The sequence below is a fragment of the Carcharhinus amblyrhynchos genome, chromosome 19, assembly GCF_965287045.1.
Source record: "Carcharhinus amblyrhynchos chromosome 19, sCarAmb.v2.hapA, whole genome shotgun sequence".
Lineage (NCBI taxonomy): Eukaryota > Metazoa > Chordata > Chondrichthyes > Carcharhiniformes > Carcharhinidae > Carcharhinus > Carcharhinus amblyrhynchos.
The window spans coordinates 7,894,939-8,039,117 of NC_137342.1; the positions used below are offsets into that span (position 1 = coordinate 7,894,939).

Below are 144,179 nucleotides of genomic sequence, written 5' to 3' on the forward strand. Positions count from 1 at the left end.
ATGAGGCATTACACCCCCTCCTCAGTTCGATCCGAGCATCACCAAAAAGGCCGAGATGGCTTTGTAAAATTGCAACGGGTAAAGCCTCAGTTTAACTTCATTGGCTACCCTGATCGCTTACTCTATCCAGGGGAAGCCGCGATCACAGGTGTCAGCATACCCAGAATGCAATGCGCGAGCCAGGTCCTCTGCCGGCTCATGGTTTCATGGCTGCAAATGAAATCTTCCATTAGCACCGTAGGAGCAGGAATATTCCTCCTGTCTCCGGCACGATTGCAATTCACAGTCCTTCCTTCCCACACCCCGCAGCCCCTCCCACTTACTGGGACCCACCATCGTCATGGCTACTGCCAGCTAGGTAAGTGGCCCAAAATGGATTGTTCCCATTGGACTAGCCAGTTGTGGAATAATAGCTAGCATCAGAAGATCAACACCAGATGAGAAAAGAGGCCTAGTTCTTGGTGATTTGTACAGCACATACCTTTGTGTAGAGAACAGGCACAAAGTAAACCAATTAAGCAGGGTCTCTACCAGCTACTGAATTAGTTAGGCCTAAATCTTGGTGACTGTCTAAAACTGGGATTAAGCCCCCTTGGATTTGCAAATCAAAGGACCCATTGCTGACTTTAGGGTGAATAGACATCAAATTTAGCTGCTCACAAATCAGCAAAGCACCATTCAGTAGCTAACAGAAGATCCACTTTCCTTAAATTATTCTTTAAAGTGTTTGACAAGCTATGCCTTGAGCTCCTCAGTGGGGGTGTAGACTCTAAACTGGCCCTTAAAAGGGATCATTTTACTGATAGTAGACAGATCCAATCAAAGATCGACCCCTTTGTCAGTGAGATGGTATTTCTAACAATGCATCACTCCCTCAGTGTCACACTGATGAGTCATACAATGCTCAAAACTGGAGTCAGGATAGAACTGAAAACCACCTGAAAACTTTAGAAGTAGAATCGCTCTTGGGAAATAGGAATGTACCAATGCCGGATCTTGAATATCAAAAAACTCCATCGTTATCTCAAATTACATACCTGGATACTGCAGCAATAAAGCAATAAAATAGGCAGCTATTTGATGTGTGGATTGTTTGTTTAGCAGTTAGTGACCTCAAAAAGGTTCAGTTTGCAGGCTGTGTTTGCACTGGTGATTAGCAATTACTTGGACCTGCACAAAACAGTGTCCATGGAAATCAAGGATTAGGGCCCCTGGAATCAGCAGGAATTGCAAAAACCCAGCCTGCAGGTGCAGCAGGTGGTCAGGAAGGCGAATGGGATGCTGGCCTTCATAGCGAGGGGGATTGAATATAAAAGTAGGGAGGTCTTGCTGCAACTGTACAGGGCACTGGTGAAGCTGCAGCTGGAGTACTGTGTGCAGTTTTGGTCACCGCACTTACGCAAGGATATTTTGGCCTTGGAGGGAGTGCAGAGGAAGTTCACTAGGCTGATACCGGAGTTGAGGGGGTTGAACTATGAGGAGAGGCTGAATAAACTAGGCTTGTACTTGTTAGAGTTTAGAAGAATGAGGGGAGATCTCATTGAGATGTATAAGATGATGAATGGGATGGATAGGATAGAGGTGGAGAGGCTCTTCCTGCTCAGAAAGGACAGTAGGACTAGAGGGCACAGCCTCAAGATAAGGGGGGGGCAGTTTAGAACAGAATTGAGGAGGAACTTCTTCACTTAAAGGGTGGTGAATCTCTTGAATTCTCTGCCCGTTGAAGTGATGGAGGCTGCCTCGCTAAATATATTTAAGACGCGGGTAGATAGGTTTTTGATAGGCAAGGGGATTAAGGGTTATGGGGAGAAGGTGGGAAAGTGGAACTGAGCCACGACAGATCAGCCATGATCTTATTGAATGGTGGGGCAGGCTCGAAGGGCTAGATGGCCTACTCCTGCTCCTATTTCTTATGTTCTTATGTTCTTAATCTCCAACCTCACCCACGGCTGGAACTCTCCAGTCCCGCTGCAGTGAATGGAGATTTGGCCGCGCACCAAATTCTCCATGTCAGCAGGATGCGAACTGTTGGAGAATTCCAGCCAACGTTTGGAAATCCAGGGAAGGATCACTGGAATTATCCTTCAGCAGAGATCAGTAGGCGAGATATCCAACTTGTTGCCCAAGTGTGAAGTTTTGCGTTGGCCACTTATTATAGAAACCAGCCGTGTTTCACTGTACTGATCTCAATTATACGGTTCTTATAGTAAACGGTCACTCCCCTATTCAAAGGCAAATCATTGTGACTTCAAGTTATGAAGAGTTTATTAACAACAATATTTATGTATGTAGAGTGACAGTCTAACAGAACTACACATCTACTCTCTCCAACTCCCTGACTCCAACTAAGGTTCCTCCCTGACCTGAGACATGTGCCCTTGCACCTGATTGGCTTGACTTTCAGTGCTGCCTATCCATAGGGTCTGGCCCGATTACATGGCCCTCAGGGATTGCCCCTCTAAAGGGACCATACTACCACAGGCCGAATACCTGGTTTATGAACTTCCGAAGCGGAGCAGGAGTAGGCCACTTGGCCTCTTGAGCTGGCTCCACCATTCAGTATGATCATGACCGATCTGATTGTAACTTCAACCCCACAATCCTGCCTACCATTAACCTTTAAGTACAACATGAACTTCATTGACAATGGGGACAATGTAACATGATGGACATTCTCAGGAATGTTTCAAAGAAGTTCACAGTGACACAGTGGTTACACTGCTGCCTGACAGGACCAGAGACTCAGGTTCGATTCCCACCTTGGGTCACTATGTAGAGTTTGCATGTTCTCCCCATGTCTATGTGGATATCCTCCGGGTGCTCCGGTTTGCTCCCACAGTCCAAAGATGTGCGGGTTGGATGGATTGGCCGTGCTAAGTTGCCCCTTAGTATCAGGGGGACTAGCAAGGGCAAATGCATGGGGTTATGGGGATAAGGCCTGGGTAGGATTGTGGCTGCTGTAGATTCAATGGGCCAAATGGCCTCCTTCTGCACTGTAGGATTCTCTGATTTTATCTCCAATCCAGTGATGAATTGAACTGACCTTAGGCAAATTCAATAGAAACAATTATAATATTATATTAGGATTTGAACACTGCCTCTACATCTGATTAATCAATATTGCTACTTTCAAAAGATATGCTGGTTTGGTGCATTGGCCATGTTAAATTCTCTCTCATTGTACCCGAACAGGCGCTGGAGTGTGGCGACTAGGGGATTTTCGCAGTAACTTCATTGCAGTGTTACTGTCAGCCGACTTGTAGCACTAATAAATAAAAATGTACATAAACAAAACTCAATAACTCATGTCCGCATTTAAGTTCTACTTTGATTTTCCTGAAAGGTATTTTGAATGTGGAAAGAAAAAAATGGGGGCAGGGTTGTTGGAAAAAAAACTTCTTTTCAGGGGGTTATTAGAAAGTGGAATCTTCAGCACAAATAGTTACTGGGACAGGGACTGAAATAGATTAAAATGTGTAATTGTAAAGGAAGGAATGGAAGTGATACAAGGAAACAGAATTAGAATGCATTATTTGCTACCGAGGAGCTAGCACTAATACGATGGGCTGAATGAACTCATGTCATAAATTCGGAAACTAAAAGTTTTGCTCAGTAGTTGTATCTGAATAATACAATTAGCTCTAACTGTGAGAGATGAACACTCGTGATACCATTCAATTTGATAAATACACAGATGGGAAAGAATTAGAGGGATATGGGCCAAACGCGGGCAATGGGAATAGCTGGGAGACTACCATGGTCAGCATGGACTGGTTGGGCCAAAGGGCCTGTTTCCAAGCTGTATTGCTCTAATACTCTATGGGTGGGATTTTACTTCACCCAAGAGCAGAAAAACCCAGTCTGAGGTTAACGGACTTTCCCATTATCCGCCCCTTACCTGCTCCGATTCCAGAGGTGGGCGAGATGATAGAATTCCAGTGTATGACTCTTGGTGTGGTTTTATGAAGAGTATGTTTATTTAAATAAAAGTCCCCCAATGATTGATCAAATTCGTAAGTGTAAATTGTAATGGGTGTTTTAATTCTATTTGTTACACGGCCAACTGCCTAATATTTCAGCCTTTTACGCTTAGAAATAGCAAATGCCAGCAAACTCATAAAAGGCACGATGTGTTATAAACAGGTAACAGGTTATTTGATGTTCACTGTTGATGCTATGGTACATCACTTTGAGAAATGGTCGCACTGCAGAAAAAAAATTGAAAATAAATGCTACTTTCTTTCAAAAAATAAATGTGTTCAAAGTAATGTGTTAGACCTAGCTCGCCGCCCTAGACACAGCTATGGAACAGAACTAAGGAACAGCTTCCACGCAGTTGTAATGGAACTAAAACATCTTGTACACTATAGCCTTTCAGAAAGATACTTCTTTTCACCAAGTTACCCTGGCAACTGGGGCTGGAACGCATTCTTTTGTACCTCGATGCTAAAGCTGATTCTTAAATTGCAGACTCTGGAGATGCTCGCATCCCAATCTGAAACTTGGTGGAAAAATCTTCATCTTTATTTGAACTTGTGGCCTGTCCCAGAGTGGAGTAATTCCTCTCCACGATCAATTATTTCCCACCCTGAGTTGTATCAGGGTCAACGGAACGCTCTCACTGTGATGTGTTGCGCTGTTTGATGTTTAGACTTTTTTCTATGAAGGTCTGATTTCCTTTGTAATAGAGTGAAGGGAGAAACTAATGATGCAGGAAGACGCAGGAACTTTGTGCATTAGTTCTAATGGACCGATTGCTGCCTACTTTCCCTCTGCATCAAATTGTTGCTGGAAGTATGACACGCATTACAGCTCAGGAGTGGTTTTTAAGTATCAGATAATATAAAATGTGCAAATTTACTCAAAATTTGCTTCATTTATACTTTGAACTGCTTCTGCACAATGGAACGTGGCATTAAGAAGAAGGCTTTGCATTTGTACGGGGGCTGAGGTGACCCCAAAGTGATTGTGAGCCAATGTGGCACTGATGATTATAGAATGGAGGAAGCCCATTTGCAAGGTCTCTCAAACAATGGGGGTAACGAGCAGATAATTTCCTTTTTTAGTGATTCTGGTCGAGGGCTATGTGGCCAGAAGACGGGGAGAATTCTCTTTATTCTCCGCTTTGAACAACGACACATTGATCTGAGAGGTCAGGCAAGGCTGAAAAAGCACCAGCTGGAGTCTGCAGAGTTCAGCAAGTAAGCGAATCAGGGGACTGGTCAAAAGAGGAGTCTTTGTTTGAATGACACAGCAGATCCAATTGTGGTAGCCTTTGGATGGGGAACAGGATAAGTGATGGCACAGGAGATTGAAAGGTTTAGAAGGTGGGCCTACAGAAATCAATACCACCTAAGTGCATATACTTTTGGCTACTGGCATCTCAATGTGTATTAAGACTGGACTCACCAGAGCATCCTGTCTTTGCATCAAATCCTGGGCTTTGGGGCAAATTCCCATCCAGCGATTACACAAGCAATAGAAACAGAAGTGAGCCATCAGGCCCATCAAGACTGTCCCACCATTCAATATAATCATGGCTGGTCTATCTTGGCCTCAGCTCCTCTTCTGTGTCATTTCCCCATAGCCCTCGCTATTCCTCGATGTATCAAATATTTATCCACCTCCATTTTAAATATTTCTAATGATCCAGCCTCCCACTACTCATTGGGGCAGAGAATTGCAGAGATTCACCACCCTCTGTGAGAAGAAATTTCTACACACCTCGGTTTTAAATAACCGACCCTTTCTCTTGTGGCTAAGTCCCTTTGCTCGAGACTAGTGACTACCCTGTCAAAGCCCTGAAGATCTTATATATTCAAATAAGGTCACCCCTCATTTTCCTAAACTCCAAGGAGTAGACTCGGACTATTTAGAACATAGAACATTACAGCGCAGTACAGGCCCTTCGGCCCTCAATGTTGCGCCGACCAGTGGAACCAATCTAATGACCCTCTCACCTAAACTATTCCAATGTTATCCATATGCCCATCCACTGACTATTTGAACGCCCTTAAAGTTGGCGAGTCCACAACTGCTGCAGGCAGGGCATTCCACGCCCTTACTACCCTCTGAGTAAAGAAACTACCTCTGATATCTGACCTATAATTACCACCCCTCAATTTGAAGCTATGTCCCCTCGAGTTAGCCATGTAGTCTTTCTTGATAGGACAGTCCTCTCATCCCAGGAAGTAGCCTGGTAATCCAGTGTTACTCTATTCTTTTTTTGGGAAGGATACCAAAACTGGATACAGTATTCCAGTGCACCAAGACCCTATGCAATTGCAACAAAACCTCTCTATTTCTAAACTCCTTTGCGATAAAGGCCAATCTGTCTTGTTGGAGCTGTTTGCTAGCTTTGTGTGATTGATGCACTCCTACACCCAGATCCCTCTCCACTTCACTCACCAGCAGTCTCTCTCTATTTAGATAATAGTTTTCCTTTTGATTCCTCTTAATGAATGACCTCACACTTCCCCACATTAAACTCCATCTGCCAGATTTTCACCCAATCTATTTGTATCCCATTGCAGAATCACAATGTTCTCATCACAACCTGACCTTCCACCTATCTCTGTACCATTGACAAATTTGGAACCCTTACATTCTGTCCCTTCCTCCGGGTCATTAGTAAATATAGTGAAGAGTTGCAGGTCGAGAACTGATCCCTGCGGTATTCCACTAGTTACATCTTTCCACTCTGAAAAGGACACATTTGTCATATGGATACACTAATGGACACACGGATGCTTAAATCAAATGCACTAAGATGGATATCAACCATGGGCTGGAGGATCAACATCTCAGTCAAAGATATGTTATGCTGTGCCTGAAACTTGCAGGTTTTCCATTGCGGAGAGTTGTTCTCAACTGAGTGTTACAGACTGTAATGTCACAAGGTTCAGCGTTATGCACTGAAGGAACAACCAACTTGAGAGGCAAAAGCTAAAGTCTATTTATTCGTCACACGCAGGCTCACATTAACACTGCAATGAAATTACTGTGAAAACCCCCTAGTTGCCACACTCGGGCACTTATTCGGGTACACTGAGGGAGAAGTTAGCATGGCCAATTCAGCACGTCTTTTGGACTGTGGGAGAAAACCAGGAGGATGTGCAGGCTCAATGCAGACAGTGACCCAAGCTGGCAATTGAACCTTAGTCCCTAGTGCTGTGAGGCTGTAGTGCTAACCACTGTGCCACTGTGACCCAAGACTGTTCAATCATGGTCCACCGAAGCTCTGGAAATTTCCTAGAACCCTCTCGGGCTGTGTGTGTTACATGGAATGTACATTGTAAAGTTTAAGAATATTGAAAATAAATTGTGACAGAGTGAAACAAGCTATACAGAGAACAAGTTGAATTTCATTGCGCTTTCTGTAATTTCCAAGTTGAACTATTTGGTAAAGAGTTTTTATAAATTTGATGAATAAAGTATATTATTGAATAATTGTAGGGCCTGAGATTGTGGGAAGTCTAGATCCACATCTCACTAGTCTGTTTCACCTCAAATATCATTGCAAGTCCTAGGGACGCTCTTACTTAAATAGAGAGTGGGGTTGTTCACATAAAGGGAACATGTGTCCTCAGTATTTCTGCCTTCCTTAGAGCACGATCGCACTCCAATTGTAAGTGGACTATCCTAGCCAAGGTGTGATTTTTAAAAATAAATGGTGAATTTATACTTATACACACTTGCTTCTGCCTGTAACTGGGAGGTATAGCCATACCATGACTTCTGTCATCTTGGATTCTCAACACTGAATGCTTGGATTTGTAAAGGTTTCTTCCTCCAGCTGCTCAGTAAGAGTTAAAGCAGAGTCCCCTCCATTTAATTAATCCGTCAGCAGTGTTGACATCTTTTCCTGCCAATCATCCTATCATTAGCAAGACCATCAGAGCTGCTGAAGAATGAATTTTTATAACAGATAAAACTCCTTTCACCTTTAACAAAGGCTCTTTTACACAGGTCAAAACAGGATGTGAAACATTTACATATTTACCCCTGGGATGTTCCCTCGAACTGAAACTCTCAAAAGGATTCCAACACGACCTGCATACCGTAATTCATTTCAGAAAGATCATGGTTATATTTGCTTCAATCCTTATCTTACCTAAGCTATGTTTGCCAACCTTCAGTTTCTCCTTTGTATCCTTTCTTTTAATGGGATGTGGATGTTTGCTGGAGCAGACGAGGAAGGAGCAGCAGAGAGAAAGCTAAGACTTTACCTGTTAAAAACCTGTTTAAAATAAGTTTAAAGCACTTTGTTCTTTGTAGAACTGTTTAAAGCATTTACTTATTGTATTTACTGCTTTAAGAATTGTGTGGGAGTGATTATCAGGCAGTTGTGGCCCATCAGCTTTAATTATCAAGTGTCCACACGGTGAAGCCTTACATTGTTTGCTGGAGCAGACGAGGAAGGAGCATCAGAGAGAAAGCTAAGACTTTACCTGTTAAAAACCTGTTTAAAATAAGTTTAAAGCACTTTGTTCTTTGTAGAACTGTTTAAAGCATTTACTTATTGTATTTACTGCTTTAAGAATTGTGAGGGAGTGATTATCAGGCAGTTGTGGCCCATCAGCTTTAAATCAGCGCCAAGTTTAAAAGGAGGCCTGGTGTAGATAGCGGGCAGCGGAGTGAGAGGGAAGCAGAGTGAGCTATTAGGGCTTAATATCAAAAAGGGCTGGAAGGTAAAAAGGCCAGGTGGAAAGAACAAGGAAAAAAAAAATAATTTTTTTTTTCAAAACTACTACAGCAAAAAACAAGGAAAAAATTTTTCCCACAACAAATTATATTGAATAATGGAGGGGCATGTGATGTGCGGTTCCTGTATGATGTGGGAACTGGTGGACCCCAGGGTCCTTCCCAGAGACCATGTCTGCAGTAAGTGCAGGTTGCTGGAGGAGCTCCAGCTCAAGGTGGATGAGCTGGCCTCTGAGCTACAGACACTGAGGCTCATCAGGGGGAGAGAGGGTGTCATTGTCAATGGGGTGCAAGTGACATCCACCCCCTCTAGACTGTCTAAATCTAAGGGTCAGGAACAAAAGGGGGCTGCTGGGAGGAGGAAGGGGGGTGAGGAGCGGAGGCCTCAGCCTCTTAATCTGCATAACAGGTTTGAGGTTCTTGCTTCCACTCTGGAAGAGGACGAGGCAGGTGAGGTTGGTGAGCAAACTGCACACGGTACAGTGATGCAGCAGGACATAGGCAAAGAGAAGGGGAAAAGGAACGTAGTAGTGATTGGGGATAGTGGGGTGAAGGGTATTGACACTGTCCTTTGTCACAATGACAAAGTGCACAGAAGGGTGTGTTGTCTGCCTGGTGCTCGGGTACAGGATGTCGCAGCTGGGCTGCAGAGGAATCTGGAGTGGGAGGGTGAGAACCCAGTTGTGGTGGTACATGTGGGTGCCAGCGACGTAGGCAAAGTGCGGACTGAGGATCTGGGGAGGGAGTATGAGAAGCTGGGAATGGAATTAAAAAGTAGAACCGACAAGGTGGTCTTCTCTGGGCTACTGCCTGAACCGAGTGCAGACGGGCGTAGGGTTGACAGGATAAAGGAAGTGAATGGGTGGCTCAGAGATTGGTGTGGGAGGAATGGGTTCGAATTTATGGGGCATTGGCACCAGTATTGGGGTAGGTGGGACTTGTTCGGGCGGGATGGGGTTGGTCTGAATCGTGCTGGGACCAGAGTGCTGGCGAATCGAGTAAAGAGGACTGTAGACAGGGCTTTAAACTAATTAGGGGGGGGGAGGGTGCGAGGGTAGGTGATGTTAGGAGGTCTACAGTTAAGGATAGGGTACAGGTAAGGGAAGAGGCTGAGGATGTCCCAAGTGGTGGCGTTACGGCAAATAGGGTCCAGAAGAAGGCTGGGATGAAAGCGCTTTATCTGAATGCACGAAGCATTCGGAATAAAGTGGATGAGCTGGTGGCGCAGATCGACACAAATGGATACGACCTGGTGGCCATTACAGAGACGTGGCTGCAAGGTGACAGGGACTGGGAGATGAATGTACAGGGCTATCAAGTGTTTAGGAAGGATAGGCAGGAGGAAAGAGGGGGTGGCGTAGCTCTGCTGATTAAGGACAGCATCAAGGTGGTAGCAAGGGATGATATCGGAGCCAAAGAGCAGAAAGTGGAATCGTTGTGGGTGGAGATTAGGAACAGCAAAGGGAGGAAGACGCTGGTGGGTGTCGTCTATAGGCCCCCGAATAATGATCTGGAGGTGGGGCGGGCTGTTAACGCGCAAATAAGTGCGGCGTGCAGGAATGGGACGGCAGTAGTTATGGGGGATTTCAATCTGCATATTGATTGGTCGACCCATGTTGGACGAGGTGGGCTCGAGGAGGAGTTCTTGGAATGCTGCCGGGATAGTTTCCTGGAACAGTGTGTGTTGGAGCCGACGAGGGAGCGAGCTATCTTGGATCTGGTGCTATGTAATGAGGCGGGTAGAATTAGGGACCTTGAGGTGAAGGATCCTCTTGGAGAGAGTGATCATTGTATGGTGGAGTTTCTGTTGCAGGTGGAGGAGGAGAAAGTGGGTTCCCGGACACGTGTCCTTTGTTTGAATAGAGGGGAGTATGGTAGGATGAGAGAAGAATTGGCGAATGTGGACTGGGGGAGCGCGTTGGAAGGTAGGTCTGCTGAGGAGCAGTGGAGGATCTTTAAGGAGATCTTTCTTGGTGCTCAGCAGAAATTTATTCCGATGGTTAAAAAGGACAGTAGGAAGAGAGGTAATAAGCCGTGGATAACGAAGGAGGTGAAGGAAAGTGTTAAATTAAAAGCGGAGGAATTTAGAGTAGCTAAGAGCAGTGGGCGAGAAGAGGATTGGGAAAGGTTTAAATGTCAACAAAGATTGACAAAAAAGTTGATAAAGGAGGGTAGAAGAAGCTATGAAGCTGGGCTAGCGCTTAATATAAAAAAGGATAGCAAGAGATTTTATAAATATATAAAAAGGAAGAGGCTGGCTAGGGTGAACGTTGGTCCCTTAGCGGATGAGAAAGGGGACCTAGTGGTAGGGGATGGGGATATGGCTAAGGTCTTGAATAACTTTTTTGTTTCTGTCTTCACGGAGGAGGACGTGAATAATTTGCCGGGTGTTAGCGATGGAAAGGTGGTAGGACTGGAGGGTCTTAATGACATTACTGTTACTAGAGAGGTGGTGCGTGACAGACTGGAGGGGCTGATTGTGGACAAGTCCCCAGGACCGGATGGAATGCATCCGAGGGTTCTGAAAGAAATGGCGGAGGTGATAGTGGATGCCTTGGTGGTTATTTTCCAGACGTCGCTGGATTCCGGGGAAGTGCCGGAGGATTGGAAAACGGCTAATGTTACGCCGTTGTTTAAGAAGGGTGCCAGGCAAAAGGCGGGGAATTACAGGCCGGTTAGTTTAACGTCTGTGGTAGGTAAAATGTTAGAATCCGTCATTAAGGAGGAAATTGCGAGGCATCTTGAAGGGAATTGCTTGATAGAGCAGACGCAACACGGTTTCATTAAAGGGAAGTCGTGTCTGACAAATTTACTGGAGTTCTATGAGGATGTGTCTAGGGCGGTGGATAGAGGAGAGCCGGTGGATGTGGTCTTTCTGGATTTTCAGAAGGCGTTTGATAAGGTACCTCACAAGAGGTTACTGCAGAAGGTCAGAGGACATGGAGTTGGGGGTAGGGTGTTAGCGTGGATAGAGGATTGGTTGTCAAATAGGAGGCAGAGAGTGGGGGTCAATGGGTGCTATTCGGATTGGCGGTTGGTGACTAGTGGGGTGCCCCAGGGGTCGGTGCTGGGGCCTCAGCTATTTACCATTTATATAGATGATCTGGAGGAGGGAACCGAGTGTAGGGTGTCGAAATTTGCTGATGACACCAAGATTGGGGGAAAGGCAAATTGTGCGGAGGGTGTGGAGAGTCTGCAGAAGGATCTAGATAGGCTGGGCGAATGGGCCAGGAAATGGCAAATGGAATTTAATGTTGGCAAGTGTGAGGTGGTCCACTTTGGTAGGAAGAATGGTAGGAAGGACTATTACTTACGTGGCGAAAAACTGCAGCAGGCGACGGTGCAGAGGGACCTCGGGGTCCTTGTGCATGAGTCGCAAAAACCCAGCCTGCAGGTGCAGCAGGTGGTCAGGAAGGCGAATGGGATGCTGGCCTTCATAGCGAGGGGAATTGAATATAAAAGTAGGGAGGTCTTGCTGCAGCTGTATAGGGCATTGGTGAGGCCGCAGCTGGAGTACTGTGTGCAGTTTTGGGCGCCGCACCTGCGCAAGGATATTTTGGCCTTGGAGGGAGTGCAGAGGAGGTTTACTAGGCTGATACCGGAGTTGAGGGGGTTGAGCTATGAGGAGAGGCTGAATAAACTAGGCTTGTACTCATTAGAGTTTAGAAGAATGAGGGGAGATCTCATTGAGACGTATAAGATGATGAATGGGATGGATAGGATAGAGGTGGAAAGACTCTTCCCGCTCAAAAAAGACAGTAGGACTAGGGGGCACAGCCTCAAGATAAAGGGGGGGCGGTTCAGAACGGAGTTGAGGAGGAACTTCTTCACTCAAAGGGTGGTGAATCTCTGGAATTCTCTGCCCGTTGAAGTGGTGGAGGCTGCCTCGCTAAATATTTTTAAGAAGCGGGTTGATGGGTTTTTGATAAGAGAGGGGATTAAGGGTTATGGGGAGAGGGCGGGAAAGTGGAACTGAGCCACGACAGATCAGCCATGATCTTATTGAATGGCGGGGCAGGCTCGAAGGGCCAGATGGCCTACTCCTGCTCCTATTTCTTATGTTCTTATGTTCTTATATCTCTTGCTAGACCAGCATGTATTGCCCATCCATAATTGCCCTTGAGGAGGTGGTGGTGAGCTATTTTCTTGAATTTTGCAGCCTGTCAGGTGTAAGCATGACCACAGTGCTGTTCGGGGAAGAGATTGAGGATTTTGACCCAGCAACAGTGAAGGAACAGTGATATAGTTCCAAGTGAGGATAGTGTGTGACTTGGAGGGGAACTTGAAGTGGTGCTCTTCCCATGCATCTGCTGCCCTTGTCCTCCGACAGCCAGTGGTAGAGGTCACAAGTTTGAAAGATGCTGTCAATTTCAAAGGGGAACACAGTATTGGTCTTTCCCACTAAGCTGCAGCAGGCTGACAGTTGTTAGAAAGGACAGAGATGTCCTTTGAACTCCACAAGGAATGTATCGGCCTTCACTCACACAAGGCTGCACCTACTTTCCCTCCCAAGTGACCGTTCCGAAATCTCTCTCCATCTTTTGCCTACAAGCCTGCAGAGATTGAAGGTCACCCAGCTTGTCCAGATTGGGAAGGAATTGGATCAGCAACATTGAAGTGAGGCTCAGGAGTGAACTGTCTACATCAAAGGTGATAATGAAATGGAAATGTTTGAACATAAGAACATAAGAAATAGGGGCAGGAGTAGGCCATCTAGCCCTTCAAACCTGCCCCGCCATTCAATAAGATAATGGCTGATCTGAAGTGGATCAATTCTACTTTCCCGCTTTCTCCCCATAACCCTTAATTCTACTGTCTATCAAAAACCTATCTACCCTTGACTTAAATATATTTAGCGAGGTAGCCTCCACCACTTCAACAGGCAGAGAATTCCAGAGATTCACCACCCTTTGAGTGAAGAAGTTCCTCCTCAACTCTGATCTAAATTGCCCCCGCCTTATCTTGAGGCTGTGCCCTCTAGTTCTGCTATCCTTTCTAAGCGGGAAGAATTTCTCTACCTCTACCCTATCCAACCCTTTCATTATCTTATACGTCTCTATAAAATCCCCCCTCATCCTTCTAAACTCCAACAAGTACAGACCCAGTCTATTCAGTCTCTCTTCATCGTCCAACCCCCTCATTTCCGGTATCAGCCTAGTGAACCTCCTCTGCACTCCCTCCAAGGCCAATATATCCTTCCGCAAGTGCGGCGACCAAAGCTGCACACAGTACTCCAGCTGCGGCCTCACCAGTACCCTGTACAGTTGCAGCAAGACCTCCCTGCTTTTATATTCTATCCCCCTCGCTATAAAGGCCAACATTCCATTCGCCTTCTTGATCACCTGCTGCACCTGCAGACTGGGTTTTTGCGACTCATGCACAAGGACCCCCAGGTCCCTCTGCACCGTAGCATGCTGCAGCTTTTCGCCATTTGAATGATAATCCCTCCTACTATTATTTCTGCCAAAGTGGATAACCTCACACTTGCTAACATTATACTCCATCTGCCAGTTCCTCGCCCACTCGCTCAGCCTATCCAGATCCCTCTGCAGACTTTCCACACCCTCCGCGCAATTTGCTTTTCCACTCATCTTTGTGTCATCAGCAAATTTTGTCACCCTACACTCAGCCCCCTCCTCCAGATCATCTATATAAACGGTAAACAGTTGAGGCCCCAGCACCAATCCCTGCGGCACTCCACTAGTTACCAACCGCCAATCCGAATAGCACCCATTGATACCAAGTCTCCGCTTCCTATTAGACAGCCAATCCTCTATCCATGCTAACACCTTACCCCTAACTCCGTGCACTCTAACCTTCTGTAGCAACCTTTTATGAGGCACCTTATCAAATGCCTTTTGGAAATCTAAAAATGCCACATCCACCGGTTCCCCTCTGTCCACCGCACTAGTCACATCCTCATAGAAATCCAATGAATTCGCCAAACACGACTTCCCCTTAACGAATCCGTGCTGCGTCTGCTCTATCAAACAATTCTTCTCTAGGTGCCTCGCTATTTCTTCTTTGATGACGGATTCTAGCATTTTTCCAACTACAGATGTTAAACTACCTGGCCTATAATTCCCTGCCTTTTGTCTGCTACCTTTTTTAAACAGCGGTGTAACATTAGCAATTTTCTAATCTTCCGGCACTTCCCCGGAATCCAGCGAATTTTGGTAAATAATTACTAAGGCATCCACTATCACCTCTGCCAATTCTTTCAGAACCCTGGGATGCATTCCATCCGGTCCTGGGGACTTGTCCACCTTCAGTCCCATTAGTCTGTCAAGCACTACCTCTCTAGTGACAGGTTTGAGCGGTTTCGAGGTGTTCAGATCCTTGTCCCTCCACGCTGATGCTACAGTTAGAAAAGCCTACCAATGCCTCTAGTTTCTCACTGGTCTGTAGTTCACTGGCTTGCCTCTACAACCTTTCTGAAATAGTGGGACCACATTAGCTGTTCTGCAATCCTCTGGCACATCCTGGTGGCCAGGAAGGAATTAAAAATTTGGGTCAGAGCCCCTGAAATTTCTTCCCTTGCCTCCCACGACAAGCTGGAACACAATTTATCCAGACCTGGAGATTTGTCCACTTTTAAGCCTGCCAACAGCTTATCACTCCCTCTTATAATTTTCTCTAGAGCCTCACAGTCTCTGTCCCCCAGCTCCTTAACTACCTCCTCATTCTCATGGGTGAAGACAAATTTGAAATATTAATTTAACACCCTACCAATGTCCTCTGCCTCCACTCTATCCTTTCCTTCTCCCCATGTACTCGATGAATGTTATGCTTTGTTTGTATTGTGAATTTTCATTGTATCCCAATACATTTGACAATAATAAATAAAACGAATACAGACCTGAGCCGTGTGTTACTGAGTGTATTTAAACCTGACAAACCTTCAACTCAAGGTTAAAATTGACCTCCAGATTTCCCACAATACTTCACTCCATTGGTTGTAAAGTGCTCTGGAACGTCTTGAAGTCGTGAAAGGGGAAAGCAAATTCTTTCTAATATGTTTCAGTGTTTTGTGATTTGTTTTATTTTCTATAAACTACTGTGTTGGGACTTGTTAGTAATCTGATTCACAGTGAGTCAGAACATTCCATTTGCTTCCAAGCATCGTTCACAGAACTGCACCAAGCATGTCCATGCGGTCACTACTAATCTTAACGAAAGGTGACATTCATAAAGTGCCACTGTGTACTGCAATGTGACCTTGTAGCTGGTGTCCTTAATAAATGACAAAGATAAACCAATTAAGGAAAAAAACTGGGACAGGAGCCTCTGAATTTATTATAATTGTTAGCTAAATCTAGTGAACCAGCCATTACAAATTAGCCTATGTTTCACTAGGCAATTAATTCAATTTAAAGTATTGCTACAAGCTAAAACTTAGCTCTAAAAATAATGTCTAACTTAGTCAGATCATCACAGTGCTACCATAGAATGGAACAATGCAAGATCTGAATAAGCTAACATGATGCAACAGTCATCATGTCCTCCTCTTCTCCCACACTTCACTGATGTGGCTCAGTGAGTAAGTGTATCCTCCATTAAGGTCTTAAAGAAGTTGCATGTTTCGTTCCCTGGTCTGTGCTTTGCTGGTTGATTTTAGCTGGAACATTAATTAAAAAGAGTCATTGGCATAACTATGGACAGGAAAGATTTGCCACAAATCCTGATCCAGATTTCTATGACGTGCCCCCTTTTTCTGAAGCCATGGAGGTTTGGCAACAAGTAGGAGAGAGGATAAAGATTAGCTGCCATACCCTCCCCTACAGTCATGTGCTCTTGTTATAGAATGGCTTGCCTTAAGCCTAGGTTTCCATATCAATCATAGAATCATAGAATCCCTACAGTGCAGAAAGAGGCCATTCAGCCCATCGAGCCTGCACTGACAGCAATCACACCAGGCTCTATTCCCATAACTCCACATATTTACCTTGTTTCCTCAGAATGCCACATATTTAACCCCATGGTGGCACAAGTGGTTAGCACTGCTGCCTCACAGCGCCAGGAACCCGGGTTCAATTTCCAGCTTGCGTCACTCACTGTCTGTGCAGAGTCTGCACATTCTCCCTGTGTCTGTGTGGGTTTCCTCCGGGTGCTCCAGTTTCCTTCCCCAATCTGAAAGACGTACTGGTTAGGTACATTGGCCATGCTAAATTCTCTTTCAGTGTACCCGAACAAGCACTGGAATGTGGTGACTAGGGGATTTTCACAGTAACTTTATTACAGCGTTAATGTAAACATACCTGTAACACTAATAAATAAACTTTAAAATTTAAAAACTGCTAATCCCCCTGACAATAAGAGTCAATTTAGCATGGTCAATCCACCTAACCCATACATCTTTGGAGTGTGGGAAGAAACTGGAGCACCTGGAGGAAATCCACAGAATTTGCAAAATTGACACAGTCACCCAAAATTGGAATTGAACCCGGGTCCCTGGCACTGTGAAGATACTTTGAGGTACTGGGGAATGGAATTAAAACACAGCCAGATACTGTTTATTGATGTGGAACTTGCTCATTCCAGGGCAACAGAGAACTGATCCCCTGGCTGGGTTAGCCAACAGTTTGGGTCTGGGGGAACAGTGTGGGAGAGGATGCAATTCAGGGGAGGACCTTGGTTTCAAATGGGCCAGGATTCCTTTGTAGACTCAAGTGAAGAACCTCTGTTTCTCCCATCCTGTAGAAGTCAAATTTTAAAAATTGTTGTCCTGTTAATTAAATAGACACCAGCAGTCTTTAAGGGTCTCTTGTCTGGCTACTCAATTAAGTAGGGCAGTGGTTCCCAACCTTGGGTTCGCGAGGGTACAGTGGGTGGTCTGTGAGGGTACAAAAATGCAGTTAACGTGTACCTCATATAGATGAACGCTCTTTGAAGATATAGGGTGGGGTTTTCCAGCTGTGCTTGGCCCAAGGCTGGAAATTCGTGCCCAAGGCCAACAGGCCTTTGCATGTTCCTTGTTCCGCCCCCTACGATTCCCGTGGTACACAGGGCAGGAAAATCCCATCCAATAAGTTTTATGAAAGTGAGGTGAAAAAACACTTGCAAAAGTATTCAGAGTACGTGGTGCTGTGTGACAAGGAGAGAGCTTCAAAGATTCAGTCTCTGCACAAGATAAGCAGCACAGTTAGAAAGGCCTTTGATTTCAGGCTTAAGAAGTACAATAGATGTGATGAAAGGCACCAGGATGAGCTTGGCCTTGACAAGAGTTACAGTGTCATCGTGCCCAGATCTCGGGATGTTGCTTATCCATATATCTCACCTGGTACTACAGGGGGGAGTTACATAACACTGCAGCTGTGTCCTCACACATGGAAGTGGTTCCTCTGGCTGCAGCACTGAGCCAGTCTTTAGTGCCACTGCTGGTGGTCTCTCTCGGTGCCTAAGGGTTTTTAAGTTTATTTATGAGTGTCACAAATAGGATTACATGAACATCCAATGAAGTTACTGTGAAAATCCCCTAGTCGCCACACTCCGGCGCCTGTCCAAGTACACTGAGGAAGATATTAGCTTGGCCAATGCCTTTAACCAGCACGTCTTTCAGAATGTGAGAGGAAACCGGATCACCCGGAGGAAACCCACGCAGGCACGGGGAGAACATGCAGACTCCGCACGGATAGTGACCCAAGCCGGGAATAAAACCCGGGTCCCTGGCTCTCTGAGGCAGCAGCGCCACCATGCCGCAAACTGAAACCATACTATCTGATTCAAAAGGTGTGAACGCTAAATGAATGGAAGGTGTGCTGAGCTTCATTGCAGTTCCAGGCAACCTGTTATGTGATTTGAGTTGCGCTGCTTTGGGCAGTGCCAGGAGACACAGGCTGGCACTGTCAGGGTGCCCATGCCCAGGGGGCACCACCCCCCACTGCCCGACACCTTGGGGGACCCCAATTGCCCCCCTTAATTCCAGCAGGGTCCCGCTAGTGCCCTGAATTTGGGGATCTACTCTAAACCCCGCCAGAATGAAGTACTCCTGGCGGTTTGGGAGATGATGTCGGGCCCAGCAAGTTCCCGATAATCACATGCAAATCATATTTAAACTGCATTAAAAAAAGATACAAATCACTTAGCTCTCTTCCCGCTGGTTTCCAGTACAGCCTTGACGGTGACTGTTCTCCGACTCTGGGAGATGTGCGTGTGTTCCTGGCACATGGGCAAATCCTGGAAAAAGGCCGATGACGCAATTCTCCCGACTAGACCCGCCAGAAAAGTTATGGGTCGTGGTGGGAAAATTGGGCCCATCATTTCTATAATAGGATGACCAGAATTATACACAGTATTCTAAGTATAGCCTTACCAATGTCTTGTACAACTTCTACAAGACATCCCAACTCCTGTATTCAATGTTCTGACCAATGAAATCTAGCATGCTGAATGCCTTTTTCACCAGTCTGTCCACCTATGACTCCACTTGCACTTGAAGTAGAAATCGAGTTCTAACACTGAGTGGAACCCAATATTTAAGCTGCCTTATGCTTGCTTCAGGTGGGTAGTCTACTCAACGATTACAGGCTCATCTGAAATCTGTATTAGACAGACCTTGGGCATAAAGGCCCACACACACCACCAACAAGTCCTGCAACCGACATTAATACAGCACCTTCAATAGCTCAGCACCTTCACACAGGCAAGGAATTACACCAAGCCTTATTAGGAGTTATTAGGTTGGATGATTATAACCTTCTCAAAGATGTAAGCTTTAAAGAGTGTCTGGAAAGTAAAGAGCAGAGAGGTTCAAGGTTCAAGGAATTCCAGAGCTTGGTCAACTGATGATACAGCCACCAATGTTGGAGCTTTAAAATTGGGGATGTGTAAGAGATCAGATTTAAAGCAGTGCAGCGATCTTGGAGAGTCACTGACATGTTGAGTTTATGGAGGAGCGGCACGGTGGCACAGTGGTTAGCATTGCTGCCTCCCAGCTCCAGGGACTCGGGTTCAATTCCTGACTCAGGTCACTGTCTGTGTGGAGTTTGCACACTCTCCCTGTGTCTGTATGGGTTTCCTCCGGGTGCTCTGGTTTCCTCCCACAGTCCAAAGCTGTGTGGGTTAGATTGATTGGACATGCTAAATTAACCCTTAGTGTCCTGGGATGTTATAGGTTAGAGGGATTAGCAGAGTAAGTAAACAGGCATAGGATCTGGATGGGATTATTGTTAGTGCAATGCGATGGGTCGAGTGGCCTCATTCTGCAATGTAGAGATTCGATGGTTTCTATGAAAGGATGAAACCATGAAGGGATTTGGAAACAAAGATGAAAATTCCAAAATCGAGATGTTGCCTGACTAGGAACCAATGTAGGTCAGTGAGAACAGAGATGAGTATGCGTGTGAGAGAGAGAGAGGTGAGTGTGCATGTGAGAGAGAGAGAGGTGAGTGTGCATGTGAGAGAGAGAGAGATGAGTGTGCGTGTGAGAAAGAGAGATGAGTGTGCATGTGACAGAGATAGGAAAGTGTGCGTGTGTGTGAGAGAGAGAGGTGAATGTGCGTGTGAGAGAAAGGGGAGGTGAAGTGAGAGATGAGAGTGTGAGTGCATGTATGTATATGTGTGTGTGTGTGTTGTATGTGTAAGAGTGAGAGCGAGACAGTGAGAGTGAGCATGCGAAAGTGAGAGAATGAGAGAAGTGAGATTGAGTGTGTGTAAATGAGGGAGAAGTGTGAGAATGTGTGTGAGAGAGAATGAGTGGGTTCTGATATGCGAATCCAGTTCTCCAGCAGTACTCCTAATGTTAAATGAATTTATGAGCAAAAGGAGCAACATCACTCCTCCCATTAAAATGACAAAAAGATGATAAAACGTAAGTAATTTGTTGAATAAAAGCTTTTTAATTACAATAAATGATCACATATAAGAAATGGTAAAACTCTGATGAATTTGTTTTTGCATGTTGGTACCCATTGAACAAAAACAATCTTTTTTGTGGTTTATGTTTCTCAGAGGGTCCATCGATACTCTTGGGAAATCCAAAGGGTTCCATGCCAGAAACACTTGGGAAATCGTGGTTTAGATTGTTGTGTGCAGGTGTTTGGAGTGGAACTTGAATCCACACCTTCTGATACATTGACCACCGAGCCACATTAGCAAGGATTTTCCTAGGGATTTTCTCCCTATTGACATGGGCTTTTTAATGTTTATTTTCATCCTGCTGGGAAGATTACGAGGCTCTCCGATCAGCTGTGTACAAATTGTGATACACAAGACATCATTGTGTGCAAGTCACACCACCAAATACAACCCAAATATCGTATCAATGATATTGAAGTGTCAACCCCAGCTGTTACCACCAAAATTACTCACGCGTTTTATTCTAAATTTATTCAAGTGCATTTTTGGGTAAGTTTTGTGCTTACAGAGTTGAATGAATGAACAAGAAGAATTAACTCTAAGATGCAAATTATCACATGTACAATTTTCTGTTGAATATCAAGTATTGAACGTTCCTAGATCTGTTATCTCATGTTCAGCAGGCACATGGAATCATTCCCTTCAAACCACTCACCAACCTGACTTGGAAGTATAATTACTGTTCCTTCGCTTAATTAAAATCCTGGAATTCTAATAAAACCATGGGTGTACCTATGAAAACAGCTCATTCGCTTTCTAAAGGGCAATTAGGGATGAGTAATAAATGCTGGCCTAGCCAGTGAAGGCACAGCCTCTTGATGAATAAAAAAAAGTCACCGAACAAGATCCCTTGGCTTTGTCCTGGTCATGTGTCTCAGTAGAGTATCTTCCATTCCATCTGCAACTTCAACAGAAACTAAACAAATAATGAAGAAAAAATACCAAACTGCATCTGGGAATATTTAACTTTAAGTAAGACCTTTGAGTTTTAAAAACTGGATATACAAGTCAAAGATGGCTTGGGATATAAAGTTAGCCCTTGCTGAAATGGTGGTGAGTTATGTTCTGAGAGCCAACCCCATCCTGTAATGGACAGGGGTGTTTTCAAACTATACACAAACTAATTGCCATCTCCAGTGGAGACAATGGGAGATCATGGAAAATGAGTATTGTTGCGAAGTTGGTGTTTGTAAAATTGTCTATTAAAAAGGCGGTGCTTTCTCTGTGCTTAGTGTTTTAAAAAAACGAGATGCAGGTGCATATGCAGTACACAGATTGAAACATTAAATTAAAGGCCAAACAGTAGTGTTGCCAAGACAACAGGCTGTTGTTGAATTTTAGCCAATGCAAATGAGGCACTTGGATAACAGCAGCCTATTAGATTTAAATTTGATGTTTTGGTAAACTGAGAATCAATCCTATTATGGGGATATTGGTATGTCATCAAGGGTATAAGAGACAGCTCTCATCTCCAGAGAGACAGCCAGCTCTCTGCCATGGCAAGTAACTTTTAGCTCAAAGCCTCATCTGAATATCCAAGATACCACAAGAACACAGCAATTCTAGACAGAAGAAAGAAGACAGAAGACAGATTAAAAATGAGTCCAAGGTAATTAAGTGAAATTGAAGTGTACAAAACAGTCCTTGATGCATAAGGAGTGGATAATTGAGCGTTTAGACACCCGTTTCTCTTTTTCCTTTTCAACTTGCACACACTCAAACACACACACGCGCACACACATGCACACACACATGAGTACGCACAAGCACACACATGCACACATGCGAGCATGCACAAGCATTTGGAGACACATAAGGCAGAAGATTCTGGAGGACCACAAGCCTGGTTGAAATTTTGAGAGTGACCAAACTTCTGTTTTTTTGTTAATAAATGGAAATTGTATTTATCTAAACACTATTCCATTAGAATAGTGTTTTATTCGGTTTGTTAATAGTTTGGTTAACCTGTTCATTGTTAGTTAGCTAAATAAAGTGTTACTTGTTGATTTTACAGAGAGTGTCTCAGGTAGTTACTTTGATTTAACCACTAGAAGTTGCAGAAGAACAGATCGTACCACTTTGCACACTTTTAACAAATTATAAAGTGAGGTACTCCTCTTTGAGTGGTTAGGTGTTAGCTCTCAGAGAGGGGATCAACCTCTGCTTCATAACAGAAACATCTCATCAGAAATATCCAGTACATAGCGCTCCAAACAGATTTGTGGATTTTGCCTCCTGAGAGAGAGAATGCGTGTGTGTATGTGTGCCTGCGTGAGTGTGTGTATGTGTGTGCCTACACGTGTACGCATGTGTGTGTGTGTGTGTGCTTGCACGTGCTCGCGCATGTGTTTGTGTGTGGCTGTGAGTGGGCATGTAAGTGTGTGTGTGTGTCTGAGCGTGTGTGAGCTGAAAAGGGAAAAAGAGAAGCGTCTCTAAATGCTCAGCCATCCATCCTCACCATCAAGGGCTGGTTTGTATGCTTTAATTTTGCTTAATTACTTTGGACTCATTTCTAATCTATATGAATGTACATGCATGTGTTGTACCATTTTCTTGCCTTTAGTAGTTAATAAATTCACTCTGTCCTTAACTCAGAAAATCCTGGTTAAATTGATTCTTTTAATATTGCGTCTGGGAAAAAGTAATCGCCACATGGAAGGATTCTTTTTACATTAATCTTGTTGTGGCCAGCAGAGGGGGTTGAATAAAGAACAGAAGCTAGTCCATTTTTCCACCTCCGGGGCATCACAATTTGGGGTATCCCAGTTGTCCAATACCACACTGTGGGATCTCACCTGGATTATGAAATTTGGCAAAGGGAGCAGCTGCAGAGAGGCAGAGGCCAAGAAATGGTGAGAATCAAGCAGGAAAAGAGTAAAAGAAAATGATAAGAAACAAAAAAAACCACAGGGAGTAACAGAGAATGTGTAACATGAGGACAGAAGTATTCAATCCGAGATACTGCGTGTAGTAGTGTGGCCCCTTTAAGGGCCAGGTGTTCATGGGTCACAGGACTCTACTGGGGCCTATCAGGCAGAAGCACGCGAACCATTGCCTATTGGGTGTTAGTTTAAAATTTTTTAAAGTTTAATTATTAAAGTCACAGTACATTAACACTGCAATGAAGTTACTATGAAAATACCCTAGTCGCCACACTCCAGCACCTGTTCAGATATACTGAGGGACAATTTAGCAATGCACCTAATCAGCATGTCTTTTGGGCTGTGGGAGGAAACTGGAGGAGGTTAAGGTCCAGGTTCTTGTAGGAGGGAACCTTTAGTTTGACCCTGGGGTTTGGTGGAACTGGGACATGTGTTGAGTTCTTTGTAGATGGTTTTATCTTTCATAGATCATAGAATCCTTACACTATGGAAAGAGGCTCATCGAGTCTGTACAGACCACAATCCCACCCAGGCCCTATTCCTGTAACTCCTCACATTTACCTTGTTAATCCCCCTGACACTAGGGTCAACTTAGCATAGCCAATCAACCTAGCCCGGGGGAGGAAACCAGAGCACCCAACAGAAACCCATGCAGACACAGGCAGAACATGCAAACTTTACACAGACAGTGATCGAGGCCAGAATTGAACCTGGGTCCCTGCTAACCACTGCGCCACCATGCCACCCATATGAAACAACAGCAAATATCTTGTCCTGGATTGGAAGGCAGGAGCTCTCACAACTTTGCTAATTATGGTGCCCAAAGCGAGAATCATACCCCTAAACCAACAAGCCAATGCTTTCCTTCAATAAATCACTGCTGTGATTCAAGGCTCCCTGGTTGTGATATCTTACAGTGGGGAACTGACAACAAGATTAAATTGGCAGACAGTCACTGAAACGTCAACATCTGGGGGGGGGGGGGGGGGGGGGGTTGGGGGGGTTGGTGGTGGGAGGGCTGGCGTTTGAGTCCTTAAAAGAAGAACCTGCAAAGGAGGTTTAAATAGGTAATTGTGCCAACCTTAACTGAGTAGCTATGTCGCTGTTTGGAAAAATTAACTTGTTTGATCCAGAGTTGAAAGTTGGGGCCAATACGTTAAAATCCATTGATACTTTTTTTGCAGCCAATGAAATAATGCCTGAAGATAAGCAGAAAGTTATTTTACTCCCAGTTTGCGGGCCTCAAACTTAAAATCTTGTGAAAAGCCTTACATCTCCGGAGGCACCAGATACAAAGTCCTTGGACCTCGCTAGTAAGGGATCACTATAATTCCAGATCCTTTGTGTTTATGCAGAGATATAAATTCCACCCAGCCATTAGCGACCCAGGGGAGACTGTTTCTACTCATGTCTCTAGGCTTCACCAAATGGCCGAACACTGTGAGTTTGCTCCATCTTTAAGTGATACGTTACATGATCTTCTCATATATGGCATTAACTGTTTAAACATTCAAAAGAGGCTGCTCGCTGAAACTAAACACATTTCCTGGATTGAGCAGTTGAATTGGCTCGAGCAACAGAGAGCACCAAACAGAGAGAGAGAGAGCGGAGCGTGCAGGACAAGGTGACAAATTTTGGTGGGAAACGGTGGCTACTCAGAATACAAGTTGCAAGAGCCCAACGGAGCTCGAGAGAAGGAACAGAGATCATCAGCCATGCAACCTTGATGAGTGCTATTGTTGTGGGGGAGAACATCTCCAAGACAGATACAAATGTAGAGTCCATTTGTTTCAGATATAAATGGAAGGATCACGTACAAGCCAGATGCAGAGTCAGATTATTTGCACCCAGTTCCTAAAACGATAGACTCGAGGGAGCAAGATTGCAGAAGATTCGAAAGAGAAGTTGGTAAGCTCAACATTGTAAAGTTAAAAAAAACACCCCCCCCCCCAATCGAAATCTCTCTTATGGTCAATGGATGTCCATTAACTGTGGAGCTCAATAGAGGTACTGCGGCTGTAGTAATAGGTGAACAAACCTGTAAAGATTTGCAGCAAAGTCCACAATCTATGAGACTCAACGATACCTTGGCAATGTTGGCAACCTATACCAGGGAGGCAGTGAAGATATTGGCACAATGTCAGCACTGATGTTTTACCAGCACCAGTCTGCTCAGCTATCCCTGATGGGAGTGAAAGAACAGAGGCCTAGTCTCATGGGAGAAGACAAGTGGGCCTGAAGTGCGGGAGGGACCTTATGTTCTCCACAGGAGCAGACGAAGAAGGTACCAGCCCTAGTTCAACCTCAGAATCTCTTGACCTACCTACCACTATTGAAGACTCGGTTACCCCAAGCTAAGAGACCTTATTGTGGACCTGTGTCGCTCCACAAGAGTCTGGAAGACTGCAGAGTGATTGAGTTTGTGAACTTTGCTGAATGACCCCTTTTGCAAATGCTATTTTGAGTGTATACATCTGTACATCAGAGTGTTTGTTTGTAATATATTGAAAGAACTTAAGGGGAATGTAGCAACATAATCCCTTTATGGGGTCGGTGATTCTGGGTCATGAGACCCTATTGGCCCTATAAGGAGGAAGCACACAAATCGACACCTATTGGGTGTTAGGGGTGGCACGGTGGCAAAAGGGACATCTCAGTGCCAAGAGGTGGCAGACTGGCACAGTGATTAGCTGCCTCAAAGTGCCAGGTTCAATTGCGGCCTTGGGTGACAGTCTGCATGGAGTCTGCACATTCTGCCCATGCCTGCGAGGGTTTCCTCTGAGTGCTCCGGTTTCCCCCCACAGTCCAAAGATGTGTAGGTTAGGTGGATTAGCCATGGTAAAAGTGCAGGATTACTGGGATGGGGGATAGATGGTCTTAGGTAAGATTCTCTTTCAGAGAGGTGATAGTTTAGTGCGCTTCCTTCTGCACTGTAGGGATTCTCTGGGTTCAGGTAGGAGGGAACCTTAGGTATGAGCATCGGGGATTCGATGGAACTAGACTTGTACCTTCAGTAAATCACTGTTGTGATTCAAGGCTCCTTGGTTGTGACACCTCAAGCAACAACACTGTGTAACATTAGTCGGAGCTAGTGTGGTCTCCAGGATTATTTCTGATCACCCAAGAAAATCAGAGACCAATTTTCCAGTTTTTTTCCACAGTTCATGTGGATTTTTATCTGTTTCCTTCACCTCTCCGGGAAGATTACATTGTTTCAGGTGAAGGTGGAGTGTAGATGTCACAATTTTGTGAGATGGGCTGGATGGATCACTCGGTCTTTCCCAGTCTGTTATTTTTCATGTGTTTATAGTCGTCAGATAAATAGCTTTTGTGAAATTGAACGCTTTCTCACACAGCGAGTTGTGGGGGTTTGGAATGCACTGCCTGGAAATGTGGCAGAGGCAGATTCAGTCAAGACATTTGAGATGGCACTGGATGTTTGTTTGAATGGAAACAATGTTCAGGGGTATGGGAAAAGGTAGGACACTAAATCGTGATACTCATTTGGAAAGCAGTGCAAACACGATGGGCCAAATGGCCTCCTTCGGCACTATAACAATCCTGTGATTATAAATCTTTTCATGTTGTAACCTTCTCTGAGTTCTCTGTATATTAATTCATGCACCTACTTAGCTACAGACTCGGTGTCCCCTGTTTCTCACTCCCAGGTTTCTATCTGACCCCCACTGTTATAGCCAATCCCACTTTCTACCTTTGCCTCAGGTCACTCCCCTTTGGAGACACATGCATCCTGCGAATGAATTAATCTCTTCTTCATATCCCTTTGTTCCAATCCTCTTTTCACAACCCTATTCAAAAATATTATCACCAAGACCCTCACTGATTGGCAACCTCCTCTACCACTGGTCCCCACGCAGGCATCAGTCTCTCCATTGATATATCCTGCCTATTACCTTTTGTCCATAATAGTTGCTCAGTAGCTTCCCAACTTCACCACTCACAGGAGACAACATTCATATTCAGTTTCCATGCAGAGAGCTATAGATCCTGATTGTTCACTGCCAACTTGGAACACTTTACTCATGTCTCTCTTATATCAGCTAAAGCCCCCTGACAAGGATAATCCTGAGCTGCTCAAGAAATGGGTGGCACGGTGGTTAGCACTGCTGCTTCACAGTGCCAGGGACCTGGGTTCGATTCCTGGCTTGGGTCACTGTCTACATAGTTCTCCCCATGTCTGCATGAGTTTGCTCTGGTTTCCTCCCACAGTCCAAAGATAGGTCGATTGGCCATGCTAAATTAGCCCTTAGTGTCAGGGGCACTAGCTAGGGTAAATGCGTGGGGTTGTGGGGATAGGGCCTAAGTGGGATTGTGGTAGATGCAGACTCGATGGGCTGAATGGCCTTCTTCTGCATTGTAGGATTCTATGAAAAAAACTTATTTTACTCCCTCCATCCTCACCTTTGACAGTCTGAAAGGAGCTAATTGACATCCTTATCTCTCAGTCTCAAGTTGCATTCTCAACTACCTCTGGTGAGGTCAAACAGGATGTGGTCACAATCATACATCTATGGTGACATTAGTTACTAAGACTAGGGTATTATAGTACAGAAACCCAACAGCAGGAACTCTATCAGGGAGGGTGAGATCTGGAGTTATATTGTGGTGGCAGTGGTTAGCATTGCTGCCTCACAGTACTAGGGACCCAGGTTCAATTCCAGCCTTGGGTGACTGTCTGTATGGAGTTCTCCCCTTATCTGTGAGTGCTCTAGTTTCCTCCTGCAGTCCAAAGATATGCAGATCAGGTAGATCGGCCATGGTAAATTGCCCCTCAGTGTCCATGGATTTGTAGTTTGATGGATTGGCCATGCTAAATTGCCCCTTCATGTCCAAAAATGTCTAGGTTAGATGGAGTAGCCATGATAAATACATGGGGTTAGGGAGACAGAGAAGGGGAGAGGGTTGAATGAAAAACTCTGGCAGAGAGTCAGTGCAGACTTGATGGGCTGAATATCCTACTTCTGCACTGTGCAAGTGCCTTTGACATTTAGATCCACTTGTTTCTGTTGCTTTAGATATTCTCTGCCTTTTGATTGTGGTTGAAAATGGGAGGATATAAGGTTCTTAGTCATTAAGACAGTGTGAAAATTATCCAACAAATGTTTCCAAATGATAATGTAATCATTTGGGAATGAGCGGGCAGTGGGAGGCAGGGTCAGTGAGCCAAAGTCAGCCTCTTACATTTTGTGTATGCTCTAAGTTGCTCAGTTCTACTCCCATAGGTTAGTTTAAGATTAAAGCTTTTTTTTGGCCAGTTATATAATGTGCATGCTCCAGTAACACGTAACTAACCGTGATTAGCGCTACTGCCTCACAGCACCAGGGAACCAGATTCAATTCCAGCTTTGGGTGACTGTCTGTGTGGAGTTTGCACATTCTCCCTGTGTTTGCATGGGTTTCCTCTGGGTGCTCCGATTTCCTCCCACAGTCCAAAGATGCACGGGTTAGGTAGATCTGCCATGCTAAATTGTCTTTTGATGTCCAGAGATGTATTGGTTAGCTGCATTTTGAGTTCAGGGGGCCCGGTGGGTGGTGGCTGGAGGAGTGTGGGTCTGGGTAAGATCTCAGTCAATCTCACTTGACAAAAGGCGGTCGGGACTCGAAAGGTCAGCTCTTTTCTCTCCTTACAGAAGTTGCCAGACCTGCTAAGATTTTCCAGCAATTTTTGTTTTGCTCTTTTGGTTTAAGATTCTCAGGCAAGGTGCAGACACGATGGGCCGAATGGGCTCCTTCTACGCTGTAGAAGCTTTAAAAAAAGCTTTAATCTTAAGCTAACCTTGATTCATTCATTCATGCACGTCAGGTAGATTGGCCATGGTTTAATGTTAACTTTAATTCAAATCCGAATGCAAAATGACCTTGCTTCCGCGCTGGTACAAGTTAACAAGTAAGGTCCAGAATAAGATCAAATAAGATTTCGCAATTGAGTTTATTGAAAACGAGCGGCTATTAGAAGGACAAATTGGTCTAAATCTGCTACCTTTATATAGTGTAGAGAGAGAGAGACAGGGCGTTACATGATATTATACATGTCATACAAAAAAAATGCAATTGTGCTGAATTTAACACGGAACAGGTAACAACGCAATACTGCTGGTTTCCAAACGCGCTGCACTTTCACACCGCATTAGATCAAACCGAAAAGTACACCGAAAGCCGCTTACATACAAAAAAAAATCTAGCCCGCCACCACGCACTCAGCCAGGTCGTTTTGGGACTCATGTTGGGACCTTGTGTTTCCAAAGGTAAGGCAGCTTGTTGCCGTTTACAATCAGGGTCTTCCAGTTCACCGAGCCGGCGTCGTCTCTTCTGCCAAAGCGGAGTCCGAAGGGGTTGAAGTTAAACTTGCTCCGGGTGAAGCGGAGCTTGCAGGATATCTGGCTCTCCAGGTCGCTCTCCTGCATGAAATAGCACATGCTGGACTGTTCCGACGAGTTCTGGGTGTCTACATTCCGAGCCAACGCATGGGAATTCCTGGGAAATTGAACCTCACGGGCCGGGAACATTGAATCTGCAGCCAGGAGTCAAAATGTATCAGTACATGGGGGAGAAAATTGGAAGAGATTACATGGGCTGTCATGGAGAAGATGGGCCCAATGCCCCCCACCCCTTCTATGCTGTATCATTTATATAAAAGCTCCTGCGGAGGCTGGAGATCTGAAATATAAACAGAAAATGCTGGGGGAAAAAACTCAGCAGGTCTGGCAGCGATTGTAGAGAGAGAAATAGAGTTCATTTTTCCAATCTAAATGATCCTTGGACAGTTTCTCTCTCCACAGATGCTGCCAGACCTGCTGAGTTTTTCCAGCATTTTGTTTCTTTTTATTGGGTGGAAATGGATCTCAGACCAGAATATGTAAAACAAAATATTAAAGTTACAATGCTAATGTACAGAGTGGAGAGCTTGCCTGATATTGTGGCGCCATAGCTTAGTTGGTTAAAGCTCCTGCCTAGTAAACAGGAGATTTTGAGTTTGAATCTCAGCAGTGCCTTTCTCTACGTCGTACTTGATCACTTTGCAGCAGCAGGGAGGCACAGTGGTTAGCACTACTGCCTCACAGCGCCAGGGACCGGGGTTCTATTCCCAGCTCGGGTCTCTCTGTGTGCAGTTTGCACGTTCTCTACATGGGTTTCCTCCGGGTGCTCCAATTTCCTCCCACAGTCTGAAAGTTGTGCTGGTTGGGCGCATGGACCTGAACAGGTGCCAGAATGTGGCGACTAGGGGAATTTCACAGTAACTTCATTTCAGTGTTAGTGTAAGCCTTACTTGCGACTTATAGATAATAAAGAAAAACCAATTCAAATTGAATCATAGAAACCCTACAGTGCAGAAAGAGGCCCTTCGGCCCATCAAGTCTGCACCGACCACAGTCCCACCCAGGCCCTACATATTATACTCACTAATCCCTCTAATTTATGCATCCCTGGACACTAAGGGACAATTTTTTTTAGCATGGCCAATCAACCTAACCCGCACATCTTTGGACTGTGGGAGGAAACCAGAGTACCCGGAGGAAACCCACGCAGACACGAGGAGAATGTGCAAACTCCACACAGACAGTGACCCAAGCTGGGAATCGAACCCAGGACCCTGGAGTTGTGAAGCAGCAGTGCTAACCCACTGTGCTACCGTGCCGCCCCCAACTCCAAACCATGTTCTCCACCAGAGAGAGACATAAAAAATCCAAGCTGCCAAGGTAAGGATTGATCTCAGCACAACACTGAGACTCTCAGACCAGAACACAGAATGAGTCTGGGGTGTAAAGAAGCAATGTAATCCCCAACAAAGATCATCTTGACTCCAAACGTTGGCTCTATTCTCTCTCCATCTGTCAGGCCTGCTGAGATTTTCCAGCATTTTCTGTTGTGTTTCAGATTCCAGCATCCGCAGTCATTTGTCATGATATTAATATAATCCCCAATGTAATTGTTAGGTGACAGATAAATAATAAACAACATCCCTTCACATTAGTATTTAGATAGCTGTGTAATTAAAAAAAAGTAATATGTCAAAAACAGGATTAAAATTAAGCTGTAAGAAACAAAGTTAATTAGATTATGATTCTCTTTGAATCGGTTTTTCTTTCGCCCAGTAAACTATTTTAAAGTTCGAAATCTAAGTAGATTTGACAAATACAAATACATGTCTATAAACTCCCAGGGATGATCTAGCTCCATGTATTCTGCCCCTGCTCTAGTCAACTTCTATTCCACATCTTTATAAACAGCAGTGTAAACACGGGAACATTGAGAGGCCATTCAGCCCATTGGGCCATTGAATGGGAACAGGGCTCTTCTATATCTGAACTCCATTTATCCCCCTTTGCTGGACATCTCACTGTAACTTTACTCAACAAAAATCTACAGAATGAAGGTTTCAGCCGGCCCAATATTAGCCGACTTTTGAGGAGCGGAGGATTTTTAAATCCAGACTCAAAACGTTGTCTCTACTCTCTCCCCACAGATGCTGTCAGACCTGCTGAGGTTTACCAGCATTTTCTGTTTTTGTTTCAGATTCCAGCACCTGCAATAATTTGCCTTTTTTTTAAGATATATTTTTTACTCCATCCTTGAAGTTACAAAGCCAGGGCTCTGTACGGATCAGGGAAACCCAAATCCACTCCTCGCTTGCTCCAAATTCAAATTTCAATTGAATCCAATTCATGGTGCCCACAAGAGAGACAGACAGGACCCAAGCTGACAAGTTGAGGCGTTGCACCCCATCTTGGGCTCGATCTGACGCTTGGTCTTAGCCAAAAGGCCAAAGAGCGATTATCTTATATGATTAAAGGAGAGATCTGATGGATAACCTGTTGATACTGGAGGTAGGTGACACAGTAATCGTTAGGTATTACTCCAATGCCAATATTACTGTTAGGGTTTGCGAATAAAGCAGGCACACGGTGCTTAATGAAGCAATAATCCCGTCTGTATTCGTCTTATTGAAAGATCTTAGCTGTTGCGAAGTTGGGTAGGGTATTTATAGATTGTGGGGGGAATCTACTTCGCTTAGCCTGGACATTTATTTTACAACGTAACCATAATTTCACATAGACATTGCAGATTGAATATTGCACTATCCAGCTGCATTCTAGATTTTAGCAATTATCTCTGCGGCTTTGCAAACCCCGCTGTGAATATTGCAGATTGCACTGCTCCATTCTTCCCTGGATCATCTGCCAACCTTTGATGTGTAAACGGGTCGCAATACTCACCCACAGAGAGGAATTTCTGACCCGAGAGCGGCTTCCCCAGGTATACATTCTGGCAACTTGCGAGGACGGCCAGGAAAAGCAGCAGCCTGCTCATGTCACGTATCTGCAGGGAGAAGGCACAAAGCTCACTCAGATAGCTCGCTGCAAGTTCTCCACTCCGGCGTGAGGGGATGGGCTCACCCAAACAGCAAAGTGGGACTCTCTCCCCTCTAATATTCCACTGCCCACTGAGTTCATGCCGCTCTGGGTAATGGTGATCCACAAACCCGTTAACATTCTCCTTCCAGATGAAGATTGTTGATGCTTGGGAATGATTAGCAGTCTGTCCACGTGAATCAAATGCGAAAAAAAAAACACCGAATGTATGATTCAGGTGACCCACATTTCAACATTGCTGAGAAAGAATCTGGGCTCCCTGGGGATGGAGATCCGCCAGCTGTGGCGAGCGCTGTCCCTGCTTGGGGAGCTGAACGCAATCTTCCTGCACTCAGTTCTGAGTACTCCCAAGATAGCCCTAGCCCAGTGACCCACTGAAGTCCTAGCCAAAGACAGGACTGCAGTTTCCTTCTCGCTGTCCTCCATCTATCTGCTTCCCCGTCTGCTGATACTAATATGTTGGGAGTTTAGAAATTGCATGCAGTATGGACTGGAGTTTATAACTTCGGAATTTCCTTCAGAACATTTGGAAGTTACTTCCATGTTGGAGGCATGAGTTTGGGGACTGTATTATTGAATGGCACAATGGCAGATAAACCAGCCAACAGGGACTAGGCTCTATACTGTCCCGGCTGCGTTTACATTACAAATCGGATGGGGTCTTACTCAGTAATTTTAAATACTGTGAAACCCAAGGCATTACAAAGCAGCTTACCAATGCAGCCGTTTGCTCACTCTCAACACCACCTCCCCCCCCACTCCCCCGACACGGATCACACCCCAAAGATCTATTTGCAACAGGGCTAATTCATCATCACGGCAGGAGGCCATTCAGCCCATCGCACCTCTTTGAAAGAGCTTCCCCCAATCCTGCTGTGTCCATGTAACCCCGTAAATATTCCCTTGTCAACTTTCTATCCGGTCCCCTTCCTATCCAATCTGCTTTTTACACATGTCCCAAGAATGCACATGAACAATCGCATTTTTAAACAAGCTAGGACAACAAAAAAAGAAAGTCGATGGAGGTAATACCATGCCAGTTAGTTGACCCGTTCAGAAATGGCTAACCAAGATTCTGGTCGCTACATTTTGGTCGGTTATAGCTGAGGTTCCTGAGAATTGAACGGCTCACCCTGTTGTGATGTCCTGCTGGCCGCCTCTCTGCTCTGTGGCTTAAGAATTGTCGATCGTTGTTTTTAACTCTGCCCTGAGATTCGTTATCGTGGAGTTCACAAAAATCACCCTCTGTATGACTCATCTATGGGGGGAGAGAGAAAAACACTGATGGGTAACAAGCCAGAAATGCAGGCTCTCTCTCATCTATTATATAATAATAGACGCTACCTCCCACAGAACCTTTGTTACGGCGCTGCACAATCAGGTTTTGAGCATCCTCCGTCTATAAGACGGTGCTTAAAGTGCATCTTCAAACGTTGTCCATTCTTCGCCCTCCGCAACCTGAAAGAGAAAGGAACTGAGTCCTGATTATAGCAAACAGCAGACTCCACAGTACATTCCACTCATTACAAAAAAAAGTTTACAAACAAACATTTGAAAAAAGGTTTTGGTCACATTTCAAGATGGTTTTCATTTGATATTGCATATAAGTGTATATCAGAGCTGTCAGAGAGCACAGAACTCATCTCCAAACTCCGTGGCCTGGATCTCCCTCTGCCACTGGATCCTGAACTTCCGAACTCACAGACCACAATCTGTAGGGATAGGAAACAACACCTCTTTCACCATTATCCTCAACACAGATGCCCCACAAGGCTGTGTTTTCAGCCCCCTACTATACTCCTTATACACCAAATTCCCCTCCAACTCGGTTTTCAAGTTTGCTGATGACACCACCGTAGTGGGTCGATCTCAAACAATGATGAGACAGAGTACAGGAATGAGATGGAGAATCTGGTGAACTGGGACGGCGACAATAATCTCTTCCTCAATGTCAACAAGTGCCAACAATGTCATCGACTTCAGGAAGAATAAAGGAGAACACGTCCCTACATCAGTGGGGATGAAGTAGAAAGACCTGAGAGCTTCAAGTTTTTAGGTGTCCAGGTCACCAACATGATCCTGTCCTGGTCCCCATGCAGACACTATAAATAACAAAGCCCATCAACACTTTTACTTTCTCAGAAGACTAAGGAAATTTAGCATGTCAGCTATGACTCTCACCAACTTTTACAGATGCATCATAGAAAATATCCTTTCTAGTTGTATCACAGCTTGGTATGGCATCTGTTCTGCCCAAGACCATAAGGAACTATAAAAGGTCATGAATATAACCCAATCTATCACTCAAACCAGCCTCCCATCCATTGACTCTGTCTACACTTCTCACTGCCTAGGCAAAGCAGCCAGCATAATTAAGGACCCCATGCACCCCAAACATTCTCTCTTCCACCTTCTTCCGTGGGGAAAAATATACAGAAGTCTGACGTCACGTACCAACCAACTCAAAAACAACTTCTTCCCTGCTGCCATCAGAGTTTTGAATGGACCCACCCAGCATTAAGTTGATCTTTGTCTGCACCTTAGCTATGACTGTAATCTACATTCTGCACTCTCTCCTTTCCTTCTCTATGAATGGTATGCTTTGTCTGTATAGCACGCAAGAAACAATACTTTACACTGTATGTTAATACGTGACAATAGTAAATCCAATCAAATCAAGTCTGTATGTTGTATACTTTTAATAGGTGCTCACAGGTTAAAAACGCATTCTCACCTGAGCAGTGATAGCATTGTTTGGGAATGAGATTTTCAAGACCTGTTCATTTGAAAGCAGTGTTAAATTGAACTGTTGCTAATAACAATATCCTTGTTTTGAGATGTTGTGCTGCATTGTAGTTTGCAAACACTTGGATACTTGTTGCTGTTAGGAAGTCAACACAGAGATATTTGTCAAAATAAATAAAAGGATAGTATCACGGATCTGCCCCGGCATACACAGTTACCATGCCTTATCAAATAGCAACTATTCCGAAGCCCTGATGTTCAAACTCTAGACACAAAGGGTTATTCTGTTGCTAATCTGTTGTAGCTGATAACTACAATAAAACAACAATAAAAGCAAAATACTGCGGATGCTGGAATTCTGAAATAAAAATAAACAGAAAATGCTGGATAAACTCAGCAAGTCTGGTAGCATCCGCCCAGACAGAGATGTTTCGAGTACTTATGACCCTTCCATAGAATCCGTTAACGCTGTTTCTCTCTCCGCAGCTGCTGCCGGACCTGCTGAGTTCATCCTGCACTGTCTGCTTTGTATTACCTTAAAACAATAATCTTTCCATAGACTGCAACCCCCAACTCGATTTAATTCTTGCCGAATGACTCGGTTCTGCAAGTTCTCGAGTCAGCAAGTCCTTCTTTCAAACATGTATAATTTTATCCCTGGCGATCCCCGTTGTAGTAGGCAAAATGTACCAGGAGAGTGTTGCTGATGGTTTAAGTTCTGTTCAGCAAGTCTCACTGAAATGACGAGTAAAGCCATTGCAAGTTCTCGTACACTGTTTTAAAATAAAAAAGATTAACAATTAATGCACTGGATGTACGCAGAAAACAATTCGAAATATTTAATGTTCACTTCAAAACTTCGAAAATTGTGCAGATGCTAATCCGGTGACTGCACCTGAGATTTACTTGTCTAAAGTTGCAGCTTGGTTGCATTTTAGACACACGTACAACTTTAAAAATAGCAGGTCAATTGCTGTTTAGAATAATGATTACAAATAACCCTCTGGAGTTTTTTTTAATACAGCGCAATGTTTATCAATTAAAAGGTTAACTTGAAATGAAAATGCAGTTGACCACATAGAATCCTATAGTACATGACAGGAAAATTTACCATAGAGTTAATAGGGAACTCAAACACGTTACTCGACCAGATGTGGTTATTGTTAAGCGATTAGGAATGAAAATACCTGTCTAGGAATTGACCTTTTTTACTGAAGTCGCGCAGGTATAAAATGCTAAATTGTACTCACTTTAGCTTTGTCGGTTGATTTCGTGGGGTAATTTTAGGGAGTGGTACATACTGCCCTGATGTTTAAAGTCAAAGTTTTAATGTTTATTTATTAGTGTCACAAGTAAGCTTACACTAACACTGCAGAGAAGTTACTGTGAAAGTCCCCTAGTCCCCACACTCCAGTGCCTTTTCGGGTACACTGAGGGAGAATTTAGCACGGCCAATGAGCCTCAAGGTTATCTATATAGGGATCCACAAGAGATAGGTGAGATCCTAAATGAATATTTCTCATCAGTATTTACTGTTGAGAAAAGCATGGATGTTAGGGAACTTGGGGGATTAAATATTGATGTCTTGAGGATTGTACATATTACAGAGGAGATGCTGGAAATCTTAAAGCGCATCAAGGTAGACAAATCTGCAGGACATGATGAGGTATATCCCAGGACATTGTGGGAGGCTAGAGAGGAAATTGCAGGTCCCCTAGCCAAGATATTTGAATCATTGAAAGTCATGGGTGAGATGCCTGAAGGTTAGAGAGTGGCAAACGTTGTGCCTTTGTTTAAAAAGGGCTGCAGGGAACAGTTTGGAATCTACAGACCAGTTAGCCTCATATCTGTGGTGGGTAAATTGTTGGAAGGTATTTTGAGAGACGGGATCTACAGGCATTTTGAGATGCAAGTACTGATTAGGGATAGTCAGCTTTGTGAGTGGATAGTCAAGTCTCACATTTTTATTGAGTTTTTTGAAGGGGTAACCAAGAAGGTAGATGAGGGCAGTACAGTTGATGTTGCCTACATGGACTTTAGCAAGGCCTTTGACAAGTTACCGCATGGTAGATTGTGGCATAAGGTAAAACCTCATGGGGTCCAGGGTGAGGTAGCAATTGGATACAAAATTGGCTTCTTGACAAAAACTAGAGGGTGGTTGTAGAGAATTGTTTTTCAAACTGAAGGCCTGTGCCCAACAGTGTGTCTGGATCAGTGCTGGACCCACTGTTACTTGTCATTTATATTAATGGTTTGGATGAAAATACAGGGGGAATGATTAGTAAGTTTGCAGATGACACCAAGATTGGTGGACTGTGAGGAAGGTTATTTCCAATTGCAGCGGGATCTTGATCAGTTGGGCCAGTGGGCTGACGAATGGCAGATGGAATTTAATTTAGACAAATGCGAGGTGATGCATTTTGGTAGACTGAACTAGGGCAGGACTTACTCAGTTAATGGTAGGGCACTGGGGAGAGTTACAGAACAAAGAGATCTAGTTGTACATGTTCATAGCTCTTTGAAAATGGAGTCACAGGTGGACAGAGTGGTGAAGAAGGCATTCGGCATGCTTGGTTTCATCGGTCAGAACTTTGAATACAGGAGTTGGGACATCTTGTTGAAGTTGTGTGAGACGTTGGTAAGGCCACACTTGGAATACTGTGTACAGTTCTGGTCACCCTATTATAGAAAGGACATTATTAAACTAGAAAGAGCGCAGAACAGATTTACTAGGATGCTACTGGGACTTGATAGATTGAGATATAAGGAGAGGCTGGATAGACTGGGACTTTTTTCTCTGGAGCATTGGAGGCTGAGGGCTAATCTTATAGAGGTGTATAAAATAATGAAGGGCATAGACAAGATAGATAGTTAATATCTTTTCCCAAAAGTAGGAGAGTCTAAAACTAGAGGACATAGGTTTAAGGTGAGAGGGGAGAGACACAAAAGTGTCCAGATGGGCAATTTTTTCACACAGACGGTGTTGAGTGTCTGGAACAAGCTGTCAGAGGTAGTAGTAGAGAAGGATACAATTTTTTCTTTCAAAAAGCATTTAGATAGTTACATGGGTATGATGGGTGTAGAGGGATATGGGCCAATTGTGGGCAACTGGGATGTCTAGGGGTTTACAAAAAAAAGAAAAAAGGGCGGCATGAACAAGTTGGGCCAAAGGGCCTGTTTCCATGCTTAAACTCTATGACCTAACCAGCACGTCTTTTGGACTGTGGGAAGAAATGGGAGCAAAGCCACACAGACACAGAGAGAGTGTGCAGACTCCACATAGCCAATGACCCGAACCAGGAATAGAACCTGGGTCTCTGGCGCTGTGAGGCAGCAGTGCTACCCACTGTGCCATCGTGATACAACCCCAGCGGTGATGATTGTGGCTGTTAGTAATACTACTATTAAAATAGGTTGTAATATTATCTTGGGTAGATTAGGAATGCTCACAATTGACAGGGTTCATTATCAGGATAACATCCTGATGTGATGAATGAACCACAGAATCATAGAATTACGCTGTGCAGAAGAGGCTCTTCAGCCCATCGATTCTGCATGGACAAATGAGAAACTCCTATCTAATCTCATTTGCCAGCAACTTAGCCCATAGTCTTAAATGTTATGGTATGCTAAGTGTTCACCCAGGTACTTTTTATATGACGTGAGACAACCCGCCTCTAACACTCTCCCAGACAACACATTCTAGACCATTACCACACTCTGGATAAAACAGTTTTTCTTCACATCACCCCTAAACCACCCGCCCCTCACCTTGAACCTATGCGCCCTCATGACTGACCCTTCAACTAAGGGGAAATTGTCCATGCCTCTCATAATCTTGCACAGGTCACCCCTCAGTCTTTTCTGCTCCAACTAATACAACCTAAGCTTATCTAGCCTCACTTCATAACTTAAGTGTTCCAACCCAGGCAGCATCCTGGCGAATCGCCTCTGCGCCCCCTCCACTGCAATCACATCCTTCCTATAATGTAGCAAGCGGAACTATACACAGTGCTCTAGCTGTGGCCTCACCACAGTTTTATACAACTCCAACATGACTTCCCTGCTTTTGTAATCTATGCCTCTGAGATGGACAGAGGCCCTGGCTCTGTGAGCTCCCTTTCCCATTGTAAGGGAATCAGGTAGACATTTCAGAGATAAGTTACTTTACAAGTTGGAATCTTGTGCTATCTTCAGAAACGTTGATTGGGAATTGGTGTTGCAATTAACAGATGTAGTTGAGCTTGATGATAATAATGGCATAGTGGTGATGCAGCGATATCATTGCTGGACTGGTGTTCAAACTGGGTTCAAATCCCACCATGGCAGTTGGTGAAACTTGAATTCAGTTGGAATTAAAAATCTAACGATCATTATGAAATCATTGCCGATTGTCGTAAAAACTCATCTGGTTCACTAACGTCCTGAAGGAAAGCATGGCGGCACTGTGGTTAGCACTGCTGCCTCACTGCACCAGGGACCCAGGTTCAATTCCCGGCTTGGGTCACTGTGTGGAGTCTGCATGTTCTCCTCATGTCTGTCTGGGTATCCTCTGGGTGCTCTGGTTTCTTCCCCCAGTCCAAAGATGTGCAGGTTAGGTGAATTGGCCAGGCTAAATTCTCCCACAGTGTACCTGAGCAGGCACCAGAATGTGGTGACTAAAGGATTTTCATTGTAGTGTTAATGTATGTTTACTTGTGACTAATAAATAAACTTTAAGGAAAGGAATTTGTCATCCTTATTTGATCTGGCCTACATGTGACTCCAAACTCTTAACTGCTGTCTGAGTTCAGTTCAATGGCGATTAGGGATGGGCAGCAAATGCCAGGAATGCCCACATCCCATGAAAGAATAAGAAAAAGTCCCCCAGGTATTGGTGCTAAGCCCACGACCCTTCATAGCAATTATTAATGACCTGGAGGACACTGTTGCAAGTATAGTGAGTAAATTTGCAGATAATCCTAAAATCTGCGCAGAGTTTAAGGTGTAAAAGGGTGCAATGAAATCTAGTAAGTTGCATTAAGGGGTCTTAGATGTGAGGAGTCACTGTATTGACTGCTTCAAAATAGCAGCCAGCTTACAGCATTCCAGTCTAGAAGATTGTGGATCCAAAACTCACTCCAGAGACTTGAGCACATTATTCACACTGGCACTTCTGAAGGAGAGCTGTGTTATCACAAGTGGCATCTTTTGCAAGACATTTTTTTTCAATATTCATGCATGGGATGTGAATGTTGCATCTAGACTAGCAAGTTTATTGTCCCTTCTTACTAGTCCTTGAGAAGGTGGTGGGGTGAGCAGCCTCCTTCAATCAATGTGGTGTAGGTATTCTCGTCATTGCTGGTTCCAGCAGAGAGTTCCAGGTTTTTGACACAGTTACAGAGAAGAAATGATAAAGTTCCAAGTTAGAATGATGTGTAACTTAGAGGGAATTTGCGAGTGGTGTTCCCATGTGTCTGGTGTTCTTCTAGATGGTAGTGGCCCCAGGTTTGGAAGGTACTTTTGTGGAGCATTGCTGTGCATCTTGTAGATTGCAGACACAGCACCAGTGGTGGAGGAAATGTACATTTAATGTAGTGGACGAGGTGCAGATCGAGTGGGTTTCTTTGTCCAGGATGCTACTGACTTTATTAAGTGTTGTTGGAGCTGCACTCATTCAGGCAGGTGGACTCACTCCTGGCTTGTGCTTTGTAGCTGGTGGACAGGCTTTGGGGAGTCAGGAGGTGAGTTACTCACTGCAGTGTTCCTCTGACCTGCTGTTGTAGCCACAATATTTGTATGGATGGTTCAGCAACGCTTCTAGTCAATGATAATCCTGTAGTAATTTGATGGTGGGGGATTCAGCGATGGTAATGTTGTTGACATTGATGAAGATCATTAGGTTCTGCCTGGCATTTGGGAGATATAAGCGTTACAAGCCACTTATCAGTCCAAGTCCAAATGTTATCCAGGTTTTGTTGCATATGGGTACAGACCTCTTCAGCATCTAAGGAGATTCAAATAGTACTGGCCACTCTTCAGTCCTCAAAAACATCATGATTCTGACCTTATGTTGGAGGGAAAGTCATTGGTGATCCAGCAAAGACTGGGTCTAGAACACCTTTAAACCGAGGAAGTCTTTCCTCTGTCAAGTGGACAGAATGATCCAATGGCACTACTTTGAAGGAGAGTGAGAATTTTCTTCCTGCTACCTTGGTCAATATTTATCCCTCGGCTAAACATACTGTTAAAAAAACTGTTTATTTAGTTGTTACTTTGTTACTGCTTGTGGGATCTTACTGTGCACAAATAGACAGCTGCCTTCCCTACACTACAACCGTGACTTTGCTTCAAAAATACTTCATATTCTGAGTTTCTGGAGTTTCCAGATAATCAGCTTCATTGTTTTCCACTTCACCCTTCCTTTCTCCTTCTCCTCCCCATTCCCCCCTCCATTTCTCTCTTTCTCAATCCTTGCTTCCTCACATAGATGCAAACAGCCCATGGTAACTCACAATACGCACACACATTGAGGCAAAGAACATGCCTGAATTTCTTCAACTGGAGTCTATTTGCAGGTTGAAAAGCTGGAAACAAGTGTTCCATGCTTAAACTCTGCTCCTGGGACCTGTCCGGCACTCTCAAAACCCAACATAGAACAAGTACGAGTATTTGGGCATCTCACCAAACAGATCTTTAGGACATCAAATCTCTGAGCATTACTGCATGCTAATGGCCACACAAGATCTCTACTCTACTACAGGTGTAACCTTCAACCTCCATCCAAGTCCCTTATTTATCCACGATCCCTGCATCACCCTGTGACCCTGCTTTGAGTTTTCTCAGCTGTCCGTGGAGTAGGTCCAACTTGGAATTTGTTTGAATTCAGAGTAAATCCCTGATTGATTGATTGGTTATTATTGTCACATGTATTAGTGTACAGTGAAAAGTATTGTTTCTATAGAGCTATACAGGCAAAACATACCGTTCATAGAACCCACAGGAGATAAGGAAAGGAAAGAGTGCGGAATATAATGTTGCAGCTACGGATAAGGTGAAGCAAAAGCTCAACTTAATATGTGATACGACCATTCAAAGTCTGATGGCGACAGGGAAGAAGCTGTTCGTGAGTGGGTTGGTACGTGATCTCAGACTTTTGTATCTTTTACCTAACAGAAGAAGGTGGAAGAGAGAATGTCTGGGGTGTATTGGGTCCTTAATTATGCTGGCTGCTTTGCCAAGGCAGTGGGAAGCGTAGATGGAGATAATGGATGGGAGGCTGGTTTTCGTGATAGACTGGGCTACATTCACAATCCTTTGTAGTTTGTTGCAGTCTTTGTGTGGAGCTTGCAAAGCAGGAGAGTCAGTAATGCACAAAAGATGGATGATCCAGAGATTGGAATGAATATTTGGGCATTAGGAGAATTATTATTGTTTCCTTTTTATGTTACCTTTTTATGGTTATGAGCTATGCTGGAAATTTTCTTTGTTACAAGGGCATTATTTACAGTAGACAAAGGATGAGATCCTGTTCATTAATCATGCTGCAAATTTTGAAATAGGGCTTCATTTTGATAAGTATCCTAAATCTACTTTTGCTTACCTAAAGTTTATTTATTAGTCACAAGTAGGCTTACATTAACAATCTAATGAAGTTACGGTGAAAATCCCTTAGTTGCCACACTTCGGGTGGCCTGTTTGGGTACACTGAGCGAGAATTTAGCATGGCCAATGCACCCTAACCAGCACGTCTTTCAGATTGTGGGAGGAAACCGGAGCACCCTGAGGAAACCCACACAGACACGGGGAGAATGTGCAAGGTCCCCAAGCCGGGAATTGAACCCGGGTCCCTGGCACTGTGAGGCAGCCGTGCTAACCACTGTGCCACCCTGGCATTTGAATTCAACCTCCAATTGAATTCACCATCTCATTCACATTCTGATCTTTTTATCATTCAAAGCAAACTGAGTGTGAACATTAGGGATTGTTTCTTTCCCCCTGGACACTTTCCAGTATTCTGATTCCCTCCATTTTATTAGCAGCTGTTGATTGTTTTTGAGGTCAGGTTTCTCCAGTTTCCCCATCCACCGGCCATGCTGTTCCTCTCCATTTCGCAGGCTGTTTTCATAATATTTCCTCTTTCTCGTGTGGATCATGGTTTTACACCACTGTTTCTAACTGCTCTTCCCCAGTCTGACTGGCATGATCCTTTCATGCAGTCCAATAATTTTCCACCTCCTCATGCTTTTGAAGAAATCCTGCTTTACAGACCATTATACCAATTATCTACCTGCCTTTTGTGGTAGTGGTTTGCAAGCCTGATTCTCGACTCCCCTCAGTTGCTTGTTCAACCTTACTGAAGCAAAGCATTTATCTCCCAGCTCTCCACTTTCAGAATGATGTCTGTTTGGAGTTTCTTTTCTCCCCTCAATAGGGCTAAACGTACGTTGTGTTTTTGCAGGGTAATTAACATAAGGGGCAATTTAAACAAACTCCAAAGCAGGCAATCATGTTACATAACCCTTCCATACATTGACCATAAGATCACCCCTGCAGGCAGACACACATTGGAGAACTCATCAAAAAGAACAGTAAGCACATATTTCTAATCTTCATATTAGGATTCAAGCCAGAATTCAATTTCATTGAGGTTGATGTGTGTCAAATATTTTGCAGTCTCTAATGGCTTGCTATCATGGTAAGATGTCAATTGCTCCCAGTTATTTTTAGTTAATACGTAACATTTACAACAGCAAACAAAGAACAAAGAAAATTACAGCACAGGAACAGGCCCTTCAGCTCTCCAAGCCTGCACCGACTGATCTAAAACCCTCTACCCCTCCAGAGACCATATCCCTCTATTCCAATCCTATTCATGTATTTGTCAGACGCCCCTTAAAAGTGACTATCGTATCCGCTTACAATACATCCCCCCGCAGCAAGTTCCAGGCACCCACCACTCTCTGTGTAAAAAATTTGCCTCGTACATCTCATTTAAACCTACGCTTCCTGGTAATTGACCCTTTCATCCTAGGAAAAAGCTTCTGACTATTCACTCTGTTCATGCCCGTCATAATCTTGTAGACTCCTATCAGGTCGCCTCTTGACCTCTGTTTTTCCAATGAGAACAAACCAAGTTTCTCCAATCTCTCCTCATAGCTAATGCCCTCCATACCAAGCAACATCCTGGTCAATACTTTCTGTACCCTGTCCAAAGCCTCCACATCTTTCTGGTAGTATGGCGACCAGAATTGAACATTATATTTCAAGTGCAGTCTAACTAAGGTTCTATAAAGCTGCAACATAACTTGCCAAATTTTATACTCAATGATGAAGGCAAGCATGCATATACCTTCTTGACTACCTTCTCCACCCGTGCTGCCACTTTCAATGACCTGTGTATCTGTACACCCAGATCCCTCTGTCTAGCAATACTCTTAAGGGTTCTGCCATTTACTGTGTAACTCATTTGAACTCTTTGTTATCTTGTAAACTATGTAACACGATGTAAAGTGACTTTATTATTGTTTTTCTCAGTTTCCATCTCACAATCACATTATTTCTCATACATTTCCTATTAGTTTATTGTATTCAGTTATCTGGTCACGTGGCTGACCCTGTACCTAGAACATACTATGTTTGTCTGATTGTCCAACAATGATCATTCTGCAGAACCTGGGTATATTACAGCTTGTTAGTTTTCATATGTGTGAATACCTTTAATACTGGAAAATATTATTATTATTATTAGGACCTTCCCCACCTAGTCGACCTCTGCCTAAGTTTGATGTCCTTATTGCAAAGGGGTTGGAGTTTAAAAATGGGGAGGTTTTGTTATAATTGTGTAGGTAGTTGGTGAGGCCTTACCTGGAATACTGTGTGCAGTTTTGTTCCCCTTACTTTTAAAAAGATATAGCAACATTGCAGACAGTCCAGTGGAGATTCACCAGGCTAATTCCTGGGGTGAGAGAGTTGTCCTATCAAGAGACACTAAATGGTCTGGGTCTTTTTTTCCTTGGAGTTTAGAAGAGTGAGGGGTGAACTTATTCAAACATACAAGATCCTGACAGAGCTTGACAGGGTAGATGGTGAGATGTTTTCACTAGCAGAAGAGTCTCAAACAAGAGGACATAGCTACAAGATAAAGGATCGGTTATTTAAAACTGAGGTATGGAGAAATTTCTTCTCACGGGGGGTGTTGAATTTTGGGATTCCCTGCTCCAAAGAGCGGTGGAGCCTGGATCATTAGAAGTATTTAAAGTGGAGCTGAATAAATGTTTGATGGAATAGAGGACTGTGGGGAAATGGCGCAGAAAAGAAGGTGGCAAAGATCAGCCATGATTGTATTGAATGGAGGGGCAGGCTCGAAGGGCCTGGTAGTCTAATCCTGCTTCTGTTTCTTGTGTTCTTGTGAGGAGACGAGAGGGCAAGGTGGGAATCTCACATATCCTCCAATAAACAATTTATTTCGAACTTTACCATTGTACCCGGTGCCACCCTAACTAATACAGGAAAAAATAATGAGACAGCATTTAACTGATCACAGATGGTTACAGAGCTAGTCCAGACATGTAGATGAGAATGGTGTTGGGAAAAGGACTGAATATTGCTTGAGGAGTTCACATCTTTCAGGTACTTATGGGCCTGGTGTACACTTCCAGCAATTCTTTCGCTCACCTGTGAGTTATTGCTGTATCTGTAAGACTCATTGCAGGAGCTATCAACTTCTTAAAATGAAATCTGGCAAAACTGAGTTGAGAAAGCTGATTCATATCTTCCTACTTCATAGATCTCTTTTGTATTGACTGTGTGTAGATGATTGAACTTAGAGACATAGAGTCGCAGAGCTTTACAGCATGGAAACAGGTCCTTCGGCCCAACTTGTCCATGCTGCCCCTTTTTTTAATGCTTAAGTTAGTCCCAATTGCCTGAGTTTGGTCGATGTCTCTCTATAGCCATCTTACTCATGTGGCTGACTAAATGCTTTTTAGAAGACAAAATTGTACCCGCCTCTACTACTACCTCTGGCAGCTTGTTCCAGATACTCACCACCCTCTGTGTGAAAAAATTGCCTCTCTGGACCTCTATAAGATCACCCCTCAGCCTCCTACGCTCCAGGGAAAAAAGTCATTGTCTATCCAGCCTCTCCTTGTAACTCAAATCATAAAGTCCCAGTTACATCCTAGTAAATCTTTTCTGCACTCTTTCTAGTTAAATAATATTCTTTCTGTAATCGGGTGAACAGAGCTTACACAGTATTCAAAGTGTGGCTTTACCAATGTCTTACACAACTTATAAGGATAGTGATTGCTGACTGGTTGGTTGACTACTTGAAAATAACCTGAACCTTGATACTGTCTTCCCCATGTTTTGGCAGCACTCCATCCTCTTCAGTTCTCAATCACATAACCATTGTTTGTATCTCTTTTTCTTATTTCTTGAAGAATTTGAGTTACGATCTTGGTCAAAACCAGGATTTTTTAAAATCTAAAATTCCAATTATTTACTGAAAGAATGAAGCTACAATGATCCTTAGTTCTAAACAAAGGAAAGTTTACAATACAAAAGTCAAACAAAGCAAATATTTAGGACGGCATGGTGGCACAGTGGCTACCACTGCTGCCTCACAGTGCCAGGGACCCAGGTTCAATTCCCGACTCGGGTCACTGTCTGTTTGGAGTTTGCACATTCTCCCTGTGTCTGCATGGGTTTCCTCCAGGTGCTCTGGTTTTCTCCCACAATCCTCAGATGTGGGGATTAGATTAATTAGCCATTTTAAATTGATCCAAGTGTCAGGGGGATTAGCAAGGTAAACGTGTGGGGTTACGGGAATAGGGCCTGGGTGGGATTGTGGTTGGTACAGATTCAATGGGTCGAATAGCCTCCTTCTGTGCTGTAGGAATTCTATGATTGAATGCTATCTTCAATAACCACTTTTAATAAAACACAGAATCAACATAAGTTAAACAAGGATTAATAGGAAAATTATAGTTGAGCGTAAACTGTAAGTTACATAGTCAATGGCAGATACAACAAAGACAGATTTTGAGAAGTCGCTCAGCAGTCCATCATCAATCTCCATCACAAAATTATCCAAAATCCGGTCTTCCTCATGAAGGGTTTCAGCTCCTCTTCGTTTAGGATTTAACTTGATCCTGTAACCTGGCAGCAGCACCCAACCAACCCAAACTCCATAAACACGGTCTTCAGCAAAGATGGTACATATCTGTAGCACCTCCTCAGCTCTGCTTATGATGTTCAGGATGGTGTTGACATTCCATTGTAACAGAAACAGCTGTATGCAATCACATTTTCACTTATCCTCAGCCTCCGGATCTAGCATCTGTCTTCTTCAACCTGCCTGTACTGCACCGTTGGACTCACCATCCACCACTGGGCTCTGAGGATCCTCTGTGTCCTTTTATAAGATTTCCACCCTGTTCACTTGAGAAGTTTTGGTTTCAAGGCACAGTTTCAGTCCTTGGAAACAGACAGCAGGTTTCTTTCGAGGCTTCCTTTTCAATTAGGGTATGTCTCAAAAACATGCAAGATTTGAAACTCCAGATTCAATCACACCTGGTATAAGACCTATCTTTGATGCTTATCATAACCTGGATGTTTAATGATCTACGGCGGAACTTAATTGCTGTAGCAACATTCTTGCCCACTTGCCAGAAAGTTAGTGACAACCCCGTTTTCCGAGTTCATAGAATCATAGAAACCCTCCAGTGCAGAAGGAGGCCATTTGGCTCATCAAGTTTGCACAGACAACAATCCTACCTAGGCTTTATCCCCACAAACCCACATATCTACCCAGCTAACCCCTCTAATCTACACATCCCAGACACTAAGGGGCAATTTAGCATGGTCAATCCACCTAACCCGCATGTCTTTGAATTGTGGGAGGAAACCCATGCAGAAAGGCAAACTCCACACAGACAATGACCCAGTTGAACCCGGGTCCCTGGAGTTGTGAGACAACAGTGCTAACCGCTGTGCCACCGTGCCCAGTTCTGGCAACATTCAATTTCAGTGGGTCACTGATCAAGCAGCTGTTTTGTCCTGGATGGTTCAAACTTCTTGAGTGTTGTTGGAACTGCATGCAGACGTTCTACAACCGCAGTCCCCAAATCTGACACCTGCATTGCCTAGAGAAAGAAAGGTGGCAGCCAGCTTGGGCATAGAATTACCTCCAGTTTCCCCACTCAGTCACACAGCATTCTGAATAAGTCTGCTTCTGATACCATACAATAGATGTTATTGTCTTCAATATGCTAACAGCAACCCTTCATTAACAACTCATAACTATGTATATATTTATAGTACAGTATATACAGGTATGGAGCTGACTCCATTGTAGGTCTTCACACAGTTCTGTGCATTTCTGGTCTGACCTCTGGTTCTTGGTCACGTATTCTCTTATATCTGGTTCTTGGTCACGTGTCCTCTTATACTGTGTGGATAGTACTGTACTCAGTCCCACGTTAACCCTGTATGTACCAGATCTGACTACAACAAATTCTAAGTTGGAAATGTATCACCTTTCCTTTAACGTAACTGTGACAGATTCCTAGATAATGTTCCATAACAGCACTGTAGGTGTCCCCTTACAGCACTGTAACTGTACCTTAGCAGTTCACAAAGGTGGTCTAACGCCACATTCGCAAGAGCACTTTGGGATGGGCAATAAATGCTGGCCTTATCAGCAATGGCTACATGTTGCAAATGATTATTAAGTAGTCCCTGCTAATCTTGAAACATCCATAGATTCCAATGTGCTATAAACATTAAAAGGAAGGTGCCAGCTAAAATTGGCAGGTGCTCCTGCCACTTCAGGCCCTATCCAAATGATACCAGCCTCATTGCTGGTGTTTGAGGGGGGTATATTCCCTGCTTCGGTCACTGTCTGTGCGGAGTTTGCACATCCTCCCTGTGTCTGCATGGGTTTCTTCCGGGTGCTCTGGTTTCCTCCCACAGTCTGAAAGACATGCTGGCTTGGTGCATTGACCCAAACAGGCGCTGGAGCGTGGCGACTTCATTGCAGTGTTAATGTAAAGCCTTACTTGTGCCTGTCAAATAAACTTTAAGTTTACTTTATTACTCAGCAGTCAAAAAGTAACAACTGGATACTGAAATGGGGGATTGAAGGGATGTCTCTGGCTGGGTGAAATTGGTCATAATTTCCCCAAATTTCACTGAAAGTCTGCAGTGAAAGAATGTTCATTTTCCAGAGGAGAATTAGTAGCAGTAAAATTGAAACCCAACAGGCTCTTCTCTTGTGTTCTCTCAATCCAGATGTTTATCTCATCTCCAAGAACCACTTACAGCTGCTTTCTCATTCATTCCACGCCAAGTTAATTTTAAATCACTTTCAGCCTGTGTGTGGGATCCACCTGCTGGAAAAACGGTATCACTGCAGCAAGTCTGCAATTGTGTATGGAGCACCTGCTCTGAGTGCTATACCGGGACCCAGAGGAAACCCACGCAGACACGGGGAGAATGTGCAAACTCCACTCAGTCAGCCGAGGCCGGAATTGAACCTGAGTCCTGTGAGGCAGCAGTGCTAACCACTAAGCCATCCTCAAAGGAAGGACAGTATTGCACTAGAAAGGGTGCAGAGGAGAGTCACCAGGAACGTTTCAGCTATTAAGCGAGGCTGGTTAGGACGGGGTTGTTCACTTTTGAACAGAGTAGGCTGAGGGGGGGAGGGGGGAGGACCTGATTGAGGTGTACAAAAATAATGAGGAACTTAGAAATGGTAGATAGGAAGTAGAGGGGTCAATAACCAGGAACATGGATTTAAGGGAATGGGGAAGAGATTTAGAGGGAATTTGAGCAAAAGCTTTTTCACCCAGAGAGTGGTGAGAATCTGGAACTCACTGCCTGAAAGAGTGGTAAAAAGCGGGAACCTTCACATTTAAGGAGTGTTAAGATGAGCACCTGAAAGGCTACAGCATACAAGACGATGGACCAAGTGCTGGAAAATGGGCTTAGAATATAGGTGCTTGACGGTCTGCACAGACATGATGGGCCGAACTGCCTTTTTTTGTGCTAGAAAACTCAATGACTGTATGATTACTGTGGTGGCATTCAGAGGGTTGGATTTGTGATGGCAGCAAGGGTCTCACCACAGGGTCCAAAAGTAGGTGTCAAACCCAGCTCGTTGGTGAGTGGAACCCTGGGCCAAATCTTGTTGGCATCAACCAGTTTGACAGCTGGCATCAAACACTGTAAGTGGTGGCCACCACTGGGCCTGCATCTGGAAGGGGCACATCAATGGCGGGCATCATCCTAACAAGGTAGATGGGATAGATCCATAGAACCATAGAAAATTACAGCTCAGAAACAGGCCTTTTGGCCCTTCTTGTCTGTGCCGAACCATTTTTTGCCTCGTCCCACTGACCTGCACTTGAACCGTATCCCTCCACACCCCTCTCGTCCGTGAACCCGTCCGAGTTTTTCTTAAATGTTAAAAGTGACCCCGCATTTACCACTTTCTGGGATCTGGGGGCACAGAGGCTAATCAGGCAGTACCCCAGAAAGGGAGGGTTGTCGCTGAGGACGGAAAGCCACACAGTCTCCCTAAGCAGTGGAGGGCCCCAAACGCTGAAAAAATACCAGCAGAGACAGTGATATGTTCTTAATTGGTAAGTTAAGTGGCTCAATTGGGCTCTGAGTGGGCACACCCTTCCTGCTGCGGGGAAAAATGGCATGGCAGTTGTATTATCACTAGACTGTTAATCCAGAAACTCGGCTAATGTTCTGGGGACCCGTGTTCGAATCCCGTCACAGCAGATGGTGGAATTCGAATTCAATAAAAAATATCTGGAATTAAGAATCTACTAATGACTGTAAATTGTCGATTGCCAGAAAAATCCATCTGGTTCACGAATGTGCTTTAGGGAAGGAAATCTGCCGTCCTTACCCGGTCTGGCCTACATGTGACTCCAGAGCCATAGCAATGTGGTTGACCCTCAACTACACTCCAAGGGCAACTAGGGACGGGCAATAAATGCTGGCCCATGTCCCACGAATGAATAAAACAAAAAGAATTTTAAAAATTGATTTGCACACTGTCTGTCACATTCCCAAGAGACTTTATCTGCCTTCCCAACTCCCAGAAAGGACTGGTAAATCCCAAACACTCTTACACGGGAAACGTTTGACAACCGCATTATACAGCAGAGAGTCAGGAAAATCAACCCAGCAAGTCCTGGAAAGAAAGATGGGAATACTCAGATTGATATAATACATTTCACAACTTCCAGATATCCCAAAGAGCCTCACAACTGATTAATTACAAACGTGGTGAATCACTTGCCATGCGTGGAAACAGGGCAGCCAATTTGCACACAGGAAGGTTTCACAAACAGTAACCAGACCATCTATTTTGGTGATGATCTTTGAGGATAATTATTAGCCAGGACTCACCTCTTCAGTCAATCATGCCCCGGGGCCTTTTATATCCACCTGCGAGTGCGAATAAGGTCTCGGTTTAACCTTTCTGATGATAATTATAAAAATAAGGTGACACATCAATGCTGGGGTAAGAATCGGAAACAGGAACAGCAGCATCAAGCAGAATAAAAATGCAACGGAAATAAAACTCACAAAGTGTTTGCTGTTGAAGTTGAAAATATGGAACGGTTGGGTTGTCTCATGAGGAGAGGCTGGGCAGGTTGGGCTTGATTGAAACGCAAGGTCCTGAGGGGTGTTGACAGGGTGGACGTGGAGAGGGTGTTCCCTCTTGCGGAAGAATCTAGAACAAGGGCTCGCTGTTTAAAAATGGAGCATCACCCGTTTCAAATGGAGACTCAGGGAAGTCCTGCCACTCAGAGGGCTGTGAGTCTTTTGAACTCTTCCTCAAAGCCTGGTGGAAGCAGAATGTTTGAATACTTTTAAGGCAAAGGTATTTGGTAAGACAGCAGATGATAGGTTGACGGGGGTAGGCAGGATGCATATTACGATCAGATCAGCCATGATATTATGAAACAGTGGAGTGTGCTCCAGGGATGGATTGGCCTCCTGCTTCTCCTTGTTCATATGTTTGTTTGTATGTAAGAGAATGAACCAAGTTGGTGTGGATCCTGAGAAGATAAAATTATTTCTGCCTGGTCAATGTTATAATTCCGCGTGATCACTGTGTGACGTCTTGTGATGCAACAGGTAGTGTTTCTACCTCTGAACCAGAAACTCTGGGTTCAAGTTTGTTAAAGATTTAAGATGCGAGCCAACACATCCACTGACAAGCAAAGTGTCTACAGCATTGCTTCTCACTCATCGACAAGTATCAGAGGTGTCTTTAATACATCCTGGGTCGCACCTAACGCCTCTGTGAAATTGGTCTGTAAACCTCAGCTTCAGGGTCTCCATGGATTCCACAGTCCACTGTTTCTCAAAAAGAGGCTCTTCCCTGTGTCCTGCCCACTATTCCTCAGGGACATGCTCTTCCCTGTGCCCTGCCCACTGTTCCTCAGGGACATGCTCTTCCCTGTGTCCTGCCCACTGTTCCTCAGGGACATGCTCGTTCCTGTGCCCTGCCCACTGTTCCTCAGGGACATGCTCGTTCCTGTGTCCTGCCCACTGTTCATCAGGGAGACGCTCTTCCCTGTGTCCTGCCCACTGTTCCTCAGGGAGACGCTCATCCCTGTGTCCTGCCCACTGTTCCTCAGGGACATGCTCATTCCTGTGTCCTGCCCACTGTTCATCAGGGAGACGCTCATTCCTGTGTCCTGCCCACTGTTCATCAGGGAGACGCTCTTCCCTGTGTCCTGCCCACTGTTCCTCAGGGACATGCTCGTTCCTGTGCCCTGCCCACTATTCCTCAGGGAGACGCTCTTCCCTGTGTCCTGCCCACTGTTCCTCAGGGACATGCTCATTCCTGTGTCCTGCCCACTGTTCCTCAGGGACATGCTCGTTCCTGTGTCCTGCCCACTATTCCTCAGGGAGACGCTCTTCCCTGTGCCCTGCCTACTGTTCATCAGGGAGACGCTCTTCCCTGTGTCCTGCCCACTGTTCCTCAGGGAGATGCTCTTCCCTGTGCCCTGCCCACTGTTCCTCAGGGACATGCTCGTTCCTGTGCCCTGCCCACTATTCCTCAGGGAGACGCTCTTCCCTGTGCCCTGCCTACTGTTCATCAGGGAGACGCTCTTCCCTGTGCCCTGCCCACTGTTCCTCAGGGAGACGCTCTTCCCTGTGCCCTGCCCACTGTTCCTCAGGGACATGCTCATTCCTGTGTCCTGCCCACTGTTCCTCAGGGAGACACTCTTCCCTGTGTCCTGCCCACTGTTCCTCAGGGACATGCTCATTCCTGTGTCCTGCCCACTGTTCATCAGGGAGACACTCTTCCCTGTGTCCTGCCCACTGTTCCTCAGGGACATGCTCGTTCCTGTGCCCTGCCCACTGTTCCTCAGGGAGACGCTCTTCCCTGTGCCCTGCCCACTGTTCCTCAGGGACATGCTCATCCCTGTGCCCTGCCCACTGTTCATCAGGGAGACGCTCTTCCCTGTGTCCTGCCCACTGTTCCTCAGGGACATGCTCTTCCCTGTGCCCTGCCCACTGTTCCTCAGGGAGACGCTCATCCCTGTGTCCTGCCCACTGTTCATCAGGGAGACGCTCTTCCCTGGGTCCTGCCCACTGTTCCTCAGGGACATGCTCTTCCCTGTGCCCTGCCCACTGTTCCTCAGGGACATGCTCGTTCCTGTGCCCTGCCCACTGTTCATCAGGGAGACGCTCTTTCCTGTGTCCTGCCCACTGTTCCTCAGGGAGATGCTCTTCCCTGTGTCCTGCCCACTGTTCATCAGGGAGACGCTCATCCCTGTGTCCTGCCCACTGTTCCTCAGGGAGATGCTCGTTCCTGTGTCCTGCCCACTGTTCCTCAGGGACATGCTCGTTCCTGTGCCCTGCCCACTGTTCCTCAGGGAGACGCTCATCCCTGTGTCCTGCCCACTGTTCATCAGGGAGACGCTCTTCCCTGGGTCCTGCCCACTGTTCATCAGGGAGACACTCTTCCCTGTGTCCTGCCCACTTTTCCTCAGGGAGATGCTCTTCCCTGTGCCCTGCCCACTGTTCCTCAGGGACATGCTCATTCCTGTGTCCTGCCCACTGTTCCTCAGGGACATGCTCGTTCCTGTGTCCTGCCCACTGTTCATCAGGGAGACGCTCGTCCCTGTGCCCTGCCCACTGTTCCTCAGGGAGACGCTCTTCCCTGTGTCCTGCCCACTGTTCCTCAGGGAGACACTCTTCCTGGCAACGGAAGGTGGCATCGGACCCTGCTCTCCATCAGCTGCATTAAAAAGGCAGCATTGCCTCTGCATTCCTCCTCCCCTCCACCAGGTATCAGGGTCCTCTTTTTCCAACATTATTCACCCTGAACCTGCCCATTAGTAAAATATTAAAGTTATCATCCCTTGTTCCCAATTCTGTCCTCTTGAACATCCACAATTTTAATTAGTTCACCATTGCTTGCAGTATATATAAATGCAATTTGTTGTTGCCAGGGTGATTGCGGGCAGTATAATTAGCCTGTATGCTCAGTGAAGAAATATTTGTTTGCCACAGATACATCCATTCAGAAGTTTACTCTATTAAAGGCACTATATGGAGGTCTTGTGCACAGTAGGTGGCCTCTGAGCCAGAAGCTCCACCCCAGGACTTGATGGCCAAGGAAGGTACATACACTACACGGTCAAACAGCTTGAGTGTCAACCTGCAAAATCTTTCCAGACACACCAATAGCTGGCGATAAAAGCAGGAGAGACTCCTAGTCAGTTAAGCTTGATGTGGAGTGGCGCCCCTCAAGCTATAAGATTACTGACAGGCTATGAGCTGTTCTAGAAAAAAACCTTGCTATGGGAATAAATGAAAGTCTGCTTTGTCCACCACTAGGTGCTGGAAGAGAAACAGCAACAACAAAGGCGCTACACAAAGGTATAGTGGCAGAATAGTTAGCGCTGCTGCCTCACAGCGCCAGGGTTCGAGTTACGGTGTGTGTGGAGTTTGCACATTCTCCCCGTGTCTGCGTGGGTTTCCTCCAGATGTTCCAGTTTCCTCCCACAATCTGAAAGACGTGCTGGTTAGCATTGCCCGTGCTAAATTCTCCCTCAATGTAACCAAACAGGTGCCCCAGTGTGGTGACTAGGGAATTTTTACAGTAACTTCATTGTAATGTTAATGTAAGCCTACTTGCGATGCCAATAATAAATAAACTTAAAACTGTGATTATTACCTGCAACCTAAATTGGATGTTCCCGTCTTAAATTTTCAATAATTTTACCTACTCACCTGCTCCTCTGACTTTCTAAGTACAAAAGTCCGAGCCTCTGTTGGCAAGTATGTGACAATGGCTCAATGCCAAACCTCTGCCTGCATTGATAAACCAGCTGAATAAATGGTCCATTACCATCTGTGTTTGTGTTGTATGTCAGCTGCATAGTTCAACACTGGAGCTAATATTTAATTGCAGTGCCCTGAGATAAGTCTTATAGAAACATGGAAAAACTACAGCACAAACAGGCCCTTCGGCCCACAAGTTGCGCCAAATGTGTCCCTACCTACTAGGCTTACCTATAACCCTCTATCTTACTAATTTCCATGTACTTATGGAAACATAGAAAAAGTCAAAGAAATAGTTCTATGGCCTGGGAGGTACGGATATGATCGGCGCAGCTTGTGGGCTGAAGGGTCTGTTTGTGCTGTAGTGTTCTATGTTCTAAGTCATCTGGATTTATACATTTTCTAAATAGGGACTGATGCAAAGCGTCAAATCAGTTTTGTTTCTCTTTTCCAAGCCAGATTCATGTCTGAATAGCAGTTTTAGAAGTATTTAATTAGCGTCAGTTGGAAGCACTCTGAGTCATAAGGTTCATCTCCCCCGTCGTGAGTGATAACTGACACTGCAGTCTGGTACTGAAGGGAGAACAGAGAATGCTGGTAAAACTCAGCAGGTCTGGCAGTGCCTTTAGGGAGAGGAAACAGAGTTAACGGCCAGAATGTTCCGACCGCTCATGCCAGGGGGGGGTGGGACTTTCCCATCCTGCTGCAGTGAATGGAGAATAAGCTTGTCGCCAAAATCTCCATCTTCGCTGCAGTGAGAGGGTGGGGTGAATGGGTGGGTAGATCGCGCCCAATGTCACAAGCCTGTTTGACTCTTCGTCAGAATTAGAGAGAGGGAAAAAAGTATTATTATTACAGCGTATTTTTTTTTAGTGTCACGAGTAGGCTTACATTAACACTGCGATGAAGTTACTGTGAAAATCCCCCAATCGCCACACTCAGGCGCCTGCTCGGGTACACTGAGGGAGAATTTAGCTTAGCCAATGCACCTAAACAGCACGGGAGGAAGGAAACCAGAGGAAACTCACATAGACACAGGGAGAACGCGCAGTGACCCAAGACAGGAATCAGACCTGGGTCCCTGGTGCTGTGAGGTAGCAGTGCTAACCACTGTGCCATTATGCGGAAAAATGTGTTGGATATTAATCATAGAAATCAAAGAAACCCTACGATGCAGAAACCCTCGTCCCATTGAGTCCACACTGACAACAATCCCACCTGGACCCTGTCCCCGTAACCCCAAATATTTAACCCGCTAATCACTTTCATCTATGCATCCCAAGACACTAAGGGGCAATTTAGCATGGCCAATGCACCTAGCCTGCACACCTTTGGACAATGGAAGAGAACCGGAGCACCTGGAGGAAACCCACGCAGACACAGGGAGAATATGCAAACTCCACACAGACAGTGACCCAAACCGGGAATCGAACCCAGGTCTCAGAAGCTTTGAGACAGCAGTGCTAACCATTGTGCCACCGTGCTGCCCTGTAAACTGTAACTGGGAGAGATTGCAACAAAATTGCCAAATACTGGTAAATGGAATTAGGTGGGTGGTTAGGTGTTTCTTGCGAGTTGGTGTAGGCTCGATGGGCCAAAGGGCTTCTTCTGCACTGTATAATTTTATGATTCTAAGTAGCAGGTTTAAGAACAAGAGATAGGTTGGGGTGGGGCTTGGAAGGATTTCTGCATTGAGATAATAAATGCATAGGATAGTCTTTCTTCTTGTTTCAGATTCCTGCATCCGATGTATTTTCCTTACTTTGGTACTGAAGGAATGCTACACTCTATGGAAAGTCCTGTTTCTCAGAGGAGATGTTAAACTGTGGTCCCGCTCCCTGCTCTGGTAGACGTAAAAGACTCTGTGGAACTATTTTGAAGAAACCCCCAAAACATTGTTCTTTGTCAAAATCTGCTCTGTGCGCATTGGTTGCTGTGCTTTCTACATTACAACAGTGAGTACACTTCAAAAAAATACTTTGAGGTGTCAGGTGTTTGTGAAAATTGTTACACAAAATACAAGTCTTTTGTTTGGAAATGGCTTCGCTGCTTTCTCAGCTTGCGATGGTTCTCAAGCAGAGGTTGGCTATTGGAGATCGTGCCTCTCATAGATGGTGATGTTCAATACTACTGACTTAATCGGGTGTTAAATCCGCACACACTTGTGATAACAAGAATCTATGTGGCTCTGTGTTAAAAATATACAGACTCCGCTTCCACTGTCCTCTGAGGAAGACAGTTCCAGAGACTCACATCCCTCTGAAAGAAAATTCTCTTCACCTCTTTCTCAAATGGGTGACCCCTTTGTTTTGAAACAGTGTCCCCTAGTTCGAGATTCTTATACTTTAAGGCGGGTAGTAGAGATGTTAAGGAGAAGGATGCAAATTAGAATCATCGATTCTTATCAGAACCTTCCACAGACCTGATGAAGGAACAGCGTTTCTGAAAGCTTGTGAGTTTACTATCAAATAAACTGGTTGGACTTTAAGTTGGTGTTGTGAGGCTTCTTACTGTGTCCAACACCGGCATCTCCACATCATTAAGTGTCCCTCCAGTCGCTGTGTGTGTCAAAGCTCTTTGGAATTTACAATTATTCTGGGATTGCAGGAGTTTGTTGCCAGTGAGATTTAGCCAGCCCTTGAGCAGTGGTCCAATCTGGTGGTGCTCATCCAGTCTTCATGTGCTGCCATCAAAACCATGTATGCCGGTGGGAGCATTAACTAATTGGGACTGGAAACATTCCCTAGTGAACCTTGTAGGGAGCAGAAGCTGGGCAATGGTGTCACTGGCTGGCCATCCCTAGTTGCCCTTGGAGGGCAGTTGAGAGTCCATTGCTGTGGCTCTGGATTCACATGTAGGCCAGGTAAGGACGGCAGATTTCCTTCCCTAAAGGACGTTAGTGAAATTGATGGGTTTTTACAATAGTAACGATGGTTTCTTGGTCATCATTAGATTCATAATTCCAGATTTTTTTAAATTAATTCAAATTCCACCATCTGCCATGGTTGGATTCAAACCCAGGTCCCCAGAACTGAGCTTGTGGATTAATAGTCGGGCAATAAAACCATTAAGCCATCACTTCCCCAGCGATGTGGTGGGGGCACTAAACTCTTGGTATGAAGATAATAAAAAAGGACAAGAGACGTGATTCAAACAACTCCAGACCCATTTAACCAGAAGCCAGACTCAGAAAGGATTCTTGGAACACGCTAGAGGAATTACTGTTTTATAATTTAGTGCATGCCTGGGTTTAGAAAGGAACGATCCCAGCTGCTAAGCCACCTTAACTTGTACTAAAGTTAAAGTTTATTTATTAGTCACAAGCAGGCTTACATTAACACTGCAATAAAGTCACCGTGAAAATCCTCTAGTCATCACACTCTGGTGCCTGTTCGGGTACACTGAGGGAGAACTTAGCATTGGGAGAGTCACCAAACCAGTACATCTTTGGACTGTGGGAGGAAACCGGAGCACCCGGAGGAAACCCATGCAGACACTGGGAGAATGTGCAGATTCCACACAGACAGTCACCCAAGCTGGGAATCGAACCTGGGTCCCTAGTGCTGTGAGGCAGCAGTGTAAACCACTGGGCCACCTATCTACTAGGACGTGGATAGTGGAACTCCTCCCGAAATAGTGGAATTTTGAAAAGGCATTGACAATAAAATAAGGCACCCAAACTGGAACAGAAAATACTGAAAAATCTCAACAAGTCTGACAGCTTCTGTGGAGAGAGAATAGAGCCAACGTTTCGAGTCTGGATGACCCTTCGTCAGAGCTGTTTCCGATTCCAGCTTCCACAGTATTTTGCCTTTATCCAAACGAGAATGTGGGCTGGATAAACTGATGAGAAAATAGGAAGTATTAGAATAATTGAGGACAAGATACTCAAATAGCAACTAGACTTGACTCGTAAATCAACCTGATTGCTGAGGTCATGTGTGAGATTCGTCGGTCTGTATCAAATTAGACAAACAATCAGTGTTACATCTTTCAAAAAAGCATCTGCTTAAAAAAAAATCCTAGATTTCTCCATTAATAGATCCTCAACTAAAATGCAAATGTTTAGTGAATATTCAATATTATTTGGATTAATACAAACACAAGGCCGTTTTTCTCAATGTTCCAAAACCTTTTGTTTCTGTAGTAATTGACCCTGTACCATGCTGAGTGTAAAAGGATTCTGTCTGGCCTGTTCTTTCCCTCACTTGTGAAAGAAGCTTGTCTGCCAGTGAAGAGAGGAGCGGCAAGGTCATGGGGAGAATGCAGTGTGGAATGTATCAGCAGTGTTGGGCCAATGGGAGGAGCCAGAATAAAAAGGCATAAGGGATTTTTAACCTTCAGCAGGGATCAGCATGTCCCATGAGAATTTTGCCAACTGCATTGTTCTAATAGTTATGTCAGTGAGTTATTTATATACCTTCACATTCTTCTCCCTGGGGTGAAAGTGAAGATATCAGAGATGATCTCCCACTTGACATTAACGTTCCTTCTCTGGCCGTTACATCTTTATACTATGGGTGGCACAGTGGTTAGCACTGCTATCTCACAGCGCCAGGGACCTGGGTTCGATTCCAGCCTTGGGTGACTGGCTGTGTGGAGTTTGCACATTCTCCCCATGTCTGCGTGGGTTTCCTCCAGGCGTTCCGGTTTCCTCCCATAGTCCAAAGGTGTGCAGGTTAGATGGATTGGTCATGCTAACTTGACCTTTAGTGCCACTACTGGCCATGGAATCGGAGCAGGTGAGGGGTGGACAAGGGAAATGTCCGTTGACCTCGGGTGGAATTTTTCAGTCTCGCTCCAGCAAGGCCAGTAAAATCCCACCCATGCTGTCAGATTAGCTGAGATTTTCCAACATATAATGTTTTTGTTTGTGGTGGGTTTCATAGACTCATACAGTGCAGAAAGAGGCCATTTGGCCCATCAAGTCTGCACTGACTCTCTGACAGAATATCCCACCCAGGCACTCCCTGCAACTCCACATATTTACCCCTAATTCCTCTAACCCACACATCTTGGGACACTAAGGGGCAATTTAGAATGGCCAATCCACCAAAACTGCACATCTTTGGATTCTGGGAGAAAACCAGAGCATCCAGAGAAAACCCAAGCAGACACAGGAAGAACATGCAAAGTCCACACAGACAGTCACCCAACGCCAGACTTGAACCTGGGTCCCTGGTGCTGAGGCAGCAATGCTAACCATTGTGTCACCATGCCGCCCCCCCTGGAGTTTGAGCCCTGCACCTTCAGGTGCAAACACTAAAAGAAAGATATGCATATATTCAGCACCATTTGGAACCACAAACCATGCTAAAGTGCATTCCAGCCAATTGGTCACATCTTCAAGATGTTCACGTGTAAGAAATGCAGCAATTTGTGTAAAGAAAAACTGAAAATGACCAGACAACCTACTGACTTAGTGATGTTGTCCAAATCCCACCCACTGCCCCAATTCCATGACATCAGCCAAGCCATGAGTGCCATGGGATCTTTTGTGATTGTCAGAGAGAACATAGAACATTACAGCGCAGTACAGGCCCTTCGGCCCTCGATGACGCGCCGACCAGTGGAATGAATCTAATGACCAAGGGGATGAGAGGGTGGCAGGCAGGCCACAGTTCAACACATCTTCCAGAAGACAATAGCCTCTCGCTAAACTGCACCGGAACGTCTTTGATCTGATTTGATTTATTATCATCACATCATTAGTATACAGTGAAAAGTATTGTTTCTTGCGTGCTATACAGACAAAGCATACCGTTCGTAGAGTACATAGGGAGGGAGGAATGGAGAGGTTGCAGAATGTAGTGTTACAGTTATGGCTCGAGTGTAGAGAAACTTTAATGTAAGGTGGGTCAGACTGGATCTGGAGCTCAGGTCTCTGAAATGAAACTTGAATCCTTCTAACTCAGCAAGACAGAGAGAGAGAGATAGTTGGCTGCCCACTGCAGCAAGACCCACAGGAAGCCACAGAATCCTGACTGCAAAGACTCTACAGAACGTGGCCTCACGGAGTGACTATTCCTAATACAGGTGAACAATGGCTGTTGACAAATTATTCAGTGAGGGACGTACGTTCCAACACTGGGCGGAAACTATATTAACCTGACGGAACCGCTGCTGAAACCCACTCCTACATAACACGTTCCTCTAGATTGACCATTGCATTGAACTCCTGCCAGCCTCCCATCTTCCAACCTCCTTGGGTGTCAGCTTATCCAAGTCCTGTTGCTCTTGTCTGGGGAGATGCTGGCCTCTTGATATTGGGAGGAATTTTCCCATCCTGCCTGCCACGGGATTGATAGCGAGCGGGACACGAATCATGCAAAAGTTTGTTGACCTTGGGCGGCGTTTTCCAACACGGGGGAATGCTCTCCCTCCAGGGCCTTGTTCCACCCCCACCCCCATCATCTCTGCAAACACCTCCAGCCCGACAACCCTCTTAATATGCCTCTGCTCCTTCAGTTCTAGCCTCTTGCACATCCAACATCACTCCATACTAGGCCTTCAGCTGTTTGGGCCCTGAGCTTTGTAATTCCTTTGTAAACCTCTTAATCACACACTCTCTTCCTTAAAAATCACTTTGAGCAAGCTTCGAGGGTTGCCAACTGTGATTATGCGTGTTTCTGGATGTTTCATCACATGATTTGCCCCCCCCCCAACCCACACTGCAGCCATTAGTCAGACAACACACCCATCCTTGTGACATATTGCCTTCCTAAGCTAATTGAAAAGCAAAAGGACTCATTACCCAAATGGATGATGTTTGACTGTAACTCAAAGGGCCATTTTCAATCTTGTTATATCTGGCAAAGAGAGCACTGTTCAAAGAAAAACCACAAAAATACCCAATCTTTTGAAATTCCCAATGATTTTTCGCTAGGGTTCCATTTAGTGCTGTGTCTTGAAGATTGACCTTCAATGCCTGGAGATTCCAGGCCGATGCTGAGGGGTTGGCCACCCTAATTTTGATTACCAGCCTTAACATGCTGTTGCTTGCTGTCAAACTTGGCTGGATCATGCTACAGTGAAGGTCACCTTGGAACATTTTCATAGAATCCTATAGTACAGAAGGAGGCCATTCAACCCATCGAGTCTGCACCAACCGCAGTCCCACCCAGTCTCTGGCCCCATAACTCCATGCATTTACCCTCGTTAGTCCCCTTGACACAAAGGGGCAATTTAGCATGGCCAATCTACCTAATCCGCACATCTTTGGAGTGTGGGAGGAAATCGGAGCACCTGGAGGAAACCCATGCAGACGCAGGGAGAATGTGCAAACTCCAGACAATGACCCAAGCCGGGAATCAAACCCAGGTCCCTGGAGCTGTGAGACAGCAGTGCTAACCACTGTGCCACCCACCACTGTGGATAGATAGAAGTGCTACATAAATGCAAGTTGTTGTTGCTATTTTAATTCCCTGTCCCAAAGGCACTGAGGCATTTTTGAAGAGAAACAAGAAGTAACAAAATAATTCAAAATAGAAAACAAAATTGTTAAAATTTGGTTTGGAAAATAGATACAATGCAGTTTTTTTTTGTCGTTTTGTACATGTGTGAATCTGAACCCTTGCTGGAGACCTAAGATTGTGTGGACTAATATATGTAAGAAAAAATTATAGAAAACTTGCTTATTTGTTCCTGTTTAAGTTATGTAAAAAGCAAACAAAATAATATTCCGCCCAATATCAGCAGGTCAGCACTCTTGATATTCAGCCAACTTGTTAACCAATATGGAATGGCAAATAAAAGTTACCTGAGGTTTGACCCAGTTTAAACAGCAATGCACCGGGGGGAAAGAGTTGAGTTGCTCACGGGAGATGGGCAGGACATTGGGAAACTCACGTGATAAAGCCATATCTTTGGCTGTTGGGAGCTCGAAGACCCTTCCTTCATCGCCTTATTAGTCTGGGGATTCCTTTCTGTTTAACTCGACCTGATACACCCGCGTGTGGCTCTGTAAAGTTCCTCGGTCTAACCGCTTGCGTTTCCCAATGAGAGAGGGAGAGAGAGGGCTTGGGGAACATTCCACCGAAGCAGGGAAGCCAGCCTTAACTGAGCCGGTTTAGCAGGGCAAAAGAGAGTCAACTTTTTTTTGGTATACAGTGCAATTTCAGACACAAAAGGAAATGCCGCTGCTCAGGTCACTTTCGGTAACCTCGTTAAGTGGATTCCCTCCATGGGAAGACAATACTTTCCCTGTGGAAGACCTAATGTTCTTTGAGATTTCTTGGGAAGCCACCAACAAAGGTCAGTGATCGGTTTCAGAAACATTCCCGCGATGCCCAGACCATTAGAGGGTTTAAGATGCGAATTTGATGTTAGATTTTTTTTATATATACACAGAATGGTTAATGGGTCAATATGAACGACTTATTGTCTCGTATTCTCTTTATTTGCCCTGTTTAATTTCCCCTGCCAGCCTCTTGTGTGTTATTACCTCCCTGGACCTTTAACCTTTAGTAAGTTGCTCATTAACTCCTGACATTTGGAAGTGGGGCTGGGGTAGCCAGTCTGATTCTAGAAAACACTGCTGGTTTGTTAGTTGAGAGGTTGCAGGGCCTTTAGTTTGAGACGTGGAGAAGTTTTCCATTGGGATTAGGGTCATGTGCTAGAATAGGGTTCGCAAAACTGTTCCCTCATTGTCCTCTAATCGTCCCACAGAGTTAGTGCAGAAGGAGGCCATTCAGTCCTTTGTGTCTGCACTAACTCTCCAAATGAGCAGGGTTGACCTATTTTAAGGTGTTTGTTCTTTTTTAGACTGATTTTTGTGTGTTTAAATATCATGAAGCATATAATGGTAGCACAGTGGTTAGCACTGCTGCTTCACAGCTCCAGGGTCCTGGGTTCGATTCGTGGCTCGGGTCACTGTCTGTGTGGAGTTTGCACATTCTCCTCGTGTCTGCGTGGGTTTCCTCCGGGTGCTCTGGTTTTCTCCCACAGTCCAAAGATGTGCGGGTTAGGTTGATTGGCCGTGCTAAGAAATTGCCCCTTAATGTCCAGGGATGTGTAAATTAGTGGGTATAATATGTAGGGATATGGGGGTAGGGCCAGGGGGGAGATTGTGTTTGGTGCAGACTCGATGGGCTGAAGGGCCTCTTGCTGCACTGTAGGGTTCTAAGATCTATGATTAACTGAGTCAATGGAACAGAAGTCACGATTTCATTTAATCTCTGCTGTAGTCATTTAATCTGTGCAGTAATTGTATCATGGCTGATCTGTAATCCATTTATTGTCCATTCTCTTGATGTATTTAATTAACAATATATTAACTTCTGTTTGAAAAATCCAAACTTTACACATTGCTGTAAAAACAAACTGACTCAAACACCCATAGCCCACCTGCCCCACCCCCCAAATAAACTAAAACAGAAAATGTTGGGTAAACTCTGTGGAAAGTTAATGTTTCGAGTCTGTTTGGCTTTTCTACAGGCTCCAAAAATAAATTGTCTAGCTTGGCAATGAGTCCTATAAATTCAATTTTAAATTTAATATATTGCCACTGAGATTTTGCCAATGTTTCAGAACCTCAGTAAATAATTGGAGTGATTTTTGCTTTGAAAATTAAAACCTAAAAGCCTTGCCTATATCGAGTCGACAATACTACAGTGTTAATGTCACTGGATTAATAATCTAGAGGCCCATTGACACCAGTTAAAATCCCTACAGTGCAGAAGGAGGCTGTTTAGCCCATGCAGTCTGCACCGACCCTCTATAACAGTATGTTATCCAGGCCTCCCAACACCCTCTCTTTACCATGGCTTCCACCTAACCTGCACATCTTTGGATTGTGGGAGGAAAACCATATAGACACGGGGAGAAAAAGCAAATCCTTCCATGGCAGCTGGTAGAATTTAAATTTGATTAATCCAGAATTTAAAGTTCCTCTAAGTAATAGTTATCCTGAAACTGCCATTAATCATTGTAAAAATCCATCTGATTCACTGATACCTTTTAGGGAAGGAAATCTGTTGTCTTTACCTGGTCTGGGCTACATGTGATTTCAGAGCCACAGTAATGTGGCTGACTCCTAACTGCCCTTTGAAATGGCCTAACAAGCCACTCAGAGTTTGAGGGCAGTTGGGGATGGGCAACAAATGAAGGGGATTGTTATTGACTTTAGGAAGCGTAAAGGAGAAAATGCCCCTGTCTACATCAACGGGGATGTAGTAGAAAGGGTCAAGAGCTTCACATTTTTAGGTGTTCAGATCACCACCAACCTGTCCTGGTCTCTCCCATGCCAACACTATCTTTAAGAAAGCACACCAACACCTCTACTTTCTGAGAAGACGAAGGAAATTTGGCATGTCAGCTCCAACTCTCTCCAACTTTTACAGATGCGCAATAGAAAGCATTTTTTTCTGGTTGTATCACAGCGTGGTATGGGCTCCTGCTCTTCGCAAGACTGCAAAAACTACAAAAGGTCATGAATGTAGCCCAATCCATCATGCAAACCAGCCTCCCATCCATTGATTCTGTCTATACTTCCTGCTGCCTCGGCAAAGCAGTCAGCATAATTAAGAACCCCACGCACTCCAGACATTCTGTCTTGCACTTTCTTCTGTTGGGGGAAAAAGGTACAAAAGTCTGAGGTCACGTACGAACCAGCTCAAGAACAGCTTCATTCCTGCTGCTGGCAGACTTTTGAATGGACCTACCTTGCTCTAAGTTGATCTTTCTCTACACCCTAGCTATGACTGTGACACTACACTCTGCACTCTCTCCTTTCCTTCTCTGTGAACAGTATGCTTTGTCTGTATAGCGTGCAAGAAACAATATCTTTCACTGTGTGTTAATACATGTGACAATAATAAATCAAATCAAAATTACAAGAGCTCAGAAGTGAGTTTGTTATGACCAAAATAGATCCAATGTGTGTATTAGAAGGAGGAGCACTTGTGGTGATAAATTAAGCTGGGCTGCTGGAAATATAGGGCTGTGATTCAAGAGAATCTGGTGTTGAGACTTCTTACTCAAGTCAAGAGAATCCAGGAGGTGGGTGTAAGAGTGACTTCTGAGATGAGTGGAGGAGCGTGTCTTTAAAAAGACAGAGGAGCCCAACAGCTGATGGGGAAGTGGAATGAATGCCATCCAGAAAATCAGAACCAATGAAGCGTGTAGTTGATGCAAGGATCATTGGCAAAGAGTAGATGGCCCCAGCATTGAGGTAGCTGATTGAAAGCTGGCCATCTCTGTAGCTGCTCAAATTGCTGCTGTTCCACCTACAGTGTATCTATTAGTCACAAATAAGCTTACATTCACACTGCAGTGAAGTTACTGTCAAAATCCCCTACTCACCACACTCCAGCATCTGTTTGGGTACACTGAGGGAAAATTTAGCATAATCAATGTACCTAACCAGCACGTCTTTTGGACTGAGAAAACCCACCCAGACAGAAAGGAAAAATGTGCAAACTCCACACAAGCAGTGATCCGAGCCAGGAATCAAATCCAGATCCCTGGTGCTGCAAGGCAGCAGTGCTAACCACTGTGCCGCCATGTTTTATTTCTTATTTATTCTGGGGGTTTGAGCATCATAAGCAAGGCCTGCACATATTGCCCATCCATAATCGCTCTTGTTAAAGATGGCAAGCTGCCACTTTCAACTATTGCACTCAATACGACATAGAAACACCCACTACTGCTTTTACTTATTTGAGTCTAGGCTTACATTTAACATTGCAATGAAGTTACTGTGAAAATCCGCCAGTCCCCACACTCCAGTGCCTGTTTGGGTACACTGAGGGAGGATTTAGCACGGCCAATGCACCTAACCAGCACGTCTTTCAGACTGTACGAGGAAACTGGAGCACCCGGAGGAAACCTGCACAGGGAGAAGGTGCAAACACCACACAGACAGTGACCCAAGGTGGGATTTGAACCTGGGTCCATGCCGCTGTGAGCAGCAGTTCTAACCACTGTGCTGCCTAGGCTAGGGAGGAAGTTGCAGGATTTTCACTAGTGATGGTGAAATAACAATAGTTATATTTCCAAGTCAGGATGATGTGTTACTTGGAAGGGGATTTTGGGAGTGGTAGTGTTCCCATGCGCCTGCTGCCCGTGTCTTTCTAAGTGGTAGAGGTTGCAGGTTTGGCAGATGTATGAAAGGAGTCTTTGTGAGTTGCTGCAGTGCATCTTGTAGATGGCACACACTGCTGCCTGTGTGATACAGGGGTATCAGTGGATGAGGTGTTGTTTATATGGACTGCTTTGTTCTAGATAGTGCCCAGTTTCTTGAGTGTTGTTGGAGGTGCCCCCATCCAGGCATAACATCCAGCGGGTAAATGGGAATTAATCTAGTGAATCATTGGGGCAGTTTGCAGCAAGAAAGTGGCAGTTGAGCCAGAAGCAGGTCAGGGAGTGGACTTTAGACCAAAGAGAAAAGCACAGAAGCAACTGGAGTTCAGTGGACCTGGGAATCGAGAAGATACAATATGGAAGTGAGTTATGTTTCTGTCCTCTCCAGACTTGTGTTTATGGAGAGTCTTTCAATACAACTGTCCTAAGGCAGAGTTGGCAATAAACTGGACTTCTGTATAGCAGATGGTAATCAGGGGACTGGGATAACTGACAACTTGACAGTTCAGAGTGGAATATTAGTGGCAACAAAAGCTCAGTAGAACCAAGAACAAGAATTGGGAATAGCAGCAGAGCAAAAGAGCTAGTGAATAAGCTTCCATTAAAGGAGTGGTGGAGCAACAGCAATATCAGTGGACCGAGGATTGAGATGCAAGGACGTTTAAGAAATGAGGGGTCTATACAGGTCAGGAACTTGCGAGACAGTTCCTGCATGCTGGGAATCGGAGATCTTGTCTTTGCTCCTACACGTTGATATACTCCCTGTAAATTCTGCAGTTTGGAATTGAACCTGTTAAATTGGGTCTGCAACTGTGATGGGAGCTGGGAACTAGTAACCAACGGGTCTGAATGCAAGTGTGATCTGAGCATCAGTTTTGCTGTGACAACGCCTGTTATTTATCTCTTGATGTGGAGATGCCAGCATTGGACTGGGGTAAGCACAGGAAGAAGTCTCAAAACAGGGTTGAAGTCCAACAGGCTTATTTGGTAGCACAAGCCACAAGCTTTCAGAGCGCTGTCCTTTCATCAGGTGAGTGGGAGTTCTGTTCACAAACAGAGCATATAAAGACACAAACTCAGTTTACAAAATAATGGTTGGAATGTGAGCCTTTACAGGTAATCAAGTCTTAAAGGTACAGACAATGTGAGTGGAGCGAGGGTTAAGCACAGGTTAAAGAGATGTGTATTGTCTCCAGACAGGACAGTTAGTGAGATTTTGCAAGCCCAGGCAAGTTGTGGGAGTTAGAGATAGTGTGACATGAACCCAAGATCCCGGTTGATGCCATCCTCATGTGTGCGGAACTTGGCTATCAGTCTCTGCTCAATGACTCTGCGTTGTTGTGTGTCGTGAAGGCTGCCTTGGAGAACGTTTACTCTAAGACCAGAGGCTGAATGCTCGTGACCGCTGAAGTGCCCCCCAACAGGAAGGGAACAATCTTGCCTGGTGATTGTCGAGCGGTGTTCATTCTTCCGTTGTTGTAGCATCTGCATGGTCTCCCCAGTGTACCATGCCTTGGAACATCCTTTCCTGCAGCGTATCAGGTAGACCATGTTGGCCGAGTTGCAAGAGTATGTACCGTGTACCTGGTGGATGGTATTCTCACGTGAGATGATGGCATCCGTGTCGATGATCCAGCGCACCTTGCAGAGGTGGACCTCTGCAGCCTTCACGACACACAACAATGCAGAGTCGCTGAGCAGAGACTGATAGCCAAGTTCCGCACACATAAAGACGGTCTCAACCGGGATCTTGGTATCATGTTATACTATCTGTAACCCCCACAACTTGCCTGGGCTTGCAAATCTCAGTAACTGTCCTGGCTGGTGACAATACACGTCTCTTTAACCTGTGCTTAACCCTCTCTCCACTCATATTGTCTGTACCTTTTAAGACTTGATTACCTGTGAAAACTCGCATTCCAACCATTATTTTGTAAATTGAGTTTGTGTCTTTATGTGCCCTGTTTGTGAACACAACTCCCACTCAACTGATGAAGGGGCAGTGCTCCGAAAGCTTGTGGCTTGTGTTACCAAATAAACCTGTTGGACCTTAACCTGGTGTTGAGAGATTTCTTCTTTATTTATCTCTTGTACAGACAGAGGGCACCAAACTGCTACAAATAGCTGATACTTGCTCCAGGAGAGAATTTTCCCTCTGGCGCCTCACCCTATGATTTTCTAATTTTGTATCAGAGTTGACTTTTCCAACGTTTTATCCTGTCCTGTCGTTCTGGACGGGGCAAAAATTAAGATTGCTGGACTGTGTGTCTGTGGCCCCGTGGTTAGCGCTGCTGTCTCCCAGCTTGGACCACTGTGCGGAGTCTGAATGTTCCCCTGTGTCTGCATGGCTTTGCTCTGGTTTCCTCCCACAGTCCAAAAGACGTGCTGGTTAGGTGCATTGGCCGTGCTAAATTCTCCCTCTGTATCTGAACAGGCGCCAGAGTGTGGCAATTAGCATATTTTCACAGTAAGTTCATTGTAGTGTTAACGTAAACCTTTTTGTGACACTAGTAAACTAAGAAAGCTTAAATGTTTTGTTTTCTGATGCTGAAAATGTATGAATGCTAATCCCTCTGTGTGTTAAAATGTAAAATTGAACTGCAAACACTTCTGTATTGCTCTTCAGGCATACTGAAATACTATGACAAGGGTGATATAAAGGAGAGGTTGGGATCAAATATGGCTCCCAGGGTCTTTTGAGGGTGCTTTTGAAGGTGGACAGTTTGTGGGTACCATGGGTGAGTGCTGCATCGAGTGGTGACAGTGACCAAAGAACATTACAGCACAGTACAGGCCCTTCGGCCCTCGATGTTGCGCCGATCAGTGGAACCAATCTAATGACCCTCTAACCTAAACTATTCCAATGTTATCCATATACCTATCCACTGACCATTTGAATGCCCTTAAAGTTGGCGAGTCCACAACTGCTGCAGGCAGGGCATTCCACGCCCTTACTACCCTCTGAGTAAAGAACCTACCTCCGACATCTGTCCTATAATTATCACCCCTCAATTTAAAGCTATGTCCCCTCATGTTAGCCATCACCATTCGAGTAAAAAGGCTCTCACTGTCCACCCTATCTAACCCTCTGATCATCTTTGTATGCATGACCAAGAACATTCAAACGCGAATAGAGTGGATAGGTGAAGAGTGCATTGCTTTTTGGAGTGTAGAAGGTGTGTGCGGAACACAAGCCTAGAAGATATTGATCGATGTTTGAAGGCCACCGTTTGCTGGGCAAAGGAGACTAGTGTTGTTGTTGTGAAATTCAGTAAATCATAGAATGATAGAGTCCCTACAGTACAGAAGGAGGCCATTCAGCCCATCGAGTCTGCATCAACCGCAGTCCTGTCCAGCCCGTAACCTCATGCATTTACCCTACCTAGTCTCCCTGATACTAAGGGGCAATTTAGCATTGCCAATCCACCTAACCTGCACATCTTTGGACTGTGGGAGGAAACTGGAGCACCTGGAGGAAACCCAGGCAGACATGGGGAGAATGTGCAAACTCCACACTATGATCCCAACTAGGAATTGCCCCAGGTACCTGGTGCTGTGAAGCAGCAGTGCTAACCACTGCCACCATGCCAACCTGATGTGGAGACTGGGGACTATTACAGCAGTACACCCAGTAGAGCTGGGCATCAATATGTTAGGCAGTGGAAAATCATGTCTCTCAAATTTGAGCTTTTTGAAAGGTAGAAGAGGACAGTGCAGTTGATGTTGTCTACATGGAGTTTATCAAAGCCTTTGACAAGGTATTGCGTGGTAGGTTGTTGCATAAGGTGAAATCTCTCAGGATCCAGGGTGAGGTATCTAATTGGATACAAAATTGGCTTCTTGACAGAAACCAGAGGGTGGTTGCAGAGAGTTGTTTTTCAAACTGGAGGTCTGTGACCAGTGGTGCGCCTCAGGGATCAGTGCTGGGTTCCACTGCTATTTGTCATTTATATTAATGATTTGGATGAGAATATAGGAAGCATGGTCAGTAAGTTTTCAGATGACATCAAGATTGGCGGCATAGTGGACAGTGAAGAAAGTTAAATCTGATTGCAACAGGATCTTGATCCAGTGGGCTGACGAATGGCAGATGGAGTTTAATTTAGCCAAATGCGAGGTGATGCATTTTGGTAAATTGAACCAGGGCAGTTAACGGTAGGGTGCTGGAGCAAAGAGATCTAGGAATATATGTTCATAGTTCCTTGAAAGTGGAGTCACAGGTGGACAGAGTGGTGAAGAAGGCATTCGGCATATTTAGTTTCATCGGTCAGAACGTTGAATACAGGAGTTGGGACATCTTGTTGAAGTTGTACAAGACATTGGTAAGGCCGCACTTAGAATGCTGTGTGCAGTTATGGTCATCCTATTATAGAAAGGATATTATTAAACTGGAAAGAATGCAGGAAAGATTTATTAGGATGCTTATCGGGACTTGATGATTTGAGTTACAAAGAGAGGCTGGATAGCTTGGGACTTTTTTCTCTGGAGCGTAGGAGGCTGAGGGATGACCTTATAAAAGTCTGTAAAATAACGAGGAGCATAGATAAGATGGATAATCAGTATCTTTTCCCAAAGATAGGGGAGTTTAAAATGAGAGGGGAGAGATACAAAAGTATCCAGAGGGGTAATTTTTTCACAGAGGGTAGTGAGTGTCTGGAACAAGCTGCTAGAGGCGGTACAATTTTGTACCCATGTAACTATTTAAATGCTTTTTAAAAGACAGAGGGATATGGGCCATATGTAGGCAATTGGGATTAGTTTAGGGGATTTAAAAAAAAGGAGGCATGGACAAGCTGGGCTGAAGGGCCTGTTTCCGTGCTGTAAACCTCTATGACTCTCTGAGGTGATTCATTCCCATTGCTTACATCTCCAATGATGCCAGTCTATTCTAATTTAACTTTCTGTTTTGGACATGGCCTGAGTCACCATCAGTGTGGACAAGGTTTTATATCCTGGCACTTTCTTAAACTTGGTGCGCACTCTTTGCTGTCTTTCCCAGCACTGATACTGTCTTAGATAGAAAATATATTAAAATGCTGTATGTGATCCAAAAGCAATAAGAGCACTATTCATAGAATCTGCACAGTGCAAAAGAGGCCCATTGAGTCTGCACTGTCTCTCTGACAGTGTGTTTTTCCCAGGCTCCCTCCCCAGCCGTATCCCTGTAATCCCATACATTTACCATGGCTAATCAATCTAACCTACACAATTTAGCATGGCCAATGCACCTAACTTGTGCTTAGCTCAACATAACATTCAAGGTTATGGACCAAGTACTGGTAAATAGGATCAGGAGTTTCTTATGCATCGGTGCAGACTCATTAGGCTGAAGGGCCTCTTCTGCACTGTATGATGATTTGGACTGTGGGAGGAAACCAGAACACCCAGAGGAAAGCAAAGCAGATATGGGGAAAATGTGCAAACTCCAGACAAGACTGTCATCCAAGACTGGAATTGAACCCGGGCCCCTGTGGGGTGAAATCGTAGTTCTAACCACCGTGCCACCATGCAACCCTTAAACTATTGTTAATTTGCACTACAGAGATAAAAGGGAGAAAAGCTGTATCTAAATTTCACCTTTAGACTCTATCTCCATCCATTGCTAAGGACTTATTTGGTATTCTATGGACAAAGCAAATTTAACATGGTCAGATCGAAGAGTGAATAACATTATGGACCTTTCAACAAATCATTTAGATACATCACTGCTGGAGCAGTCAAATGTATGCATGTTGCGAGGTTTGAGTTTCTTTCTTTCAGTTGGAGGTATCTACACTGTAATCCAGACAAAAGCCAAAGTCACTGCGGATGAATGGGGAGAAAACTACGTGCTGATTGGTCCTTATTACGAACATAATGTGAAAACACAAGTGGAAGTGTGTGAGCCAAACAACTCAGCCGTTAAAAAGGCAATGGATTCCATGAAGCATCAAGGATTTCAGGTAAGGGATGTTATCCCTCTCTGGAGGGAAAGCAGTAGCCCTGTGTTTTATGAACATTGATTCATGTAACATCACTGTTTTTAGCTTTTGTTGGAAGATGGGTGCGATTTCTACCTTGTTTGGAATTTGATGCAGACTGGGATTCTCCAGTCACGCCACTGTGAATGGAAATTTGGCTGAGGCCGAATTCTCCGTTCTTGCTGATAGCAGTAGCGAGGCATGAGAGACCAGAGAATTCCAGCCCCAAATCTGCATGCTACTCCTAATTCCTTTCAAGTCGAAAGAAAAGAAGGCCCCCTCATTTAAATAGTGCCTCTCGTAACCTTAAGTTCTGTACAGCCACTTTTTGAAGTCACTGTCACACGAGGATGGCGCAGTGGTTAGCACCGCTGCCTCATGGCGGCAGGGACCCGGGTTCAATTCTTGGCTTGGGTCACTGTCTGTGTGGAGTCTGCACTGCGTGGGGTTTCCTCCGAGTGCTCCAATTTCCTCCCACGGTCCAAAGATCTGTGGATTAGATGGATTGGCCATGCTATGTTGCCCTTTCGTGTTGGGGGTGGGGGGTGGCTAGCTAGGGTAAACGCGTGGGGCTGTCGAGATAGGGACTGGGTGGGATTGTGTTTGGTGCAGACTCGATGGGCTGAATGGCCTCCTTCTGCATTGTAGGATTCTGAGTAGCTAATTTGTGCAAAGCAAGTGCCCACATAAAGCAATGTGATGACTAGGTAATCTTTTTAATTATGTTGGTTTGAGTGCAAGACACCAGGGATAACTCCCCTACGCCATTGTTAATTGGTTTAGAACCTTAAACAAAATTGGCAGTAGTCAGTCTGGTGGTAATTTCTGTGCAAAATGTTCACCTCAATCCAGCCTCACTGATGCAAGCTCCTCTTCCCAGGTTTGTTTTGGCAGATGGCTGATTGAAGGTAATCCATATGTGCTGCTGTTTGATATTGGTTCAGCAGCCTGGAATCTGGACAGGTGGAAAGGGGAGTTCTGGGATACCTGCCACATTGGCATCCCCCATCTTGACAGGGAATCGAATGACGCTGTCATATTTGGGTCCCTAACTGCCTTGTTTTTAAAAGAGGTACGTTGACTTTTTAATGCCGCGTTGCAAGTCTTCAATGCTTCAGGCTTTGCATGTTTGTGAGATCCTTGTTAACGAGGCAATGTTGTGAGTGAATGTAGAATGTTCCAACATCTGAGTTCAGAACATCCTCTAATGTCTGTCCCTTTTGCCCTCCTCCCTCACCACCCACCATGTCTTTGGAGGGATTGCACCCACCACTGTCAAGTTTGGCCCCCTTCCTGCCAAATATGTGTCCATGACGCACGCATTCTTTCTTTGATCGGTTGTTACAATGCTTAATTCCCTTTCTCCGGGGAAAAGGATATAAAGCTTACACTGGCTTAATAAGGTGCTTCTTGTGTTAAAGCACGTTTGGAGAATTGAACGAGTAGAGCTCTTCATAATTTGTTCCTATTTGCCAAAGATCCCATTTCTGCTACTGCAAAGGTTGCTGGGAAAGTCACCCCAGCAATGTCGGAATCCAGCTTGTCCACCTGAGATCCAAGTGTGAAACCCTAGAATGAACACTTCACTGGCATGGATCAAACCCAGCCAAGACCTCGCCGAATGGTGGGAAATGCTCAAGAGGCTGAACGGCCTACTCCTGTTGCTACGTGCAACCAACTCCCAATCTATCTCAATTCCTTCAGGCCAGATCCTGGCAAATGGAGCTTGAGCACCTTTTTACACTGCAAACAATACAATTACACCCAGGCACTTGTAATCAACTGTAAAACCTTACAGGATGTGGGTGTCCCCTGGCTAGGCCAGCATTTATTGCCCATCCCTAATTGCCCTCGAAGGTGGTAATGAGCTGTCATCCCTATGGTGTAGGTGCACCCACAGTGCTGTTGGGGAAGGAGTTCCAGGATTTTGACCTGAAGTGAGCATGAAGGGACGACAATATATTTCCAAGTCAGGATGGTGAATGGCTTGGAGCGGTTGCACCATGTTGGCTGTCATGTAGTCAGGTCTACCTCGATACATGGTTAAGGGCAGCTGAGAATTCGGGAGCCATGAGGAAGTTGGAGGAGCGCCAGATCTTGACCTTAAAATACATATTGTGAACTGGAATTTTGTATTTGCTGGCTTGGTAATTGTATAAAGATTCCTCCTTTTTTTTAATATTTTGGTTATTAAACAGAAACATTAAAAACTAAAAGCAGGAGTAGGCCCTTCGAGCCTGCTCCATTATTCATTTTGAACATGGCTGATTATCTAATACAATGATGCCCCCCCCCTCCATGTCCCTTGATCACTTTAATCCCAAAAGCTGTATCTAATTTCTTTTTCAACTCGCACAATGTTTTGGCTTCATCTACTTTCTGTGGGAGTGAATTCCACACATTCAGCTCCCTGGGTGAAGGAATTTTTCCTCACCTCAGTTCTAAAAGGTTTACCCTTTATCATCAAACTATGACCCTTAGTTCTAGACTCCCCCACCACTGGGAACATTCTTTCTGAATCTACCCTGTCTAACCCTGTTAGAATTTTTAGTTTCTATGAGATCCCCTCTAACTCCTCTAAACTCCAGTGAATATAATCCTAACTTAGTCTCTCCTCAGATCTGCCATCCCAGGAATCAGCCTGGTAAACCTTCATTGTACTCCCTCTGTAGCCAGGACATGTATGAACATTTATCTTAGCATCCCACTAAACATTTCAGTGCCAACTCTCCTCCAACACACAATTGTAATTGGTTATGTTTCTACCTACTACTGATTTATTTGTAGTTTTTTTTAAGGTGTGTATTTAAGATGATTTCCATTTGTTTTTGCAGCTTTCAGACCAATTTTCTGACAAGCCAAACATCATTGCCCAGTTTCATGAGTGGCAGGCAGGAGTGGGGCTGATATTGTGTCGAATCCGGCAGTACCCCGTTGCGACCATCTTCACCACTCATGCCACCTTGCTGGGCAGGTACCTCTGTGCTGGCAATGTTGACTTTTACAACCTACTCGATAAGGTGAGCTTGTTAACTGACCAATTCGGTGATTATTCGTTCACCAGGTATCTCTGTAAATGAAAGGTGGATCTGTTAACTAGTTTTAGCAATGTCAAGTGTTTTGCTTTTTTTTAAAATTTCTGATTTGATTTATTATTGTCACATCTATTACTATAGAGTGAAAAGTATTGTTTCTTGCATGCTCTGCAGACAGCATACCGTTCATAGAGAAGGAAATGAGAGGGTGCAGAATGTAGGGCTAGGGTGTAGAGAAAGATCAACTTAATGTAAGGTAGGTCCATTCAAAAATCCAGGAGCAGGGAAGAAACTATTGTGGAATTGGTTGGTATATGACCTTAGACATTTGTGTGTTTTTTCCCCAATGGAAGAAGGTGGAAAAGAGAATGTCTGGGGTTCATGGGGTCCTTTAATTATGCTGGCTGCTTTGCCGAGGCAGCGGGAAGTATAGACAGAGTCAACGGATGGGTGGCTGGTTTGCTTGATGGATTAGTTACATTCACGACCTCTTGTAGTTTCTTGCAGTTTTGGGCAGAGCAGGAGCCCATACCAAGCTGTGATACAGCCAGAAAGAATGCTTTCTATGCTGCTTCTGTAAAAGTTGGTGAGAGTCGTAGCTGACTTGCCAAATTTCCTTAGTCTTCTGAGAAAGTTGTAGCTGTCTGTCTATTTTAATTTGGGCTTTCAATGAGCAAGTAAATATAGATGAGAGAGGGATGGGAAGGCTGTGTACTGGCACTGTGGTATTTTGGGGGTTAGTGTATCCTTAATTCCCAGGATTGCATCCTTAATTCCCATAGCTGTCAGACACATCATTGCGTTGGATCACTTTCACTCAATCATTGGGCTGCAGTGCGGATTAGAGTCACGTGAGTGGATGGATTTCTTGGCAGTTCTATTCCGGATGCAGTCACAGCTCAGAGAAAAGCAAGTACGAAAAAGGGAAGATGTGGCTGCTTAGAGCTGAGGTGCAGGGATGTAGACAGGGGCCGATCCTTCTTAACCACTCTGCAGCAGTGCAATATACTTCTTACCATTAAGAACAAAGGGAAAGAGACAGCATGGTGAAAAGCCACAATGCAGGCTAAGGCACTGTGGTTTAGTGGTAGTGAGGTAGTTAGCTAGAAAGACAAATAGAACTGTAATAATGACAGCAGATTCTATAATGAAGCAGGGATAAAAGTTCCAAACGGTGTGTTGTCTGATCAGTGCCAGGGTAGGGGATTATCCCTAATCCGCTGGGAAGGAATGAAACTTTGGTTGTAATGGTCTATCTTAGAATGAAAGAGAGGTAGAAGGAAGCCATGTTAAGGGAGCATCAAGTGTTAGAAGTTAAGTAGAAACGTAGAAAATAAGGATAGACCATTTGACCTTGCAAGCCTGTTCCGTTATACAATATAATTCTAGCTGATCCTTTATCTCAGTGCATTACTCTCATGCTCAGTCCATAACTGGATAGAGGTTTACAAGATTGAGTGGCATTGGCAGAGTGGATAGTCAGATGCTCTTTCCTAGGGTAGAAAAGTCAAGAACTAAGAGGCATAACGTGCGCGAGGAAAAGTTTAGAGGAGATGTGCAAGGCAAGTTTTTTTTTTACATAGAGGGTGATGAATGTCTGGAATGCACTGTCCAGGGCAGTTGTGGGGACAGATACGATAATAGCATTTCGGGGCCAACTAGATGGATACATAGGATGGGAATGGAAGGATATGGATTACGTAAGTGCATATGGTTTTAGTTTAGGCAGGCATCATGATTGGTGCAGGCTTGGAGGGCTGATGGGTCTGTTCCTGTGGCTGTACTTTGTTCTTTATACCCCTTTTTAACATCAAGCAACGTATTTCCTCTTTCAATACATTGTGATTTGGTCTCTACAGCTTTCTGTGGTGGAAGAGTCCACAGGTTCATCACCATCTGAGTGAAGAAATTTCCCCTCATAAGTAGCCTATCCTGTATCTTGAGACTGGAATCCTCATCAAGGAGGCATATCAACCTTGCATCCAGTCTGTCCAGCCCTATCAGAATTTTATACTTGTCAATGGGATCCGTTCTCGTTCTTCTTAAGCTCCGGCGAATACAGACCTTGTTGATCCAACCTCTCGTATGACAATCCTGCCATGCCAGGAATCAGTCAAATGGACCTTTGCTGCACTCTTTGGTATGAAAACTGCAGACGCTACTCCAGATGTGATCTTGCTGAGGACCTGTACAGCTGCAGCAAAACATCTTTGCTCCTGTACTCAAATCCTCTTACGATGAAAGCCAATATACCATGTGCCTTCTCAAATGCGTGCTGTACCTGCTATCAGTGACTGATGTTCAACAGTTCCCAATCTATCAAGAATCAAATAATACTCTGTCTGCCATTATGCTTTTCCTCCCACAGTGAATAACCTCTCACCTCTCCACTTTACAATACACTGCAAGTGTTTTTTCTTTCTTGCTCACGTAGCTTGTCCAAATTCACCTTGAAACCTGTTTAAATGATTTTGTATTTGTTCATGAGATGTAGGCGTTGCTGGTTTTCAGCATTTATTGCTCTTGAACTGAGTGGTTTTCTAGGCTATTTCAGAGGGCATTTAAGAATCAACCACATTGCTGTGGATCTGAAGTCGCTTATAGAATGTAAGCTAACAATGGCGGATTTCCATCCCGAGAGGATATTAGTGAAACATGGGTTTTTCCAACAGTCGCAATGATTTCATGATCATTATCTGCAACGTAGAAGGCTTAGGGTGTGATCTTGTAGAGGTCTACTTTTTAAAAAGGTGAAGGGCATGGGTAATCAACATCTTTTCCCAAAGGTAGGGGAGTCTAAAACTAGAGGGCATAGGTTTGAGGGGCGAGATACAAAAGGATCCAGAGGGGCAATCTTTTCAGAGAGTGGTGAGTGTCTGGAATGAGCCACTGGAGGTAGTAGTAGAAGTGGGTACAATTTTGCCTTTTTTAAAAGGCATTTAGATGGTTACATTGGTATAGAGGTATATGGGCCAAATGAAGGCAATTGAGATTAGCTAAATGGTTAAAAACTGGGTGGCATGGACAAGTTGGACGCAGGGCACGTTTCCATTCTGTAAACACCTATGACTCTACAAAAAGATACAAAGATACTGGAGGGGATGCAAAATGGATTTGCATGTTTAGTACTCCCAAGGTTATAACCATCAAGAAAGGGTGAATAGACAAGGCCACTTTCTTTCTTGAGAAGAAAAGCATTCTAATAGCTGCTGTTAAAATTCTCAAAGGTTTTTATAAAGGAGGCACTGATTGATTTTGATTTATTCTTGTCACGTATTGGAATACAGTATTATTTCTTGCAAGCTGTTACAGACAAAACATACCATTCGTAGAGTACATAGGGGAGAAGGAAAAGGAGAGGGTGCATAACATAGTGTTGCAGTTACTGGTAGGGTGTAGAGAAAGATCAACTTGGTGTGTGATAATACCATTCAAAAGTCTGGCAGCAAAAAGTTGTTCTTGAGCCAGTTGTTAAGTGTTTTCAGACTTTTGTGTCTTTTTCCTGATGGAAAAAGGTGAAGAGAGAATGTCCAGGGTGCGTGGGATCCTTAATTATGCTGGCAGCTTTCCCGAGGCAGCGGGAAGTGTAGACAAGAGTCAATGGATGGGAGGCTGGTTTGCATGATGGATTGTGCTACATTCACATTCTTTTTAGTTTTTTTGCTGTCTTGGGCAGAGCAGGAGCCATACCAAGCTGTGATGCATCTAGAAAGGATGCTTTCTATGGTGCATTTGTAAAAATTGGTGAGAGTCATAGTGGTCATGCCAAATTTCCTTCTACTCCTGAGAACGTAGAGGAATATGGAGAATAATAAAGGCCATAAAATGGCTACCAAGACATCACATGGTGGATTCAGGGGAACTTCTTTGCCTAGAGAATGTGTGCTCACTGCCACGGGAAACAATTGCAGTGAATAGTCAGAGGGAGGCTAGATGAGCATGTCGGGGCTAGGGAAGCTTAGGTTTATGCATTGTTGGAAGAGGGAAAGAGACTTGAGTGAAGCATAAAAGATGGATTGGTTAGGCTGAATAACATTTTTCTGTATTGTAAATTAATGTAATTTGAGTTTTTTGGACCTTTGCTGTGACTAGGGTGATGCTATATCAACATATGAGATATGCTAGAAGTGATGTGTGAGACAGAATCCGAGGTTTACAGGATCAAAACAGGCCCTTCGGCCCAACTTGTTCATGCCACCCAGTTTTTAACCGTTAAGCTAGTCCCAATTGCCCACATTTAGTCCATATCCCTCTTAACCAACCTTACCTATGTAACTGTCTAAATGCTTTTTAAAAGACAAAATTGTATCTGTCTCTAATCCTACCTCTGGCAGCTCGTTCCAGACACTCATCACCCTCTGTGTGAAAAAAATTGCCCCTTTAGTATCTCTCCCGTCTCACCTTAAACCTACGCTCTCTGGTTTTAGATTCCTCTACCATTGGGAAAAGATGTTGACTATCTACTTTATCTATGCCTCTTGTTATTTTATAGATCGCTAAGTTCACTCTGAAGCCTTCTATGCTCCAGGGGAAAAAAAAGTCCCAGTCTATCCAGCATGTCCTTATAACTCAACCATCAAGTCCTGGTAGCATCCTAGTAAATCTTTTGTGCTCTCTTTCTAGTTTAATCTCCTTTCTATAGTTGAACTGTATTCAGTATTCCAAGTGTGGCCTTACTGATGATATCTTGTACAACGTCAACAAGACGTCCCAATTCCTGTATTCAGTGTTCTAACTAATGAAACCAAGCATACCAAATACCATCGTCACAACGCTGTTGACCTGTGACTCCACTTTTAAGAAGCTATGAACTTGTACTCCTAGATCCTTTTGTTCTATAACTCTTTCCCAATGCCCTACCGTTTACTCAGTAAGTCCTGCCCCGATTCAATCTATCAAAATGCATCACCTTGCAATTATTTAAATGTGCACATTTGAGTGTTTTATGCAGAACCACGATCCAAGGCTTAAAATGCCCTCTTAAATAGACAATAGACGCTTAGTAGTAACCCACTCTTCACCCATGTAAGAATTCTGGGCAGGTGAAATGATACTGCTGCTGCGGGTGGATATGTTGCGAAGCCAGGGATCTTTTCACTCACTCCTGGAACGCTGGCAAGTTAGGCAGGCAAATAAGTTAGCTCGGTGGTCAGTCTGCTGCTGGTGTGAGCTGCTTGCGAATGAAAACGGAAACTCCATCTGGCCAAGGCTCACCTATTTTGCAACTAGATCTCATATCCCCATATGCAACACCATGGCAGATTGACTAATTGTTTTAAACAGCACTGACACTGTTTTAGAGTAAGTGATAAAATGGATGTAACAACAGGCTTTAAATAAAGATGTGTTTCATTGGAAGAAATGCCAAAAGTTGTAGACTGTGCAGTGCAATGGTTTTCCAAATTTGGAATTGAATTGTTTCCACATTGCCTGTTGTTTGGTGGTTCCTGGTATTTGATCAAATTTGGAATTGAATTATTTGGAATTGGAAAACCATTGCGTTGCACACTCTGCAATTTCTTCCAATGGGATACATCTTCATTTAAAACCTGTTGTTACATCCATTTTATCACTTAGTCTAAAACAGTGTCAGTGCTATTTAAAACAATTAGTCAGTCTGTCATGGTGTTGCATGTCAGGATATGGGAGCTAGTTGCAAAATAGATGAAGAATAAATGGATTCTGATCAGTAGGGAGTTGTATTGTGTCCAAATGCAGCAAAACCCGGGTAATACCCAGGCTGACAAGCAAGTAACATTGACCCTCTCCAACAAGAGAGGATCTGACCATCACCCTTGCAATATAATTGTATCACCATTGCTGAATTGCCCACAGTCAACATCCTGTACATGTTGACGTAACCTGGGAGTTACCATTGACCAGAAACTGAATTGGACTAGCTGTGCAAATACTGTGGCTACTAGAGCAGGTCAAACACTGGGAATCATAGAATCCCGTCAGTGCTGAAAGAGGCCATTCAGCCCATCGAGCCTGCACTGACAACAATCGCGCCCAGGCATCTATCCCTGTAACCTCATTTATTTATCCTGTTAATCCCCCTGACATTAAGGGGCAATTGAGCGTGGCCAATCAATTTAAGCCCCACATCTTTGGATTGCAGTGAGTAAATTGCTTTCTGATTTCTCCAAATCCTGCCTACTATCTACAAGGCACAAGTCAGGAGTTTAGTGGAATACTTTCTGTGGGTGCAGCTCCAGCAACGCCCCAGAAGCTTGACACCATCCAGGACAAAGCAGCCTGCTTGATTGGTACACCATGCACAAATATTCAATCCCTCACATCGACACTCAGTAGCAGCAGTGTATGCCGTCTACAAGATGCACTGCAGACATGAACCAAAGATGGCACCATCCAAACATGTGGCCACTACTATCTAAAAAGACTAGGGAACAGATACCTGGGAATACCACCACCCTTGGAGTTTCCCCTCCAAGTCACTCACCATCCTGACTTGGAAGTATATTGCCAATCCTTCACTGTCACTGCGTTAAAATCCTGAAACACACAGTCCCTAACAGTACTGTGGATGTACCTACACCTCAGGAACTGCAGCGGCTCCAGAAGGAGACTCATCACAGCTTCTGAAGGGCAACTGGGGATGGTCAATAAATGCTGGCCTAGCCAGCAATGCCCACATCCTGTAACTGAATAAAACAAGCACATCACAGCTGTTTAAGAAGGATCAGTGCCACAGAGATGACCAATAAATAGGGCCTCAGCTATGTTGTCTGCCTCCTTCTCACAATCTTACACAAGGAAGTGACCATTATATGGAGCGCTCTTATCAAAATGACAAAATTACAGTGCTGTGTCGACTTCTTGATGAATGGCATTTGGAATAGGATTATTCAGTACTAGAACCCTTGAACTGCAAATTGGGAACAATTCTTTAAAAATCTGGGTCAGTACTGTGAGCAAATAAACTTAACAAGTTAACCTTTGCACAACACTCCACTGTTCTGCAGCGGAGGAAAACTCATTAGCTATCTTTGCTATGCCTATGTATTGGCCTCTGCATTCTTTTCTTCTTGCCTTGTCTGTCAGGAAGTATCTAGGGTCTCCTTACAGACCAATGTTAATTCACCACGCATCAGGGTTCTGGTGGGGAGGGAGGACAGTAACGGGCAAGCTAACCTAGACTTCTTGGGAAAAGCTATCCTGTTATTGCATGAATGCACAGGGGCCTACGTAGTGACATCCCCCTCCCACACTTTGGGTTTATCTCCAGTTTGCTCTGGGGTTATTAGTTACACCAAAGCTGAGGGATCGGGAAATTCTCTACCATTTTTAAAAAAGGGGAGAGAAATTGAGTCCTTTCTGTTACAGACGGGCAGTGAAACAAGAAATTGAGACTGTTTAAATTTTGCCCCTTCCTCTCAGCAACATTTGACACTTTGCTGAAGTATTGGTAGATTAATTTTGTGTATACGTGAAATCTTGGGATGGGAAAGGAATTTGTATGACATTGTGTGGATGGGGTTTTCCAGCCTCCAGCCACCACAGGAGCGGACATTCCCACCCTCAACAGAACTTTTGCTGATCTGGCCAATCCCACCCCCTCCCCCCCAGCCTCCATCCAGTCCAGTCCCCCCTAACAAATCCAAAGCATGTTCAGATGGCCTTCAGTTGATCTGGATGCAAGTAGTTGGTGTGTTGTGTTTCTAAATTCATAATTATTTATGACCAATGATACTACAGTCTTTGTAGTGGAAGAGTGATGTTTATAATTTATTTATTAGTGTCACAAGTAGGCTTACAATAAAGCCTACACTGCAATAAAGTCACTGTGAAAATCCCCTAATCGCCATACTCAGGCGTCTGTTCGGGTACGTCTGAGGGAGAATTTAGCGTGGACAGTGCACCTAACCAGCATGTCTTTCAGTCTGTGGAAGGAAACCCATGCTGACATGGGGAGAACATGCAGACAGTGACCCAAGCTGGGAATCAAACCCATGTCTCTAGCGCCATGAGGGTGCAGTGCTAATCGCTGTGCCACCAATCTGCCCCCTGAGAGCCAACTAATGCAGTGATCTGTAACTCGAATTTATTAAAAAGTTTTATGCCAAAATGGCTTGAAGTTGAGAACCAATGAGCTTAGTTTCGACTGCTTACAATGGTAGAGTTTGTTATTTTAAAACTTTTTTTTAATGGACATCCTCAATCTGCATTTCTCAATTTCTGTCTTTTAAAAGCAAGCAATTTAAAAGGAGGAATGTCCTTCTCCAAAAGTAAAATGGTCAGGAGATCATTGGGAGTGCTTTAAAATGAGCTTTGTCCCTTGGCAGCTCTCACTGGGATGAAGGTCTGGCTGTATGATGCTTTGAATCTGACATTCATCATGAAGTGCTCCTGCCTACGGGGATCTGCCTATCAATGTAGCTTAATGAATAAACTGCAACTCGCAACAAACGTGCTTTGCTGCTGGCCTCTTGGGCCCCGTTGACCTTTTTTCACAGTCAGGAAAACCCTCGTTAAGACATCTGATCTTCAAGTAAATGTTAGTTTGTTTGTCAAGTCTCATTGTAATGCACAATGGCTAGAGAATTCTAAGTGCAGGTAGCTAACAAGAAATGCTCGTTGTCTTGTTTTTCTTATGTGCATCTCCTCGGTGGTGCAAAGTCTTTGTTATTGAACAACTGGACGATAACTCATTTTCCTGCCTTTCCTTTCTCTTACTGAACAGTTCAATGTTGACAAGGAAGCGGGAGAAAGACAGATTTACCATCGCTATTGCATGGAGCGAGCCAGCGCCCACTGCGCGCACGTGTTTGCGACTGTCTCTGCCATCACTGCGGTCGAAGCAGAGAACATGATAAAGAGAAAACCAGGCAAGATGCACGCTGTTCTCAGCTCCCTCTCCCATTTTAGCTCTACAGCTCAACAATCCAGTACTGTTTTAGGGATCGCCACTGCGTGTTCTGCCATTCTGAAATAAAAGTTTTTTAGAAGCAGGAATTGGCCATTCAGCCCTTCGAACCTGCTCGACCATTCATTATGATCGTGGCTGATCATCAAAATCAATATCCTGATTTTCCCCCACCCCTCCCTTCACCTTGCATCTCTTGATCCCTTTACCCCCAAGAGCTACATCTATAGAAACATTTGTTTATCCATCGTTTGTGTTTGAATTCATCCAATATTATTTTGCAGTTCACTAACAGTAAAGTATGTTACTCTAGAAATCGGTGGCGAGTTCTTCTTGACTAGGAGAACTGACCCAATAGCAGGTACAGATACAAGATATGTTTTAACAGTGTCACAAAAATATATTTACTCTTCAGCAGGCAGGTGTATAATTCACCACAGCCATTTTCTAATTAGAGTTAGAGCTAAATTAATGGCTTTTTAGCTCTTTAGTATTCCTAGAGAAAAGTAACTAATAAACCATGTTTTTCGTATGGATTAAATTTCATAATATTGTGGAATGTGCACACAGGGATCTTTATAATTAGTTATCTTACCATTTAGTGTATCTAGTTTTATTGTACTTCCATTTAATTTGTGGAGATTATTTGCCTTTCACTGCAGCGTTCTCACCTGAGTTTTCAGAGCCAGAATTCCATTGCGTTACGTGCTGTGCTATTAAGTACATTAAAACTTGCTGGCAGGCACTGTTGTATTTAACATTTTACATAGGGGACTGTTGCTTAGAGATCTTATGACAACATTTTCCGAAGGAAATGTATGCAACCTTGCTAACTCTTGTTCGTGTATCTAACATTGATGTGGTGATTGTAGACTGCTTAGATTCATGTCTGGGCCATAAGAGATTGTCCAATCGGGTGACCAAGGGCATTTATCCCAGCGATAGGTCATCTAGATGGATTGCATCCAACTGTACCATAGAATCCCTACAGTGTAGAAAGAGGCCATGTGGCCCATTGAGTCTGTACTGACCACAATCCCACCCAGGCCCTACGCCTGTAACCCCATGCTAATCCCCCTGACACGAGGGTCAATTTAGCATGGCCAATCCAACTAACCCGCACATCTTTGGATTGTGGGAGGAAACCGGAGCAACCGGAGGAAACCCACATAGACCCGGGGTGAAGGTGCAAACTCCACACAGACAGTGACCCGAGGCCGGAATTAAACCTGGGTCCCTGCCACTGTGCCGCCCCCACCTCCACCCACCCCCCCACCCCCCCGCTATCATTTTGTTTAACAAGAAGCACAGAAATAAATCATTCTGCTTGTTGTGCCAGTGATAGCCCTGAAATAGCTGCAGTTCTTTGATTTTGAACTTTTTTTTGTCTACTGTTTGGGAAGCTGTTCCATGTATTGTATCGAGCACTCTGTGTGAATGAGTTCTTGATTCTTGTCCAATCAATAGAATTTTATTGATCTGAATTTGTACACTCCTTGCTCTTCTGTCAGAAGTAATTTAAAGTAGGTTCTGTATTTCCGTACAGTTTACTACTTCTAGTGCTTCTTAAAATCACCTCCAGAGCACCTTGTCATTCAAGGTTAAGAGGTCTATAATTCTCTCCTCCTAACATTGGGGATGACTCCAGAGGCTCTTCTTTGCAGCCTATCCAATGATTGAGTGACTCCCCTATCTCCTGGTAGCCAGCCAGCACACTCCTGACATATAGCTCTGGTTGTGAGCACTGAGGGCCATACCTGAGGCAGTTATGTTGGCAGCTGGTTCACTTCCTGCTTCTTGAGCACTTTCTTAGCTTGAACTGCCCATTGTAAAGGGGAGCACGGTTATTAACGGGACAGTGGCTTACCTGATCCTCTGACACTGGTATCCCTGCTAGAGAAGACCCCCTGTGTAACAAAGAAATCCCACAACGCCAGTTTAAAGTCCAAACAAGTTTATTTTTGGACTTTTTAAACTGGTGTTGGGGGATTTCTTTCTGTTTTACCCGAGTCCAACGCCGGCATCTCCACATCATTGCCATCCCCTGTATCACAGATCATTACAAGATTGACCCATTTACTTTTTATTGGTAGAAAGTACAAAAATCTCCTGTTTTCACTTTTGAGTGTCTGTTGCTTTAAAAACTGAAGAACAATACTTCAATACTTCCACTGTCCTTTTTATTTTGTAGATGTAATCACACCAAATGGTCTGAATATTAAGAAGTTCTCTGCCATGCATGAATTTCAGAATCTGCATGCCTTGTACAAGTCTCGGATCCAGGAATTTATTCGGGGCCATTTCTATGGGTATTGCCTGCTGCTTTTTCACCTTTCTGTCTTTAGCGTATCGTGCAAAAATGCTGGAATTTCTGTGTCCCGTAAACAGTGCCTTTAGATCACTATTTTTTAATCAACCATTTGAAAGCTCACCAGTCATAAAGACAAGCTGTGATTTGACCAGCCGTAAGCTCCACTCATCACACCAGTGTGACGCAAGCCATTCAACATCTCACGCGCACAACTGGAATCCAGCAAAACTGTGCTTTGTTTCTGTTACCACCATCCTGACTTGGAAATAGATTGCCGTTCCTTCACTGTCACCGGGTCAAAATCCTGGAACTTCCTCCCACACCACACTGTGGGTGTACCTAACCCATAGGGACTTCAGAATTTTAAGAAGGTGGCTCATCCCCATCATCTCAAGGGGACTTAGGGATGGGCAACAATTGCTGGCCTAGCCACTGATGCCCACACCTCGTGAATGATTACATTAAAACAAAGCATTTTAAATGTCACTGTCGCCAATCTAATGCTTCTCCCTCTAATTAATTGGATTGGTACATAAACCCTTTGTGGTTCCTTCCATTTTTCTAATTAACAATTTCTGCACAGCTCTTACTGACTGGAAGTGAGTTTTTATTTGCTTGCTTTTAAGACGGGATTGTCAATGTTTACAGTGTGCAACCCATTCTGAAGAAGAGATTCATTATCAGGCTGTTATAATGCAACAAATTCCATTCACTGCAAATTACTTTTAGTATGTGGTTGCACTTTCCGAAACACAGCGTTCATTTATAGAACTTCTGCGTCCAAAACAATCCAAATCCTTGTAAAAAGTCACAACCGTTTGTGTGGTGGGAAGAAATGCAAAATCAAAATTTGAAGTGTACACTCACTGTAACTGTAATCCTCTTGTTATATCTGTGACATAGTCTGCAAACGTCTCTGTAATCACTAAGGATGCGGGATAATGCATTTAGTAAAGAGGCGAGTAACTAAAATACTTTATTTTTGCTACCCTTTTCTGGATTTGATTCTAGCCACCTGGATTTCAATTTGGAAAAGACCCTCTTCTTCTTCATCGCCGGCAGATATGAATTTACAAACAAAGGAGCTGATTTGTTCATAGAAGCTTTGTCGAGGTTAAACTTCCTCCTCAGGGTAAGAATACAAGAAGTTACAAAATTCCCACAGTTCTTTTTCACTCCCCCCTAACCTGATCCCAGAATAACGCTGGGATATTTCCAGCTCCTCGCCGTGGGTTTTCCTGATGTGGCGCACCATTGGCCACTGATGGGATCTTCCAATCCCGCCCAAGTCTACGGGCTTTTGTGGAGCTTACCCACCATTACCACTGCAAAGGGTCAACTTCAGGGGACCGGCAAATGCTGCTGTTTTCTCAAGTATCACCTAATACTTTTCTCGCGAGTTGTCACAAGATCTATTCTGTGCGCAGCTAATGGTCTCATCAGATGCTGGTGTTTTCACAAGAAGGGATTTGAGTGTGTAAATCTCCTGTTGGGTGCTATTGTTTATATTATCGGCTAGCAACAGTTTACGGCTTTACTGTCTTCCACTTCATCTGCAGATTAATGGCAGCCAGCGAACAGAGAAAATTACAGCACAGGAACAGGCCCTTCGGCCCTCCAAGCCTGCAACCTTTCTACCCGACTGAATTAAAACCCACTACCCTTCCAGAGATCGGATCTCTCTCTTCCCATCCTATTCATGTATTTGTCAGGGCCCCCCTTAAAACTCACAATCGTATCTGTTTCCACTACCTCCCCCAGCATTGAGTTCCAGGCACCCACCACCCTTTGTGTTTTTAAAAAAAAACTTGCCTCGTACATCTCCTTTAAACTTGCACCTTAAACCTATGCCCCCCTAGTAATTGACTCTTCCACTGTGGGGGGGGAAAAGTGCTGATGAACTGATAACATGGCACCATTCATGTGTTGCTATTTTCAACTGCAGCTTTTTATTCTATTCCTCTGTCACTGACCTTTCCCACCTCTGAATTCCTTGATTTCTAAGTACATAACAAATCGATTTTTTATAAATGCTGTGAAATCTATTCTTTGGAGCTGTTTTGTTGTAAAAAGTTCCAAGTTCTAATTTTTATTCTGAGTCATGTTTGACTGATTGGAAATGGTAGTTGATGAGTAACATCTGCGCCACCCAAATGCCAGACGATGACCATCCCCAATAAGAGATACTTCAGATACTGCCCCTTGACATTCAATGGTGTTGTCATCACTGAATTCCCCCACTGTCAACATCCTTGGGGTTACCATTGACCAGAAACTCAATTGGACTCTATATAAACAGTGGCTACAAGAGCAGGTCAGAGGTTAGGAATTGTCTGATGAGTAACTCACCTCCTGACCCCCCCAGAATCTGTCCACAATCTACAAGGCACAAGTCAGGAGTGTGATGGAATACTTCCCACTTGCCTGGAAGGGTGTAGCTCCAACAACACTTGAGGACAAAGCAGCCTGCTTGGTTGGCAGCACATCCACTCCCTCCATCACTGACGCTCAGTAGCAGCTGTGTGTACTATCTACAAGATGCAGTAGATAGCATCTGTAGTGAAAGAGTAAACTTTATTTATTAGTGTCAGAAGTAGGCTTACATTAACACTGCAATGAAGTTACTATGAAAATCCCCTAGTCGCCACACTCTGGTGCCTGTTTAGGTACAAAGAGAGAATTTAGCATGCCTAATGCACATAACCAGCACATCTTTCAGACTGTGGGAGGAAACCAGAACACTCGGAGAAGAAATTGACCAAAGTTCCTTAGACAGCACCTTCCAAACCCACAACCACTTCCATCTAGAAGGGCAGGAGCAGCAGGTACATGGGAACACCACCATCTGCAAATTCCCCTTCAAGTCACTCACCATCCTGACTTGGAAATATATTGTCATTCCTTTGCAGTCGCTGGGTCAAAATCCTGGAATTCCCTCCCTAACGGCCTTGTGTGTCAACTCACTACACATGACTGCAGCAATTCAAGAAGGCACCACTTTCTCGAGAGCAACTAGGGATGGGCAATAATGCTGGCCAGCCAGCGATGCCCATGTCCCAAAAATGAATATAACAAAACTATTTATCAGAGATTTATTTGAGCAAGTAACAATAAACATGGTTGAAGGAGAGCTGTAGATGTGGTGTATTTAGAATTCCAGAAACCGTTTGACAAGGTGCCACATCAAAGGCTACTGATACACAGGGCTCCTTGTGTAGTAAGTAACGACATATTAGCATGGATAAAGGATTGGTTAACTAACAGGATAAATGGATAATTTTTCGGTTGACAAGATGTGTATAATAAGTCGAATGTCACAGGGTGCTAATGCTAAGTCCTTAAATATTTATAATTTTGTCCATGACTTGGATGAAGGGACCAGATGTATGATAGCTCAGTATGCTTAAATTTGCAGATGACACAAAGAAAGGTAGAAGAGGACATAAGGCAGTTTGCAAAGGACAGTGGTTAGCACTGCTGCCTTAACACCAGGAACCCAGGTTCAATTCCGGCCTTGGGTCACTGTCTGTGTGGAGTTTGCACGTTCTCCCTGTGTCTGTGTGGGTTTCTTCTGGGTGCTCTGGTTTCCTCCCACAGTCCAAAGATGTGTAGGTTGGGTTGATTGCTCCTTTAGTGTCAGGAGAATTAGTAGGGTAAATATCTGGGGTTATGGTGGTAGGGGCCTGGGTGGGATAGTTGTCAGTGTAGCATTGATGTGGCCCATGCCTCATAGCGCCAGGGATCTGAGTTCAATTCCCTGCTTGGGTGACTCTCTGTCTGTGTGGAGTCTACACATTGAGTGTTCTGATTTCCTCCCACATCTGAAAAGTGTGCTGTTTATGTGCGTCGACCATGCTAAATTCTCCCTCAGTGTACCCGAACAAGTGCTGGAGTTTGTCGACTAGGGGATTTTCATAGTGTTCATTGCAGTGTTAATGTAAGCCTACTTATGACACTGATAAATAAACTATATAAAGTTTACTCTTTCACTACAGATACCTGCCTGTAACAGCTCTGCGCAGAAGTTTACTTATTAGTCACAAATAAGCCTCCATTAACACTGCAATGAAGTTACTGTGAAAATCCCCTAGTCACCACACTCTGGTGCCTGCTCAAGTACATTGAGAGAGAATTTAGCGTGGCCAATTCACCTAATTGGAACATCTTCCGGATTGTGGGAGAAAACTAGAGCACCCGGAGGAAACCCACGCAGACACGGGGAGAATGTGCAGACTTCACACAGACAGTGACCCAAGCCGGGAATTGAACCCTGACCCCTGGCGCCATGAGGCAGCAGTGCTAACCACTGTGCCATCATTCCTCTTTGAGGAATGACTGCTATCAAATATTGTTGACACTGTAAAATACTTGGAGATCATGAAAACTGCCTTATAATTGCAAGGTTATTTATTTTTTATGAAGATGAGGGCTTCTTCAGAGTTGACTGTTCCCTCCCAATTTCATTGAATCTTCCCCTGCATTTGAGCATGCTTTTTTTAAGAAAAAGCATAATGCTGTAATACCAATTCTTATTGAACTGATGGTCATTAAAAATACTAGTATATGGATAATCAGGACTTAGAATTAAGGCAAATTTCTTACTGTAGAAAGACTTGTGTGTGTGTGCGTGGGGAACTCCAGATTCCATTAATTTTAAACACCATGTTTTCTCTCTCTCTTTATTAGGTTCACAAGAGTGATGTGACAGTTGTGGTGTTTTTTATAATGCCGGCAAAAACACACAACTTTAATGTTGAAACATTGAAGGGGCAGGCAGTCAGAAAACAGCTATGGTAAGTCGATCTTTCCTGTGTTATTTTTGAAGTTTCTGTTGTACTTGAGAACTCAGCACACTATCTGTCAGAATGGTGTCCCTGGAGAGGGCTATAACTTTACTAAACTAGATCATTCCAAGCGCTACTCCGTTTGATTGTAAAGACTTCACACCACGCCTCACTGATTCATAGTTCTTGGCATCCTTAAACAAAATTGGAATGCTGTTGATTTTACTGGGAGATGGGAATCGTAGAATGCAGAAGGAGGCCATTCAGCCCATCAAGTCTACACCAACCACAATCCTAGCCAGGCCCTATCCCCATAACCTCATGCATTTACCCTAGCTTGCCCCCCTGACACTAAGGGGCAATTTAGCATGGCCAGTCCACCTAACTTGCACATCTTTGGACTGTGGGAGGAAGCCCACGCAGACACAGGGAGAATGTGCGAATTCCAAACAGTCACCCAAGCAGGGAATCGAATCCAGGTCCCTAGCACTGTGAGGCAGCAGTGCTAACTATTGTGCCACTGCTCTGGAGTGGTGTATTAAATCAGATACTTGTTCACTGGTTCAAAAGCAGCCCATATTAATGGGATGAAAGTCTCCTCTGTCTATAATGGTCTGAAATAAAGTGAGCCCAGGCAGTCTGAATCCTGTTCTAGAGGTTATGGGCCTATGGACCTACTAAGCACAACCATCCCGAACTTGGCAGCCATCCATCAGCGATTATCAATTAATGCCATGAGAAAGGAAGGTTGTAGAGTGGAGCAAGAAGCTAAACAAGTGTCGCACTGATGCAACTGGGCGTGCTCTGAGGTTTAAATTTAATGGAGATACTCAAAATCATGAGGGATTTGGGCAAAGTAGAAACTGTTTCCATTGGTGGAAGAATGGATGGTGCAGCGGTTAGCACTGCTGCCTCACAGCACCAGGGACCCAGGTTCAATTCCAGCCTTGGTTCACTGTCTGTGTGGAGTTTGCGCATCCTCCTCGTGTCTGCATGGGTTTCCTCCAGGCGTTCCAGTTTCCTCCCACACTCAAGTTGTGCAGGTTAGGTGAATTGGCAATGGCAAATGCGTGGGGTTTTGGGGAGAGGACCAGGATAAGATGCTCTATTAGAGACTCAATGGGCTGAAGGGCTTCCTTCTGCACTGTAGGGATTCTATGATTCTAAAGAAGCAATGGTGAAGACATTTAAAACAAAACACAACAAATGGATTTGGATGTATTGCCTGAAGAGTGTGTTGGGAGCAGATTTAATTTAATCATTGCCTTTCGAAAAATTGCTTGAAAATCTTCCGAACACAAGATTTTTGTGGGGAAACAGAGGGAGGGTGGTACTCGAGGTGCTATTTCAGATGACCAGCACAAACAACAGGGCTGAATAGCCTGCGGCTACAATTCTTTGCCGAGGCTAATTCTAGGTTGTGCTGCATAACCCTGTCTTGAATGTTCAATGCTGATTTCACCCAATTAAAATGGGAAAAGTTAAATTTTGCAGCAATAGCATCACTGAACTCGCGTGCAGACAAATGTTGCGTGAGATAGAGCCAGTTGTGCTGCAATCTTATAGAACCCTATAGTGCAGGAAGAGGCCCTTCAGCCCATCAAGTCTGCACAGAACACAATCCCAACCAGGCTCTACCCCCATATCCCTACATATTATACCCACTAATCCCTCTAACCTATGCATCCCTAGACACTAAGGGGCAATTTCTTAGCATGGCCAATCAACCTAACCCACACATCTTTGGACTGTGGGAGGAAACCAGAGTACCTGGAGGAAACCCACGCAGACACGAGGAGAATGTGCAAACTCCACACAGACAGTGACCTGAGCCGGGAATCGAACCCAGGACCCTAGAGCTGTGAAGTGGCAGTGCTAACCACTGTGCTACCGTGCCACCCAATTGATGAAAAGAGTTCAAACACTCTGCTCCGTCACCGTCCTGAGATGTAACCATAGCAACTCTCTGCAATAAACTTGCAGATGCTTTTATTTTAAGTGCCATTTGTAGCACAAATAAAATCTGTGTCACACAGTTGATGCAGAATAATTACCACAACATTTATATAAATTGCCAAAATATGTCTGCAGTTAATGGCCTAAGTAAATGATTCAATACTCCCATCATGATCAAAGAATCATCACATACACCTCTCCATGGCTGCCCAAATTGGCATTGACACTGGCGAACTCTTGTGTCCCTTATACTTGGCAACTCTCCCACACAAGGCATCATAATCCTTCATGCTTGACCTTGTGACCAGGAAGAGTTAATGAACACTCGCCAGTAAGAGGCAGTTGATGTGAAATTGAGAAGCTGCAATATTTTGCAGAGATCACGTGTTTGAACAAAATAGTAACTCGATACTTCCACATTGCATGCAGAATAACAAAGTGTTCTGTATTGTAAACTGATGCATCTTTGTGTAGTATGTCACGTGATTATATGATGACGTTATCAGAGGGATTTGGGAAATTTTTCCCTCTCTTCCGTCTAGGATTGTAAACAAGCAACATGTTTCTAATATGTCTCCACCACCTGGTTAAGGAAACTGCTGTGTGGCAATCTTTTCATTCTTTTATCTTTGACTACATAAACTATACTCTCTCTTGAGTGGACTAAATATCTTTTACTGTTCACCTCCACTGCAATCTGGCCTTCTATCTTGATTTTCCACAAGATGGTAAAGTCCCAGATGAGCATGGGCTGTGACTGCTGGTGAGGATCACCACACCATGGGTGAGGGACATGGTTGAGAGAGCGTTGGGGAGAAGGGGGGTGGTCTTCATGACCACCCTCATCCGGAATAGGAATTGAGCCCATGCTGTTGGCATCGCTAACCAGCTATCGAGCCAACTGAGCTAAACTGACCTAGATTGTGGTGTGCCCCTCACTGCTGACTTCCCACCTGCTCACTAATGTTTCCTTTAACATGTCTCTGTGTTGGAAATTTGACGATTTAATTCCTTAATTTTCTTCCCCTGCTGAGGGGAAGTTCCGATCCCCTTACTCCCTGAATGAGGTCGCCATTGAAAATAACTCTTGCTGCTTTAGGAATGAGTAGTGTTATTAATCGCAATAAGCTTGGATGATTAAGAGAAAAAAAACTACTCAAACCTGACACCCAGTGATTAGATCAGAAGCCCAAGCTGGCCCATTTGGTTTGACAGCAAGTCATCCCTCCCCTCTGACTGGCTATTTGCTGGATTTTAAACTATTCAGGTTTTGCTTTAATTTACGTGCATTTTTTTTCTGAATGGTGGCACAGTGGTTAGTGTTGCTGCCTCACAGTACCCGACAGCTGGGTTCGATTCCCAGCTTGGGTCATTGTCTGGGTGGAGTCTGCATGTTCTCCCTGTGTGTGTCTGTGTGGGTTTCCTCTGGGTGCTCAGGTTTCCTGCCAGTCTGAAAGACGTGCTGGTTAGGTGCGTTGGCCATGCTAAATTTTCCCTCAGTGTACCCTAACAGGCACCGCAATGTCGCCATCCATGTGGGGATTTTCAGAGTAATTTTTGGCTGTATGAAGTTTGCACGTTCTCCCTGTGTCTGCGTGGGTTTCCTCTGGATGCTCTCACAATCCAAAGATGTGCAGGTTAGGTGTATTGGTCGTGCTAAAGTGTCCTTTTAGTGACGGGGGACTAGCTAGGGTAAACACATGGGATTACAGTGATAGAGCCTGAGAGAGATGATTATTGGTGCGGGCTTGATGGGCTAAATGGCTTCCTTCTGTTAGGTGGATCGGCCTTGCTAAATTGCCCCTTAGTGTCAGGGGACTAGCTAGAGTAAATGCATGGGATCATGGGGATAGGGCTGGGTGAGGTTGTGGTGGTTGCAAACTCAATGGGCTGAATGGCCTCCTTCAGCACTGTAGGATTCTATGATTAATGAATTCCTCTGAAAAATTGGCCAATCTCCTGAAATATCTCCTCTGCCCACTGAGTGCTGGTGTCCAGATAATCTCGGTATTGCAGAGCTTTTGTTTTCACACAGCAACTTCTATTTAAATAGCACCTTTTTAAAGTAACAAAACATCCCAAGGTACTTCCCCAGGAACATCACAGATCAAAATGAGACACCAAGCCACGTAAGGAGTTGTTGGGGATGATGGCCAAAATTTTGAACAAAGAGGATGTATTACAGGGCATCTTTAAAGAAGTAGAGATAAAGAAATTCCAGAGCTTTGGCAGGTGCAGTTCCTGGTGATATTCCTGAGAAACACTTTGGGATGTTTTGTTACTTTAAATGGTGCCACGTAAGAACCATACTTAAAATGCAAACATCCAAACAAGTTTCTCTGGCCTCCTAATCCTGGGTTCGATTCCCGGCTTGGGCCACTGTCAGTGTGGAGTTTGCACATTCTCCTCGTGTCTGCATGGGTTTCCTCTGGGTACTCCGGTTTCCTCCCACAGTCCAAAGATGTGTGGGTTAGGTTGATTGGCCATGCTAAGAAATTGCCCCCAAGTGTCCAGGGATGTGTAGGTTAGAGGGATTGGTGGCATAATATGTAGGGATGTGGGGGTAGGGCCTGGGTGGGATTGTGTTTGGTGCAGACTCAATGGGCCAAAGGGCCTCTTTCTGCACTGTAGGGTTCTGTGGTTCTAAGTGCGCAGGTCCAGCAGGCAGTAAAGAAGGTAAATGGTATGTTAGCCTTCATAGCAAGAGGATTTAAGTATAGAGATAGGGACATTTTACTGTAATTATATAGGGCTTTGATGAGGCCACCCTGGAGTATTGTGTGCATTTTTGGTGTCTTTATCTGAGGAAGGATGTCTTTGTTACAGAGGGAGAACAACAAAGGTTTACCAGGCTGATTCCTGCGATGGCAGGTCTATCATATGAGGAGGGGATCTCATAGAAGCATATAAAATTCTAACAGCGTCAGAAAGAATGTTCCTGATAGTGGGGGAGTCCAGAATTAGGGGTTATAGTTTGAGGATAAGGGGTAAACTTTTTAGGACTGAGATGAGGAGAAACTTGTTCACCCAGTATGTGATGAATGTGTGAATTTACTACCACAAAATGTAGTTGAGGTCAAAAGTTTGTGATTTTTGTGAAGAAATTGGATAAGCTCTTGGGGCAGGAGGGATGTTGGGGAAGGAGGGATTAGGATTTTGAATTTGACTATCAGACATGATCAAAATGAATGACGGAGCTGGCTGGAAGAGTCAAATGGCCTACTCCTGCTTCTAGTTTGAGTCTTTTATAGTGCATGTCACTCTCCTGTGGAACTACCGCATGAAGACCAATGATAAAACTATTTGGTCTAATCACTTTTTTTTCCCAGGGCAGCTAAATAGTACAGCAAGATGCTGAGTCAGCACAGCACTTAAAACCCAATTGAAATCAGTCTGGAAGCAGCTTAGGAACAACATAGAGCTCATTCTCATAGAAACAAGTTTGTATTTTGACCTTTGGGACAATTCCTGGCATTTAAACAGGTGCGAGCTGTCAATCGCCCATGATCGAAGATGCAAGAGTTGGACTCATTGGACCAGAATAGGCTAATGCATGGATGCTCACGTCATCTAGATTCTGGGTATATGTTATAGTGGTGATGAGATAGAACCAAGAACTAAGGTTTTGTATTGTGATTTTTTTTTTTATTTCCCCCCGCCCCCTCAAGAAGTCAATCAGTTTGATCAAGTTTCATTAAATTATTCACCTACTGACGTTTAAAATAGCTTTCAATTGAAATCCAGCTACGTTCAAACTCTGAAACTAGTTACAGAAGAAATGTTGCATTATTAGTAATCTGCTTTACTTTTGAAGGATTGCATGGATAAAGTCCAATACAAGAAGTTATTGTATACTTATTCCTTTTTCCATAAATACCTCATCACTGTATAAAATTACCCCTACCGCTGCCCAATTGGGAGCGGATTGGATTCTTCGGGACAGAGATAGATATCTATCTCCCTGTGCTCTAGTTGTTAAAATCATCCATTTGTACTAAACTGAGCCACGTGAAAGCCCCAGCTCCATTGTTAATCTGTGTTAAAGTAGCTAATCTCAATCAGGGCAGCAGCTGAAACCACCATGCTCTTAGCCAAAGAAAGAAAACAATGAAGAAAAGGATTCATGTTCCTGCTTTATAATTCTTTTTATAAAGAATGTTGCTGAATATTTGAGGAGGACAGGATTTGCTTTGGTGATAATTGCCCTACCCTCCAATCCCCGGTTAAGTAGCCTGCTTGAGTTTGCACATGTTTGATGTCTTGGTTGGCCCACGAGACAATAGTCAGTGATCTCAGTGCCGGTCTATCAAAGCTATTTGGATAAAGTACTCTTCAACTGGTTTCTCAACAACAGTCTTATCAGACCAACCAATTGATGGTCAACATTTACAAATCTTGAATGGAGTGTGGAACTATGAGTTCAAGAGTTTCACTTAGAAATTTGGATCAGAGAATCAAAAGTCAAAGGCACTAGTTGCATATATCCAGTTTTTTGATCATTAATTTTATTGGCCCCTGAACTTCATTTGCTGATCTTTATTCTAGTCAATTCAGGCCGTCCACCAGACTGAATCCTTTAACTTTACCCTGCTACCTTTTATGCCTGAAGTACCCATTGGACTTCTTGAGACTGCAACTCTACATTAGTATATCGACAACTTTCAAGTGAAATGTTGCAAGCACCAGCCCTAAGGCCCAACGTTATGTACTGTTCCTTACTATACAGTAAATTCACTTGTCTTATCTATTTTACTGTTTACTGGCAATGCTCACTCACCCAGTAGATATTTCATTATTTTCCCCTGCAGGGATACTGCCCATTTAGTGAAGGAGAAATTTGGAAAGCGACTTTATGAAGCATTGTTAAAGTAAGTTATTCCGCTGCTTCAGCATAAAGTTAAAAATAAATATTTGTGTGTACTATCCATAGACAAAGGGCAGGATTCTCCAGTTCCGCTGCAGTGAAGGGAGATTTGGCTGACCGCTAAATTCTCCATTCTCTCCGCCAGTGAATGGTCAAAGAATTCCAGTCTTCGTACTTTTCAGTACTCGTGCTAGAGATGAAATTTTTCTTTTGAATATGTAATACAAATGAACGCAGTAATGATGGGGCAAGTTGTATTAAAGTGAGAACAGATGATGCTTGAAAAACCCAGCGAGTCTGGCAGAATCGGGGTGGCACAGTGGTTAGCACTGCTGCCTCAGGACCAGGGACCCGGGTTTGATTCCCGGCTTGGGTCACAGTCTGTGCGGATTCTGTACGTTCTCCCCCTCCGTCTGCATGGATTTCCTCCAGGTGCTCTGATTTCCTCCCACAGTCCGACAGACATGCTGGTTAGGCGCATTGGCCATGTTAAATTCTCCCTCAGTGTACCCAAACAGGAGTGTGGCACCTAGGGGATTTTCACAGTAACTTCATTGCTTCAGTGTTAATGTAAGTCTACTTGTGACTAATAAATAAACTTTAAAATAATCTATTAGGAGAGAAACAGAGTTAACGTTTGGAGTCCTTTTGACTCTTCATTGGAACTGAAGGAAGAATGTGTTGGAACTGAGTGGTTGCAACAAAAGATACAAACGTAAAAGAACGAAAGGGGGAGTTTGCATTGAGGAAGTATGTATGGGATATTTTTAAAAAGGGGTCTAAGATGAAGGAGAAGGGACACAGTGTGAATTCCATTAGTCTTCAGGGCTGCAAAGTGCCTAACCTGAAGATGCGATGCTGCATTGCCAACTTGCAGCCAGCCTCACTGGAGCATTGCAGCTGGCCAAGGACTGACATGTATACATGAGAGGTGCTGAGTTAAAAGGGCAAGCAACAGGAAGGTCGGGGTCATGCTTGCAGACTGAGCAAATGTGTTCCACAAAGTGGTCGTTTAGCCTGCGTTTCGTCTCCCCATTGTAGCAGAGACTGTATTGGGAGCAGCGAATACAGTTGATCAAATTGGATGAAGTGCAGGTGAAATGTTGCTTCATCTGAAAGGAGTATTCAGAACTTTGGATAGTAAGGAGGGAGGGCATAAAGGTGCAGCTTCTGCGATTGCGTAGAAAAGTGAGAGGGTACATAGATTTACCAGGATGTTGCCTGGTATGGAGGGCACCAGCTATGAGGAGAGGTTGGAGAAACTTGGTTTGCTCTCACTGGAGCGACAGAGATTGAGAGACCACCTGAAAGAAGTCTACAAGGTTGAGGATCGTGGATAGTCAGCTTTTTCCCAGAGTAGAAGAGTCAATTACTCTGGAGGCACAGGTTTAAGGTGTGATGGCAAGGTTTAAAGGCGATGTACAAGGCAGATTTTCTTTTTAGAGGATGATGGGTGCCAGCGGAGGTTGTGGAAGCAGATATGATAGTGACTTTAAGGGGCGTTTTGACAAATACATGAGTAGGATGGGAATAGAGGGATATGGTCACCGGAAGGATAGCGGGCTTTAGTTCAATCAGGCAGCATGGTCAGGGCAGACTTGGAGGGCTGAAGGGCCTGTTCCTGTGCTGTAATTTTCTTTGTTCTTTGTGCCATGGAAAAGGGATAAGGGATTGGGGAGTATACCAGTGTGTCTGGGAGGGAGTGGTCCCTGCAGATTAGGAGAGAGGGGTTTTCAAATTGTATTGAATTATTTTCTATCAACACAAACTTATTGTCTGATTTATTTGCAATCAGTGCCATTATCAAATTTGCTGATGTTGTTTTGGGGATTGGGGTCACGTTAATGGGTAGAGACTGATGTGTGCCTTTTCTGTTCTGCAGCAAGCTTTTGTGAAACTTATAAAGGAATATGATCAATAAGATGCTTTAGTGGCTTGCAAAAAGTGTGACTAAGCTCAATGTGTCGACTTAATGGGTCAAATGGCCTCATTCTGTGCATTTCTTTTCCAGAGTTTAAAAACATAGGAAGTGGGTAACTTTGTGTGAAACTGCAACAGCTACACAAAAATTGCTTTGATTTGCTTCATTTCTTTGATTTGATTGTCACATGTATTAGTATACAGTGAAAAATATTGTTGCACCCTGTACAGACAAAGCATACTGTTCATTGAGAAGGAAAGGAGAGAGTGCAGAATGTATTGTTACAGTCATAGCTAGGGTCGAGAGAAAGATCAAATTAATATAAAGTAGATCCAGTCAAAGATCTGACGGCAGCAGGAAAGAAGCTGTTTTTAAGTCGGTTTGTATGTGATCTCAGACTTTTGTATCTTTTTCCCAATGGAAGAGTGTGGGGTCCTTGATTTTGCTGGCTGCTTTTCCAAGGCAGCGGGAAGTGTAGACGGAGTCAATGGATGGGAGGCAAGTTTGCGCGATGGGCTGGGCTTCGTTCACATCCTATAGAAACTAGAAGCAAGAGCAGGCCATTCAGCCCTTTTTGAGCCTGCTCCACCATTCATTTTGATCATGGCTGATCATTGAATTCAATATTTCCTCTCTCTCTTCCCCCACCCCAAGACCTATCTCCTAATTTATTTTTGAAATTACATGTTTTGGCCTAAACTACATTCTGTAGTCGTGAATTCCACCCTCTGGGTGAAGGCGTTTCTCCTTGCCTCAGTCCTAAAGGTTTACCGTTTATCCTCAAACTATGACCCCTAGTTCTGGACTACCCTGCCATTGGAAACATTCTTTCTGAATCTACCCTGTCTAACTCTGTTGGAATTTTGTAAGTTTCTATGAGATCCCCTTTCCATTCTTATGAACTCCAGTGAATATAAACTTAACCAATTCAATCTCCTCATTTGACTGACCTGCCATTCCAGGAATTAGCCTGGTAAACCTTTACTGTGTTCTCTCTATTAGTAAGGAATCCTTCCTCAGATAATGACACCAAAACTGCATACAATATTTCACATGTGGCCTCACGAACACTGTATACAATTGCAGCAAAACATCCCTTTATTCAAATCCTCTCACTATGAAAGCCAACATACCATTTGCCTTCTTTACTGCCTGCTGTACCTGCATGCTTACTTTCAGCAACTGATGCACAAGGATAACAAGATCCACTTCTCTTAATTTACACCCATTCAGATAATAATCTGCCTTCCTATTAGTGCTACCAAAGTGGATTAACCTCTCAGATTATTCATCCACATTATACTGCATCTGCCATGAATTTGTCCCTACACTCAGCCTGTCCAAATCACACTGAAGCATCTCTGCATCTTCACAGCTCACTCACCCACCCACCCAACTGTTATCTCCAAATCTGCAAATTTAGTTCCCTCTTCCAGATCATTTAATATATAATGTGAACAGTTGGGGTCCTAATGCAGATCCCTGCGGCACCCCACTAGCCACTGACTGCCAATCAGAAAGAGACCCATTTATGCCAACTCTTTGCTTTCTCGCCATCTCAAGACACTACCTGCAATCCCATGTGTTTTAATTTTAGATAATAGTCTGTCAAAAGCCTTTTGTAAGTCTAAATCGTTTTGTAGTTTCTTGCGTCTTGGTCAGAACAGGAACCATACTAAGCTATGATACGATCAGAAAGCATGCTTTCTGTGGTTCATCTGTAAAAGTTGTGGTTTAAAACCCAATAATTATCCTGTAAATTTTCAGAGGGGAAACCCCAGACATGAACAAGATCTTTGATCGAGATGACTTGACCATAATGAAAAGAGCCATCTATGCAACTCAGGTATGCCTGGAAGTAGAAAAACCTTTATGCCTTATTATTAAATTATTCAAAAGTGTTTGTAATATCCTTGGGTATCTAATGCAAGGCTTTTTATAATTTTGTAATTTTCAAGGGAGGAATTGGAACCTTTTTGTTGAAATCTATTGAGTGAATGCTCTCTGTGGAGAGGAAGAATCGTATGGATGGTGTTTGGTTATAATTTTAGATCCAGCAGATCTCACTGACTTAACCAGCGCAACAGTGCACATGCATTTATTTTGGTGTTTAAAAATTGCAGCTTGGATTGTTCTTTTAACATCACAAAGCAATAATTAGGTCTATATTTCAATCCATCACACTGCTTGTATTTTCATAATAAAGGGAATCGACCTGCAAAAGTGTATCACACTGGAGCAGGTGTTGGCCGTTCAGCCCCTTGAACCTGTTCCACAGTTCAGTCAGATCATCACTGATCTGTATCTCAACCCTAAATATACCCACTTTTAATCCATGGGTAAAAGTTATCAGACAATCTCCTGTTTTGTCTTGAAAGTTTCAACTGTGTTGGGAGAGGAATTTTTCTGGAGTTGAAGGGACAAAAACTGGGTAGATTGCTCTCTCTTTCTTCTAACTTCTTGCTGTATACTAAAATATTTGAATATATTTCCATTTTCAATACAGTGCCATCCTTGTTCAGAACCATTTTTTTTTTGAAGATGCTAATGATTTGAAGTTGATGCTGCTATTTTTATATTCGGAACACTGATTCTAGTGAAATCCTCTAATGTCTTGGCATGGTTTATGTCGAGGTGTTCCTATGAAGATGTGATTTGCCATCTGTTTTATTGCCCAAGGTTTTTAACTTTGATATCCTCAAACAGCTTAATGTCCAACCTGCAGCATTTTAGCCTATGTTTAGCCATTCTGTTACCACAGCCACTGATTAGAGCTTTATTCTGACCTCAGCGCCAAACACTGCCGCCGGTGACCACGCACAACATGCTGGATGACAGCAATGACCCCATCCTGAGCACCATCAGAAGAATTGGGCTGTTCAATAATCGGGCTGACCGGGTCAAGGTACGCACTTTACCTTCTCTTCACAGGTGAGAATGCATTGATTATGGAGACAGCTTTATGAGCCTTGCTTCTGTGCATTGTTATCGTCCCTCTTATCTACACCTTCAAAATGATATTGCATTAGCCAATGGTGGGAGATAATGCTACCGTTTCCACGGTCGGAATGACTACTAATGTAAACCTACAGACATGAAGTTAGGTTAGCAGCTTTATTTGTGATGGGTCTTTTGGGGTTCCTACAGCTGGGTAGGTCCTTTCCTACCATGCCTGTTAATGTTCAGGAAAAACTTCCATCGTCATGACACAAGGTGTTGAATCAGAAGTGCTGTTTGGCTCAATGTGCATTGAACAACCTTTCCACCAGGTATTGGTGTCAGATGGAGCAAAAACAGCACACAACTTGCTGGCCAACAATCTACACCTACAATCCCTTTATTGCCCTCCCCCGGGAGGTAGGCTGCCAACCTCCTGAGCCAACCTCCCTGTATGGTACACAGCTACAAGAGCTGGTGTATTTTGCATTGCTCTAAGAAAAGTGGCTGGTTTGTAGAATGTCTTGTTGCTTGTCTAAATTTTTTTGAGTGGTGGGGGCCGATTTAAATAGTCTTGATTCAAACAGTGTGTGTGCGGTCAATCATTGGAGTGAAACAATGAGGAAAGTAAAAGTGAGATTCTCTGGCCTCCCCTCACTGTTTGTTCTGGATGGTAAGCTGCAGGGTGCTGTACACCGGGATTGTCTGGTGCTGCTGCTATCGATGGGAATTCCTATTGATACCACCCCATGCTGCAGGGAAACCTGTGGCACTGGGCGCACCACTGGCGGGACCAGAGAAGTGTGAACAACTGGATAATTTCCTGGCCTAATTCTCTTAATGTAGAAACATAGGAGGAGACCATTCAGCCCTCGAGCCTGCTCCACCATTCATCACAATAATGGCTGACCGTCTAACACAATAACCCAGATCTGCTTTCTCTCCATAACTTTTGATCCCGTTTGCCCCAAGTGCTATAAGAAGCTGCCTCTTGAACATATTCAATGTTTTGGCATCAACCACTTCCTGTGGTAATGAATTCAACAGGCTCACCACTCTTTGGGTGAAGAAATGAGTCCTCACCTCTGTCCTAAATGGCCTACCATTTAGGATGGAGGTGACTGTGACCCCTGGTTCTGGATTCATTCATCCCACTCGCCAACTGTTGTCCTGCACGCTCCCAAAACTGGTCTTTATACCCAACGGCAAGCTGACTGCTGCAAATTAATGACCAGCCACTAGGTTACCCATGTTTGCATCAACGGGGAGCCAATCTGTCAGCCTATGCCTAGATCATGGCAATTTTGAATAAGTAGATTTTTGCTCTGTTATTCAGTATCCAGTTGCCAGCTCTCAATCGCTGAAAAATCAATCTCTGAATAATGGGAAAGGTCCTGCATTTGCTATTATTCTTCCAGTGAGTTGCTTTCCACAGAGATGCTGCCTGGTCCCAGCACTGTTAACATTGTTGTGTCCCATGGACTCTTCTGGTCAGCTGTACTCGTCCCAGTCCCTGTTTAGATTCAGCTGTGGTTGCACTCCACCTCTGATTCGGGAGGTTTTGGGTTCAGGCCCCACTTCAAAGACTGAACAAACAAATTGAGTTGTTATTACTCCAGTGGTACGTTGCGGGAACGCTGCGCTGTTGGAGGTACTGTATGAGGGCCCTGGAAAGTGTAATCCAGAAAGACTTGTTTCTTTGAGCTGAGGGGTCATTTACCAGGTAGCATAGATTTGAAGTGATTGGTCAAAGAATTAGAAGGGACGTGAGAGTAATCCTTCTCACCCACAGGGTGGTGGCATTTGGAATTCGCTGCCTAAGTTGGTGGTTGAGTCTGAAAAGCTCAACTCATCTGTCAGGTACCTGGATTTAAGAGGCATCTGAATGGGTGCATGAAGAGGGAGGGGATAGAGAGATATGGTCTGAGTAAGGACAAAAGGTTGTTTTTTGGCAGTTTAGTTAGGACATCATGATCGACACAGGCTTGGAGGGCCGAAGGGCCTGCTCCTGTTACCTTTTATTCTTTATCTGGATGGCACAGCAGCACAACAGTTAGCACTGCTGCCTCTTCACAGCGCCAGGGATCCAGGTTCAATTCCAGCGTCAGGTGACTGAGAGGGGTTTGCACGTTCTCCCCGTGTCTGTGTGGGTTTTTTCCGGTTTCCTCCCACAGTCCAAAGATATGCAGGTTAGGTGGATTGGCCAGGCTAAATTGCCCCTTAGTATCCAAAGATATGGAGGTGGATTGGCCTTGGTGAATGTATGGAGTTATGGGCATAAGGCAGAGGGGAGGGTCTGGGCTGGGATGCTGTTTTGGAGAGTTGGTGCAGACTTGATGGGCCAAATGGCCTTATTCTGCACTGTCGGGAATCAGTGGCGTATCTGCATCTGAAGTCCTGTAAGCTGCAAAGGTACAGACCAGATGCTGGAAAGTTGGATTGAAATGAGCAATTAAATTTTTCTCTCTTTTGGCTGGTGCAGTCACGATGAGCTGAATGGCCTCCTCCTACACTGCAAACCTTTTAGATAAAGTGTTAACGGAAGATAGTTGTCCCCTCAAGTGATCATAAACAGTCCCATGATACTAGTCAGGGAGATGATGGCCTAGTAGGTATTATCGCTAGACTAGAAACTCGCCTAACGTTCTTGGGACCTGGGTTCGAATCCCGCCACGGCAAATTTGTTTTCGCCCCATAACCTTTGATCCCATTTGTCCCAAGTGCTATATCTAGTCATCTTTTGAATACATTCAATGTTTTGGCATCAACTACCTGTGGTAACAAATTCCACAGGCTTACCACTCCTTGGTGAATTTGAATTCAATAAAAAAAAAACAGGAATTAAGAATTATTGATAACCATGAAACCATTGTCGATTTGTGGGAAGAACTGGTTCACTAATATCTCTTAGGGAAGGAAATCTGCCATCCTTGCCTGATCTGGCCTACATGTGAATTCAGAGTCACAGCAACGTGGTTGACTCTTAACTGCCCTCCAACGGCAACTAAGGATAGGCAATAAATGCTGGCCAGCCATTCCTACAAACTACTAAAACAAGTCAATGAAGAGCAGGGGAGTTCTCCCTGTTTCCTGGCAAATGTTTAATGCTGTTGTGGGATTGTTGTTTGTGGGATCTTGCTGTGTGTAAATTGGCTGTTGCCTTACTCCACAGTACTGTAGTAACTAGACGTCTCAAAAGCAGCTTGGCTGTAAAGCACTTTGAGGCATCCTAAGGTCCTGAAGTATGCAGTGGAAATGTAAGTTGTTTGTTATGTTGATAAATGAAATCTTGCTTGGGCTAAAATTGGACTTGTGTATCCCTCTGGGTTAGTGATAATTTTCTTCTCATTGGCAGCCAGGTTAGCTTCATACTTGTGCAAGTTGCTCATTGAGAGAACCTGAATCTAGACTTATTTCTAGCTCGTTTTAATGGGTGATGTTGCTGCAGTTATTCTTTACTGTGATAGTGGGCAAGCAACCACTTCCCAATCCAATATTCCTGGACAATCAAGGTGCCACACACTGCTGGATCTTCTTAGTCTTTGCTTTCTGTGAAGAGGCCTAGCCTGTCCTTTGAATGTTCTCTAGTAGAGGTTAGCGAGGAGTAGGGAGTCACAAGGAAGAATTCATTGCACTAATGACACGGTAGGGTGTTAATGCAATTTACAACTGGTTGTGACGATGCGTGACCTGAGGGTGGCATAGTGGTTAGCACTGCTGCCCCTCAGTGCCAGGTACTGGGCTTGGGTCAGTTTGCACATTCTCCCCATGTCCGCTGTAGCTTCCTCCCACAGCCCAAAGAAGCGTTGGTTAGGTGTATTTGCCATGCTAAATTCTCCCTCCGTGTACCCGAAAAGGCACCGGAGTGTGGCAACTAGAGGACTTTCACAGTAACTTCTTTACAATGTTAATGTAAGCCACTTGTGACACAAACAGATAAACTGTCAACTTTTCCCTGTCTGATTTGAGATTGTTGGTTATACGTTGCATAAGAATGGAGACTTTATTTTGTTTTGGGTTGTAGTTGACCCTGGCAAGACTGTGGGATATTCCATGAGGTGATGGCGGTCATGGATATAGAATCCGTTCACAGAGAAACTAAGCAAACTCTGTACTGGATAATGATGTCTTCTGCTGAGTTGGAAATGTAGCCTCCTTTTATATGCATATGTATGTGGGTGTACACCACATGCACACACTTTATGTACATAATTATGTATATTTCATATATATATGAGTGTGTATATGAAGTTTAGCATCTCACACTGTTCACCTTTTCAGAATGTATTCATTACTTTTCAGCATGGCTCAAAGAAGTTACTTAAGTAATGCGTAGAGGTTTTAATCCTGCTGTGTTGAATATTAATCTATTTACACTCAACCAAGCATGCTGTTTGCAATTGTTCCCCATCATTGCTTTACACATCAATCCATTTATTCATTATGATGTTCTTGGCTTTATTGACTGGGAGATATCATTATAGTTATATTGACCTAACTCAAATGCCTAGTGGTGTAAACCTCGATCGGTGAAGTGCCTAGCAGAGGGGAAAAGATACATCTGGAAAAAATTGAGAGCAGAACTAAAATGGGTTGATTAATATCTTAATGAGGTAGAATGAGGATCTTAATAGTTCATTGTTACTAAAATAATTGTTGTTTTACTGAGTGCAGATGGCTGGATTGTTAGTTTCTTACTCATCGAACCATACTCCTACAGGACAGGAGCAATTAAATGTAGTGGTCTTTCAAGAGTTGTTGGATTAGAGAACAGGGAGTTAGGTATTGATTGTGTTTCGTTGTGATTCGACTGAGCTTTATGGAGTTAGTCATTTCCAAAAAACCCACATAAGTTTGTGATTATAAACTGCACAAAAAAAATTGACCCTGTTGGTCATTTAAATTCGTGAATACAGCTCAGCAAATATTTAACAACTTTCTAAATCTTTGATTCAGCAGAGAGAAAGTCTGTCTTGCATCCTGTGCTTGGAATCATTTAATCAATTATTTAACCACAACCCCTGTGTAAAATAATGTTCAGTTGCCCTACAGTTGTCTGTCTTCACACACAAAGAACTAATATCACATCTGTCAACCTAAAAAATCAGCAAAATTGAATTGACTTTTAAAAAAAAAATAAACTGCTCCAAAAGCAGCCCTGAATATTACCTTCCCAACACACACATGAATGTGTGAAGATAGTCTGAATTATATAGGACAGGATATATGACACAGGCCATTCAGCCCAATATAGGGGAACGTGGCAACGTCTTGCGAGCTGTCCCCTGCACACACTCTAAAATTCTGAGTAAAAGATAGAATTACAGTGCAGAAGGAGGCCCTTCAGCCCATTTAAGTCTGCACCAACCACAATCCCACCCAGGCCCTATCCCCTTATCCCTATGCATTTACCCTAGCTCGTCTCCTTGACACTAAGGGTCAATTTAGCATGGCCAATCCACCTAACCCACACATCTTTGGACTGTGGGAGGAAACCGGAGCACCCGGAGGAAACCCATGCAGACACGGGGAGAAAGTGCAACCTCCACACACACACAGATCCCAGCTGGGAATCGAACCCGATTTCCTAGCATGAGGCAGCAGTGCTAACCACTTGCTACACCCTCTCACTATGCGTTTGAAACTCAATTCTTATAAACTCTCTAACAATGCTCTAATTGTAATTGAGTTGATCTTTCTTTACAACTAGCTATGACTGCAACAGTACATTCTGCATCCTCTCCTCTGAATGGTATAGTACACAAACATTTTACTGTATGCTAAAACATGGGACAACAACAAATTAGGAGGATAAGATATACAATGTAAGCATACACTGTTCAGCCCAATATAGGATATATAGCATTGAAACAGTCCGTTCATCCCAGCTAGTCCATACCCGTGTTTGTTCCATTCAAGTCTGCTCCCATCTTTTCCTCCTCTTGTATCTACCATAGGAACTGTCTATTTCCTTCTCCCTCCCTCTAACATTCCTCCTAGTAAGTTCCAAATTCTCCTCTTTCCAGTAAGAGTGACAAGTTTCTTCCGAATTTCTTTTGGATTTCTTGATGAACAACTTACATTTTCAAGCCTCGAGTTCTGCTTTTCCCGACACGAGGAAAAGCCTAAAATTGTATCCAACCTTAAAATTGTATCCAAAACCTTTCATAATTTTGAAGATCAGTGAGGTCACCCCTCGGCCCATTTACAGAGGAAAAGAGACCCAAACCATTCATCCCTTCCTGATATGTTTACCCATTGGTATCATAAGAACATAAGATATAGAAGTAGGATTAAGCCATTTGGCCCATTGAGTCTGCTGTGCCATTCGATTGTGGCTAATATGATTCTCATCCCGATTCTTCCGCCTTCTCCCCATAATCCTTGACCCCCTTGTTGATCAAAACCTATCTATCTCTGTTTTAAAGACAGTCAATGACCTGGTCTCCGCATCATAAGAACATAAGAAATAGGAGCAGGAGTAGGCCATCTAGCCCTTCGAGCCTGCCCCGCCATTCAATAAGATCATGGCTGATCTGTCGTGGCTCAGTTCCACTTTCCCGCCCTCTCCCCATAACCCTTAATCCCCTCTCTTATCAAGAACCTATCAACCCGCTTCTTAAAAATATTTAGCGAGGCAGCCTCCACCACTTCAACGGGCAGAGAATTCCAGAGATTCACCACCCTTTGAGTGAAGAAGTTCCTCCTCAACTCCGTTCTAAACCGCCTTCCCTTTATCTTGAGGCTGTGCCCCCTAGTCCTACTGTCTTTTTTGAGCGGGAAGAGTCTCTCCACCTCTATCCTATCCATCCCATTCATCATCTTATACGTCTCAATGAGATCTCCCCTCATTCTTCTAAATTCTAACGAGTACAAGCCTAGTTTATTCAGCCTCTCCTCATAGCTCAACCCCCTCAACTCCGGTATCAGCCTAGTAAACCTCCTCTGCACTCCCTCCAGGGCCAAAATATCCTTGCGCAGGTGCGGCGCCCAAAACTGCACACAGTACTCCAGCTGCGGCCTCACCAATGCCCTATATAGCCGCAGCAAGACCTCCCTACTTTTATATTCAATCCCCCTCGCGATGAAGGCCAGCATCCCATTCGCCTTCCTGACCACCTGCTGCACCTGCAAGCTGGGTTTTTGCAACTCATGCACAAGGACCCCGAGGTCCCTCTGCACCGTCGCCTGCTGCAGTTTTTCGCATCCCTCTGTGGCAACGAGTTCCACAGATTCGCCACCCTCTGGCTGAGGAAATTCCTTCTCATCTCCATTTTAAAGGAGTGTTCCTTCACTCTGAGGTTGTGCCCTCGAAATCTAGCCTGTCCCACTAGTGGAAACATCCTCTCCACGTCCACTCAATCTCAGTGTTCTATAAGTTTCAATTAGATTCCCTCCAGTCCTTCTATACGCAACGAGTATAGACCCAGATTCTTCAACCGCACCTCATATATGACAAATCTTTCATTCCTGGGATCATTCTTGTGAACCTCCTCTGGAACCTGCCCAGGGCCAGCATGTCCATTCTTGGGTATGGGGCACAAAACTGCTCACAATATTCCACATGGGGTCTGACCAGAGCTTACCAGCCTGAGCAATACGTCCCTGCTGTTGTATTCTAGCCCTCTAGAAATGAGTGCCAATGTTGAATTCGCCTTTCTAACTGCCAACTGAACCTTGAGAGTCCTGAAACAGAGCTCCCAAGTCTCTTTGTGCTTCAGATTTCCAAAGCCTTTCCCCATTTAGAAAATAGTCTACGCCTCTATCCTTCCTACAAAAGTGCATAACCTCACACTTTCTCATATTGTATTCCAGCTGCCACTTCTTTACCCACTCTCTGAGCCCTGTCCAAATCATTCTGCAGCCTCCCCACTTCCTCAATACTACCTGTCCCTCTACATACTTTTCTTGTAAATATTCTTTTCACCCTTTCCAATGCAGCCACATCATTTTTTTTATAATATGGCAAACTGAACTGCACACAGTACTGTAGGTGTGATCTAACTGAGGTTCAATGCCTTTAGCATAACTTTTTTTTTAATTCTGTCGTTCCAGAAACAAAACCTTGTGTTTGGTCTGTTTTGTTTTATAATAGACTTGCTAATCTGTGATACAACTTAACAGTGATTGGGTAGCAAGTGGTTAGCACTGCTGCCTTCCAGCGCCAGGGAACTAGGTTCAGTTCTAGCCTTGGGATGTGACCTATATTCTGGATGGATCTGTCTAAAAACTCTTTCCCTTCTCAACTTGGTGTTGCAGCTTCTCCAACTTGCCCTCCAACTGATTCTGAACAGGAGAGACTGAAGATATTATGCTCAGGATGGTTACACCAATCATAAACAACTAAATCATTAGCCCAGACTCCTGTATCTCAGACTAGATTTATTCTAGTGATTTTAATTAATTAAAGTCTTTATTCAACAGTTATTTGCTATTGTTTGAAATAGTTTAACTAGTTAAAGTTCTTTTTTAGTATCACAAGTAGGCTTACATTAACAGTGCAGTGAAGTTACTGTGAAAATTCTCTAGTCCCACACTCTGGCACCTGTTCGGGTACACTGAGGGAGAATTTAACATGGCCAATGCACCGAAACGCACGTCTTCAGGACTGCGGGAGGAAATTGGAGAAAACCCATGCAAACACAAGAGAGAACATACAGACTCCACATAGACAAGTGACCCAAGCCAGGAATCAAACCTGTGTCTCTGGTGCTGTGAGGCAGCGGTGTTAATCACTGTACCACCGTTCCATCTTTAATACAGCATATGTTTCCCTGGCTCTAGTTCAAACTACTGCTCTGGGTTGAAGACTGAAGAAGCCTTAAAACTCACCAGTTGATCCACTTGCTTACTGCACTTGATTAATGCCTCTAGACTTCAGGTCTCGCTCCGTCACTCAGACCTACTCCTTGTTCTGGAAAAGCCATAGCTTTTCCCTCATCACATTAAATTCCCTCACTCATTAAATTCCTCGGGTTACGCAAGTGCTCTGTGCAGCAGTATCCCATTGAGTTAGACTTCATGCTACTTGCATGAGTGTGCAACAGGGCAAAGGAAAGTTTTTTTTTATAAAAAGCTGCTTTATAGAATCCTATTCATTGTGTATGCCTCTTGGGGATGACAAAACATGCCTATAACTGACTCTTAAACCATCAGCTCATGTTAAAAATCCCTCATTTAAATTCATGCATAGCCAACTAAGGAAGAATGTAACATTTGATTCTAGACGTCCTTCCTTCCTTCTAACTGATCAATCCAGGGGCGGCACAATGACAGTAGTAAACGCTGCTGCCTCACAGCGTCAGGGACCAGGGTTCAATTCCAGCCTTGGGTGTCTTGTCCGTGTGGAGTTTGCACATTCTCCCTGTGTCTGCATGGGTTCCCCCCCCCCCCCAGATGTTCCAGTTTCATCCCAAAGTCCGAAGATGTGCGGGTTAGATTGATTGGCCATGCTAAAATTGTCTGTTAGTGTCCCCAGGATGCATACTTTAGATGGATTAACCATGGTAAATGTGTGGAGTTACAGGGATCAGGAGATTGCCTGGATAAGATGTTCTGTCAGAGAATTGGTGCAGACTCAATGAGCCAAATGGCCGCCTCTGCACTGTAGGGATTCTATGAATTAAACCTTGTCAATTGAACATTGTCCATTGTCGATGAGAATCATAGAATCTCTACAGTGCAGAAGGAGGCCGCTCAGCTTAGAGTCTACTCTGGCAACAACCCTACCCCGGCCCTAACCCCGTAACCCCACATATTTACCCCACTAATCCCTCTAACCTATACATCCCAGGACGCTAAGGGCAATTTAGCATGAGGGGTTGGTGGGGAGTGGGTTGGAGGTAGTGGTAGGGTGCAGAAAAGGGCGATTTCACTGAATAAAATGCTGCATTTGGAACCTTTGTGCCCCCTTTTTTCCTTTTAATTGCTTGAGACGATTTTTGTTTTCCAAAGATTGGAAATGCCTGTCTGGGGGTGAGGGGGGAAACAGCAGTACAGGAAGGAGAGGGTTCAATAGCCATTTCACTGAGGGAGAAGTGGACTTCACATTGTGTGAAAAGGAAGAACTTGCATTTACTTGACACATACATGATTTAATGTAACTGTACAGCGATAGCCTGCAGATAATAGATGACGTTGGTCTGTCGCATCCCAAAAGGAACTCTGCTCATGCTTCTCATCCATGTAAGTTTTAAATAATGTCATGAAGGTCCAAGACTCAAATATGTTGAAGTTACAACACACACCACCTTTCAAATCCATGACAATATTTGCCCTCTAAGTGAGTAAGAAATCCTAATCCGTATTTACACTCTGTTCCCCTTTTATCTCCTTTTCCGTAATCCATTTACCAATACAGCTTCTCTGACACAGTTCCTGCCTGTAATCCTAATCCTTGAAATTAATTTCACAGCCCCACAACATTCCCAGAAATCTCTCTCGCTCCCTGTCCAAAATCTCTTGCGTTGATTCATGTGCCTCCAGCCCTTTGCTCTGCACCCCACTGGTGTAGTCAACCCCAAGGTCTTTCAGAGTCGGGTCAAGACCTGACTAGTGAAATATTGCAACGTTAACATTGCTGCGGCACTATGTAAAAATGTACCTTAAATCACGTGTGGCAATTTTCAGGAATGCTTTCTGAAATAAATAATTGCCTTGTTTCAAAATCCTGTTACTTTTCAATTGTCTAGATTGTTTTCCACCCTGAGTTTCTGTCGTCCACAAGCCCACTTTTGCCAATGGATTACGAAGAATTTGTTCGAGGTTGCCACCTTGGTGTTTTTCCATCTTATTATGAACCTTGGGGCTACACTCCCGGTAAGTATCACCTTTGTGACCCCTTTTCTTTCATTCACAGTCAATGAAGTACTTTTAAAGTATAATCACTGTTGGAATTTAGTCACTATTACATAGGAACACAGAACATTACAGCACAGTACAGGCCCTTCGGCCCTCAATGTTGTGCTGAGTTATGTCCAATCCCAAGATCAAGCTATCCCCCCTCCCTATAATTCTGGAGTGCTCCATGTTGCAATGTAGGAAAGTCTGGCCAATAGTAGGACAGTAGGCGTGGACAGCCTTAAAGCTAGGAATTACTCATGACATAGAATCCCTACAGTACAGCTGGAGGCCATTCAGCCCATTGAGTTTGCACTGACCACAATCCCACCCAGACCGTATTCCCATAACTCCATGCATTTACCCTAGCTAGTCCCCCTGACACTAAGGGGCAATTTAGCATGGCCAATCCACCTAACCTGCATATCTTTGGACTGTGGGAGCAAACTGGAGCACAGGGAGGAAACCCACTCAGACACAAGCAGAATGTGCAGACTCCACATAGTGATCCAAGGCTGGAATGGAACTTGCGTCCCTGGCGCTGAGAGGCAGCAGCGCTAACCACTGTGCCACCATGCTGCCCTCACCACCCTGTTGCAATGGAATAAGGAACTGTGCAAGAATTGCCAACTTGCCTTAGAACTGTCCGTCAAAGGCTGCAGATTAGAATTTGGCTTGAGGCACATCGTTCCCCATGCCAGAGTACAGTGGTGTGCTGCATCCATTAGAAAGGACTACTGTGAAAGTCTTTTCAACATCATTTCCTGCTCAGACTGGGTGAAGGTGCCAGGTGCACTATCCAGTCCATCCTCCAATTTATGCCATAAAATCCCATGTTGTACTGAACCTTCTTGCCTGGTTGAGGCGAAATTTAACGCTGCCCTGTGGAAAGCCCCAATAAGTATGGCAGTGGAGCATTAACTGCTATCTTAACTTGTCCCTGAACGATGACAGGGTCAAATAGATACAGTTGTCCCAGACCCAATTAGGATTAGCTGATTTCTAAAGATATATGAAGGGGTTCAATCATTTGATGCATAATCCTCCAAGAGGAGCAATCTCGCTGTTCTCTTGTATCATTTTCTCATCCCAGATCCCTTCACAACCCATGAATAAAAAGATTGTGAAATGTGTATATGTACTTATCCTTGTAATCACCTAATGAATCACTAAACAATCAAAATGTGTTTCGAGAAATGTAGCAAAGCCAAAGGCCAGTCATTGTGACAAAGCTTGAAGCACTGGTACTCGCTCAACACCCAAATACATCTGGCACTCAGTGCGTTTTTGAGTCCACAACTTTGAGCAGCAGATTATTCCAGATGTTCAGTCTTCCTTTTATTCTATCTGTATTGACTTCACTTTCACGTCTGTACTTGTTGCTGGTACTGCCACCTTCAATCTGCAGTCCACAACTTGAGCTTCTAACTTTGACATTCTGCCACTAAGCATTTACTGCATTTCTAAAGATCTTGCACGTGGGATAATAAACAAATATCCCTGCCGTCTCTTGTGACTCAGATGGATATTTAAAATTTCCATTGCATTATTCGCAAAAGAGCAGTGAACTCTCTGGGCATTCTGGCCAATATGTTGTCTCATCTGTGGGAGCTAGTCTGTAAGATGCCTGTAAAGCATAACCATGTCAGTCAATTGCTGAACTTTTCAGAGTTTTAAAACATGTATTCATTTTTACGGGATGTGGGTGTCACTGGATGGCATTTATTGTCCAATTCTGATTGCCCTCGAAGGTGGCGGTGAGCTGCCTTCTTGAACCACCGCAGCCCCTGAGGCGCAGGTACACCCACAATGCTGTTAGAGAGTTGCAGAATTTTGGCGCAGTGACAATGAAGGAACGGCGATTATATTTCCAAGTCTGGATGGTGAGTGGCTTGGAGGGGAACGTGCAGGTGGTGTGTTCCTAGGTATCTGCTGCTCTCATCCTTCTAGATGATAGTGGCTGTGGGCCTGGAAGGTGCTGCCTAAGGAACCTGGGTGAGTTCCTGCAGTGCCTTTTGCAGATGTTACACAAAGCTGCCTCTGTTCCCTAGTGGTGGTGGTATTGAATGTTTGAGGAAGAGGTTCAGTTTCTGGTCAGTGATGACCCCAAGGATATTGATAAAAGGGGAATTCACTGATAGTAATGTCACGGGGTGAAGGTTGATCCTCTCATTGGACATGGTCATTGCCTGGCACTCGTACAGCACAAATTTTACTGCCACTTTTCAGCCCAAGCCTGGATATTGTCCAGGTCGTATCAGCCATGATTGAATGGCAAAGCAGACTCGATGGGCCAGTTGGCCTAATTCTGCTCCTATATCTTGTAGTCTAGGTCTTGCAGCATTTTGTATAAGGACTACTTCAGTCACAAATAGGGCTGAACATTGTGTAGTCACCCGTGAAGATTTCCGCTTCTGACTTTATGATGGAAAGAAGTGTCATTGGTGAAGCAGCTGAAGATGGTTGGGCCTAGGACACCATGTAGCAACTCCTGCAGTGATGCCCTGGAACTGAGATGATTGATCTCCAACCACCACAACCAGCTTCCCCTGTGCTGGGTATCATTCCAGCCAGTGGAGTGTTTTTCCCCCCAGTTCCCATTGACTCCAGTTTTGCCTAGGGCACCTTGGTGCCGCACCCAGTCAAATGAAAGTAACATTATGTCTATCTGTCCACTCTCCCTGGTGGTTACTTTCCAGAAAAAAATGAATTGGATTCACTTGGAGATGGGGAGGGGAACATTATATGGTTGGGAGCTAGCAGGTAGAAGTGTAGAAAGGAGGGAAATGTACTTTAGCACATATACCTGTAAGTGTTTCCTTGCACACAGTTCACTTAGTTTTATATAGACTAGTATTTAGTATTAAACAGCGCATATTACCCTTATGATTCAATGTTTGTTTTTACAGCTGAGTGCACAGTGATGGGGATTCCCAGTGTGACCACCAACCTCTCTGGATTTGGTTGTTTTCTGCAAGAACATGTGGCAGATCCAGCAGCCTACGGTAAATTCTGTAAATGAAATGCTCCCTGCGCCCCCCGCCCAGCCCCAACAAGACGCACCACATTTGGCTTGTCCTTACTTTTTAACTTTTGTGTTCTCACTGTGTCCAGGGATTTACATAGTTGATCGTAGATTCAGATCGCTAGATGACTCCTGCAATCAGTTGACCCAGTTCATGTTTGGATTCTGCAAGCAGTCACGTCGCCAGAGAATTATCCAGAGAAATCGAACTGAGAGGCTTTCTGAGCTACTAGATTGGAGATATCTGTCCAGAGTAAGTAAACGTGTTAAGGTGTGGATCAGAAACCCCAAGGTATGTTATGAAGTTAGACTGGAATCCAGCCATGTACAACGTTGATGTGATGTTGTTGAGATTGGTGAGGTGGGGGGGTGCTTTTTAAAAGGGAGAGGAACTGGTTGAAATGCTTTCCTGCCATGTTCAGAATGGGAGGAGAGATTGGTTTGATGGTTCTAATTTCCGAATGAAGAAACTCTCTCTTGTTATGAGAAGAGAAACATTAATCTTGGAGAACTTCAGAAATATTTTCAAAACTAAATTCATTTGATCACCTAAGTCCAACATTTTTTTATGAATTCTTTCAAGGGATGTGGGTACTGCAATCTCTTGTGGTAAGCTGGACCTTGAACCACTGCCGTCCATGTAGTGTAGGTACACACACTGTGCCATGGAGTTCCAGGATTTTGACCCAGTGACAGGGAGAAAAGGGTGAGATGTTTCCAGGTCTGGAAGATGAGTGATTTGGAGATGGCATGGCGTGGTGGTGTTTCCATATGTCTGCTGCTCTTCCCTTTCTAGTGGTTATGGGTTTGGTAGTGGTTATGGGTTTGGAAGATGCATCTAAGGAGCCATCGTGAGTTCCAGCTGTTCATCGTGTCTGGTACACATGGTAGAGGGAGTGAATGTTGTGGATGTGGTTCCAGTCAAGCAGGCTGCTTTGTCCTGGATGGTGTCAGCTTCTCAAATGTTTCTGGAGCTGCACTTATCCAGGCAACTTCATCATGCTTCACATTGTGTCTTGTAGATGGTGGACAGGCTTTAGAGAATCAAGGGGTGGAGTTACTCACCACAAGATTTTGAGCCTCTGACCTGCTCTTGTAGCCATAGTATTTATATGGCTAGTCCAGTGCAGTTTCTGGCCAATGCTATTGAATGTCAAGGGACAACGGTTAGACCCTATCTTGGTGGAGATGGTTATTGCCTGGCACTGTTGTGGTGAGAATGTTGTTTGCCACTTGTCGGCCCAAGCCTGGATATCGTCCAGGTCTTGCTGCATTTGGACATGGACCGCTTCAGTATCTGAGGAGTCCCCATTTCTGACTTTGTGACAGAAGGAAGATCATTGATGAAACAACTGAGGATATTTGGGTCAAGGACACTACCCTGAAGAACTCCTGCAGTGATGCCCTGGAACTGAGAATTACTGACCTCCAGCCACAATAAGCGTCTTCCTTTTCGCCAGGTTATGACTCCGGAGAGTTTTCTCCCTGATCCCACTTTGACTCTGGTTTTGTTTGGGCTCTTTGCCCTATATGATCAAATGCTGCTATGATGTCAATGAGAAGCCATTATCGCCTTCCCAGTTTCAAAATATTATCTGATTCCCATCAGTTCTAGAAATGTTGCATGGGGCAGCACGGTGGCACAGTGGTTAGCACTGCTGCCTCACAGCGCCAGGGACCTGGGTTCGAGTTCCACCTTGGGTCACTGGCTGTGTGGCGTCTGTACATTCTCCCCGTGTCAGCGGGTACTCCAGTTTCCTCCCACAGTCAGAAAGACATTCTGGTTAGGTGCATTGGCTGTGCTAAGTTTTCCCTGTGTACCTAAACAGACACCGGAATGTGGCAACTAGGGGATTTTCACAGGAAATTCATTGCGATGTTAATGTAAGCCCACTTGTGACACTAAAAAGCAATTGTAATAACAAATACATGATGGCTCAACATGTACAAGTGTGTAAAGTATTAGGTTTCATAATCATAAAATCCTACACTGCAGGAGGAGGCCATTTGGCCCATTGAGTCTGCACCAACCACAAACCCCAGGCCCTATCCCCATAACCATGTGCATTTACCTTAGCGAGTCCCCCTAACATTAAGGGGCAATTTAGCATGGCCAATCCGCCTAACCTGCACATCTTTGAAATGTGGGAGGAAACTGGAGCACCCGCAGACATGGGGAGAATGTGCGAACTCCAACAGACAGTGGCCCAAGTCAGGAATTGAACCTGGATCCCTGGTGCTGTGAGGCAGCAATGCTAACCACTGTGCTGCTTATAATGTTAGTACATTTTGCATTCGTTGATTATCTGTTTCTTCTAATACGCAGTACTACAAATATGCCCGCCATCTTGCCCTGAGCAAAGCCTTTCCAGAAAAATTCCAGATGGATGCAATTGTACCGCCATTTGTAAGTCCATTTGTCCATTTCTTGTGTATTATTCAAAGTGGATGATTTCTTTTAAGATGAATAATGTCGTGAACTATTTTTTTCCCACACCAGAGTGAGGGTTTTGAGTATCCCAGGCCAGCATCAGTGCCCCCATCCCCTTCTGTGTCTCTGCATTCAAGCCCACATCAGAGTGATGAGGAAGATAATGATGAAGATGAGCGGTACAATGAGGATGAAGAGGCTGAAAAGGACCGAAGAAACATTAAAGCACCATTTTTCCCTGGACCAAATTCCATCTGAAAGAACCAGTCAGATGGGGCATACCACAAGAGATGGCTTTAACTGTACTGTTTGGGAGATTTACTGTTGAAGTACCTTGATGATGGAAAACTGAGATGCAAGAACGGCAAGTTAAATCCAAGTTGCTCCCTGGTTATTGATCCCCAGTGCAACATAGGAGCACCTGAAGTAACGTCTATTGTTGGATTTGGGGCTTACCATGACATACTTTGACATGTCTGGTCCTCCCTAAAATGTGACAAAATTGATACTTGTGATGTGGACCACTGCTTTTATTCTTTGCTAATAATCATTGTGGAGGTGCATTTGTTACTGTGCGCATCGAAGGCCCTTATGATCTCACCACATATATTATATTATAGCCCTGTGACTTTTCTTGTGGTGCTGGTTGGAAAAAGTACTCATCCATCTTCCTACCTCCAATACCAAAAGAGGAAAGCCCATTTGAAATGAGCTCCTTCGTAGTGTTGCAGTTGAGGACCCACAGAGATGAGAACCTTGCACTTTTTAAAAAACCTAAGAATCATTCTTTAGCTAGGGAATTTCCACTTGGAAGCTGTGAAATATATTTCACTTGGTTTGAGAAAATGTAGTAAAACAGTTGCAGGGTATTTGTATAATCACAAACTAAATAATAAACTTTAATGATTGAATCTTCCTTAAAAAGGACTTAGTAAAGTATTTCAGTCCAACAAGTCATTTCTCTTCTAGTGCTTTTGTTGAGGCATATTTCCACATTTTAGCAATTTCCAGATGGAAACCCACACAGACACAGGGAGAATGTACAAACTCCACAGTCACCTGAGGCTGGAATTGAACTTTAGTTCCTGGCACAGTGAGGCAGCAATGCTAACCACTGCCACCCAGTTGTCTACATAGTTTGGTGAAACCATGCTTTGACTGGAAACCCTAATTATTGTTTTTAGAAAGACTACAGCCACTGACCAGGGATCAGTCAAAGGTGGCTGTATATTTACATCACTGCATTTTACAACTCTTAAACCATTGAAATTGTGAGAACTTGTCTACAAATCCACACAGGAATATTGAGCTTGAAAGAGGCCTATCTTCCATCCCATTAGCAAAACATCCAGACAATCACCCAGGTAACCAACTGAAAGATGGCAAACATTAGACATATTCAACATGGACAATTGGATAGGGGAAGTCCCAGCCATGATCTGTTCAATTTACAAGGGGGGGAAGACACAAGCTGTAACCATATTTGGGTCACAGGAAACTTTCTCTTTCCTGCGTTCAGCTAAAAAGCAAAGGCTCTGAAAAGCCTTGCTTCTCTCCTCTGTCAGCATTGACCAGAAAGACATCTCTTTTGGGTTTTATTGTTCTAAAATGTACTTAGCAAGGAAATTGTTGCCTAAACTTGCAACGTGGGTTTATATAGAATCAAGATGATTTGTGAAATCAGCCTGGCAGTTAGTAAAGGGTAGAAGGCAAAATGTGTTCAGTTATGAGTTAGCGGGGCAGATGTCTTGAACACAATCCTTATCCTTCGCTCCAACGGTACTCAAAAGCCACAGTTGCCTATTCCAAAAGTACCTATGTGGACATGCAAAAACAAATCAGAATCTCAATGAGCCATGAAATTAGTGGTATTGATACCATTTTCCATTTCTGGGAGTTTGACTATGAAAATCCAAAGGTGATTTCGTAGGAATCAGATTAATATACAGATGGTGCACACAGACTGCTTTTAATGGGCACTGTACTATATTTACACAAAATGGATCAATTAATACTGTAATCAGGTTTCAGGCATTGAAGTGTCCATGCTGACTGGCTGACAATTTAATTTGCATGCATCATTTAATATATCCAATGCAGTAGTTCCATTGCATTGTTTTTATTCAAGTCAACCTGAACACAGCAAGGGTCTTGTGATGCCATAGCACTTCTGGTTCAGAGACAGGTTAAGTCTCACCCAGGACTTAATGGCCAAGGAAGGTAAAACAGGTTGAACATAAACCTGCAAAATCCTCCTTAAACACACCAAGGGTAAGAACAAGAGATTCCTGCTCAGCCGTGCAGTGGAAACAATGGTAGAGCCTCTACTATCACTATCTGTAACCCCAGACTACAACGTGCATGTAAAAAGTATATGTTAGAGTCATAGAGCCTAATAGCATGGAAACAGGCCCTTTGGCCCAACTAGTCCACAATGCCCTCCTAGACAGTCCTACTTTCCTGCCTATGGCCCAGATTGCCCACTAATCCTTCCCATTCATGTACTTATTTAAATACTTTTTAAATGTTGCTATTGTGCCTGCCTCAACCACTTTCTCTGGCAGCTGATTCCATATACACACCACCTTCTGCATTAGTGCAAGAACCTGAACTCCCTCACCGAAAACCTACAACCTCGTCTGCGGCTGGGATCCTCTGGTGTCGCTGCAGTGAATGGAGTTTTGATTGGAGCACCAAATTCTCCGTTTTTGTTGCAGCGGGATGGGTATGGACAAGATTGGAGAATCCTGCTCCCTGAGCGAACTGTAACACAGCATTTGTTATGTTAAAGTACCCTTATTTGTTTTTTCAATTAAAGTTAATTAATTCCTACAATATTGACTTGGAAAGTTCACTGATAGCAAATGAATGTTTTGGAATCCCTCGCAGTTGTATTACTATTTCCAATTGGCCCTTAACATTAACTGAATCCAATATTAGTAACTTGTATACTAATCAATTAAAATCAGTATTGCTGTTACTAAACATAGGTCCAGAAACCATTTGGATTGTCTACTATAGTAAACTATGTTCAAACCATTAAGTTGTGAACTGGAAAGCTAATTTATATTACAAGATTATACATTAGAAGTAACGACGATAGTGCAATAAGTGTCATGAAATATTGAAGCTCTGGCATTTACTATGAAAAGTGTCAATGTTAATCATAGTTCACAGCCATTTCTGTTGTTTAGCATATTTGATAATTTATAATGGGCATCAGTAGATAACACACTTGTCCCTCTAGATTGTCCTCCTAGATTGTGTGTTCATGTTCCATTTGAAAGGTGTGGGCACTTAATCTAAAACTCCAATGCAGAACTGAGGGCCCCAAATCTCTCCTTTAGAGTCAACATACAAGATTGAATGGCTAATTCAAAGGACAGGGAAGTTGGCCCACCAACACTTAAGGTTACCTACGTTCCTCTCTCAACCAAGAACAGAAACAGAATGTTTTGTAATTTCTCTCTGTCGCTGTGCACAAATTGAGAGTCCCGTTTCCTGTGTCACAGAAGTGACTGCGCTTCAAATAATGCAGAAGGACATTGACACAGGAACGTATGTGGGAACGTGGAGGTGAGGCCAAAATCAGATCAGCCAAGATCTTTTAGAATAGCAGAGCAAAATTGAGGGGCTGAATAGCCACATTTGTTCCTAATTCGCAGGCGTTGACCTGAATTCATGAAAGTGGTGACGTGTAGGCGCAGTTTTGGCCTAAGAATGCACATTACGTGGCAAAGAGAGTTGTAAAGTTAGTTTGTCAGCAAGGAAACAAGCCAAAAACTAGACAATGCTACAAACTATCAAAGAATCCCTAAAGTGCAGAAGAGGTCATTCGGCCCATCAAGTCTATACGGACTCTCCCTGACAGCGCATTTAACCCAATCTATAACCCCCCCAAACTACTTACCATGGCCAATCCATCTAACCCCCAAATTTACCATGGCCAATCCACCTAATCCCCAAATTTGCTATGACCAATCCATCTAATCCCTGAACCTACCATGGCCAATCCACCTAATCCCCAAATTTACTATGACCAATCCATCTAATCCCTGAATTTACCATGGCCAATCCATCTAACCTTACATATCTTTGGAGTGTGGGAGGAAATCTGTGCATATACAGGGGAGAATGTGCAAACTCCATACAGACAGACACAAAGCTGGAATCAAACCCACGTCCCTGGGTGTGAGGCTGTAATGTTAACCAGTGTACCACCGTGCCATCCTTAGCCTCACACACATTTTAGTTGTTATATAGCTGCTGTATCAAAATGGTAGTCTGTGTGTATGTTGTCAGATTTTCTTTAATCTACAGAAACATGCTCCATATTTTGACCAAAAGATTTGTGTAATTTGAAACCATATCAAAAATGCTGACCAGCTGAGGGAGAACACAATCATTCTTTCCATTTTGAGTCTAGATACAAGGTTTAAGTTTGAGTAAAATTGAACTGAAAGTCCTATCTCTCGACAGCAATAATTAGCATTCAAGAAGCCAAAAGATTTTTAATTCATTAAACAATTCTACATTTCAAACCGGTTATGAAAAGGATATATTGCCTTCCCACGTACAATATAATTGATAACTTACAAACATACTTCGGTGTAACCACTTGCTACAGGGTCAGGTTGCAGATAGATAGAATCTAGTGGGTGAATGGGGGAAATCCAGCTTTGCAGAAGTCTGTCAAAAGTTTAGAAGAGTAATTTTCTCCAATTCGGGTTTTCTTGCCAAAAATACGGCTGTGCGCTTTCCTCATTCTCATCTGTAATTTTAAAAAAGTAGGTATAAATAACAATTCATATGTATCAGTGTTGAATTCAGTTAGTATAGGCAAAATAGGGGTGGCAATTCTGATTTAACATGTATTTGAAGGCCTCATGCTCCAACTACACCCCCTAATCACCACCCCATGATCTTGTTATTGATCACTTGGCTGCCCAGCCTCTCAGTTCTTCCCTCTGCCAGCAAGGAGAGGAGGAGGAGGTGACAGCCAAGTGGTATTATTGCTGGACTATTAATCCAGAAACTCGGCTAATGTTCTGGGGGCTCAGTTTCGAATCCCACCACGGTAGATGGTGAAATTTGAATTCAATATATAAAAAAAAACAGGAATTAAGAATCTACTGATGACCCATGAAACCATTGTCGATTGTCAAAAAAACCCATCTGGTTCACTAGTGCCCTCCAGGAAGGAAATCTGCCATCCTTACCTGATCTGGCCTACATGTGACTCCAGACCACAGCAATGTGGTTGACTCTCAACTGCCTTCCAAGAGCAACTAGGGGTGGCTAATAAATGCTGGCTAGTGATACCCGTATCCCTGAATCAATTTAAAAAAACTTGTTACTTAATTAGTTGATCTTGTTTTGGCCAAATAACCTTTTATCACCATCTCCAAAACCTTGAAGACTTTTAGTTGCTAAAAGGAAATAGATTTTTCAAAATTGATCCTGTGAAAAACAATTGCCGTGATTACAAAAAAGTTTAGTAAAAATATAACAAACAAGTTTGCAAGGGAGCTCATATGAAGTAAGATAAATTGGGAATGGGGAAGACCACATATTAAAGCATAAAATCACACTGAAAAAGAGAAAATCAGTTAGTCCATTCACTGGCTCTCTTTCTATATCCCAACATTACTTTTTCTCCTTTGAATATTTATTCAATTCAGTTTCTTCTTCATTAATTTGTGGGACATGGGCATTGCTGGCTGGCCAGCATTTATTGCCCATCCCTAGTTGCTCAAAAGCCTTAGTAAGATGCTCTTTCATAGAATCCTTGCAGACTTGATAGACTCAAAAGCCTTCTTCTGCACAATAAGTATTCTATGGAATGCACCCCCTGTAGTTACACTGGCAGCTGGTTTGTAATTGTGCCCTGTACCCTATGGGTGGGATTTATGGCTTTGTTTGTTTTGAAAGCATACAAGTCCTTAAGGTCAATGGACCTTTCCATTGTCCGTCCCTTGCCCACTCCGCTTCCCGTGGTAGGCGGGCCAATGATTCAAAGTCATTAATTTATACACAAACAACAGTGGTCTCAGTACTGAACCACAAGAACTCTAATGTATATGTCCTTTGAGTATGAAAAACAACCATTCACCAGAACTCTGGTTTCTAATTTATCCCTTGGCCAATTTTGTATCCAAACTGCTACTACACCTTTATCCCATGGGCTTCAACTTTGCTAACAAGCTTAAGATGTGGTACCTTATCAAATGTCTTTACATAACAGTAACTCCACTGCCCTCAGCCACCTGTCTATTACCTTGACAAGAAACTAACATCAAGTTGGACTAACATGATTTGTATGTAAAAAAATCCATCCTGGTGCTTCTTCCATATGGCTGTTAATTTTTTTCACAGATTATTGTTTCTTAAAGCAACTCACATCAGTGATGTTAAACTGGTTGACTTAGGATTGCCAAGCTTATTCATTTTATTTCTGAAAAAGTAAGATTTGCAATCCTTCACTCCATCAGCACTATCCCTGTCTCTTCTAGTTAATTAAGTAACAGTTGCTAAAGAAAATAATTAATAGTATGGGCGCATTGGCACAGTGGTTAGGACTGCTGCCTCACAGCACCAGGGTCCCGGGTTTAATTCCTGGCTTGGGTCACTGTCTGTGTAGAGTCTGCACATTCTCCCCATGCCTGCCTGAGTTTCCTCCGGGTGCTCCGGTTTCCTCCCAAAGTCCAAAAGACATGCTGGTTGGGTGCATCAGCCATGCTAAATGGGCTTTTTTGCAGTAACTTCATTACAGTGTTAAGGTAAGCCTATTTGTGGCACTAATAAATGAAATAAGATTAAAGGATGTAACTGCATCTTGCGTGTGTGTGTAGTGTGTGGGTGCGGTGTGTGTGTGGTTTAGAGGCCAGAAATAGGCTCAGCAGTGATCTTTGCCATTGTTAAAAGACTCTGCAAACACTCCGGTACTAAGCTCACATGGTCTGATCTTTGGGGGTGGCACTAGTGGATCTGTGCTATTCAACACTCTTACCAATCTTCAAATTGTCTGTATGAAGAATGGTATGGTAACACAGTGGTTAGCACTGCTGCTTCACAGCTCCAGGGCCCTGGGTTCGATTCCCGTGCTTGGGTCACTGTCTGTGTGGAGTTTGCACATTCTCCTCATGTCTGGATAGTTATCTCTGGGTACTCCGGTTTCCTCCCACAGTCCAAAGATGTGCGGGTTAGGTAGCTTGACCATGCTATAATTGCCCCTTAGTGTATAGGGATGCGTAGGTTAGAGGGATTAGTGGGTATAATATGTAGGGATAGGGGGGGTAGGGCCTGGGTGGGATTGTGTTCGGTGCAGACTCGATGGGCTGAAGGGCCTCTTTCTGCACTGTAGGGTTCTATGATTCTATGAAGAATGGCTAGGAATGAATTTGAATTTATGTGGCGCCTCTCACGTTCTGGTCTGACCCAATCCACAAACAATGAATTGCTTTTGAACTTCAATCACTATTTTGTAGGAAAGTGCAGCAGCCGATTAGCAAGTGGCAAGGTCACACAAAACATCAAATGAGATCAATAAGCAGTTAATCTACTTTGCTGAGCTAGTTTAGCGATCTTACTAGAGCTTCACTCCCCCCATTATTCCTGAGATAGTACTATAGGATCTTTTAAATCTAGAGTGTTTCTCCCAATGCCTCAATGAGTGACTGCACTGACTGGCGTGATGTCTGGCTTACTGACCAGGAAGGTGCCAAGTTTGGAACCATAGAAATGATACAGCACAGAAAGGGACCATTCAGCCTTGTCCACACTGACCTAAAGATACCCAGGTGTCCTTTCTAACCCCACCTTCCTGAACATGGCCCATAGTCCTGTATCTTACAGCACTTAAGATGCCGATCCAGGTACTTTTTAAATGAGTTTAGGGTCTCTGCCTCCACTCAGGCAGCAAATTTCAGACACCCACCACCATAGAAAATTACAGCTCAGAAACAGGCCTTTGGCCCTTCTTGTCTGTGCCTAGTCCCACTGACCTGTACTTGGACCATATCCCTCCACACCCCTCTCATCCATGAACCCATTCAAGTTTTTCTTAAAATACCCCACATTTACCACTTTATCCGGCAGCTCATTCCACACTCCCACCTCTCTCTGCGTGAAGAAGCACCCACCCCCCTCCCCTAATATTCCCTTTAAAAACTTTTCTCCTTTCACCCTTAACCCATGCCCTCTGGTTTTTTTTCTCTCCCCTAGCCTCAGTGGGAAAAGCCTGTTTGCAATCATTCTATCTATACCCGTCTAAATGTACATATCAAAAATATTTTGACTGTGTCAAAACATTTTTCCTCATGTCCCCTCTAATTCTTCTGCCTGCCACTTAGTTTGAAACTATGACTGCTGTTTTATGAATTCTCTTCCAAGAAAAAGGTTCCTCCTGCCCCCTCCATCTCTACCCCTCACAAATTTTGTATATTTCAATCATGTCACCCCCTCAGCCTTCTCTGTTTCAAAGGGAGAAAACCCTAACCTCTCCAATCTCTCCTCATATTTACAACTCTCCAGCCTTGGCAACGTTCTACTAAATCTCTCTGCACCCTCTCCTGAGCAATTACATCCTTCCTGTCTGTTGGGATGAGAATTGCACGCAATTCTCCAGTTTCATCATTATATCCCTACATTTGTATTCTATACTTCTGCCAGTGAAGAAAGGTGTTCCATAAGCCTTCTTTACAAACCTGTCTGTACTGCTTCCTTTCCTGGACCTGTCCACTTACACACCAAGATCTCACTTCATCTACCTCTGTGTGTTCCCATTTATTGTATACTGTCTTTTAGCCTTTTACTGTTTGACATTGGAGTGCATTGCCTCACACTTATCAAAGTTGAGCTCCATCTGCCAGTTTCCTGCCCACTCTACCAATCTTGTACTCGTTAGAGTTTAGAAGAATGAGGGGAGATCTCATTGAGACGTATAAGATGATGAATGGGATGGATAGGATAGAGGTGGAGAGACCCTTCCCGCTCAAAAAAGACAGTAGGACTAGGGGGACACAGCCTCAAGATAAAAGGGGGGCGGCTTAGAACGGAGTTGAGGAGGAACTTCTTCACTCAAAGGGTGGTGAATCTCTGGAATTCTCTGCCCGTTGAAGTGGTGGAGGCTGCCTCGCTAAATATTTTTAAGACGCGGGTTGATGGGTTTTTGATAAGAGAGGGTTATGGGGAGAGGGCGGGAAAGTGGAACTGAGCAGCGACAGATCAGCCATGATCTTATTGAATGGCGGGGCAGGCTCGAAGGGCTAGATGGCCTACTCCTGCTCCTATTTCTTATGTTCTTATGTATCATTTTGGAGTTTATAGCTATCCTCTACACTACTTACACAACATGGCCAATTTTTGTGTTATTTGCAAATTTCCCAAGCATGTCCCCCCCATGCTCAAATCCAAATCGCTAATATATTAAACAAACAAGCAAGGTCCCAAAACTGAGCCCGGTGGAACACCACTTGAAATAGCTTTCCATTTGCAAAGGGCATCTATCGACCATCATTTGTTTCCTGTTGCTAACTCAATTTTGGATCCAATTTGCCACATTACCCAGTATTCCATGGCTTTTACTGTTAATTCCAGGTTTGTGATGAGTTTGTTACCATAAGAACACAAGAGATAGGAGCAGAAATAGATTGTATGTCCACCAAGCTGACTCCATTACACAATGTGATCATGGCAGACACGGGGCTTCAGTTCCATTCTCCTGCCCACTTCCCATATCTCTTGATTTCCTGAGACACCAAAGATCTGTCTTTCCCAGCTTTACATATATTTAACAGTGGAACATCCAAAGTCCTTTGGGGTACAGCATTCCAAAGATTCCCCACCTCCTGAGTGAAGTCATCTCAATCCTAAACGACCAATCCCTTATCCCGAGACAGTGCTTTAAATTCCCTGACCAGTGAAAAAAAATTCTTAGTGTCCAACTTGCCAAGCCCTTTCAGAATCTTGTCCACTTAAATGAGATCGCCTCTCATTCTTCTAAATTCCAGGGAATATGGACCCAAATTTACCCAGCCCCTCTACATAACCTCTCATCCCAGGAACAAACTTAGTGAACCTTTGCTGTACCACCTCCAACGTAAGCATCTCCTTTCTTAAATATAGACACCAAAACTGCATGACTGGCCATCGAAACAGCACGACAGGAGCATTAAAGTTAAAAACAATACAATCACTGGCACACTTTTGCTAATATTCCCCCCCCCAAACCCACTCACCTTCTTGTTGTGCCTGTCTGATGGAAGCCAGCAGCACAGCCGTTGCTTCTGATAGGGTTAACGGGTTGGTGTTTTGGCTTCTAGTCTCTGGTGAAAGACAAGAATGATTACACAATTGCAAATGGATCTGCAGGACTGAAAAGATAACAAGGGACTGTGTCACTGCAATGCCAAAGTGGACTAAATCCAATTTTCTTACCAATATCTATTTTTTCAAAGAGGTCTCCATCATTTCCATTCTCCGCAATGAACCGACGTCCCTCTGGAATAATAATTGAAGTCAAGCCTTGAAATACGAATCTATTTTCTAATTCCCTGTGTGATCTGGGCTGGGATATTGGCAGCAAAAATAAAAAAGTGCACTTTCACCTGTAGTTCTATGATTTGGAGATTTTCACAGTAATTTCATTGCAACGTTAGTGTAAGCCTACTTGTGATACTAATAAATAAATTTTAAAATTAAAATTTGTGAAAGATTCTACTGCCCACTAGTTTAGGAATATGGACTGGATATTTTCTACAGGGAAAGTGTGGGGGGATGGGGGGAGACAGTGTCTATCTTCATAGGATAGGGGGAGAGTGTCTATAACTTGACACTCTCCCCCCATCCTATGAAGATAAGCATAACTCCAATCTTGGGAAACTAAGGTGTGCAAAATTGTGAAGGGTATGGACAGGATGGATAGGAAGGAGCTGTTCCCTTCAGCTGAAGGGTCAATAATTATTTTAAGATGAGGATCAGGAGATTTAGAGGGGTTTGAAGGAAAAGGTTTACACTGGGTGGATGGTGGGAGTCTGGAATGCGCTGCCTGGGAAGGTGATACAGGCAGGAAATCTCACAACCTTTTAAAACGTACCTGGATGAGCACTTAAAATGTTGTAACGTTCAAGGCTATAAAAGTTTATTTATTAGTGTCACAAGTAGACTTACATGAAGTTACTGTGAAAATCCCCTAGTCGCCACTCTCTGGTGCCTCTTCGTGTTGACTCAGCGAGAATTTAGCATGGTCAATGTACCTAACCATGGACTTAGTGGCTATGGACTAAGCTATGACTAATGCTACGGACAGGTCCATAGTCATAGTCCTATGGACAATAGTCCATGGTTATGGACTAAGTGCTGGAAAGTCGGATTAGTGCAGATTCGATGGGCCGAAGGTCTGTACTCTGTGGCGCTTGAATTTATGTAGCGCCTTTTCTCCCAAACAACTGGATAGTCAATGCCTAAGTGTAGTCAGGAAGGCAGAACGTGGCACTCAATCTGTGTTGTCCAAATGCCCAGAAAGTGGCCTAAAATAATTGATTATCAGAAGTTAGTATGGATTTACTGTAAATGAGCGTGTGTAGATTAAAGTCAATAAACTGCCCATCTCACTTCATCAGGTTACCTCACTGCAGGACTCAGTGAAATATCAATTCTTAAACCCCCATTATTAATGTGCCGCGTTTTACAATGTAAGGCAGTTATTAAGAACCATGCAATCACTTAATTGCCTAAAATCACCCTTTAAAAAAAACATCTTTTAGATTATCGCGTTGCTCGTAGAACAAATGTGAAACATTCAAACTCCCCTTTTACTCATCAATGTTAAGTTTATCACAAGCTGGAGCGCACTGAACAGTTGGGTTTACTTACGTGCGCCTTTTAAATATAACATCGCCTGAGGTGTCCAGTTCCGTCTTTGGAAACGGTCCTACAGAAACGGGATGCATAAGCTTTGACAACAAGACTTTAACAAAAACGAGAGGCTGGAATAGGAAATGAGAAGGTGATCGGTTTGAAATCAATGAACGCCTCTTAACAGTGGGCTCTGTACCTGTGGGGCGCTCCTGGACTGCACGAAGAATGAAGAGATCAGGAATAGCAAGAATACATGAGCTGCGGTAGCCCCCAGACCCTGGACAAGAAAAAGGAAAATACATCTAGTAAACAGTCCGCCAATACTTCCACATGACCGTTCCATCAGGATATTAAATAAATCACCTTTCTTTTGCTCGAATTATTCTTCACTCAAGAACTGATCGAACTTCCCATGTTGGAGAGAGTTATTGGCATTATCAGATTTTCTTTAGATCCTGTCTATCTAAGTAGAGAATGGTTAAATCAACCCGACCCCCTCATTACAGTGAAGCAAGCAGATCACACACTGCAGAGGATTAATACAAGCTCACTCACCTTCATCGCTTGCTCTTCAATCTCCACTTGTGGGTCTTGCGGGCTGCCTGTGGTTGTGTGTGTGTGTGTGTGCTCTCTGTTCAGATCTCTTGCACTCTTTTAAATGTTCTCCGGCAAGTCCCTCTGGCAGGACTGGTTCTGAAGGGGGGCAAATGTCAGTCTTGGAGGTGGGCGAGTTGAACTCTCAAAGGGAGGCAGGGGGGGGAGAGGAAGCTGCAGGGATTGATGGACATCCAGAGCCCCCGAAACCCCCATTAGCAAAGTTCTCAGCGTGTCAGCATTGACGTTTCCAGCTCCCCTCCCCAAGTCACATAAGCAACAAGGCGAAAACAGGTTGGAAAATAAAGATGCGTATGAACACTACAGGGGAAAAAAAGTGAATTGTTGTGAGAGAGGCTGCATAGAAACTTTCACTTGATACAATAATGTAGATCTGTAACTTCACAGTAATTTCATTGGTGTTAATATAAGCCTACTCATGACTAATAAATAAATTAAATTATTAAATCTACTGTGACCCACAACTCTGAAGCTATTGGAGCCAGTATCCAGAGAAAGTTTAACCGGTATTTAATCCCCCTTTTCCACATTGAATTTTATGGTAACCAAGTTGTAGCCTGAGCTACTATTAAAAGGATTGTATCATTTCAAAACCTATATACCCCTGTTTCTTTATATTATTGCCACTCTCCTGGGGTGGCACAGTGGTGAGCACTGCTGCCTCACGGCACCAGGGACCTGGGTTCAATTTCCAGTTTGTGTCACTGTCTGTGTAGAATCTGCATGTTCTCCCAGTGTCTGCATGGGTTCCCTCTGGGTGCTCCACTTTCTTCCCACAGCCTAAAAGATGTGCAGATTAGGTGCATTGGCCATGCTAAATTTTCCCTCAGTGTACCCTAACAGGCACCAGAGTGTGGCAACTAGGGGATTTTTGCAGTAACTTAATTGCAGTGTTAAGGTAAGCCCACTAATAAATAAACTCTTAAGTGTTCAAAAATCGGTAAAGTCTTTTCAGACCAATTCTGACATTGTCAGAATGAATGTGATTAAAACTGGAATGTATTATTTGGGTATGACTTGTAGCTTTAAGCTGATTTATTCATACAGGTAAGTATTTGTGGGCCATTGTTGAAATGGGCATGGAAAAGAGAAGACTGGAATAAACTCAGAAAGGTCTGAGGTTTATGGTAAGTATCAGTACTTCTGACAATAAATGCAGTCTGTTAAATAATGTACTGAGATGGGCAGTGAAAGAAATTAATTGCTCCAAGTCTGATATTGATCCAGTTTCTGTCTCTTTGTCAATGCAACTTACTGAACTACTTGGTTAAGGCTTTGGCATTTCTCAAAGCACTTTCAGAAATGTTTCTTTTCTTAATCTTTTGACATCAAATCAATGGGGATGTCAAGCAGCGGGATTGAAATTACTCCAACGGGAGGACTGGCAACAGTCAGAGTGCCTTGGACCAAGTAATATCACTTCAAGTATTAACTGAGGTGCAGTGACTGTGCAAAGATGCTGCATTTGTAATATCTCTCTGGTGTTCTGACTCTAAAAATGTACAAAGTTTAAGCGATACAATTAGCAACTGGGTGACAAAACTAATCAAATGGAGTGGTCAAATATGAAAACTCAGGACAGGTAATCTTCAACAGTTTCTGAACCTCGAGGAAAGGAGAACTGGCTTACTGCTGGAATTTGTTATCTCTGCATCGTGTACTCTTGGTTTGAAAAAGTAAATGGAAAGTTTTAAATTCTCCTGTGTGAGACTGCGGTCACCCAGAACAGACCATGGGACATGTACTGGCTCAATGCCCCTCTCACAAATATGAAGAAGGTTTTACAGTGATGCACACCGTTACTCCTAACGTAATATGACCAGCTTGGTGTAAAATTATAATTGCTGCTCTATACTTAGTATGTGATAGAAGAACAAGGTTGAAAAATGTATATATTTGGCATGCTTATAATTAAAAATCGATAAAGGACAAGTGAAGAGGTAATAAAGGACGTGAACATTTATGATGTTGACTGTTTTTATATTAAGTGTTATACTACACAGTACAGTATACATATTATTCCTCTATATATGTTTAAAGCTTATTAGTGTCACAAATAGACTTATATCAACACTGCAATGAAGTTCTTGTGAAAATCCTCTAGTCACCACACTCAGATGCCTGTTCAAGTACACTGAGGGAGAATTTAGCATAGCCAATGCACCTAACCAGCACGTCTTTCGGACTGAGGGAGGAATCTGGAGCACCCAGAGGAAACCCATGCAGATACGGGGAGAACATGCAGACTCCACACAGATAGTGACTCAAGCCAAGAATTGAACACGGGCTCCTGGCGCTGTGAGGCAGCAGTGCTAACCACTGTGCCACCATGAGTTGTATGACTTCACGTAATGAAATAGCAGCATTAATTCTGTAGTGTGCTGAGGATGTGTTCACTGATTCTTGACAACATCTGCTCAAACATTCCAGATTGAGATAAATGAGCTGTGTCCATCTGAGGAGCGAGTGTATGATTCATATTGAGCTAATATAAACTATAATAGTGTACACTTTTCAATAGCTAGAGTTAGATTCTTAAGCATCTTAAGATGCGCAATGGTGGTACAGTGGTTAGCACTGCTGCCTCACTTCAGAGTCCCAGCTTTGATTCCCAGTTTGGGTCACAGAGTGTGGAGTCTGCACATTCTCCCCATGTCTGCATGGGTTTCCTCCAAATGCTCCGGTTTGCTCCCACAGTCAGGCATGCTGGTTAGATGCATTGGCCATGTTAAATTCTCCCTCAGTGTACCTGAACAGGCGCCAGAGTATGGTAACCAGGATATTTTCACAGTAACTTCATTACATTGTTAATGCAAGCCTACTTGTGACAATAAGTAAATAATCTTTAATACCTGCTTGATGCCTACATGTTTCAGGCACATGATTGGTCAAGAAACAAAAACTTGGCACTAAATGGTGCTTGTATTATGACTGAAGAAGTAGTTTTTACATCAACCATGTATATGATTATTTGGAGCATTGGAATGCACAGAGCTTGTATTAATACTTCAGTTACTTTACATTATTGAAGATAATTAGTTTGAGAGATCATTGTGTTGACTCCTTAAAGATCTCTTTGTAAATTGAAAGTGTTCTTAGAAATGCAACATGCATTACATTTTCAATGATGGGCAGGTGCATACAATGCATTGAGAAACAAGACTTGAAATATCTAGATATAGAGAAAATGGAAGCAAGCAGCTTTACCATTTCCTCCTCCACATCTCTATTACTATTTAGGGGTCTATAGAAAACTCCTAACAACATGACTGATCTTTTCCTATTTCTAACTTCAGCCCATATTACCTCAGTAGGCAGATCACCCTCAAAATGCCTTTCAGCAGCCATTAAACTATCCTTGATTAACAATGCTACTCCTCCACCTCTTTTACCACCTTCCCTACTCTTACTGAAACATTTATACCCCAGAACTGCCAACAACCATTCCTGTCCCTGTTCTAACCATGTGTCCGTAATGGCCACAACATCATAGTCCCAAGTTACCAATCCACGCTCCAAGTTCGCCTACCTTATTCCTGATGCTCCTTGCATTGAAGTAGATACCTGTCTGCCTGTACATTCCTGCGACCTTGGTACCTTCCTCAGTACCTTGCAACCGTCAACACTGGCTTTTGGAGTAAATCTCATTTTCCCATCCCCCTGACAAATTAGTTTAAACCGCACCGCACCCCCCCCCCAGGATATTACTGCCCCTCTGGTTCAGGTGCAAACTGTCCTGTTTGTACAGGTCCCACCTTCCCCAGAACGTGTTCCAATTATTCACGTAAATGAAACCCTCTCTCCTACACCAACCCTGCAGCCACATGTTAATCTGTACTCTCTCCCTGCTCCTCAACTCACTAGCATGTGGCACCGGCGACAAACCAGAGATGACAACATGCTTTGACCTAACTTTCAGCTTTGAGCCTAGCTCCCTAAATTCCTGTTTTAAATCCCCATCCCTTCTTCTACCTACATCGTTGGCACCAACGTGCACCACGACCTGCGACTGATCCTCCTCCCCCTAAAGAATCTTGAAAACACGGTCCGAGACATCACGGACTCTTGCATCCGGGAGGCAACGTACCATCCGCGAGTCTCTTTTGCTGCTGCAGAACCTCCTATCTGTCCCTCTAACCATCGTGTCCCCAACTGCTATTGCTCTCTTGCTCTCCTCCCTTCCCTTCTGAGGCGCAGGGACTGACTCAGCGCTCAAAGTCCAGTCACTCTGGCTTACCACTGGTAGGTCATCCCCCTCAACAGTATCCAACGCGGAATACTTGTTGCTGAGGGGGACAACTACAGGGGATCCCTGCACTGGCTGCTTCCTCCCAGCCCCTCTCATTGTCACCCATCTAGTTTCATTTTTCGGAGTCTCCAAATCCCTGAAGCTTTTATCTATGATCACCTCTGCCTCCCGAATGATCCAAAGTTCGTCCAGCTCCAGCTCCCTAACGTGGTTTTTGAGGAGCTGGAGATGGGTACACTTCCCACAAGTGAAATCAGCAAGGATACTAATGGCATCAACATGTTTTTACAACATGTTAACATTAATGCTACGTTTTATTCTAAGTTATTGTGATTAAAGTTCAAACATACTTCATTGTGTGCGCGTTTTGGACAAGGTTTCCTTTCTTTCTCAAATGGCATGGGAGACCAAGCTAGGTTAATATTCAAAAGTAGTTTTATTACTCCTGGCTTTCTTTAAATTTGTTCAAGGGATGCCGATGTTGATCGCTGAGCCAGTGTTTACTGCCCATCCCTAATTGCCCCTTGAACTGTGTGGCTCGCTGGGCCATTTTGAGGGGGAATTTAAGATACATTGCTGTGGATCTGGAGTCACGGGTAAGAAAAAAAATCGGGTAAGGACGGAAGACTTCCCTCCCTAAAGGGGCATTAGCGAACATCATCTTAATTCCAGATTTTTATTGAATTCAAAGTTCACCATCTGCCATGGTGGGATTCGAACCTGGGTTCCCAGATTATGCTGGATCTCTGGATTATTAGTCCATGACAATACCACTGTTCTACTGCCTCCTCTATGAGAACTAAATGGAACTGATAAAGATGAATAGAGTGTATATTTAATACTTTTCCTTCTTGTAAATAGTGTTTTGTTGAAGCACTAAAGATTAACATTTTGCTAGGTTGTTTTCCGTTTGACATTTTGATCCCTGCAAATGAGCCCTTACCCTGACAAGCACACTCACCAGCATAACCTTATATCGCAGACAGAGAGATATTCTGTATTTGTATAACTTGGCAAGGTAGTCAGTGTTACTTTAGAAAACTGCAGAAGCAAATCATGTTTTGACAGGAATGTACTGCTCCGAAGCTAACACAATTAGGATTGACCTTTGCAGATCCCTAAAGAGTAAAGGTAATGACGCACCTGGAATCTGACAGCTTACATTAACTATACTTCCATTGGGCGCACAAAAGCAGTCCGGAACTCAGCGTTGCTCGAAGAGAGAAACCTTCGCATTTTGTGAACTTGTCATTCTTTGCAATAAACAACACACGGAAAATTGGTATGTGGATCAGAAAGATTAGTTCTTAAATGAATGAAAAAGAGGAAGTTACGACTGAGATCATTGAAAATTGAAGAACAAATGAGTTTTCATATAGTGGAACAGAAAGCATAAATGTGCCTTTATACTTCAAGTAAACATAAACTGGTTCAAAATAAATTTTAAAAATAATTGATTGTAAAATAAGAACTTGCCTCGAACAAAAACACTTTAAACAATATATTTCTTCATTTGATCAGCACACAACACTTATTTTATGAGTTGGTGTCCATTTATAAAGAACATATTTCATATTCCATGAGTTCTCGATCCATTTTTTCACCACTTTCTTTTATTCTTTCCTATTTTTACTCAAACCTCTAATGCCCTCTTCTTCAATTAAACTTTATTATGGTTTGTTCATGGGACATAGATGTCATTGGCTAGACCAGCATTTATTGCCCATCCCTAGTTGCCCTTGAGAAGGTGGTGCTGAACTGAGTGGCTTGCTGGGACGTTTGAGAGGGCAGTTGAGAGCCAACCACATAGCTGAGGATCTGAAGTCACATGTAGGCCAGACCAGTTAGGCCTGAATCTGCCAAAATCCACCGTTAGCCAGAATTACCCGTGCATGTTTCAGATATTTTATTTTTGCTAAAAATGTGAGCTGATAATGTTGTCATAAGGGAAAAAGGCATCTTGTATTGGCCTGTTCAATTGTGTATCTCCTCAACTGATCACGATTAAAGGTCGTGAAATTAACATCAGAAGGACAGAGAAAGAAATGTGAATTAAAATGATTAAATTCAATGCAAAACTTGATACAGAAAATGAAATAAAAAGAGAGGGAAAGGAAGGTTGTATTAAGAGTGAGATATATAAGCTACAAAATTGACTATTTCCTTAAATTTTACATTTTAAAAATGTTCCATCAATGAAGACCTAAAGAAAGTCCCAAACATGTATTAATTTTCAGTGACAAAGTTGCTCTAATCAAAGACTCAGCACATCATTAAAAGCGTTCCAAGGTTGAAGTTAGTTTCCACCATACAAATATAGCAATTTTGTGCCATTCAACACATGTCATTTGGGATGGCACAGTGGTTAGCACTGCTGCTTCACAGCTCCAGGGACCTGGGTTCAATTCCCGGCTCAGGTCACTGTCTGTGTGGAGTTTGCATATTCTCCCTGTGTCTGTGTGGGTTTCCTCTGGGTACTCTGGTTTCCTCCTACAGTCCAAAGATGTGTGGATTAGGTTGATTGGCCACGCTACAAAATTGCCCCTTAATGTCCTGAGATGCGTTGGTTAGAGGGATAAGTGAGTAAAATATGTAGGGCCTGGGTGGGGTTGTGTTCAGTGCAGACTTGATGGGTTGAAGGGCCTCTTTCTGCACTGTAGGATTTCTATGATATCAATGGTGAGACAGGCAGCAAAATGACTGACTTTCTTGCACAGCTAGCACTGGAGTAGTAAATATCAGGCAGAATCAGCATTTCTCATTTATCCGGATTGATTCCTGGGATGGGAGGGTTTTCCTTTGAGGAGCGATTGTGCAGAATGGGCTTTGAAGTGGGAAGATTTGGTAGGGGCGATGATACCAAGTTGTTTCCTTGGCTAGAGTGCCTGGTACTAAGGGGAATAGTCTCAGGATAAGAGCGTCAGCTATTTTTGACTGCGGGTGGAAAGTTTGTTTATCTTCAGAGAGTTGTGACTCTTTGAAATTCTCTACTGCAATAGAGCTGATGATGCTCAGTTGTTGAATATATTCAATTTTGGAATTGTTGTACTCTGTTGGGAAACCAAGAAATGGAGATCAGGAAGATAAGTAGAGTTAGGCCCAAAGTTCGGCCATGATTTTATTGAATGATGGAATAGTCTCGTCAGGATTTATGGCCCACTCGTGCTTTTATTTATGTTCTTGTCTAAAATTGCATGAACATGCTGCATTTGCTCAATAGCTCCATTTGTGCCACACAAGTGCCAGGCAATGACCATTTCCAATGAGAGAGAATCTAACTACACACGCCTTGACATTCATTGGCATTCCCATCAATAAATCCCCCACTAGTTACCATTGATCAGAAATTGAACACGACTAGCCAGATAAATTCTGTGGTCACAGGAGCAGAACAGAAGAGGCTTATGGTGAGATCTTACCTTCTGACTCTTCAAAGCCTGTCCACAATCTACAAGGCACAAGTTAAGAGTGTGATGGAATACTCTCCATTTGCTTGGATGGATGCAGCTCCAATAATGCTCGAGAAACTTGACACCATCCAGGACAAAGCAGCCCCCTTGATTAACATGCCATCCACAAACATCCACTCCCTCCACCACTGGCGAATAGTAGCAGCAGTGTGCACCATCCACAAGATGTACTGAAGGACTTCCAAATCCATGACCTGTACTATTTAGAAAGACAAGGGATATAGATACATGGGAAGAACACCACCTGCAAGGTCCCTTCCAAACCACTAACCATCCTGACTTGGAAATATATCACTGTATCTTCACTGTCGCCGGGTCAAAATCCTGAAGGTCACTCCTTAGCAGCACTGTGGGTGTACCTTCACTATACGGACAGCTCGCCATCACCTTCTCAAGAGCAATTAGGGATGGGCAATAAACGTTAGCCCAGCCAGCAAAGCCCACATCCTTTGAATGAATAAAAAAATTAAAAAGGCTTAAAAAAATTGCACCTGAAGTATTCAATAAATTAATATTTAATGATGTAATGAATCACATTTACTGTTCGACAACCACTAGTCAAGAAAAAAATAATTTTACAAGTGTGGGACATTATTCCTTCAGAAGCAAATTGGTATTGAAGATTTTTAAAGAATCTTTTTTTCAGTTTCTCTGCCTGCCTCACTTTTATATCTCCTGTAATCTCAGCTGTATGTTGCAATCCCCCTTTTGCTTTCTGAACACCAAATAAACCAAATTTATAGTTCTTGCTTTATACTTCCTGGTTTGAACTTCACTCTTTTTCACCCCTATAGAGGGTGCACACTAAAGGTGATGTAGAATTAAGAGACACTTTCCACTGAAACCTAGAAAAGCACGTGTGTCACCTGTCAGTGAAAGGAAGGCTGAGTACTTCAGCCTAAGGGTAGTAAGGATGTGGAATGCCCTGCCTGCAGCAGTTGTGGGGCGTTCAAATGGTCAGTGGATTGGCATATGGATAACATTGGAATAGTTTAGGTTAGAGGGTCATTAGATTGGTTCCGCTGGTCGGCGCAACATCGAGGGCCAAAGGGCCTGTACTGCGCTGTAATGTTCTATTCCTTTCTCAGTGCCAGCAAAATCCAGGTAATGCTATCACCACCCAGCACCAAACCTTTTGTATGAGCTGCACGGTGGTACAGTGGTTAACACTGCTGCCTCAGTGCCAGGGATCTGGATTCAATTCTGGCCTTGGATGACTGCCAGTGTGGAGTTTGCAGATTTTCCACATGTCTGCATGGGTTTCCTCCAGGTGTTCCGGTTTCCTCCCACACTCCAAATATGTCCAGGTTAGGTGGACTGGCCAGGCTAGATTATTCCTCAGTGTCCCAGGATGTGTCGGTTAGATGGATTAGCCATGGTAAATGTGTGCGGTTATAGGTATAGGGCAGGGGAAAGGGCCTGGGTAAGATGCTCTGTCAGACAGTCGGTGCAGACTCAATGGGGCAAATGGCCTTTTCTGCACTGTAGGGACTCTATCATTCTTCTTTGAATTTCATATTCAAACTCCCAGGCAAATTTTGCATTCAAAATTTTAAGGATATATATCAAGTAAACGGCAGTGCACACTTTGAATTTTTGAATGCAGGAAATTTTAGTTCGAAATGGTCTATTAGGATACAAGATTGTTTTCAAACACTAATGAGTCAGGACTTGGACTGATGAAAAGACACACCCAATATCTATTTTTTAATTCTGGCTATAACTGCACACATTCTGGGGAGGTGGGGGCAGTGAATTGAATGTACAAAATTCAAAAAACGTCAACCTCTATTAAGGCATACTAAAAATGTTTCCCTACATTGCAAATGAACTTGACCTTTTCAAAAATATAGATATATACAAGGGAACTGTCAGCAATGTTTACTGAATATGCCAAAAGGGTTTTAAATATCCTAAACATAAGGTTATGCTGTAAATAATAGTTTGTTCATTGCAGTATTGTACATATTATCATCAACACTAAACTTTTAATTCACGGATAACCTTGTGGACCAAGTTTGCACTATTTTATGATTCAATTAGAATTTTTTATTTATATTAAGTGAATGAAAATTACGATACCACTTCAATATAATTTCTACCTCAATTCATCATCTCACTAAATCTTATTAAATCACATTTGTGCTATTCTGCTCAGTCTGCAAGTCTAGCCAGCTAATATGTCCAAATTACCATGACACAAGATAACTACAGTGAAGTATTATTTTGTTGACTGCTACTCTACAATGGTTAGACATATTGAGCATCAAGTCTAAGATTAGTTAATGACTTCCAACTTTATACTTAGTTGTTTCAATAGCATGCTATACATTTATTATCCATTATTTATTACCCATTATTATATTCCACTGTGTAATACTTCACATTTCTCTGTTAAATGCCATTGAAGTTTTTAAAATTTAAGTTTATTTATTATTATCACAAGTAGGCTTACATTAGCACTGCAATGAAGTTACTGTGAAAATCCCCTAGTTGTCACACTAGTGCCTGTTCGGGTACACTGAGGGAGAATTCAGCGTGGCCAATACACCTGACCAGCATGTCTTCCGCACTGTAGGAGGAAACCACAGCACCCGCAGGAAACCCATGCGGACACAGGGAGAATGTGCAGACTCCACACAGACAGCAACCCAAGCCCAGAATCTAACCTGGCACTGAGGCAGCAGTGCTAATCAGTGTGCCGCCATGCCCACTTATGAATTCTGTCAAATGTATCCAATAATTTAAAGTTTGGTGGTCAATTTCATTGAAGCAGTATAGCTCAAGATTTGTATTCTGGATTACGCACCAATAAGATAGAAATCATAGAATCTCTAAGTGCAGAAAGAGGCCATTCAGCCCACTGAGTCTGCACCAACAACAGTCCCACCCAGGCCTCATCCCTGTCATCCCACATATTTACCCCACTAATCCCAGGACACTAAGAGGCAATTTAGCAAGACCAATCTAGCCCAAATATCTTTGGACTGTGTGATGAAAATGGACACCCAGAGGAAACCCACACAGTGGGGAGAATGTGCAAACTCCACACAGACAGTGGGAA

At 43.8% G+C, this 144,179-nt stretch overlaps 3 protein-coding genes across 3 annotated transcripts; 1 reads left to right on the top strand and 2 right to left on the bottom strand.

The window, feature by feature from the left end:
* Window positions 1–29,377: 29,377 nt before the first annotated feature.
* kiss2 (kisspeptin 2) lies at window positions 29,378–34,282 on the bottom strand. Its single transcript, XM_080207804.1, has 4 exons — window positions 34,178–34,282; window positions 33,966–34,091; window positions 32,678–32,780; window positions 29,378–29,973 (listed from the first exon to the last, which is right to left on the bottom strand). The coding sequence occupies exons 2-4, from the start codon at window positions 34,089–34,091 to the stop codon at window positions 29,681–29,683; spliced, it is 522 nt and encodes a 173-aa protein (XP_080063930.1). The 5' UTR covers window positions 34,178–34,282; the 3' UTR covers window positions 29,378–29,680.
* Window positions 34,283–63,745: 29,463 nt separating this feature from the next.
* Window positions 63,746–121,222, top strand: gys2 (glycogen synthase 2). The gene is given in 16 exon segments (XM_080207840.1): window positions 63,746–64,144; window positions 73,733–73,914; window positions 74,813–75,004; window positions 76,767–76,952; window positions 85,672–85,816; window positions 88,046–88,163; window positions 89,177–89,297; window positions 92,852–92,958; window positions 99,714–99,773; window positions 103,458–103,536; window positions 104,482–104,595; window positions 115,319–115,445; window positions 118,376–118,471; window positions 118,581–118,744; window positions 120,818–120,898; window positions 120,992–121,222. Coding segments are annotated over 16 exon segments (2,124 nt in total). The 5' UTR covers window positions 63,746–64,023.
* A 4,062-nt stretch (window positions 121,223–125,284) lies between these two features.
* Window positions 125,285–133,377, bottom strand: spx (spexin hormone). The gene is made up of 6 exons (XM_080207805.1): window positions 133,337–133,377; window positions 132,978–133,058; window positions 132,797–132,854; window positions 131,360–131,422; window positions 131,161–131,247; window positions 125,285–125,693 (listed from the first exon to the last, which is right to left on the bottom strand). The coding sequence occupies exons 1-6, from the start codon at window positions 133,340–133,342 to the stop codon at window positions 125,623–125,625; spliced, it is 366 nt and encodes a 121-aa protein (XP_080063931.1). The 5' UTR covers window positions 133,343–133,377; the 3' UTR covers window positions 125,285–125,622.
* Between the last annotated feature and the right edge of the window lie 10,802 nt (window positions 133,378–144,179).

Excerpts from the sequence above, each read along its gene's own strand:
- kiss2 (XM_080207804.1), bottom strand. The coding sequence starts at position 34,091 with ATGAGTCATACAGAGGGTGATTTTTGTGAACTCCACGATAACGAATCT. Across the intron at positions 32,781-33,965 it reads CAGCAGGACATCACAACAGG|ATACGTGACATGAGCAGGCT; the intron begins GTGAGCCGTTCA and ends TTCTCCCTGCAG. Across the intron at positions 29,974-32,677 it reads TCAGAAATTCCTCTCTGTGG|ATTCAATGTTCCCGGCCCGT; the intron begins GTGAGTATTGCG and ends TCCTGGCTGCAG.
- spx (XM_080207805.1), bottom strand. Across the intron at positions 131,423-132,796 it reads GTTATATTTAAAAGGCGCAC|AGGGACGTCGGTTCATTGCG; the intron begins GTAAGTAAACCC and ends TTATTATTCCAG. Across the intron at positions 125,694-131,160 it reads CAGACAGGCACAACAAGAAG|ATGAGAATGAGGAAAGCGCA; the intron begins GTGAGTGGGTTT and ends TTAAAATTACAG.